Source organism: Ambystoma mexicanum, chromosome 6p (assembly GCF_040938575.1).
Source record: "Ambystoma mexicanum isolate Mex_15411 chromosome 6p, UKY_AmexF1_1, whole genome shotgun sequence".
NCBI lineage: Eukaryota > Metazoa > Chordata > Amphibia > Caudata > Ambystomatidae > Ambystoma > Ambystoma mexicanum.
Window position 1 is genome coordinate 969,735,461 of NC_090935.1, and position 144,179 is coordinate 969,879,639.

Below are 144,179 nucleotides of genomic sequence, written 5' to 3' on the forward strand. Positions count from 1 at the left end.
TCTGATGAACGTCAGTGTATCTGTGGTCCTCCCGACAATTTCTGGGCACTCCTCAATGATTCGAAAGAATAACGTGTAGGTCACTTCGTCAATGACTGCTTGAGGCGGGAGCATTGGTCTTTTGCTCCTCGTGCTCGGGCAATTCAGCGAGGACCTCTGTGATGACAGTCAATAGTTGCCTGATTACCTTCTTATTTTCTGGATCTTGGATGAATTCTGTGACACTTGTTTCTCTCCCTATGAGTGATGGATAAATCAATGTCACTAATTGGAAGTAGGTGAGTACATCCCACTTAAGGCTTCTGCTGGGATGTACCATAAATTCGTGAACAAAGTCTAGATACTGGATGCTTTCAGGATAACAGTTTCAGTTTATGAGAGTGTCCTGCCTTTAATGCTCATCAGAGTCTTAGAGTTCTTTGTTCACTACTCTCTGGCTCTACGTGTTTACGTTACCAGCGTCACTGCAGATTCAAAGTATGTGACCTTTTCCTTTGCTCTGCGATTTCAGCTGCACATTACATTTGTTTGAAAAGTCTTGCATCTCGTTCAGTGCTTAGAGAAAAAGTTCAATGTATAGCCACAATTTTTACAGCGAGTTCTTCAGTTTGTCTTTTCTGCTTGTGCTTCCTTCTTCCTCACCATAGATCTTGTCTGCACGTGCTGAGGTTCTTCTCCGTTGTCTGTGGATTCCTCGGCAGTAGATGTAGTAGGAGTGCCTTCTCCTATAAAGGGCTTGACGTTATTCAGGAAGATCCAGACTCTTCTTCCTTGGAGCCTGACAGCGGACGGGGTGCAGTCCTCTATGATGAAAGGGCGCCTGTCTCAGCAATGCCTGTTGTGGTTTGTGATATGCTGTTCCCTTTACGCCGTCGCTGCAGCTGGCCTGAAATGACAGATGTACTAGAGGTAAGGCAGTCAAGGTAGTTCTTCATTTCTTCTCCCAGAACCTCCCTAGCAGGCTGGGCATCACATCTAGCCCTATCTCGGGGGGTAAGAGGGGTTCTCATTCTTCTACCAGTGATAATTTTGTGCGGCGTGAGGTGATGGTCGGAGCCTGGCTGGTTCCGAAGGGGTATAATGCCAGTGGTAGGCAGTGCAGCCATCCCTTCTTTAATGTGAGCTTCAATTTGGCTATCCTTTCTTTCAACAGGCCATTGAGCCGTTCACATATGCCATTTCCTTCTGGGTGATACGCCAATGAGTACTTGTGCTTTATACCAAGCAACAAGCTAATCTGCTCAAATACTGAGTTTACAAAATGGGGCCCGTTGTCTGACCTCATAACCTCACACACCCCCCACCTGGGGAAAACCTCCCTCACCAGGAATGTTGCAGCACAGGCAGCATCACGGTGTGTACAGGGCCCTGCTTCTATCCATCTAGAGAATGGACACACCACGACAACTAAATACCTGTACCCATTACAAACCTGACTCATATCGACATAGTCGATATGCAGGTGCTGGAAAGGCCCTTCAGATCTGGGAATGATTCCTCTCATCACCTTCAATGTGTGCCCAGAGGTGAATTGCTGGCAAATTATGCAATTGACCATAAAGAATGCAACATGCTCCGCTAGATTCGGCGTGAACCAGTCTTCTGAGAGCTTTGCCGCAAGATTTTCTTTTGACATATGGAAAGGGTAGTGGAGCTGTTCTAGCGCTACCTTTAGAAGGGTGACAGGCATTACTGGTTTAGCAGTGCTGTCCTGCCTCCATAACCCATCAGAGGGGTTTAAAGAACACCCTCGACGCTTCCATAAATTCACCCTTGACGCTTCCATAAATTGTTCTCATCCTGAGGTGCCTCCCCCGGGAGTTAACTGTGTCTGCCCCATATTGCTATAGGCTTCTGGAGTGGCTCGGGCTATCATCATTCGTTCATGGGTACGTGCCACCTCCACGTTCATGATTGTCTCACCCTTGGATGCCATGCATTTTGCTTCCGTGTCCGCTTCATGGTTTCCACGTGACACGAAATCTGTTCCCTTGGTGTGAGCAGCGCACTTAACTACCGCTATGCACGCTGGGAGATGTAGTGCTTTTATCAGCCTGTCCAACAAGGCTGCATGTTGCACTAGCGTGCTGTTCGCCCGGAGGTAGCCCCTCCTTTTCCATCGTGCCAGGCCTGCGTGCACGGTGGACGTCACATAGGCGGAGTCACTTTACACTGTTACTTCCTGGTCTGCGTGATTCTCAATGGCGAGTATCAATGCCACTAGTTCTGCAGCCTGTGCCGAATAGTGGGATGGTATTCGTGCACTGACAAGTACTTGGAATTCTCCATTTGCCATGTGTTTGATCACGGCCACGCCTGTATACCTTTGCTCGTCTTCTTGGTCAATTCTCGATGATCCATCAATGAAGACGACTTCTCCGCTTGGCAGAGCATTCTCTCTTACACTGGGGATTTCATCATAAAACTCTTCATATTTGGCGCAGTCATGCACAGGTTCTCCCTCTGTGACTGGCTCAGCAATAAACATAGCAGAGTTCACAGTTTTGCATCGCACTATTTTGATCGATGGATTTCAGATAATCACCTCATATGTGGATGCTCTCTGTGAAGTCAAGGTGCCTTTTGGCTTCTCCAATATGGCAAATAATTAGTGCTCAACATATAATGTCATGGAGCATCCCATCACAATGGATGACGCTTTCTCGATGGCAAACGCGGCGGCTGCTAAATTTTGCTTGCATGGGAAGTGGCCCCTCATGACCGGGTCCAAGCTCCCACTGTAGTACACTAGGGGCTTGTACCCCAGCGATGTTCGCTGAGCGAGCACTGCCGTCATGAAATTGCTATTGGTATGAGAGAAGAGATAGAATTCCTCTGCATAATTGGGGATCCTGAGAACGGGGGCCTTACAAATGTCCCCCTTTAGCTCTGCAAACCCCTTTTCCATTTCTTCGGTCCATTCAATTTTTCCCTCTGTTGCCTGGGCTTTTTTAAGGCCTGGAGCAAGGGCTTGGTATATGAGCTGTAATCGAAGATCCATGCTCTGACATAATTGCATAGGCCTAAGAAGCTCTGCATTTGTTTTACCGTGAGTGGCTTAGCCGTGTTCATGATAGCTTCAGCCCTCTGTGGTGTTACCTTTTTCCCCCTCATGTGAGATTAGTTGCCCTATGTATAACACCTCCTGCTGGCAGTACTGCAACTTGTCCCTGTCCACTTTGTATTCCTTCTCAGCTAATATGGTCAATAGCTGGACAGAGTCATGTCGGCATTGCTCTTCAGTGGTGCTGCAGATTAGAATGTCGTCTACATACTGCAATACAACACTATCACAATGTTGCTTAGGTCCATTTGCAGGACTCTGTTAAAAATGGACGGAGATTCACAATACCCCTGTGGCAGTCTTGTACTTTTCAGGCGCATTGGTCTGAAAGTAAATGACATCAAGTCTTGTGAGTCACGGTGCAATGGAATCGAGAAAAATGCATTCTTCAAATCGATTACCGTGAAATATTTTGCCTCCGTGGGTATGTTGCACAAAATAGTGGATGGATTAGGGACTAGAGGGAACTCGGCTTTGACTATGTCGTTCAATGCTCGTAAATCCTGAATTAAACGACAAGATCCTCCCTTCCATTTCTTGACAGAATAGATCACTGTGTTACAAGGTGATTCTGACGTTACCAGAATGCCTTACTCCATCATGGCAGAGATTGTCTTTGCAATCCCCTCATCCGCTTCTCTGGACATGGGGTATTGTCGCGCTTTTGGTAGGATCGCTCCAGGCTTGAGTTTAATCTTCACCTCTCCTGCCCCCTTCAGGAGTCCCTGTACCACGTTTTGCTCTCAAAAGACGATCAAACTTGCGAGATAAAGTGGTTAAAACACTAACACACAATATCCCGATCACAGGACCTAGCCAGCGTACCCTCTGGAACACAGCTCCACCCAGAGGACATGCCCCTTGCGGTAATTGCTCCATGTGCCCCCAGACATCACGCACCACAGAGATCGACATAGGATGGCAGACACCATGGAGGCAAATGACATTGACCAATTGCAACTCGGAAGGAGTGATCTACATGATCACGTGCCCCTGTGACCATAGGTACATTGGCATGACAACCAGGACAGTCCGCATACGCATGGTCGAACATCGGTCATGCATACGCACCAACAAACTTACTGCTCCCTTAGTCCAACATTTTGTAGCCCAAGGACATACTGCAGACTCTTTTAAATGGACCATCATAGAAAGGGTCACACCTCCTGTGAGAGGGGGTAACTTTAACAACATTCTGTTCAGAAGGGAACAGCAGTGGATCTACAGACTCAACAAATGCTCCAAAGGACTGAATGAAAATATCCAGTGGCACGACCTAGCGGTGCTATCATAGGCCACCTGGCTGATAGTACTGGTCCAGTCCTCCCTCCTTTTGTCTCTCTCCCCCCTTTGTCTCTCTCCCCTTCTTTCGAGTGACGATCCCTCCTCACAGTGACCTCCCACTGTGTGACCAGCCCTTTTGAGTGACCATCCTTAGGGTTCCTGTACCCTCCACCCCCTTTTCCCCCACTCCCCCCCATTTTGCCTCGCCTGGTGCCATGCACCTACATAGACATGTTTTCCCGACCCCATTGGGCTCCCCTCCCTTTCCTTCCTTTCTTCGCTCCCTTCCACCCCTTCCTTTCTTCCCCTTCCCCTTCCCCCCCTCTCCCTCCCTACCCCTCCCCCTTTCCCAACATGGAGAAATGCCTTTCCTTGGTGCGTTTAGCCTCCAAGCTCCTTACACAGCTTTAGAATCCATCAGCTGTTCACACGTGTTTTTTGGATCTATCTATGGGCGATTGGGCACGTCACTCCTGTGTGGGCCCGCACCGCTCTTCACAGGACGTTGCCTAGACGCCCACCGTCACCTTGACGCTAGAAGGGCGCGCGCTGCAACCTTGGTTCTATAGGCGATTGGCCTCACTTCGGTATTGCGCTCATTTCGAGCGGTTCCACCGAACGAAGCAGACGCCTCCACCGGAGACGCAGATCGGGTACTGCCCTAGCCACCCCTGCCCAACAGAGCAGCCTGAATTCCATGTTTAATTCAATATTTTTTAAGCCTGATTGTTACAGACTTACCTTCCTGTCTTCCAGAGTTACCAGCCAGCCTGTGACAGACCCCCTCCAGCACACAATTTGTGCATAGAGGTACCCATGGCCCCTTTTACTTGTTTCATTTGTTTTCATATGCCACCTAGCACGTTCCCCTTACTGACCAGGTCACCTCACCCCACCACTCCTCCCTTTCCCCTCCCCCCCCTTCTGATGAGCTGATGAGGCATTAATAGACAACGGTGATCAGGCACCAGTAATTTTCCTGTAATTTTCACCTCCATTATATTGTGACTTGATCCACACTGATCCTCTTACTCTTGGGGTAAGGTTCAGATCACACTTCTCTCCAAGGCCAGATTTTTCCAGCCCTTGAATTCTCATTCTTTTCCCCTTGTTTTGTTTCTCCCCCCTCCCCCCTTTTCTGTATGCCTACAGGAGGAACTTGTCCCCGTTTCAGACACTCTTAAACTTTCGGATTGACCCCGTTTTTGAATAACGGTCCTGATGAACATGGCCCTAATAATGAGTGCCATTGAAACCGGTCGACCCCACAGGTCATGAGGGCTCTCATGACCTACATACACAGGCCGATTTATGGAAATCCTCACAAAAGTGTCGCACGCGGCTGGCGCACAGCGTGCCCGTGCGAATGTCTGCGCCAGCCGCTTGCGATAAAATCAATTCCCGCGCACAGCGTATTCATGGATTCTCGCCTCCAAAAGCAGACGTGGCGCAGAGTGGCGCAGCGACCCTGCAGCAGCACCAGTTACGCCCCCAAGAACGCCCTCACGGAAGGAAAAGCCATCAAGATCGCAAAACCATTGCAAAGGGCTGCGCCAACCCTGTACCAGTTTACCGGACTGGCAAACAGCAAACGCAAAGCGGGGAACGTGTATTACGGGTTTCGGGAACACGCATGCGTGAGAAGTCTCACACGCGATCTGGCCTGGGGGAGCGTGTGCGTGTATTTCAGAGGTGCGTGAGAAGTTTCACACGCGAACGGGCTGGGTGCGTGTATTCCAGAGGGGCGCGAGAAGTTCCACACGCGATCGGGCCTGGGGGAGCGTGTGCGTGTATTTCAGGGGTGCACGAGAAGTTCCACATGCAATTGGCCTGGGCGCGTGTATTTCAGAGGTGCGCGAGATGTTCCACACGCGATCGGGCCTGGGGGAGCGTGTGCGTGTATTTCAGGGGTGCGCGAGAAGTTCCACATGCGATTGGCCTGGGCGCGTGTATTTCAGAGGTGCGCGAGAAGTTCCACACGCGATTGGCCTGGGCGCGTGTATTCCAGAGGTGCGCGAGAAGTTTCACACGCGATTGGCCTGTGCGCATGTATTTCAGGGGTGCGCAAGAAGTTCCACACGCGATCGGGCCTGGGGGAGCGTGTGCGTGTATTTCAGAGGTGCGCGAGAAGTTCCACACGCGATTGGCCTGGGCGCGTGTATTTCAGAGGTGGGCGAGAAGTTCCACACGCGATTGGCCTGGGCGCGTGTATTTCAGAGGTGCGTGAGAAGTTCCACACGCGATTGGCCTGGGCGCGTGTATTTCAGAGGTGCGTGAGAAGTTCCACACGTGATCGGGCCTGGGGGAGCGTGTGCGTGTATTTCAGAGGTGCGCGAGAAGTTCCACACGCGATTGGCCTGGGCGCGTGTATTTCAGAGGTGCGTGAGAAGTTCCACACGCGATTGGCCTGGGCGCGTGTATTTCAGAGGTGCGTGAGAAGTTCCACACGCGATCGGGCCTGGGGGAGCGTGTGCGTGTATTTCAGAGGTGCGCGAGAAGTTCCACACGCGATTGGCCTGTGCGCGTGTATTTCAGGGGTGCGCGAGAAGTTCCACACGAGATCGGGCCTGGGGGAGCGTGTGCGTGTATTTCAGGGGTGCGCGAGAAGTTCCACACGCGATTGGCCTGGGCGCGTGTATTTCAGAGGTGCGCGAGAAGTTCCACACGCGATTGGCCTGGGCGCGTGTATTCCAGAGGTGCGCGAGAAGTTTCACACGCGATTGGCCTGTGCGCGTGTATTTCAGGGGTGCGCAAGAAGTTCCACATGCGATCGGGCCTGGGGGAGCGTGTGCGTGTATTTCAGAGGTGCGCGAGAAGTTCCACACGCGATTGGCCTGGGCGCGTGTATTTCAGAGGTGGGCGAGAAGTTCCACACGCGATTGGCCTGGGCGCGTGTATTTCAGAGGTGCGCGAGAAGTTCCACACGCGATTGGCCTGGGCGCGTGTATTTCAGAGGTGCGTGAGAAGTTCCACACGCGATTGGCCTGGGCGCGTGTATTTCAGAGGTGCGTGAGAAGTTCCACACGCGATCGGGCCTGGGGGAGCGTGTGCGTGTATTTCAGAGGTGCGCGAGAAGTTCCACACGCGATTGGCCTGTGCGCGTGTATTTCAGGGGTGCGCGAGAAGTTCCACACGAGATCGGGCCTGGGGGAGCGTCTGCGTGTATTTCAGAGGTGCGCAAGAAGTTCCACACGCTATTTCAGCAGGGTACGTGTATTTCAGGGGTGCGCGAGAATTTTCACACGCGATTTCAGCAGGGTACGTGTATTTCAGGGGTGCGCGAGTATTTTCACACACGATTTCAGCAGGGTATGTGTATTTCAGGGGTGCGCGAGAATTTTCACACGCGATTTCAACAGGGTACGTGTATTTCAGGGGTGCCGGGGAGTCCTACATGTGATTTGGCAGTGTGGGTCCTCCCAGGTGTCCCCTGTACACCCTCCACGGCCCCTGCAGGCAGCCCACACCACAGGGGACTACCCTGCATCCCTGGTCATGCCCCGCAGGCAGCCCACCCAACATGGGCATGCCCCCCAGCAAAGGCACATGTCTCCTTGCACTACTGATCACCAACTCATGTCCCCTTGCACCCCCACCCCCAGCATTGCGGGGCACCTGCCAGCAGGCCGCCACTCGTCCCACTAAGGTCCCCCTGCACCCCCACCCCCCAGCATTGTGGGGCACCTGCAAGCAGGCCCCCACTCATGTCCAACTCATGTCCCCCTGCACCCCCACCCCCCAGCATTGCGGGGCACCTGCCAGCAGGCCCCCACTCATGTCCCACTCATGTCCCCCTGCACCCCCACTCCCCAGCATTGCGGGGCACCTGCCAGCAGGCCCCCACTCATGTCCAACTCATGTCCCCCTGCACCCACACCGTCAGTGTGTGAATCGAGGAAAGGCCCTTAGCGCGTAAGCGCGTCAGCACGCATACGCGATTCCATTGGACCAAAGGCCCTTAGCGCGTATGCGTGTCTGTGACGTATCGCGCATGGGCGTTGCTTTTCGTGGGGTGCGGTGCGTGTGTTTTGCAGGCGTTGGGGTTCACACGCTATTACTTCACAGCGGGTGGGTGTTGGCTACGCGTTCTTCTACACGCAAGGCAGACGGTGAGTGGTATCCTGCTCCCCCAGGCCCGATCACGTGTAAAACCACCCGCGAGCCCCTGAAATACACGTACCCCGCTCCCCCAGGCACGATCGCGTGTAAAAACACCCGCGAGCCCCTGAAATACACGTACCCCGCTCCCCCAGGCCCGATCGCGTGTAAAAACACCCGCGAGCCCCTGAAATACACGTACCCCGCTCCCCCAGGCCCGATCGTGTGTGAAAACACCCGCGAGCCCCTGAAAGACACGCGCACAGGCCAATCGCGTGTGAAACTTCTCGCGCACCTCTGAAATACACGCACCCAGGCCAATCGCATGTGAAACTTCTCGCGCACCCCTGAAATACACGCGCCCAGGCCAATCGCGTGTGGAACTTCTCGCGCACCTCTGAAATACACGCGCCCAGGCCAATCGCGTGCGGAACTTCTCGCGCACCTCTGAAATACACGCGCCCAGGCCAATCGCGTGTGGAACTTCTTGCGCACCCCTGAAATACACACGCCCAGGCCAATCGCGTGTGGAACTTCTCGCGCACCCCTGAAATACACGTGCCCAGGCCAATCGCGTGTGAGAAACTTCTCACGCACCTCTGGAATACACGCACACGCTCCCCCAGGCCCGATCGCGTGTAAAACTTCTCGCGCACCTCTGAAATACACGCACACGCTCCCCCAGGCCCGATCGCGTGTGGAACTTCTCGCGCACCTCTGAAATACACGCACACGCTCCCCCAGGCCTGATTGCGTGTGAAACTTCTCGCGCACCTCTGGAATACACGCACACGCTCCCCCAGGCCTGATCGCGTGTGGGCCTTCTCGCGCGTGTAGAACTTTGGCGCACATTTTTTTCCTGCGCAGGGACGCTACCGCCTGCTTTCGTGTGGCGGACATGTATGGGCCTGTGCGCGTCTTTGGCCGTGCGCTGTTTTTCCCTATTCGATTCCATGAATACGTGTTGTAGGCGAGTGTGTGGGCGTTCTGCGCACCTGCCTCCAGTACTTCCCCTGTGACGCCCACATTTTCACGAGTTGTTCCCCATTCTGCGTGTGACGCCCCGTGTTACGCCTACTTTTGTTATGTGCGCCGCGCTATGTGCGAATTCGCTGTGGCCTTATCGCACGGCGTTCGATGACCTGTGCGCCGGAGTGTGCCAGCATGCGCCACGCACTTTTTCAGCGCACATCCCACATTTTGCGCGTGCACGGACTTCCATGAATTGATGTGCGATGTTTTCTGTGCGATAATGGCACTTGCACTGCGATTTTCGCTATTTCACTGCAAATCGCACGTTTTTTCGGCATACATTAATTCCATGAATCGGCCTGCAAATATCTTCATGGAAAGGAATAAGATATTGCGAGAGAACAACTGTTCCTGCGCACACCCAGATGGAAAGAGTGTGCAATTTTTAGAAGAGCTTTCCGTCACCACTTTGGCCCCTTGGCCATTTTTAATTTGTGCATTTCCAATCGTTGAATCTCAAGTATTCCTGACTCCCTGTGACCCACAGGAACCATTAAAATAACAGCACAGGAAACAGAATATGAACAGTTGACCTTATTCAGGTCGGATTACCACCACACAGCTACAGAATCTAATCTTCAGTTTTGGACAGCTATGTACCAACGCTATTGGATTTGCTACTCTCTTGTCACCCCTTGCACTTGAGTTCGAGGATATGAACCCCCAGTTTTTTGCTTCAGAAACTCTGAGTAATTAAACAAATTTTCCTACAAAACCATTGTTTTTGTGCTACCACGTCTGATCCTTTTAACGGTTAAAAGGAAACCAACGGCTTGTCCTTGCCCTCCCTTGTTTTTTCCACAACAACGTAACCCTGTTTGTCGTTATATTCCCTTCAGGAGTCCTACATCATAAGGCCCTTTTGTCCATACTGTGACTGGCAAAGTATTGTGGTCGTGCCATCACTAGCATCATTCGCTGTGGCACTTCTCGTTTGACCATTTTGACCCATAATATGAGACTTACTTCCACCCGTGTCTCCTCTAAGTCAGGGTGCTCTTCGAACAGATCATCATCTGTGACGTCAGTCACTCGATACCCCTCTTCAATGGCGATAACTGCGCACCATTGCCTTCCTTCGTCATCGTATCCTTCTACTAAAACCACCTTCCCCTTTACTGTGGCAAACTGTATCTCCAAGGGAAATATTTGTCCCTTTTCTTCATGCATGGGTATCCTTGGCCTAAAAAGAAACTCGTCAGGGGTCCTCATAGTTTTGCCTGCGAGGCCCGGCAATCCCGCCATAAGCACTCGCACGCCATATTCGAAGACCTCTGGCTCCAGTGGTAAAGCTCTCATAGCTGCACGTCCCGAGTTTGCTCTGATCATTTCCCATACGTTGGAATAATGCATTCCTGGCGTGGAGCACACTATGCCACCCTCAGTAAATGAGATTGACATATTCAGCTTTGTCATTAGATCTCGACCCATGATGTTTACTGGGGACTGACGGGAGTACAGTAAAGGCACATTCATTTCATGCTCTCCCACTGAGACCGGGAGAGTGTCTGTAAAGGGAACTCTACTATGAGCTCCAGTGAAACTCTGTGTGTCTATTGCCTCGCCGGACAAGGAAAACTTGCCTTCTCTTATGCACGAACGCGTCGCGCCTGTGTCAACTAAGAAGGAATACTCTTTTCCCCCTATGGTGACATTTACCCTCGGTTCCCTATTAGGGTCTGGTGTCACCGATAGGATAGAGCACATCAGAGATCCCTGTGAGCCGTCCTATTTCATGTATAGGTTCGGTCCACTGTATACCTGTGGGTTTCCCCCACTAGTGTTAGTGCTCTGAGCCACTTGCGTCAATGTCTGCTGGGGTTGTCCCTGTGGTACATTCCCCATGTTCAGTGGTTGGACCACTTGCTGTGCACCTTGTTGCAAGCCAGCTGCCTGCTGGTGCACGGTATAGTTTTGTGCATTGCCCTGTTGTGGGGTAGCCGGTTGATTCACCGTGCCTGCCCTCATCGCTTGATTGTTCTGCCACATGCCTTGGCTTCTGCTCATGCGTGCCACATGTCCTGTCATTCCACACAGCCAACACACTGGTGGTGGTCGGCCATCTGGCATAGCTGGACTGCCCATTGGTGCGCTCTGGATACCACCTTGAACATTTTGAAAACCTCCTTGGTTACCTCTAAAGCCTCCCTGATTACCCTGCCATCTCTTCCTCCAAATCCCCTTCCTCTCGGATTATATCCCGCGTTACCCTGATTGTTCTGCAGCGGGTTAGTGGCACATGGCGCACTCGAATCGGCTGGGCTTGTTAGCATGGCTCCCTCGAGCGCATACTTCGAGAGCTTCCTTTGCACTAGCTTCGCCTCTTCTCCCTTACGCGTTTCCTCTTTCTTTCGATTCTTTTCTTGCAACAGCCTACAATAATGGTAAATTGTCAACTGGATTTTGGCCCACGGTTTAGCTTCTATTCCTACCAATTTTTTTAGTTGTTTTTGCACTGGTTCTGGTAACCCTTGGCACAATATATGATAGAATACAGGAATAGATTTCGTCCAAGACTCATGCGTTTCAAGCACCCACGCGTCTTGAAAATTCTGGATATAAAGCAACGGATCCTACGACTCCTTCATTTTTCGAGTCATTATAGCTCCCATATCAGATGTGTCTGGATATAGCGTACATAGCACTTTCCATACTGCTGCTCTACAGTTATTGAACGGTGCTCCGTCATGAGAGGTGTTAGTTATGGTTACCCTAGGGTAGCCTGCCCTTTTCCACACATCGTCTGCTCTTTCTCTGAGTATAGCAAGTAGGAGACCCTTGATGTCCCCTATGGCTAGGGTGACACGCCCTGTCATTTTCTCTAACTCATGTATCTACTTCCCAGCACCCGACGTCAGCATGGGAAGTTTATTTTTAAGATTCTCACGGTCCATGTGCGGGCAAGGAATATACTGCGGTCTTGCTCCCCCTTTCTCTAATAGCGGGAATTGGAATGCACAGTCCTCTCTATCTTTCTGGTCTTTTGCCAGGGTGGCGTTTCCGCCTTGCTGCCTGCCTGGTAATGCTCTTAGCCTGTCCGCATAGGCACGGGCTGATGCTCCCCTCTGACCATGGGGTGTCTCTTTGTGTCGGCTGGACTGTCCAGCGGACTTCGGTGTCCTACTTGTGGACCCTCTAGCATCTGACCACCTTCTCCCTTCGTCATGCACAGTTTCTTCAGTTTCCCCTTCGGAGTCAGACTCTGAATACTCCCAGTTCACACAGCTTCTTGTATCATCTTCGTTCTGCTCGACTTCGAGTCTATCTAGGGAACGTCCCCTACTCCCACTACTTTGGGTGACATCCTCAGTGTCATATAACTGAGTGCTCTCTAAGCGCTCATCTTCCCTTCCCTCTTGGGAGATTCGTTCCAGTCCCATTTCATCATATATTTTATCAATCGCTTCCACGATGCTTCTGGTGTCGAAGTCATCATCAATAATTGTCCTGCTTGTACCTGGTACTGCATCACTGCCTGGAAAGAACTCTTCTATGTCTTCCCAGTCTACAACAGGATTGGGTTTTTTCACTTCCCGCTGCAAATATTCTAAATCTCGCGCCCTTTGCCTGCGCTTACGCTCTGCTTCCTCATCTATTTCTCTTCTCTTCTTCGCCTCCTCTCTAGCCTTATCTACTTCCCTCATCCGTTCGTTTCTACGTTCTTTTGCCCTTCTACTTTCCTCATCTTCTCTCTTCTTCACTTTCCTTTTGTGCACCCTCCATCTTCCTCCAACTTTAGCATGTTCTGCCTGCACTTTTCATAGGCTGCATATTGCGTGCGACTGAGCGTTATACTCTGCTCTTCGCGATACAGTTGGTTTTGCCTCAACCTATCCTTTTTTCTTGCCCTCTCGTCTCTCATAGCCCTTTCTTTCTTCTTTTCCTTACTTTGCGCCTCAACAGACCGTTCACTCGGCCTTGCGTCATCACTTCCTTGTCCATCTCATTTCAATAGTATCTGCCCTCCCATCCATTCGTCCTTTGCAAATGTTACCTCATCGGTTCCTTTCCGCTTCTTTCCCTCTCTCTCTCTATCGAGAGGTGCACTCGTTTGTGCCTGGTCCTTCCTTTCCTTTCCTCATCTCGTCTCCCTTTGTCCCACGGGATTGTGGAGGCCGAGTCAATTTCCTATTCCTTCTCTTTCGTCTCGTCACTGCTATACGCAGGTGACTCGTATGCAGGGTTGCTATAACCTGTGGCTGCCTTAAGTTCTCGTAGTGGGTAAAGGCCTTCCGACTTACTTCCCTCAACAACTGGTTCCAGCGGGGCAGATGGCGCGGTAGGCGTCTCACCCCCCTCCGTACATACATTTAATATCCAGTCTGCGGGAGGTTCTTCTTGCTTTACTTGTTCAAACATTTTCCAAACCTCGAGAACGGCAAGGCGTTTCTCGAGTTTCTTCCCGCTATATGTGGCATGTTGGAACATGGTCATGTTCTGTAAGACAGCCTTAGACAATGACCCATTCTGGGGCAACGGCATAAACATTTTATTTGCGGTGCCCTTAACCCACTCCTGGCTGTATTTCTTCAGCTTTGCTGCATGTTTTGGCAATTGCTTGCACAAGTCTGCAAGTGGGGTAACTTCTTCCATTCTTAATTTTTTCACCAACAATGATCACACAGTGTTTCAATTTTTTACACTATTATGAGCGAGCAATACATACGCAAGCTCCAATCCAACTTTTCCGCAAACTTTTTACACCAACAGTTTTACTCGAGACACATCAATTCAGTGGAGATTCCCTCTCATTTACAGAATCGCGAAAACCAAAATGCATTGCCATCATTTAATATCACAATAATTCCACATTCAGCATACGCAGAACATGTAGGACAGACGCTTGACAGACTAGACAGACACCAGCGGGTCAACGTATACCTGCCTTCTAATTATTACCCCATCATGGGATTTGAACTACCCCTTTATGACGTCTTTAAACGTCATTGTAGCCCAGCGTCCCCCTCTCTGTGGGGTCTGGGTTCAAGTTCCTTCTGACCACTCTTTAAAGCGCAGGAACAAGGCGAATTTACAGTTTTCTCTCGGGTGCCCCCCCGGTATTCCTTCCAGTTTTTAATCTCGGGTGCCCCCCGTTATTCCTTACAGTTTTTAATCTCAGGTGCCCCCCGGTATTCCGCTATATCTGTCTTCCTTTTATACACAATTCATTAACCCACTATATATATACCGTCTTCTCTACCTCTAACTATTTTATCTTTCTCCGCCACCCTCCGTTACCTTTCCCCCACTTGCTCTAATGCCTATAAGTCATTTGCCAAGGTAACAAGTTTCGTTGTTTCACTCACCGATCGTCTCTTTTCCTCTCTGGATCTCCGGGATCACCGGCCCTTCCTCTTCCCGCTTTATGGTTTTCGTCCGATCCGCTTCCAGTGGGAATGAAAAGGGTTATGCTTGGAAAAGCGGGTTCCTTCAGACCCACGGCAGATTTTTGGGAGTAAATACACTATCACTGTCCACGGGAAGCTTCTCGGCCTACTCAGCCGGAATAGCGAAAGGACTTGCGATGTAACCGGAGGCCCAGAGTTACTTCGTACCGTCGGTTTAAAGGTGTCTTATAACTATATTAATCAATTATCAATAATCGATGGCCGAAACCATCCTCTGCTAACAAGTGTTCTCGGGGAGAGGACATTTCTGACGGGCCCATTGGTCAGTTCTCGACCCCCAAAAACTTGTAATACAAGATAGCTGCACTGTGTGAGGACAGGGTGCAGGACTTACATACTCCAGCACAAATCAATACTATGGACTCAGTAAGTTGGCAAAGGGAAGTCCGTTTAATAATACATACATCAGTTTATGGGTATCAGCAGCATCGCGAACACCTGTCTCGCCCCGACTTCCTCGAACTTCAGTCAAACAGCCTCTTTTATTGGCAAATTCCGTCATCATTGACGTACACTTCTATAAAAAAAACATCATGCAATATAATTGGTTGGGAAAGGTAATTTAAGAATAGGTGTTATATCTGTATATGAAAATAAAGCATACAGATTGGATAACTCTTATCGGGAGGGCGTCTATGTCCATCCCTCTACACCACACGTGATTGACGTCACTACAAGTACGACGTCTCATTGGTTACAATGTCTACAGGACCCTAGATTACATGGTCCCTTGTGATTGGGCGAGTTACACCCCTAAACATAAATCTCCACTTTAATTAGCAGCATGCAGAATAGACACCCTGGTGCCTGGTGTCCCAAGATTCACCCTGCCTCCCTTCCATCAATCAGTGGTTTAGGGCTATGTGTCAATTAGTTGGCTGGGTATGGCCTCAGATATGTAGTCTCTTATCAGGAAAAGTTATGGCACCCTCTGGTTCTGGATGACATCAGGCGGTGGTACATCTTCGCGCCTGTCTGGTCACGTGTTGGTCCACCGTGAATCTGCTTCAGTTTCCAACCTTTTGTGCATTTAATTCTGTATGCGCTTGGCCACCTGCATGGGCCTCTCTTATCTTGACCTTCACGGGCGGGCTGGCATGCTCTGAAGTTGGAGCCTCGTGAGCTCATGCTCACCTCCCCTTCTCTGGTTGACCTCGATTTCCCCGGCATGAGCCATCCTTTGTTAAGTTTCGATCCTGCTCTTTTCCACAGCTTGGGCCTGGATATGAAACTTGGCCAGTCAGTCCTTGGCCTCCAGGGAGTACTTCTTTTTATACAAAATGGAGTCGCACGTGTACATTGTGCTGTATTGAGGTAGATGTATACAGTCGGCGCGTGCCGCTCTAACTTCTACTAAGCATTGCAAGCAGACTCGATTACTTAGCATCTTGTGTTTCAAGCTTATTTACACACGTTCAATAAGGCGGTTGCTTCCATCTTGTCTCATGGCACCATTCTCATACGTTTTTCACAGTGTCTCTCCCCTTCGTCCATTACAATTATCCTTGCAGTTGTCGGTACTGGCATGCATAGCTTTCAGTAGCCACTTGTGGTTGTTCTCGGTGCTGCCCAGGCCCTTAGTCTATTTCCATTGGCCTTCCATTAAGGCCTTCGGGGTTTCCTCGTGTACAGTCTGTAAATACTCGTCGTTTCGTACCAATGGCAGGTACGGTTGTCTGATTGGGTACTGTGCTGCCCAGGGTTGCCTGGTTATGGTCATTTCAACAGGTATTGATCTTCTAATGTACACAGGGCAGGGGCCCATTGCAACCCTTTGTTGGTTCAGCTGCTCCTCGTACGTCACATACCTTGGCGAGTACCTTACTGGCAACTCGCAATGGGGGGCAGGGGTGCAGGTCGTATCTGGGACCTCCTCTACAGGTTGTTTAGACAAAACAGTGGGAATTCCTTTTCAAAGGCCTTTCCGTTTAACGTGCCCCTTATGGTTCATCATATGCTCTCACAAACGTCTAACAATTATAATTATCTTTTTCCTCCATCTTCCTTCCTCCATGCCTCCCTTCTCTCCATCTTCTTCTCTGCTTCTCTTTTTCTTCTTCCCTTTCTCTCCCCATCCATCTCTATTTCTTCCTCTCTCCCTTCCTTTTTTGTCATCTTCATCTCTTCCTCCCTTTCTCTTTTTCCCCCCTCGCTTTTATGCATTTTTTTCATATGTGCATGATATCCTTGGAGTGCACAATTTTTGATATACATATTTTCTTCCTATATAGTTAGCCCAGGACATAACAGTGAATACAGAAGTGCCGGGAGCAACCTCGGAAGATCACAGCACCCACCGGATCTCACGATACGCAAATGTGCATGCACGAGAGGCATGAGGAGAGTGCGCAAAGAGCCAGAATGACTGAGAGCGAACCGGGAGAGAGGCAGGGCTCCCCAGCGCTCCTGCTTGACACAGGACTACATCCTGTGTACATGTCATCAAGCAGGACACACTCTTGCATCCTCTGGTTCCAGCTGTGACATTAACTGCTGTGTAAAACCCAGGGACACAAGGTACTCTATTCAGTGTTACCTTCCCATTTAATGTTAACGATAAATAAAGTCTTTCATTCACAAAACATGGTTCAGTCATCTGTACACTACTACATAATTGGCGATGTGGAACTGGGAAGAAATCTGATGCAGGCAGCATGCAGGGAGCTACGCCACCTCCAGCGTTTCTCCAGTCCGCAGGTAGGCCCAGGATACCATGGCAGCAGTGGAGCCATTATTTACAACTTACCTGGAAGCCATGGGGGGCATGAACTATACGGCAGGAAGAAAAAAGGCCATGTTACTCAATGCCATGGGCATTGAAAGGCAGAGAATATTTTCAGGCCTCAAACTGGTTCCTGTAGAGGATGACGATGTGTTCAGAGAGGCTGTTTGTCGCGTTGTGAGAAGGTTTTCGAGCAAAGAGAATGTGGTGCTACACAGACTAGAATTTTAGACCAGGAAGCAGGAGAACATAGAGCCGGTGGACGACTACGTCACCTGTATGAGGGAGATGGCAGCACAGTGTGGGTTTTGCAACAATGTTGAGAATGTCATCTGCGACATGTTAGTTGTGCACACCAACTGCAGGAACGTGTAAGACAAATGTATCCTATAAAAGGAGTTGAACTTGAACAAATCCATTCCGATAGCTCGCGCAGAAGGGGAAACCTCATGCAGGCAGAGAGAAATGGCAGGACCCGTGTCATCCACCAACGTGTCATCTATACAGTGGAGAGGGCAGCATGATAGGCCCAAGAGGGATGCCGCTGATAACAAATGAATGAAAAGAAGAGAAACCCTGAAATGTTGCAGGTGTACCCACATAAAACACCTGGCCAACGACGAGGACTGCCCTGCGATGATAGATCAGCAAGGAATATCGAGGCTTAGTACCAACCAAAATTAAATCTGCCAGTCATGAAGTCAAAGTTGTAAGTATAAATTTTATTCTGCACAGATACAAATATGAAAGCAGATAGCTATCTGGCTCTCAAGCGCCTTGCAGTGAGTACAAGCAGACACCGTGAGGGGAGAGAGTACTGGGCATTACAAAACTCGCAGTATTTATATTTATACTTTCTTCCCCAAGTCCGGTTACATTGTCCAGCCCCTCTTCAAATTACACAGTTGCTAGAGTTCATGTCCAGTTCATATACAAAATACAGCATAGTTGTTTCCAGGTTTGAGACACAATCAAATACAACAATGACAAACTTTGCTTTTCTTGGCCATGTAGACTCTTCCTTGTTCTTGAGCTTTTGGGTAAGTCTAGTTCCAAGAGATGAGCACAAAGGGTTTCTCTCAAAGCACACAGCTTTAGTTGCTTTGCATTGTGTTCCATTGTTTGAATGAAGATGGGGCTTGTAGACACAGATAACACTTTGAATGGCAGTTCATCTTGATTACAAGGTCTCTTTGTGCTGAACAAACATTCTGCTCTCAGCAGCCTTAATGTTGACGTAGCTCAAAGTTCATTCGGCTCAGCTGTAGTCGAAAACACAGCCCTCCATTTTAGGACACAAAGCAAGAGTTAAAATCAAAATGGCGGATGGTTTTACGATGGCGGCGAAGTCGATTTGAATTGGAGCATTTTAAACATGGTTTTCTGTACAATGCGAATGGGCTTAGGCCAATATTCATAACCAGACGGTATTGTACGAATACGGTTTAACAAACCCTCCTTTTGGCCTAAGCCAAGAGCATTGCTCAAACATTTGTATCATTCAAAAACCATGCATCAATATCCATACATCCTGAATCGTATTCTTCAAAAACATCAATTGGCATTAAGTCTTTGATGGTAATATCCTGCATTACTAAGGCATTAGTCGCTTTCTCATGCATATGTATCTTAGGTCCTAGTGTACCTACTGTTTGCGAACAACATCCTCCTATCATGGAACATATGACAGGGAGACATTGTACACAACAACAACAGAACAGGAAAATACAAAGAATTACCATCAAGACTGCAAAGATCTTCCAACACCATAATCGCAACAAGTCCGAGAACCAAGCACTAAGATTCCAGTTGCCCTCTGAGACATGTACTTCAGTACTCAAGTTATGTAGATTTTGGATTGCCTTGAATATGGTAGGAGAGGAGTCGGGTACAAAAACATAACATGCAGACCCCACCATTTTGCATACCCCACCACGCTCAGCTAGAATGATGTCTAACACCATTCTATCTTTAAGGGCTACTAACCTAATTGCCCTTTGCTCTAGGGTCATGTTGTACAAAATATCAGTGGTCCTATTGATGGTCTTTTCCAGTACCCTTGCTAGTCTTCTGATATCTTCAGAATTCATCTTCTTTCTCAAGGAATCTTCTTTGTATGTGTCGTGTGGATCCAGTCTTCTTGCCGGTCACTCGAATGGCAGTCTGTGTAGCCAGGAGGACTTGATGCGGTCCTCTCCAGCGTGGTCCGAGACAGGAAGCTCTTTTGAATGCTTTCACAAGCACCCAGTCACCAGGTAGAAGTTGATGACCTGTACCCTCGCACTTTAGTGGGAGGGCTTCTCGGACCTGATGTAACAAATACAAGTTCTGAGTTACCTGATCACAATAGTCAGAAAGAAGTACATTTTCAATATCTTTCAGTAATTTGGGTTTTGGGATCTTCCACAAGTTGGCTGGTCTTTCCATTATGATTTCATAGGGAGAGAGCCCTGTCTTTGATTGTGCAGTTGTCTGCATCAACAGTAGGGCTATTCGTAAGGCGTCTGGCCATTTCAAATTGCTATTTGCACAAATCTTGGCAATCGTATTTTTCAGTATGCCGTTATGGCGTTCTACAAGTCTGGCATTCTGAGCATGCCTGGCCGAATGGAACCGTTTATCAATCTGTAATCTCGCGCATACTTGCAGGGTGGTAACAGCGATAAAATGTGGACCATTGTCGGACCAAATGACTCTTGGCAAACCAAACCTAGGAAAATATTCCTTTAGCATGGTTTTCGCCGTTGTCATTGCTGTGGCACCTCTTAGAGGAAAAGCTTCGACCTATTTACTGAAAGCGCAGACAACTACCAGTACATATTTATAATTCTGACAATGCTCCATTTCAATAAAGTCTAAGTGTATGACCTCAAAAGGCATAGAGGGGGGACCAAAACTACCCTTCAGTGTCGATGTACATTTCCAAACATTATGCTGCAAGCATACCATGCATTTTTGGACAAAACGCTCAGCAGTTTTTGAAATATTTACATTAACCCAGACAGGTTTTAATAATTTACAAATCTTTTTGGCACATATATGAGTTGGACCATGAGCCATCGTAACCATAGTGGTGACATAAGCATCAGGCAGCATCCATTTTTGTTTTTCATTATCCACCCAACAACCTTCCTCATCTAAATTTGCTGTACCCTCAGCCCACTGTTTAAGTTCGTCTGGAGTGGCATCAGCCTGAATTTCTTTTATGCAACCAATTCCTACGTCTATCACACAAGTGTTAGTGACCTATTTCGTTGTATATATTTTGGAATGCAAATCGGTGGCAGTCTGTTTGGCTATTCTCTCAGCAAAAGAATTTCCTTTTCCCCCATCGTCTGTTACTTTCTGGTGTGCTGCGCACTTCATTATTGCTTACTGATTAGGAAGCGCAGGTGCTGAAAGTAGCCGAACTATTAGAGTACCATGTTGTATCTTAGTTCCATGCGAGGTCAAGAAACCTCTTCTGCCCATAATCAACCAAAGTTGTGAACCACCCCAAAGGCATAGTGACTGTCCATAAATATTTTCACGCTAAGCCCTTTGGAAAATTCAAAAGCTCTGGTCAATGCAATAATCTCTGCGGCCTGCACAGTTATGCAGAAATCTTTTGGTTTCCACAATAGTGCTTAATGTAATGATTGTGTAAGCAGCAGTGGATGTACCATCCGGAAGTTTGAAGCAGTAGCCATCGCAAAACAGCTCCCCTTGTGGATCCTTTAACGGTGTATCGCACAGGTCAATTCTGCCCTTAGTGTCTTGTTCTGTGGTATAGAGGCAGTCATGTGACATTGTGTCACTGCAATCAATTTCTTGCATCTGGCTTTATTTAATGAGCAACATCTCTTAATTTGGATATGCGGTGCAAATAGAATCAGCTCGTGTCTTGCTAGTCGTGCTGATGTGAGATGTTGTGTTTGCGTTCTGTTTAATAGAACGTCTACAGAGTGAGGTACCATCACTTTGCTTAACAGATGCAGCGGTAGCAGCAACAGCTCTCAAACATCTCGGCAAAGCGCATGCAACCAGGTCAACCGTGGAGGAACAATAACTGCACAGTCGATTCTTTCCTCCATGCTCCCACATTAACACAGCCAAATCACATCCTTCACATTCATGCACATACAACACAACGGCCTTTTCATAATTTGGTGTGCCCAAAACTGGCGCTGAACACAACGCAGCCTTGAGCAGATCAAAAGCTTTCTGGCAGTCCATGTTCCATGGTAAAGGCAAAGAAAAGCCCTTCTTTGTCAATGCCAACATTGGTTTTATCATTAATGAAACATTTGCGATCCACTGTTTACAGTATGAAGCCATACCTATCAAGGCTCTGACCTCTTTCTGTGTATTTGGGACAGACATGCTAGAGATGCATTGTATCCGTTCAGGTGTCAGTCTTCTTCCCCCCTTCGACAGGAGGTCGCCTAAATAGGTCCTGTTGACAATATTGAAACTTTTTTAGTGAATCCTTATGCCCAGGTTCTGCTAGATGAGTGAGCAGCAACACAGTGCCCTCCTTGCAAGCAACTTCAGAATATGCAGCTCGAAGAAGATCGTTGACATAATGCAACAACGTGCAGGTGGAAGGCAACTCGAGCGTATCAAGCTGTTCGTTCAATTCTCTACTATAAATGCGTGGACTCTCAGTGTACCCTTGTGGCACACGAGTAAATGTAAATGAGCGTCCGCCTAGGGTAAACGCGAACAAATATCTACTGTCAACATGTACAGGAATACTAAAGAAAGCGTTCTTTAAATCAACAACACTAAAATAAGTAGCTGAAGCTGGAATCATTGTCAATATTGTAGTTACATCAGGCACAATCGGAAACTGTGGAGCAACAATCTTATTAATAGCGCGCAAATCAATAATGAAATGGAAAGGAATTGCATTAGCCCCTTTCTAATATACTGGTAGGATCGGACTATTACACATACTCCCTGCAATTTCTTCAATCACTCCTCGATGTACAAAATCAGAAACAATACTCTTCAAAGCTTGTTCACCATCAACCGAAATCTTATACTGTGGAATATGTGGTAGTTTAACACCTGGTTTCAACACAATTTTAACAGGCTCAATTTGTAAAATACCAACGTCATTATCATCAACTGCCCATAAACATGACGCAACCTTATCCGATTCAGTCGGTAAAGGTCTAGTCAAGAATTGTGAAACAGAAGTTAGTTGGGGTGAAATCGTTAAATGCACTCCATCCGGAGAACAGTAAATTACAGCATTCAATTCTTTCAACAAATTCAACCCCAACAAGTTCTCGCCACAATTTGACGTCAAAAGGAATGGACATAAATCAGTAAATGGCCCCAGTGAAATCGGTACCAGCTGAGAAACCGGACTAACCACTGCCGTACCAGAGAACCCTACAGAAATGTTCTGCTCCAACAGTGGAATATCTGGAACCCACGAATGATCAACGGAACACTTCTGTGCTCCTGTATCTATCAAAAATAGATGCTTCCTATTCCCACCCTTCATCTCAACATAGGGCCCTTTCTGATCAACGGGAGTATATATAGGTTCCAGACTCTGCTTCGGGCTATCCTAGCGAAACAATACAACATCAAATGTAAGATCCTCAGCAAAATAAACAGTCGAGGGATTATCAACATTTTTCCCATTATTAACACTATGCTGCTGACTATCCTGTGAAAATGACTGTGGATTGTGAGCGACTGACTTCTACCAGGACCCCCTATCCAAGGACGGCCTCTGGATCGTCTACCCATGGTACCACACGTGTTATTCGATCGCTGCTGAAGGATCGGACATTGTTCTCGCCAATGACCTTCCTGTCTGCAATAAGCACATTGGTTCATTTGTACAGGACCCAGTTGCGCATTACTCTGCGGTGCAATTTGACCTTTAAACTGTGTATTCCCACCTCTGGTTCCTCTTACTATTTGCTGCAACAATACTTTTGTCTTCAAGTCTCCCTTTTTCTTTTTGATCTTCTTTTTTTCAGAATTAACCCTATTCTCATAATACTGAGCCATATGTAATACTTCAGACTGCGATTTTGCTTGCCAAGTGCTTTCGGAAGTCATAATTTGTGATTGGATGTCAGGCAACAATCCACGCACACATTTATCTACGAACAGCCTTTTTCCTGACTCAGTACTTAGGTCCTGACCGTTGAAATCTGAAAACACTTGTTTGAACCAATTGAAAAATTCGGTAGCACCCTCAGACTTCCCCTGGATGCAAGCTGTAAGCTTGTCCCAAACTATTCTTCTCTCTGGAACCAAGGTTTTCAATTTAGTTACTATTCTGTCTGGCAGCGTCAATATCACATGTGGCGTTTTCTTTCCAGCCTTCCTTTCTCCATCTATCCTTACCAAGTTAACCCATGTGTCACCCAGTCTTGCCTGGTCATCTACAGTCCTAATCTGTTTCCATAAATCAGCAGGTAGGATCACAGGGAACATCAAATCTATATCACCAAGCATGAAAACGGACAAATGCAAGACAGATTCAATTTCTTACAAAATCCTGTTGGACTTTTCCTAATATCTGGAATCGTTTGTCAAATGGTATTCACTTCCTGTCTAAAAAATGGGACATGCACAAACTGGGCAACATAATGTGCTTCAATAGTAGCGGCTGCTGTGTCTGTTGTGGCATTAGCTGGAATTTCTACTTTAGGAACAAATGTCAGAGGAACCTCCCTCATTGGCAATTGAGAAGTAGTCAATTCTGAATGTTCATTAAGCAACAAAGCTAAATCAAGTGACAAAGTAGTCAAAGCAGTATCGGCCGAAAATGCTCACTTATAAATGACCATCAAATCTGCGGGACGACAAACCTTTTTCTTTATAAACTCATCCTGTAGATACTCTACCATTACCGGTAACACTTTCCTTTGCATTGCCGGAGCATACTGACTAAACGTGTCCTGCACTTCAATGGGAGAAATGGAAACATCCAAAATCCATCTAAGAGCGTCACTTGTAAAAATGCGTGTTTCTTCACTCACTGGTTTCAATGAAGGAAGAAATTGCTTCTGCACATATGAGGCTTCCAATCTATTACCATCTAATTCATCATTCTGTAACCGATCTAGCTCCGTTTTAAACTCAAATACCTTCTCAACATGCTCATGTACTTTGTCTGCAGTGTACCTTGAGTGGGCAAGGACATTCAAATCCCTCAACCCCTGTGGGACATTCATGTCCATCAAATGACTCCAAATATCAGCTAACTGCATTCCCATCCCCTCTATCAAAATAGCCTGTTCGGGAATACTTTCTTGGACAGAAATCGCAACTAAAACAGCTGAATCTTCACCCTCTTCTATATATTTCTTAGCACATGCATATAATTATTTTTTTCTAGCTTTAGATACTGTACCACGAGTCATTATTATTGAATCAGCACTCGCCCCTTCAATCACTACAAGTGGAGCAGAACCACTTGGAAAAGAAAGTTCAGACAAATCTTGTTCAATAGGTAGTGGAGACAGTACCGCTGGTGGTGGGGATGGAATTGTGGGAACAGCAATTATCAGTAAGGATTGAGGTGCAGGAAGAGGAACAACAACAGGAAGAGGAGCAACAGCAGGAAGAAGAGGAACAACAGCAGGAAGACCAGGAACAACAATAGGAGGATGTGCAACAGCAGGGGGAGGCACATAAGGAGAAGGTGCAGTTGCAACATTTCTATGCTCATTTAATAGCTTATTAATCAGTTCATCTCAGGTATGAACATCCTGAGATGGATATATTTTCTGTACTCCAAGTTGGAAAACCCTATCCATACTTCGAATAGATTCTGACTGTTTCTGTTGATCATACAATAATGCTTTTTCATTGTTTGACATGTGTCTACGTGCATGTTTTTCTTTACTCTTAAATTGTTGCATAGCTTCCTTTCTCCAATCTTTAATTACATCAAATGCTAAAGGCCTAGCCTGTTTCTTCAACAATATGGACTCTAAATACTCTATTTGAGCAATTTCAAAACTACCATAGACTGGCCACTGAAGTTCGGGGGCATGTCTAGTTTGTCTGTGCCAAATATCATTAAATACAATACTATTTAGGCCGTACTTACAGTACATTAAACAAGCCGGCGAACCAACGGGTGGCACCGGTTGGCCTTGTCCCAAAGATTGTCTATCTCTGAGGAATAAAACCCTGAAACAGGAAGACAATTTCCCAGGCATGTCAGATCATTGGTGTTACCTGGCGTCGTTTGTACTTGCAAGTGCAAAACGGCAACCAAAATCAGGATTCTTAGGAATCGGGGCACGACTCACCTGATTTCAAACAAAGGAGGTCCGATCGGATTACAAAGGATCCTTGTGGTTTGCGATTTTGGCAAAGAGCCCACCTTGATATGGGGACCCTTGACAAGATGCACTCTAGAACCACTTGCTCACTGTTCAGGGATCGGATCGTGCAATACTGTCGAGGTGTCGCGTCTCATACAAAAGGGGCCCCCTTCTTTCACTCTCCGATAGCCGCGTCTTCTTTTCAGCGAGGTGATATCAATCTTTAGGGTCCCTATTCGGGCGCCATCTGATAGATCAGCAAGGAATATCGAGGCTTAGTACTACCAAAAATTAAATCTGCCAGTCACGAAGTCAAAGTTATAAGTATAACTTTTATTCAGTACAGATACAAATATGAAAGCAGATAGCTATCTGGCTTTTAAGCACCTCACAGTGTGTACCAGCAGACACCGTGAGGGGAGAGAGTACTGGACATTACAAAACTCACAGTATTTATACTTTCTTCCCTAAGCCCGGTTACATTGTCCAGCCCCTCTTCAAGTTACACAGTTGCTCGAGTTCATGCCCAGTTCACATAGCAAATACAGCATTGTTATTTCCAGGTTTAAGACACAATCCTTTACACACAAAATACAATGATGACAAACTTTTCTTTTCTTGCCCATGTAGACTCTTCCTTGTTCTTGAGCTTTAGGGTAAGTCTAGTTCCAAGAGATGAGCACAAGGGTTTCTCCCAAAGCACACGCTTTAGTTGCTTTGCATTGTGTTCCAATGTTTGAATGAAGATGAGGCTTGTAGACACAGATAACACTTTGAATGACAGTTCATCTTGATTACAAGGTCTCTTTGTACTGAACAAAGCATTCTGCTCTCAGCAGTCTTAATGTTGACGTAGCTCAAAGTTCATTCGGCTCAGCTGTAGTCGAAAACACAGTCCACCATTTTAGGACACAAAGCAAGAGTTCAAATCAAAATGGCGAATGGTTCTAAGATGGTGGTGAAGTCGATTTGATTCAGAGCATTTTAAACGCGGTTTTCTGTGCAATGCGAATGGGCTTAGGCCAAAATTCATAACCAGGCGGAATTCTATGAATACAGTTTAACAGCGAGGAGCAAGGAGTGTTCGAACTGCAGGAGGTTCGGCCATATCACAATAGCTTGCAGATGGAAAGCAAAGAAAGTCACAATGATCGAAGGGGAAATATGCGCAAGTGGAAATGAGGAGGACGATGACAGGCCAACGGTCATCATGGTGAACAGTTCCTAAGCAAGAAGAGAAACGACCCATTGCTTGATAAAGGTAGATGGCTATGAAACCCATTTAATGGCTGATTCAGGCTCTGACTTGACAATACTGCCCATCCAGACGTACATGTGTATGGTGGGACATCAGACGTAGAAGTCAGAAGGACTAGACACAAACCAACCCTCTTTTGGGGAGCGCCAGTGGATCTTCTGGGATACAATGTAGAGTTCAAAGGCTGACAGACCACGACCAAAGTCTACTTCCCTGAAGAAGTTTCAGCGGTATTGGGGTGGGATGATCAACACAAGCTGAGCATAAGAATGGACCCCAGCATGTATGAACAAGTACGATGGTCAACACAGGAGGAGCGTGTTTCAGGGTTGAAAAGCATATTTTCTGCCTTGTTTTCTGAATAACCCAGAAGGTTCAAAAACTACGTCGACAGGATTTGCACAATGCAATATCAGTAAAGTACAGTGTGAGGCCTGTGCCAGCCACAGAAAGAAGCCTGTTGCAGGACCAAATAGACAATATGGTCAGGGAAGGCAACATTGAGACAGTGGAGTTGTCCCAGTGGCTGAGCCCGGTAGTATTTATCAAAAAGCAGCATACAAAGGACATAAGGGTGTGCATCGATCTGCGCAGCTTAAATATGGATGTGATAAGAGATAGCTACCCTCTTCCCAGCATTAACGACTGATACTTATGATGAAGGAAGCTAAGTACATTTCCAAATTAGACATGCGTGATGCGTATCACTAGATAAGTCTACACAAAGATTTCCGACCACTCACTGATTTCATCAAGCCCTTTGGCACATACCAGTACACTTGCAAGCCGTTTGGTCTGTCGTCAGCTGCTTTGACGTTCCAAAGAATGATGGAGTCCTTGCTGCGCAGTGTAGGAAATGTGTCGTATTTTCAGGATGACATCCTCGTCTATGCAGATGATGCTGAAACACACGATAAAGTGCTGAAGAAAGTATTAGAGAAGCTTCAAGAAGCGGGAGTAAGGCTGCTCGATGAAAAATGTGTATTGGGAGCTCAAGAAGTAGAATAGTTAGGGTACAGGATCTCAAAGGATGGTGTAAGTCCCAAGAAGGACCTTTTAAAGACCATAGTCAAGGCTACCAGCCCGGAGTCAAGAAAAGTTGCGTTCCTCCCTCGGGCTTGCAGAGTGCTATGCAAAGTTTGTACCCAGGTTCTCAGAGACAAAGGCCCGGTAAGAGAATTGCTGAGGAAAGGAGTACAAATGGGGTCGAGAACAAATGACCGCCTTCGAAGTAGTCAAACAAGGATAATCAATGCCCCATGTCTGATGCCATTCAATCCTATGTGGGAGACGTACATCACAACAGATGCAAATGTTTATGGACTAGGTTCCATGCTCACACAGAAGAAAGGGGTGCAGAACATTTAGTCGTGTTTGCATCCAATGCTCTCTCTGATGCAGAAAAGAACTACTCCACAGTTGAAAAAGAAATGCTTGCATGTGCATGGGCTGGGGAGCACTTCTGGACATATGTTTGGAGCACAAAGTTCTGGTTGGTGGCCGTGCATGGACCAGGACCTCAGAGTCATGGTAGAAAGGTGCTATGAGTGTATGAACAGCGATAGAAGGCTCAAGGAATGGCAGGCACCAATGATCCCCACTGATATCCCATCAGAAGTATGGGACCACAAGTATGGGTTGGCCATTGTTGATTACCTGTCAAAATGGGCAGCGGCAGAATTTGTGCCCAACATAACCACAGCCACTGTAATAGATGTGCTGAACTCCTTTTTTCAGATGAATGCCTACTGAGGGAATTGGTCATGGACAATGGCGTCCAGCTTGTTTAAAGAGAAATTGAAGAGTTCCTACAAAGAAACAACCTCAGGCAAATCAGAGCTAGTTTGTATCGCCCACAAAACAAACCAATGGGCTAGTAGAAAGGACAAATAGATTCATGAAGGGAACAATACAACTAGCTAGTGTGGCAGGGATGTATCGCTATAAGACAGTAAAAGAGGCCATTGCCTCTCACCACCTTTCTCCCAACGTGATCACCTGTGTGTTGCCCTTTCTAATGCTGAGAGGGAGGAGGGCTGCTTCCACCTTAGTACCCCCTTGGTTATCCAACGTAAGGCCAGACGACACTGTAGACATGGAGGAAGTGGGGTGGAGTATCAAGAAGAACAAGCCTGCTTTGCTTTGTGGCACAGGTGAGTAGTGCTTTAGAGCCCCAGCCCATTCCTAGTGCTCCTTTTGCAGGATGCTCGCTTTGACCCCCCCATCCTCTCCTAAGCCCTGTTGCCACATCTTAACCTCTTCCCACCTCCCATCCCTCCCCCAAGCCCCGATTGGTCACTGGTTAACACCGACAACACAGAGGGTTATAACCCCGTGCTGTAGCCCCTCAGCTTGCCATTTTGGATTCCTGGCTCAAGTGAGTGGTGCTTGGCGCCCTCAGCACTTCCTAGTGCTCCTTTTGCAGGATGCTCACCCAACCCCCCACTACCCTCTCCTGAGCGTCGTTGCCACTTCCTGACCTCTTCCCACCTCCCATCCCTCCCCCAAGCCCTGATTGGTCACTGGTTAACACCAACAACACTGAGGGTTAGAACCCTGTGTTGTAGACCCTCACCTCTGCATTTTTGCTTCTTGGCATAGGTGAGTGGTGCTTTACAGTCCCCAGCTCCTTCCTAGTGCTCCTTTTCGCAGGATGCTCGTCCCGACCCCCCCACCCTTTTCCGAGCCCAGTTGCCACTTGCTGACCTCTTCCCACCTCCCATCCCTCCCCCGAGCCCCGATTGGTCACTGGTTAACACCAACAACACTGAGGGTTAGAACCCCGTGTTGTAGCCCCTCACCTCACCCTTTTTGCTTCCTGGCGCAGGTGAGTGGTGATGAACGGAAGGCCCTTTGGGTAGCGTGTCATGAAGTGGATGGGGTGCAGAGTAACTCTTACACCTCTTACACCAAATAATCGAACCAACTCAGGAAGATAGCAAAGGTTTTTGTTTTAATATCAATTGTCTTAAACAGGGAGTTACAACGGACATCAACGGATGTTGCACAAGCTCTCGGCGCATCATACAAAAAATACTTATATTGGAAAAATTTGTCATATGTGATGACATACTACGTGGCAAATAAGAGAAACCTACGAGGGGTTGTGATAGGATCAAGAGGAACATCTAAGTATACTTTCTATAAGGGGTTGGGTTGTGATTGTGTACCTACTGTCAGCTGGACAACTTCATTATTATTAGGTACATGGAATATCATTGGCTCTCAAACTATAAGGCCCTTCGTTGTACGGCCCTCTTCAATTGGTTGGCACACTTGTGCCAGTCTGGAACATTCGGCTCCGGCTCCCTAGCAGCACGTAAGCACCCCAGGTGCCAGGAGGTGGATTTGACTGTACCTCCCCACCCAATTAGCCCATCATCTCTCATCGCCCATGCCTTCTACCATAAAGATTGTCTTCGAACTGGGCCTTGCAAAGTATCCTTGTGTCTGAGAATATAAGGGAGTGCGAGCACGCACTATCGTTGTTCTGGCCATCCAAAGTCGAACTCTATTTTCATCCTTGTCTCACATGACAGGAGACCACGATTTGGTCAATTTTTCAGCATTTAATTGTCTGAAGCGAATAAAACTAGGCATACATGGTGTTCTTTCTTTGCACCTTAACAAGGGATGATTCGGCATCTCACAGTTACTGCCTTCAAGAATAGATAACCAGTCTTGGCTGCTTCAGCCTTGACACTAGGCCAGACAGCCCTTCCAGACTCATCCATGATCTTGGCTAATTATTTGCTGCGACACAGCTCTCGGCTCTTCTCTTCATGAGTTTGAGCTTACAGAATATGGGACACCAATGTCCAGTTTCTATATAATGGCGACTCCGCCTAGAGTCTATTTACTACTATAGCCAGCTTCTAAAATTACTTTATCTACTTGTGTTGCAGCATCTGTACATTTATTGAACGGCTTGCATTTTCTGCAGTGCTTCTCACACGTGAAAACCTCTTTTTCGCATATGAAAGCTACTCGATTCTCAACTTCGTCATCAGTTTCTGTAATGTCCATACATTCTCTTCTTCAGCCAATCTTCTCTGTGCATCACACTCGTCTTTTATGACGTCACCAGCTCCTCTTTCTATCATTTTCATATTCCTTCGGGGAGCTCCACCACTTAATTATCATCTCTTCGGGGATACATTTGATACGGTTTTCTAAATGGATACCTTTTCTCGAATATTCGTCGTGGAATAGTCGCAACTGCTGCCGTTAAGCATGCCACAATCTTGAGCTTTCAACATACGGCTGGTCAAGGGCGGGACTTCTTGTAAAGGCAATTAGCTGCTCCTCTACAGTGCTTTAGAGCCCTCAGCCCTCTTCTAATGCTCCTTTTACAGGACACTCGCTGCAACACCCCCCACGCTCTCCCGAGCCCTGTTGCCACTTTCGGACCTCTTCCCACCTCCCATCCCTCCCCCGAGCCGTGATTGGTCACTGGTTAACACCAACAACACCGAGAGTTAGAACCCTGTGTTGTAACCCCTCACTTCCCCATTTTTGCTTCCTGGTACAGCTAAGTGGTGCTTTAGAGCTCTCAGCCCCTTCCTAGTGCTCCTTTTGCAGGACGCTCGCCCTAACCCCCCTCACCCTCTTCCAAGCCCCGTTGCCACTTCCTGACCTCTACCTACCTCCTCTCCCTACACTGAGCCCCAATTGGTCACTGGTTAACACCAACAACACTGAGGGTTAGAACCCTCTGTTGTAGCCGCTCACCTTGCCATTTTTGCTTCCTGGCACAGGTGAGTGGTGCTTTAGAGCCCCCAACCCCTTCCTAGTGCTCCATTTGCAGGACCCTTGTCCGACCCCCCCACCCTCTACTGAGCCCCGTTGCCACTTCCTGACCTCTTCCCTCCTCCCATGCCTCTCCTGAGCCCCGATTGGTCACTGGTTAACACCAACAACACCAAGGGGTTGAACCCCATGTTGTAGCCCCTCAACTCACCATTTTTGCTTCCTGGTGCTGGTGAGTGGTGCTTTAGAGCCCCCAAACCCTTCGTAGTGCTCCGTTTGCAGGACACTCATGCCAACCGCCCCACCGTCTCCCGAGCCCTGTTGCCACTTCCCGACCCTCTTCCCATCTCCCATCCCTCCCCCGAGCCCCGATTGGTTACCAAGGCGTAATTCCTGCCCCACTCATAATTGGCCCAGATCCCTCTTTACAATCATCGTGCTAGGGCAGCCAGCAGCTCCTGCGGCGAAGAACCCGAGGCAAAGTACGGCACCTGCAAAGACAACTCCAGACCGTGTTGACCCATGTTAGCCTGTGACACCTGCAGCCGTCCACCAGCACCAACCGGAGATGTAGGTGCAGTCTGAACAGGGTGGACCAGCAATCACTGCTCCCCATTAAACTGTCCAACCCAACTAAACTATTCTATTTTAAAATTGTTGAATCCGACTGTATTGATATACTGTCCCTTATCTAGATTTACTGTGTTAAGCCAGCCATATATTGCATCTAGATAGATTGTGCCCCCTTATCCATATATTGCATCTAGATCGACTGTGCCCATAGTCATATATTGCATCTAGATAGACTGTGTCCCTTAGTCATGTATTACTTCTAGATAGACTGTGTTAAGCCAGCCATATATTGCATCTAGATAGACTGTGCCCATTAGCCATATATTTCCTCTAGATAGCCTGTGTTAGGCAAGCCATATATTGCATCTAGATAGATTGTGCCCCCTTAGACATATATTGTATCTAGCTGGACTGTGCGCCGTAGCCATATATTGCATCTAGATAGACTGTGCCACTTAGCCATATGTTGCATCTAGATAGACCGTGCCCCTTAGCCATACATTGTGTCTGGCTAAACAACTTTGCAGTCGACAGGACAGTGGCAACTAGCCCAATTTCACATTTGGCCTGGAGTGAAGATTAGCACTGCGTCACAGCTAAACAGAATTGTAAGACTAACTTGTGTCATATCAAGACTGAACTGTGAAGATTAGCCTGCGTCACATCTTGACAGAATTGTGAAGATCAGCTTTCATCACATCTAGATAGAACTCTGAAATGTTGCATTGCGTGACATCTAGACAGAATTGTGAAAATTAGCATTGCGTCACATCCAGTCAGAATTGTAATACTAGCTCGCATCATAGCAAGACAGAATTCCGAAGATTGGCTGGTGTCACATGCAGACAGAGTTGTGACACTGGCTTGTGTCATATCTAGACAGAATTGTGAGGGTCGGTTAATGTCACACCTAGATAGAATTGTGGAGGTTGGCTCACTTCATAGCTGGACAGAATTGTGAGGGTTATCATTGTGCCGCATTTAGACAGAATTTTGATAATGTCGTGTGTCATATCGAGACAGAGTTGTGGGGTTTGGTCACATCAAGGGTAAAACCAAGGCCTCCAGAAAACTATGGTATGACGTCCTTTCATTGCGGGATTTTTTTTGCATGGTTTTTAACCGCAAATGTTTTGCTGAAAAAACTCATTGAATTTTTTTGGGGCAGTTAGAAAAATATATAAATTGGGTGTGGGTGTTCGGGAATATATAAAACATTAAAGGGGGTGGTGGGTTTGGGTGGTAAAAAAATCTGCAGTAAAAAAAAACACAAAAAAAATCCAGCAATGAAATGACATGGAACCGCAAACTATTATCAGCGTGTTGTATTGTAGGGTAAAACCTGGGCCTTTCTTGCACAATACAGGAATCTCAAACCTAGATTTCTCCACCTATCAGACTATTGTATTTCATTGTGAAACCTAGGCCTCTCTCCCACTATACAGGAACCTCAAATCTTGTCTTCCCCTAATTTGCCTATGGTATTGTATTGTGAAATCTGCACCTCTCTCCCACTATACAGGAACATCAAATCTTGTCTCCCTCTAATCCGCCTATGGTATTGTATTGTGAAACCTAGGCCTCTCCCACACCATAAAAGATTCTCATATCTAGGTGTCCACTATTGTAGGGTGAAACCTAGGCATCTTTGCAGCTAAACAGGAATCTAAAATCCAGGCGTGTTTCTCCCTTATCAGCCTATTGGATTGTACTGTGATACCTAGACCTCCCCCCAGTACAGAGTATCTCAAACCTAGGTTTCCCCACTCTTATCTTTATACCTCTTATAGGAATCTCAAATCTAGGTATAGCCACTCCTGTGTCTTCCCACTGTCCTGGTTCACCCAGCTAACTGCTGGAAACAACTACCTACAGCTACGTCACCATCCCAGTTAAATACAAACCTGTCACACCACTGCGCTACTCTCCACCAACGAGCAATACACGGACACCGCCCTGCTTAGACCCTCCACCCACGGAAGGAAGAAGGCCAGGACCATAATCCACCACTTGTCCTACCACCCGGAATACTGAGCTAACCACCTGCAGCATAGAACAACCCCAACCTGGAACCCCTCCAACATCTGCAACTCATTCTCACGCATATACCTCAGCCAACCCACATCAGCAGCCTCAATATTCACCAGGGCTGCCAGATCATAACCAACGTATAAGACAGAAGCCCACATAAATTCCCCCCACTATCAGAGCGCAAGAGGATAAGAATCAACACCACCTAAAGCATACAAGGTCAATTACCACCACCACCTCTCGATCATAACCAACGGATAAGACAGATAAGAATCAACGGATAAGAACCTACACCATCCAAAACATACAAGATCCAACAGGCGGGCTACAGCCCCTGTACTCCAAATTCAAGCCTGTCCAACCACAAAGAACCCCAAGATGCCCTAACAAAGAGAAACGGAACAAGGAACAATCCAAGTGGATACACAACCTCTACCAGCCGAAACAGCCACAAACACAGAACACACCCCTAAACATTCCAGCAAACAGAACAAACACCACGAGAAGAGAAAAATCCCTATTTATGTCATAGTATGTTATGTTAAAGGTACTTATATAGCGCACCGTTACCAACAGAATTGGTCCTTAGGCGCTCTGGCGGATCTGTAAACAAGAAGGAGGGTGGGTAGGGTTACTAGGGTGGAGGGGGAGTAGGAGAGTGGAAGTAGTGGTGTGCTGTTGGCGTCTTCAGTTCGGTATACACAGTGCGCTGAGCTTTGGTGCGAGTAACGGACATGGCAAGACCTTGTGTGCTGTAGGTGCTGTTTATGTGTTGTTTGTATGTTGTTGATGCAGTGTGGTAAAGTGTGTGCGGATTGCTGGGTGAGAGATGGTTGTGTGAGCTTTGGGTGGGTTGGGTATTTAGAGATTTGAAAGTAGAGTTAGTGGGGTCTGTATCCTGGTTCTAATACTTCTTGTTCCATTTGACTTGTATTCCTGTGGGTGGGGTTGTTGCTGATTCCTTGTTGGCTGTCTGAAAGTAGTTTGTGATGGTGTGGCACGGTCCCAGCTGTATCCTAATGAGCATAGTATCATTTGATTCGGTATGTCTAATTTCTATCCCTCTGTTGTGGGAGCTGAGGGTGGGTGCTGCCTATTCCCTTGTTATATATGGGGACAATGGTCTGTTGGTGCTTGGTGTGGTTCAGGGCCAGGGTGCTATTGGTGAGTCATCCTTGTACTTGCATCTTTGTCAGTCTATGGATTCAGTCTTTAGTGTCCTCCTATCATGGCTATATCTCAGTCGTTCGGTATGTTGTGGAGTGTCTTCCTTAAAATCTATTGTTTGGTTGTTGCTTGTGTGTGAGGCGTGGCGTGGCGTGTTCTCAGCTGTGATTGGGTATGCCTATTCCTCACCCTCTTGTTTTGGAGCTAAGGGATGGGTGTTCCCTATTCCTTTGCTATCTATCGTGATAAGGGTCTGTTGGGGCTTGAGAATGGTTTAGGGCCAGGACGCTATTGATGGTTCGTCCTAGTACTTCCGTCTTGGACTTGCTATGTATTCGGTCTGTAGTCTCCTATCATGACTATCTCTCGGATAGTCGTTCAGTATGTCATAGAGTGTCTTCCTTAGAATCTTTTCCCGGTCGCTGCTTAGTGTGAATCCAGGTCATTCTCTACATTCATCGTTGTTTTAGTTGTGTGTTTGTCCCTGTGGGCGGTCTTCTTGTTATGAAGTGAAGAGCCAGGTTTTGAGTAGTTTCCTGAATCATATGTGGTTTCTCGTGTTGCGTATGTTCTTTGGTAGGTCATTCCAGGTTTTCGGCTCCAGGTGAGAGAAAGAAGATCCTCTGAGTTTTCTTCTAGGGTTTCGGTTCCAGGCGGATGTTGTTGCTTGAGCTGAGCGTTCTTGTTAGTTGATGTAGGCGTAGCTTGTCTCTCAGGAACTCAGCGCCTTGTTTGTGTACTGCTCTGTGCGTTATGCACATTGTTTCAAATTTTATATATTGTTTTATTGGTAGCCAATGTAGTGTTTTTAGCGCAGGTGTGATGTGTTCTCTTCGGGGAATTTTGAGAAGCAATCTGGCTGCCGCATTTTGTATGCGTTGTAGTTTTTTTAGAACTCTTTCAGGCATACCCAAGTATAGGCAACTGGCGTAATCTACTCTGGACATGACGAGAGCGATGATGGTGGTTGTTTTGTTGGGAAATGATAGGAACGGTAGGATCCTTTTTGCCGCTCGCAGGAGAAAGAAGTATTTCTTGAGTAGAGCGTTTACTTGTGGCTCTAGGGAGAGATTATTGTCCATCCGGACCCCCAGATTTTTTACAGTCGGTGAAGGTGCTGGGGTTGTTCTGTGTTCCCTTGGCCAAGGGATGAAGAGGTTTTCACCTCCATTTTCTGCAATGATCATTATTTCTGTTTTGCCTGGGTTCATTTTGAGGTAGTTAGAGTTCATCCAGTTGAATACATCACGAAGGCAATTTTCTAGCCTTGTGTTTATTTCTGGCGGGTCTTGTAGTTTTAAGATTATTTGTGTGTCGTCAGCATAGTTGTAGCAGGTGAGGCTGTGACTTTTGATGATTTTGATTAGTAGAGATAGGTAGATGTTGAATAATAGCGGGGAGAAGGATGAACCTGGTGGTACTCCACTTGTGGAGTCTCTCGGGTTGGATTTGAATGGTTTCATCCATATGGTTTCCGTTTTGTTTGTTAGGAAGGATTTGATCCACAGTAGGGCGGTGTCTGTTATTTCTAATCTCGTTATGAGGATGTCGTGATGAACTGTGTCGAATGCTGCGGATAGGTCTAGACGGTCTAGAAGTATCAAAGCAGTATTGTTGTCCGAGTCTGAGTATATTTTTAGGTCGTCCCATATTGAGAGGAGAGCTGATTCCATTCCTCTCATCGGTCTGAAACCAACTTGTGCCTGGTTAAGTAGGCAGTGCTCTTCTATGAATTCTTGGGCCATTATGTATATGAACGGTTCGAGAAGCTAGACTGTGTACGGGATGTTAGAGTAGTAGTTGGAGAGGTTGTCTGTGGTTCCCGCTGTATCTTTGAGTAGTGGCCTGATGTATGCTGATTTGAAGGCTTGTTGCGCTTTCCCTGTTGCAATTGAAAGGTTGAGGACGTTCCTGTGATATTCCATGGGAGTTCCTTGTTTAAGAATTGATTTGTTTATGTCCGGGGGTCAGGGGTCCTCAGGAGAGCCTGAGTTGTTGCTTTGATTTACCAGTTTGATGAAAGTCTCCACTGATATTTCGGGAAAGCTTTGTAGTTTGTTTGGATGTTCCTCCTGAGGATAGGTGGGGATCGTAGTATGATCGCGTGGTCTGCTTTGTATGGTTTGTTGGATGCTGATGATTCTGTTTTTGAAGTGATCTGCTAGGTCATTGCATAGTTTCGTCTAAGGAGTTGGTGTGTTGTTGCAGCCCGGTGGATTTTTGGTGTTTGGTGCTTCGAAGATTCGGTTGTCGTAGTGTTTCCTCTTCGCTTTTTGTATTTCCCTTTTGTATGCGTGGTTATGTTGCAGGAATTTCAGCTTCTTCGCAGTGACGTTTTTTATTCTCCAATCTAGTTCTAGTCTTCGGTTTTTTCTTTTCATGGGGGGGAGTAGTGGGGTGAACCATTTTGCCATTGCTCTTTTATGAGAAGGAGTGAAAGGTTTTACTTTGACGATATTGTCGGTAGTTGTTACAATCCAGGTGTGGAGCAGGGCTACTTTTTTGTCCGGGTCAGCTTCTGCCAAAAATGTTGGTTGTGGTTTGCTGAGCTCCAGGAGTTCAATTAGGTTGGAGTTTTTGATGGTTCTCCAGTTTCTTTTCATGGTGGTCGGCAGTTTATCTAGTTGCCTATTTACTGGAGTGGTCATTTGGATTACGAAGGGAATGATGAGGTGGTCGCTCTAGAGAATTTGAATTGGGGGTGTCATGCTAAGGAGTTCTTTGTTCGCAAAGATTGCAAGAAGTGTATGCCATGCCAAGTGGGTTGCTCCTTTGACTAGTTGTTTTAGATTCAATGCTGATAGTTGGCTGGTTAGAGATTTTTGTGTAGTTGTGGTTTCTTCTTTGAACCAGATATTGAAATCTCCGAGGATGAACAGGTGATTGTGTTTGATGGCTAGTATGGTGATTGCTTCCATGAGGGCGTCTGCAAAGGTTGCATTGTAGGTTGGTGGTCTTTATATCATTATAAATTTCAGGTTTGTTTTGGGGTTTACTGATAGGTGTATGATTAAGGATTCGCATTTATCAATGTTTAGTGGGTTTTCCAATTTGAAAGCCAGGTGTTCCTTGTGGATGATTGCCAGTCCCCCACATTTTGGTTTTTCTGTTTGCTTTGATGCATTTGAAGTTTTCAGGCAGGCAGTTGTTGTAAGTGATTTCAATCCGGCACTTCACCTAAGTCAATGCCTAGAGTGGGATGCACACCTGAAACCCTTAATTATTTATTTGTGTCTAAAAGTTATTTTATTCTGAACGATGTACCACTTACATCACACCCCTCTCTTTTAACCCCCCCGGTCACACTGAACCAGGAATCAGGCTGGTTTGCAAAGTTAACATATTTATTGATGTATTTCACAATATATATCACACTATTTTAATGGTTATACAATAAGCACCAATGGGGTGATGTCACACTAAACAATCTCTTTAATCAAAAGGAGCAATGATGGGAAAAATAATGCAGCACAGAAATAATCCTTTTGTGTGTGTTCAATCAAATGGCAATGTGATTACTATTTCCCCCTGCACACCCCTCATTCCCCCAATATGCAATATGAAAAAAGAGAAGTAGAGGGAACAGGTTTCAGGAATGCAGAATTCAAGCAAATGTATCAATCCCAATTCACCCCCCCCCCCCAGCAAACACAAGAGGGAAACAGGAATGATTGGCAAACTGTCAAAAATAGTTTTAAAGTTGGCTTTGAATGAATTAGGTAAAACAATGAAAACGGTTTTAATTCACTGAAATTGTTGAAATACTAATGAGAGCCTCTTTGTATGGTTTCAGACACACACTAGCAATGATTTGAGAGTAATAAGCAAGTAGAAAACTTAATTTTGAGGTCGGGTGCAATGAAAAGCTATTTTACACGTTATAGATTTTTAGCCAAATGAAAAATTTGTGGCAAACTTTACCGTGTGCGGTAAGCGCGATTGCGGAAAAACTATAAGGGTAAGAGAGAGAGTTCAGTCAAGACAAAAAGGATTTCTAACAATACAGTTCTGGATATGAGATAGATTTGATTTGGATAGGGATGACTATGGACAGTACATAGGCTAGTGACAATCCTATACTATGGATACTCACTACCAATGTTTTGAATGGAACCGTCAGGGATTTAGGTGAGTCAAGGATACTTTCTGGGACAGACTGCTGGGCACACCGGACAGGTCTGGTTCAGCGATCAGCAAGGCGCTCTGGACGCCGCATGGCAGGACTGGACAGCAAGGCGCTCTGGTCTACACTGCACAGTACGACTGGACCGGATCTGCAATGGCTCTTTGGTCTGCACAGCACGGCACGGCACCAGATTGGGATTTAATCTGCCCTTCTGGTTATGAAGATAATTCTTGGCAGGCAAGCAGTTACAGCACAGCCTGGCTGCTTCTTTGGTTTCCCCTTTTAGTAGAGGGATGGGTTCTGTAAGTTAGGCCCAGCTGAAAGTGGATCAGCAATGCTCTGAGCCTTTCTGCTTGCAAAGTTTTTGGAGTCTGGAACAAGGAGTATGGATGGATCTCCTTCAAAGTGCTTTGCCAAATTCGCGATGTGGGTGAATCAGTGTCTTTTTCTAGGTCCTTAGCTGTCTCTATTTATGTGTTTGATAAAGGGGTGGGTATGCTGAATTATCCTAGGCGCACCCCCTAGGTAGTCTATTGGCTAAAGTCTGCTCTCTCCCTTGATTGGATGAGCAAACAGTGTGTCACCATGATGATGTAGTTTATGAGGCAAAACATCCTCCCCTTTGCCTTTTGCACATAAAATCTATTTTTGATATAATACATATTTACATGTATACAATCTTGATACCAATAACATACATAGATCACATATTTTATTGAGCAAACCCTCTTCCAAACCTCTTTGCGGTGGGATCTTGGGTCTGGATTTGACAAATTGTCGCACTTTTGTCCGGGACGCAACATCTGATTTGTCCAGAATTGTGTACATATGTGCGCATGATATCTGGGCATAATCATATGACGTTTCATGCTTCTGACATAAATACAATTGCCACAAAACCAGAATTTTCACTGTGCCTTCCCTGAACATCGCACAGATTTCTGGCACCTCTTAAAATGTGCACACAAAAATCACATTAACACTGCTACAAATTCTACAATTTTTACAAATTTGCACAGTCCTTTATCAGTCTTTTTTTAAATATGCTTTCTGTGCATTGTGAATCAACAAAACCATCTGTCTCTGCCTCCATCTTGTAGCTCAAGAGCAATCCCCGTCTTCTTCCTCTGGCAGAGGCCACTGTTGACACTTACAATCTGCATATCCTTTCAGCCAAGGAAGGTTCATTGTCTCGTCCAGGAGCAGCCCCAGTGCCCCCCCCCCTCTTAATCAACACCTGAATGTGAGCTCCTGGGCCAGAGAGCAGAACGGAGATGCCTTCCCAGTGGGGAGTTGCTTTGTTGTTTTGGCTTGCATCAGGCTTACTTTAAAAATCACTTTGTAAAATTTGTCTTTGTTGAAAATAAACTTGCAATTTTGAAACAGGCTACCAGAACTCTAATTCCAGTCTCTAAACCATGGATATTAAATAGTTGCAACCTATATTACTTTTGATAACAGGTCACTTAATTTATAGACATTTGATTTCCATTGCACAAGTTTAAGCTTCTAATGCAACTAATGACAGCTGTCATACAGGCGGCCGCTGGTACTGCGCCCATATTTTGACAGATTTTCACAGGCAAGTACACTTTTTACTGTGGATATTTCGATGATAGATTCTGCTTTTCCTGACATTGTGTGTTCATAATGATTCCTTAAATGAAGTGGCGGGTAACACCCAGCAAAGATATTGGATGTTTTTGGGGTGTTTTAAACCGGTATTTTGTGTTTTCAACACCCAAGAAAAAGGGATTTAAGAGCAATTTCTGGGTTTCTGGCAATAAAGCACTGCCTTTCCCGCAGTGTTCATTTTTACTTGGTGGGCAGCCCAGTAACATGTTTCGGCAGTGAGATCTCCATTTCACCACTGACAACAGGCAAAGTAGATCTGGCAGCCATCTTTTCCGGTTTTAAAGCGCAATTTTCATAGGTTTTGGCACGCATAGGACTTTTGCTGCCATTTTGCTTATTCTGGTGCCACCAGCACACAGGCATGTCGCAGGGCAGAGCCTAGTGGGTTAAAACATCCCACAAGCCCCCCTAGCGATTTGACTTTTGACCGCCCGTCAAGGGAAAGTAGTGAGATTGGATGTTCTGTTTTTTTTCTTTCTGGTCCAAATGGCAAAATTCATCTGCTTCTCCCATCAGCGCTGGATCGACAGGTTCTCCTCACCGGTTCCTGATGAGAGTATGGAGCGATACCCGGGCCTCTTGGGTCTTCCCTTCCGGTCCCTGGGTGGTCCTCCTTCGTGCTCAGGATCCACAGTTTCAAATTCTAGGATGACAAAACAGAGCATATTTGTAGACATTTCCCCACCACTATTCATGTAGTGGAGCAGATATATACATTTTGACATCTAATGATGATCTTTTCTATTTGCAATTGATTACTCATTTTCAACAGGTGGAATAGTTTTATAGTTGGAATTCTAAGGGTCTGGAGTGTCCCCCTCTGGGTTTCCAGATGAATCCTCTAGTTGCTGCAGAGTGTGCCTAGGATGGCAACACTTCAGTTGGTTGATATGGACCCACTTATCTTCCCCCTCTGCCAAACTGCCTTTCGGGATATGGATTTTGTAGGCGACTGGTGAGATATTGTCTACAATTTCAAAAGGACCCCTCCAGCTAGGCAGAAATTTGCGCTGTTTGGCCTGGTTCCTTTGGAAATTGTATAAGTAGACCCGGTCTCCTACTTGGTATTCTTTTCTAGTTGTCTTTAGGTCATAGTGGGTCTTCATACTGTCTACAGATCTTTTCTAAATTTCGCTGAGCATAGGCAAAAGCATGTTGAAGGTATTTTCTCAGATTTTCAACATGCTCATGAGTTGTGGAGGCATTTATCAAAGTCTGCTCTTGTGTCCTGTAGTGCAGATGCTGGGGAAGCACCATCTTTCGTCCAGTCATCAGCTCAAACGGTGATATTGTAGTTGCAGATGAAGGGGTAGATCTGATGGTTCACAATTGCCTTGCTGTATCTCTCAACTCCACCACTAGAGGCTAGCCGGTAGGCAATGTGTAATTTCCTTTTGACCCCAAGTATCTCCCACATCTTTGTCATCACTTTGCTTGTGAAGTGGTTACCTCGGTCTGAGTCAATCCTTTGGGTTAGTCCAAAATGCGAGAAGATGTGATTGATCATCAGGGCAGCTGCTGTTTCTGCCTTGCAGTTTGAGGCCGGGAGACATTCCACCCATTTAGTGAACAAGCATGTCACGGTCAACATGTACTTGTTCCCCCTAGAGGAGCGAATCACGGGCCTGATAAAATTGACTTGTAAATATGACCAAGGCAGTGTCATTGCCCTCTTTTGGAGAGGCGCATGGGGTGTGAGGGATGTTGGCTGAAATTGTGCCCACACAAGACACCCCTTCAAGTATTGGTTGAGGTCCTGCCCCATGTGTGGCCAGTTTGCAACCTGTCTTAAGATTTCAAGTGTTGTATGAAACCCCCTATGACCGGCTGTGGCTGCATCATGGGCGTGACTTAGCATGAGGCTTCAGAATGAGATAGGGACCACCCACTGATCATGGCCAGCTATGGATCTCCTCACCAACAAACTGTCTTGGATTCGGAACATTTTTGGACATGTCATCAACACTCTGAGGTCCTCTTTCCCTATGTAATCGGTATCCGTCAGGGGAAAGTTTTCAGGGTCCTCAATGTGTTGATAAAACTTATCAATTATTGGATCCCCTTTTTGAGTCGTAATCAAATCAGCATCCGGGGTCTCCTTACTCCAGTGTGCAGTTGAGAGTTCATTGTGAGCATTTGTCTGGGACCCAGTGATAGCAGCGACCTGGATTTCCCCCAACAGGGACTCAATCTCAAGTAGATCCCCTTGAATGGCTCTGGTTTTGGTCAGCTGATCAGGTAGGTCATTTCCAGTTTTGTCTGTTCCCTCTACTTTAGAATGACCCTTAATCTTTTTACAGTAGATGGTCATTCCACTCGAGGTGACCAGATCATCAATATTTTGAATTAATTTTCCATGTTTCAATGGTTTGTTATTAGCACATAGCATGCCTCAGATTTTCCAGTTAACCAGGTGCTCCACAAACCCGTTCTGTACATAATCCGAGTCTGTGATTATGACCAGTTCGTGGAGTTGATGTTGGACAGCAGTGAGGATGGCTTGATGCACAGTCATCAACTCTGCCATTTGACTACTTCGGGGACCAATCTTGTACCCAGCGGTGGGTTCTGGGGCATCATTCACACATGCATTCCCTACACCGCCCACATGTTATTTTTCCCCGCTGTTGTCAACATGGTAGGAACATCCATCCACCTAGACAGTGGGCATTCCCTCACACTTGTCTTCTTCGTAGACTTTGTGTGGGGAATTGTGGTATGCCTCCATGTTGTCCTTGATTTTAAGACTTTCGTCCTCGAGACAGTTTTCTCTGGCACAATCATGCAAGTCAGCCAGACCTTGCGCGAGGGGACTCTTCTTGTTTTGGCCATATCTGACCTCCCCAGGAAAGCCTTGCATTCACAGGATCCAGGAAGTAATTTGGGAATTACTCAAATTTCCGACCCGGATTCTGTCACTTTGGAGGTATTGCAGAGGCTGGTGTGGAGTCTCAACTCTGACGTGTTCCCCCTGGATAAACAGGCGGTAATTCTTCAATGCCCACACCGTTGCCAGGAGTGCCTTCTCACAAACGTTGAATTTTTCCTCCACAGAGGATAAAGTTTTACTCGTATAGGAGATTACTTTATTGACCTTGTCATGCTTTTGATATAATACTGCAGTCAAGCAAGTATTTGAGAATCCTGTGTCCAAGAAGAACTTGTTTTTGACAGAGTAGGCTAGGCAAGGCGCTTGTGAGAGGCTTCTTTTGAGTTGTCTTACTGTCTCGGCTTGTTCCGGACCTCACTCCCACTTGACCCCCCCTTCAAAAGATGGATCAGGGGTCTTGTTATCTCTGCGTAGTCCTCAATGAACTTTCTACTGTAATTAGTTAGTCCAAGGAGGCTTCTTAGTTCCTGCAGAGTTGTGGGGTCTTTTAATTTCTGAAGTGCTTCCACTTTCTTTTCCTGGGGACAGAGACCCTGAGGAGTAATCTCATGCCCCATGAAATTGACACGGGTTCTGCACCACTGTGCCTTTTGAAAGGAGAGTTTTGCTCCGGCAGCCCTCAACTGTGTCAGAAAATAACGGATCTCCACATTTGAGCTCTTGACTAAAACATCATCTACATAGGCCAGGTTACCCCTTTCACCCAGGTCGGGCAAAGCCTTGTGTAGAAAAATTTTAAATTAATTGCCAGAGTTGATGTATCCGAAGGGAGTCCGGGTCCACATGTACTGCTGCCCCCCGAAGGTAAAGGCCAGCTTGTATTGGTGCTCCCTACTGACAGGTACAGTCCAGTACCCATTGGTCAGGTCTATTGCAGTGAATCCCTGTAACCCCTGGTTCTGGGCCAGCCCTTGGTCAATGTAGGGAAGAGGCCATCGGGAAGTATGGACCCGTTTGTTGAGCTCCCTTTTGTCGCCACAGAGTCTCCACTGGCCGTTTAGCTTCAAAATCCCCAGCACCGGATGATTGAAGGTGCTGTGGACTGGACGAATTATCCCTCGGGACTCAAGGTTCTTAATTATTTCAGTAAGGGACTCCATTGATGCGAGAGGCAAGCGATATTGCTTCACAAACACTGGAGCAATGCCAGGGTCTGTGGGAATTGTTGTTGTGTGGATGTCGGTGCAACCACAGTCATATGAGTCCACTGCAGAGATGTTGAAAATCTAAGAAAACTTGTTTCAATTGTTGCTTCTGCTCCAGAGTCCCACAGGCATCAGCTAGGTTGACTCTCTCTTCAACCATCTGCCTGAAGCCTGGAAAGACTTCCGGTTTTGCGATCTCAGCAGCCTCCTCCAGCTGGGTGGAGAAGTCCCTGGTCAAAATGCTGATTTGGACTGGTGGCCTCAGGTGGGGAAGGTAGTCCTCGCGGACTTGGAAGATCACCTCATCCCTCCTGAAGTCACAGGTCACATCTTCCTTACCATAAGGGCAGGAAGTGTACACCAGGATATTCCACCCATGCCGGGTGAAGATCCTGTCTGGTGTTGCGTCCTCGTCACTATCACTGTCAAAACAGTCCTTGGGGATTGGTCCTAACAGTTAATTCCTAAATCTAAGGAAAAATGTCAGTCATCAACCGCCATTCCAATAATGGTGCCTGCGGCTAGAGAGATACTCTTTAAGTCGCTGTTATCCACCTCTATTGGAATGGTGTCATGTTCTATGTTGACTGATGGTGTTGGGTTTACCCCCAACCCTTGCTGTTAGAAGTGGGCATTGAGATGGGTTTTTCAGTTTCTGTCCTCTTTTAACTTTCACTTCCAGTGAAAATTGTCGGGTCCTTTCTGGGATGGTGACTTCCTCTCCAATCTGAATTTCAACTGCATAAGGCAGCAGTTGGGCTGACCTAAATGCTTTCTCTGGGTCATCAAAGTCCATGGGATTGCCTGCTAATCGGGAACAGGCTTTGAAGTTTATTAGGTCCAAACTAATGGCAAAGCTATTGAGAATGTCGCTGCCTAAGTAAAATGAGGCAGGGACATCTCGCACGACCCAACAATTATGGACTATGCTCTTGTTGCCAATGGAGATTTTGAGCATACACCTGCTAGGCAGGAGATGTTTCAAATTGGTTTTTCCAGATCCATTTCCTATTTGTCTGACAGTTTAAATGTGGGAATGGCTGGATCTTTTGGGAGTTTGCGGAACATGGCCTCGCTGATGAAGCTCTTACCGTTGTTCACACACACTCGGGCGAGAACAGAGTTCTTCCCTTCATTTAACTGAATAGGGATGAACAACTGCTCTCTGATTTTCTGAATATCAGCCAGGCTTTGAGCTGATTTCTCATCTTTCTGGACTATAGGAGTGGGATTTTCTGATTGTGAATTTGTAAAGGATTTCAGAGTGTTCCCTTCCAGTGTGGAATGCCACCTTAGACTGGAAGGAAGGTTGATTTTCAGAAATAGAGAGGAGCCCCCATCACCCGTTTGTTGTCGTACTGCTATGACTGTCACGTCTGGGATTTGTTTGTTCTGGAAGTGAAATTCTACTTGGTCAGATTTTTGTTCAACCATGTGGCATGTGCCGTTTAAACTAACATGGTTGACACTCTGTTTCAATCTTATTAGTCGGCTAGTCTGGGTCCAGAGGACCTTGTTTACAAAATCTATGAGGGGTGACAACCTTCGCAGGATGTCGTTCCCTAGTAAACAAGGGGTGCCCTCTGGAGTCACAACTATGACCGGGTGCTTCACCTTGTGTCGCCCAATTTTAATGTCCAAATCTGCAGTCCCCTCGACGGGAATTTCCTTCCCGTTGAAGTTCTGAAGTTGTCCAGGAAAAGGGGTGAGAGGAATTTGGTATTTTTCCCCCCTTCCCGAATTCCGTTGGTCAAAGGCCCTTTTTGACAGAAGGGTAGCTTGGGATCCAGTGTCCACCAGTGCCAAAATTGTACATTGCTCCTGTATTTGGACCGGGGCATAAAATCTTCCCTCCTTTTCCTCAAGGGGTCAAAGATAATGTACATTTTTGGACAGCTGGTGGGTTCGTTTCTTGGTTTTGGACACTGACAGGAAGGTAATTTGGGCAGGATTCTGTTTGGAATCTTGGGAATCTGAAAGAAAAAGGTGACAAGATATGGGGGAAGTTTTGGGTTCCCCTGGTTCTGGTTCTGGGCTGCCCCCCTCTTTTTGGAGGTGGTCGCCAGGATGGGTTTGAACCAGGGGATTTTCAAGCTGATTATTCTGGGGATGGATGAGGGGCGGTGCTAACTCAGTCCCCACATCTACCCAGTCTGGATTTGGATCCTTTGAGACCAATTTTTCTTTGGGAGGCGTTCCCCCATCTCTGAAGGAGAAGATCCTTTTCCCAGGATCCTCTGAGGTCCCTCTCCTTCAAACTGGATGACTTGTACCTCCTCCTCAAAATGGGTCTTTTTGGGCTCTTTATTTATCCTACCCCTCCTCTGCTCCTTGGGTGGCAGTCTTTTGGGGGCAGGAGATTTTGGTTCCAGTTCCTGGGTTTCCAGGGGCTTTCTACAAGTGGGGAAGGAAGCTTCCTCCAAGGCTTTACACCCCCCTTCCCCTTGTGCCTCCTCCCTGGGAACCGATGGGTTGTCAGAGTTCTTCCCCAGTCATTGCTCTGGAGCACCAGGTCCTGGATTTGAGGCATTCTGTGCCGCCAGGCTCATCTGAGGGTTCTGTTGAGCCCTCGGCATGCAACCCAGATCCTGTGCCATGTTTTGGACCTGGCGTTCTAGTTGGGACACCCGCTCTGGCTCGTACGGGGCCCTCATGTCTCCCCAGGGCTGATCCCAGGAAGGGTAGCTATCCCTTCTCCCAAAATACCCCGGGTTAGCAACGTTTGGGTACCCCTCCACCCTTGGCCTCCCCTCTCCCAGATTGGGTTGTCTGAGCTCAGGAAAGTGGGCAAAGAAGGATGGATGGTTTTGGGGGTTAAACTTTTGCGGGTACCTTGGGAAGAAATTCTGTCTAGTATTTGGGGGATTACTGCCCTCCTGGGGGAAGTTAGGAGGGAAGTTCCCTGGGTTAGCTGCTGTCTGGTTGGATCCCCCCACCCTTGGGCTGGAGGAGTCCACACATAACCCAGGATATGTCTATTGCCCTTGTAGCACGGGCTGATATAGTCAGGGGAGTTAGGGGTCCCATTTGTGGGGTTGCCTCTCTGGCTCCCTGTTTGTGATTGGCCCGAGGGCCTTCTGGGTTTGGGGTTGTTTTGGTTCTGTGCGGGCAGGTTTTTAGGGCCCCTCATCTCTAAATCTAAAATGGGGGCAACCTTCACCTCCGCCACTTTAGCAGCAGCAGGAGTGTTGGTTGTTTTGGGGCTTTTTGGATTATTTTTATTTTCCACTGGCTTTTGCAACTCATAAATGCGTGTGGCTTGTTCAATGACCCAGTCTAGTGATCTTTTCTCGTGAAAGTCCCTCACTAGCTGGGTCATGACGTACTTAGAGAGACCGTGGAAGAAAGTATTCACAAACTCTTTGCTGTCAGTGCGCACCATTCTAGTGGTCTGTGCAAAGGCACATTTTAACTCTTGAACAAATCTTTGTGGGGCCTGATCTTCCCAACATTGTAAATTATAGACTGCCTTGCGAGCCTCCTGAGGATTCCTGTGCACAGAAAAATGTTTCAAGATGGCCTCCCTATAGGTAGACCATCTGGAATGATTCTGATCCTCCTGCCCCGCAAAGAAGCTGGAGTACTCGGGAGAGAAGGTCCACTTCACATATTGAATACAGCTTTGGCTGTCCTTCAAATTGAAAATCTCCTTCATTTGTTCAAAGAGCTCAAGGTGCTCCCAAACCGAATCGTTTGCATTCTTATGATAGGGCGTGATGACGCTCCTAATGACTTTTATTTGTTTTAGGGGATCCTTGAGCAAGGCCCTCTTGACCTTGTTGGCTTTTTTGGTTCGGGTGACCCAGGTCCACTCATTATCTGACTCTGCTACCAGGGGTGCCTGTCTGGTCTTCTATGCTCTCCCGGATTCTTCAAGCTTGGGAATGGCTGGCAGAATGTGGGGGCCTAGTTTTGTGAGTCCTGTGGCGCTCAGAGGAGTCTTCTGATTCCTCCTTGCTCCCAGGATTAACCCCCCCCCCACTGTCCTAGCTGGGCAGAGGTTTTCAGGATGCCTTTAGTGGGCCTACTCTCATGAAGTTCCCCACTAACTTTTACCATCTGGTCTCTGGGTAAATGGTATTTTTGATTATCCATTTCTCTGACCCTCCCCTCATTGGAGTCTCCCTGATCAGAGAATATGGCCCTAGTACTTGGGGACCCATACCCAGATGCCCGTCCATCCATTCCTTGGAGGTGCTGATCTATGAGCCCCATATTCCTCATTGGATTTAAGTCTGCCATCCCCGTGGCCCTTGGCACATCTGTACCAGTGGGCATGGGGGTGGCAGAGATCATGGAGTGGAAGAGATGAAGGCCTCTGGTACTAGGGTTCCTGAGGTTATGCTCAGGTGTTTCCCTCTCCCAGCGTTCCTCATCTCTCTCAGCCCCTGCTCCCTGTTGCCATGCAAGAACCTGACCTTTCTGTTCCTCTATCAAGGCCTTGCTAGTCTCTATCAGTTGTTCCTGCATAGCTACCTGCCTGTGGAGCCTGTCATTTTTCTCACAGAGAGCCTCATTGTCTCTCTGTACGTCCTGTGTAACTTTAGAATATTGGGCCAATTTTTGCTGCAGGAGAGTTACCTCCTGAGTCCTGTCCTTACTGGCCTGGTCACTCTTTGCCAGAGCATCTTCCATCCTCCTGGAGTGCTCTAACAGTTTTGTGTCATCTTTTTGGAGCTCACCCAGTCCCTGGAGGGCAGGTGATTTTCTTCTATTTTGGCTTTTAGATAACTGACCTCCTGGCCTAAGGTGTCCCTTTCCTGAATGAGAGTACCCCTCTGTGCAGCCAGGTTGTCTCTTTGTTTTTGGAGTGCCCCAGCTTTCTGGCACGCCTCATTGAATTCTGTCTGGGTGTCAAGGTCTTTGAGGATTAATTTTTTCTTTTCTTCTTTTTCTTGGTCTAGGCGGTTTTGCAGGGTGACTACCTGCTCTGCACAGACCCTATTAAAATGTATTTGCTGTTTTCTGGCTCTGCAGTAGAGAGCCCAAACTTTCTTGGCACTCCTTCTGCAGCGCCAGTACTTTGGTATCCTGCTCTACCTTCTCCTGCTGCAGGATATCCATATCTTCTTTTATTTTTTATCAGGTACTGCCTGGTTTCATTTTCTGATTCATGGCTCTTTTGTAGCCTTTGCTCTCCAGAGTCCAGATCAGTTTGGGCTTTTTCTAATGATTGTACTTGCTTGTTTGCCAGATCTAGGTTTTCGGCATATTTCTCCTGTATTGCTCCACTGTGGAGGTACAGATATGCCGCTATTTTGGCAATCTTACTTTGCTCTTCTTTCACCTAAGGGGCCATATACAGTTCACTCAGTGCTATATGTAATGGACCCTGATCTTTCCATTTATTTAATCCGGTTGCAGTGGCATGTTCTTTAATTTCCTGCAACCAAACCTTCTGATCCTGCTCTGTCCATTCACCCCTGACAAATAATTTGTACAGTAGGTGTTCTTTTGCCATATTGATTTCCACCAAGGTCGCCATACTGGAAATATTAATTTCCTTTCTGACTTACAGGAGTTATTTTATTTTTGCAAAACCAACTAAATTCCTTAGAGCGTTCCTAGTGAGGGGTGCTTTTCACAGCGTAACACAGCATGGTAGCCGAACAGGTTTTATGTACCCCGTCAGTTAGCATGCTGTATTAGACTGTCACAAGTGGTATGTCTAATTTGGAAATCTCGTGACGAGCCCCCAACCTTGTAAATGATTTCAATCCGGCACTTCACCTAAGTCAATGCCTAGCGTGGGATGCACAACTGAAACCCTTAATTATTTATTTGTGTCTAAAAGTTATTTTATTCTGAAAGATGTACCACTTATATCACGCCCCTCTCTTTTAACCCCCCGGTCACACTGAACCAGGAATCAGGCTGGTTTGCAAAGTTAAAATATTTATTGATATATTTCACAATATATATCACACTATTTTAATGGTTATACAATAAGCACCAATGATGTCACACTAAACAATCTATTTAATCAAAAGGAGCAATGATGGGAAATAATCCTTTTGTGTGTTCAATCAAATTCTATTTCCTCCTGCACATCCCTCAATCCCCCCAATATGCCATATGAAGAAAGAGAAGGAGAGAGAACAGTTTTCAGGAATGCAGAATTCAAGCAAATATATCAATCCCAATCCCCCCCCAGCAAACACAGGAGGGAAACAGGAATGATTGGCAAACTGTCAAAAATGGTTTTAAAGTTGGCTTTGAATGAATTAGGTAAAACACTGAAAATGATTTTAATTCACTGAAATTGTTGAAATACTAATGGGACCCGCTATACATGGTTTCAGACACACACTAGCAATGATGTGAGAGTAAGAAGCAAGTAGCAAACTTAATTTTGAGGTCAGGTGCAATGAAAAGCTATTTTACACGTTATAGATTTTAGCTAAACTAAAAATTTGTGGCAAACTTATCCGCGCGCGGTAATCGCGATTGCGGAAATACTATAAGGAGTTGAGATGCGATTTCGAGTTCTTTAGAAAGCTTAGGATGTTAGCTTCAAGCAGACACTTAAATTCCGTTTCTAGCATAAACTATGAAGAGGTTATGAACGTTTTCGTGGAGGTTTTTTTTTCTTCAAAAAGAGGCAAAATTGTAAAACAAGGATGAGCTTTTAAAATACAAACAAGGTTTCTTTACACTAGGGATGGACTATGAAGAAACAAACTACACGACAGCACAGCCACCATACCAGGACATCTCTGAATGGTTTTTGCCCGCCGAGACGCTTGCCTTCTTCAGATGCAATATATCAGCGCAAAGATGATTTTAACAATATTATTACAGAATGACTATAGGATAAGAGAGAGAGTTCAGGCAAGACAAAAAGGATTTCTAATAATACAGTTCTGGATATGAGATAGATTTGATTGGGATAGGGATGACTATGGACAGTACATAGGCTAGTGACAATCCTATACTATGGATACTCACTACCAATGTTTTGAATGGAACCGTCAGGGATTCAGGTCAGTCAAGGATACTTTCTGGAACAGACTGCTGGGCGCAACAGACTGGTCTGGTTCAGCGATCAGCAAGGCGCTCTGGACACCGCACGGCAGGACTGGACAGCCATGCACTCTGATCTACACTGCACAGTACACTGGCCCGGATCTGCAATGGCTCTTTGGTCTGCACAGCACAGCACAGCACGGCACCAGATTGGGATTTTATCTGCCCTTCTGGTTATGAAGATAATTCTTGGCAGGCAAGCAGTTACAGCACAGCCTGGCTGCTTCTTTGGTTTCCCCTTTTAGTCGAGGGATGGGTTCTGGAAGTTAGGCCCAGCTGAAAGTGGATCAGCTATGCTCTGAGCCTTTCTGCTTGCAAAGTTTTTGGAGTCTGGAACAAGGAGTATGGATGGATCTCCTTCAAAAGTGCTTCGCCAAATTCGGGATGGTGGGTGAATCAGTGTCTTTTTCTAGGTCCTCAGCTGTCTCTATTTATGTGTTTGATAAAGGGGTGGGTATGCTGAATTATCCTAGGCGCACCCCCTAGGTAGTCTATTGGCTAAAGTCTGCTCTCTCCCTTGATTGGATGAGCAAACAGTGTGTCACCATGATGATGTAGTTTATGAGGCAAAACATCCTCCCCTTTGCCTTTTGCACATAAAATCTATTTTTGATATAATACATCTTTACATGTGTACAATCTCGATACCAATAACATACATAGATCACATATTTTGTGGAGCAAACCCTCTTCCAACCCTCGTTGTGGTGGGATCTTGGGTCTGGATTTTACACATTTTCGCACTTTTGTCCGGGACACAACATCCTATTTGTCCAGAATGTTGTACATATGTGCGCATGATATCTGGGCATAATCGTATGAAGTTACATGCTTCTGACATAAATACAATTGCTACAAAACCAGAATTTTCACTGTGCCTTCCCTGAACATCGCACAGATTTCTGGCACCTCTTAAAATGTGCACAAAAAATCACATTAACACTGCTACTAATTCTACAATTTTTACAAATTCACACAGTCCTTTATCAGTCTTTTTAGGAATATGCATTCTGTGCATTGTGAATCAACAAAAACGTCTGTCTCCGCCTCCATCTTGTAGCTCAAGAGCAATCCCCGCCTTCTTCCTCTGGCAGAGGCCACTGTTGACACTTACAATCTGCATATCCTTTCAGCCAAGGAAGGTTCATTGTCTCCGCCAGGAGCAGCCCCAGTTCCCCTCCCCTCTTAATCAACACTTGAATGTGAGTTCCTGGGCCAGAGAGCACAAGGGAGGTGCCTTGCCCAGTGGGGAGTTGCTTTGTAGTTTTGGCTTGCATCAGGCTTACTTTAAAAATCACTTTGTTAACTTTTTCTTTGTTGAAAATAAACTTGCAATTTTAAAACAGGCAACCAGAACTCTAATTCCAGTCTCTAAGCCATGGAGATTAAATAGTTGCAACCTATATTACTTTTGATAACAGGTCACTTAATTTATAGACATTTGATTTCCATTGCACACGTTTAAGCTTCTAATGCAACTAATGACAGCTGTCATACAGGCGGCCGCTGGTACTGTGCCCATATTCTGACAGATTTTCACAGGCAAGCACACTTTTTACTGTGGATATTTTGATGATAGATTCTGCTTTTCCTGACATTGTATGTTCATAATGATTCCTTAAATGAAGTGGCGGGTAACACCCAGCAAAGATATTGGATGTTTTTGTGGTGTTTTGGACCGGTATTTTGTCTTTTCAGCACCCAAGATAAAGGGATTTAAGAACAATTCCTGGGTTTCTTGCAATAAAGCACTGCCTTTCCTGCAGTGTTCATTTTTACTTGGTGGGCAGCCCAGTAACATGTTTCAGCAGGGAGGTCTCCATTTCACCACTGACAACAGGCAAAGTAGATCTGGCAGCCATCTTTTCCATGTTTCAAAGCGCAATTTTCATTGGTTTTGGCACGCATAGGACTTCGAAGGCTGCAGAGAGGTGTAGTAATAGTAGGATGCACAGTTTGCTACAGTCTCTGATGGTGTCCATATGGTTTTTTAGGTCCAGTAATGTAGTCTCAGTACTGTGATTGGGGCGGAATCCTGATTGTCTGTCTCCTAATAGGTGGTTCTGTTCTAGGTGTTTTGTACTTGGGTATAAGCTATTTTATCAATGATTTTGAGGCAGAATGGCATCGTTGTGATGGGCCTATAGTTCGTAGGGATGGCTGGGTCTAGTGAAGGTTTCTTGAGCAGGGGTGTGACCCATGCTACTTTGATGGATGCTGGTATTTCGAAAATGAAGGATTCATTAACAAATTCGGTGATGATGGGTGCTAGGGTGGTGGCACAATCATTGACTACTTTAGCAGGAAAACTATCGCCTTTACAATTGGAGGGTTTGAGGGCTGCAATATTGTTGAGAACTAAGTCGTTGGAGACTTGAGCAAAGTGGAATTCTGCTTTGTTGGATCTTGCAATGGTATCTGAGAGGTGTGAGGGGTTAACTGTGCAATCAGAGCTTTTTTTGTGCGGCTATTTTACTTTGTAGGGTGTTCACTTTGTTCACTTTGGAAGCTAAGGCGTTCTGTATGGTGCTGCACCAATATTTACTAGTGTTAATGGGGCTAGTGGGTGTAATGGGAGATTCTAGTTGTTGGATAAAGGTGAAAAGCTCTTTGGTATTGGAGGCTGCATTGGAGATGTGTTCATTGAATGATTTAGCTTTATGGGTAAGTATGTTTTGTTTGTAAGCTTTGGATAATTGTTGTAGTTTGGTTTGGTGTTCAGGAAAGTGTTATTTTCTACATAAATGTTCTAAAGCTCTTTGTTCCCTTCTGAGTTCTATGAGTGCGTCATTAAACCAAGGGGAGCTACGTTTGGGTTTAGGCAGTTTACTTTTGAGGGGACTACTTCATCTATTGTGGTCTGCAGGCATTGGTGGTAATGAGCAGAGATATTCTCTGTATTAGTGTTGTATCGTGGCTTGGCGTAGAGAAGGTCGTTGAGCAATGGGGTAAGATTTTCTGGGGTGAGTTTGTGTGTATTTGTAACCTGGATGGGTACGGTGCTCATTTCTTTTTTGTCTTTTGCAACTGTATTGAGGTTAATGTTGAATTTAATTAGATAGTGATCAGTCCAATGCATCTTGAGAATGTCTGATATGGTTACATCAATGTTGTGGGTGAGTATCCAATCAAGAATTCTGCCTTTAGAGTGTGTGGGGGTATTCACCATTTGAGTGAACTGCATCTCTTGGAAAGCATTATGGCAGGCCGTTGCTTTGCGGTCTGTGGGGTCATTGTAACCTAGGTTAAAGTCTCCTAGGACCATGTACTTTGTTTTGGGTTTAAGGAGAGGCGTGATTAATAGTGGAAGTTCAATGTCTGGGTTGTTGGAGGTGTTCGGTGCTCTATATACAATTAGGAAGTTGATTGTTGCATTGGGGCTGGTGGCTAATTTGAGAGCGAGGACTTCATAACCAGTGAGGGATTCCATTTTACATTCCTTAAATTGTAATGTGATTTTGTGGATGATGGCCACTCCACCGCCTATGGCAGTTGAACGGTCTGCTCTGAGGAGGGTGTACTCAGAGGGGATAACTAGTGAGATTTGTGGGCCTGAGGCTGAGTGTTGCCATGTTTCGGTAAGTATTAGGAAGTCAAGCTTGTGTTCTAGTATGCAGTCATGTATATCGATTGCGTGGGCACTAAGGGATCTGACATTAAGTAATTCTCCTAGAAGGGGTGGAGATAATTTAGGCGGCTCACGGACAAGGTTGGAATGATGCATAGACAAGTGATTGAGGTATTATGAGTATCTTTAGAAGAGATGGATCGCTGCGACCTGATGATGGGATAGTCCCCGGTCACCTGGGTTTCAGACGTGCTGATCATAATGGGACAGGGATGGGTGTAGTGATTTATGGTTTGGACAGGATGGTGGGGGTGCGCGTGGAAAGTCTGTCATTTATTTTTGGTGCGGTGATGAGTCTTGCACTGATGACACACAGATCGTTTACAAAATACAAGGCACACAGGAAGGAAATACTACCCTGAAGAGTGCCTAAAAGAACTCTACAGCTGGATGAACACTAACAGCCTCAAACTCAACCCGAACAAAACAGGAATAATGATTGTATCCATAAATCAGTAAAACAATCATTACATCCCATGGCCGACGGAACTGGGAACAGCACCAACTCCTTCAATATCAGCAAAGAACTTGGTAGTATTTATGGACAACGAACTAACATTGGAGCCACAAGTAAACATTATAATCAAGAAATGTTTCTACCTCCTACACATAGTAAAAAAGGATCTTATCATTCCTCTCTGTCAACCACAAAACACTCACCATCATTGCACTCATCATGTCTAGAATAGACTATGCCAATATCCTATAGCTAGGAATGCCATACAGACTAATGAAAAACTCCAGCGCATCCAAAACGGTGGGGCCAGACTGCTGCTCAAACTACCACGAAGAGAACACATTACCCCAACGCTGAAACTGCTACACTGGCTACCTATAAAACTGCAAATAATGTTCAAAACGATGTACATAACACACAGGGCAATCCACGGCCCAGGAGCAGAGTTCTTAAAGGAGAAAATAATTGTCTACCATCCGACAAGACCACTCAGATCAAGCACCGACATTAGCTTAGAACCAAAACCACACAATAAAAGAAAATTCGGAGGATCATCCTTCTCTCACCTGGCAGCAAAATCCTGCAATCACCTACCAAAAAAACATTTGCAACACAAAGGATCACCTGGTATTCAGAAAACGACTCATAACCTGGCTCTTTGCTCTGGAAACAGCAGGAAATGACTAGGACACATAGCCCCATCGGGAAACAAGATTCTCTGGGAGAAAACCATAAACCCTAAATCAATTCCTCACTGAAGCAAAAAGGCAGCGGGGACACCCCAACCACCCAAGCCCCATAACACTAACCCAGAGAAGGAACCTAGGTAGGTAAGATCCCCACACGGGACGGGGTGGGAGATACCAGAGTCATCTAACCTAAACATCACCGACCCATGATGAGGGAGCACAGAAAATCAAAGCCAAAGAGGTAAGAGATGGAGAGAGACAAAAATAAAATAAAAATATAACAAAAAATAAAAAACCCACTGACCCAGCTCTCAACTTTCCTCATACAACTCTCATACAGAAAACCAGACAACCACCTCTCTGCACAGCAATCCACATGCATGTCACCCCATTGCAACAACAGACTAACAACACATAACCTGGCACAACACCACATGGGAGTTTGCACAGACCCGTTAACCTCATCACAAATCTCACCTTCCTATTCCCAACTACACCCTACTAACCCTCCACCAAACCCCTTTTTTCCACACTCTCCTTTTCAGATCCGCCAGGGGGACACTTTGATGGTGACGGTTCACGGTACAAATACCTTTAACATAAAGAATAACAAATGTTAGAAAGAAGTGACATCTGCAGAGCTGTTAGGAGAACAGAGGTAAACGAAGGACACATAGGGCCCCATTACAATGTTGCCGGTCCGGAAACAAGGGTGCTAGCACCCTTGTTTTTCCAGACCGACAAACTACAAGTCTGCCCGCCGGAGCTGCTTGGCCCGACAGGTCTGACCCTGCTGGGCACAGCGGCCGTGGTAGGCAGACTTGTCACAGGAGCACTGGCCCTTTTGTTAACAGTGCTGGTGCTCCTGTGTCCCCACTCCCATGGGAATGGGGATTAACAAATGTATTGGCACCTGACTTCTGGGCCACCGCACTTGTAATAGTCCAGTGGCACTGGGAACTCACGCACCAGTAAATTGTTAAGGGTCCGGCGGCAACCTGCCGGTAGAACCGGCATGGTTACCGCTGGACTCGTAATGAGGCCCATAGTGAAAATAAAATGACCTCACAAGGATTAAGTAACAATATCCAAGTACAGTCAGCCAGTGGATGCCAAAAAAAAGGCACCAACCACATTTACACCAAAGATGGGAAAAGGTGCAATTTGGAGCGAGTTGCAATGTTCAAATGGCATCTCATGGAGAGAAGAGAATCATCAGAAGAGGAGATAACGGCAGGATATCAAGAACCATGTGAAGAACCAGAAACAAGAGAAACAGAGAACCAGTTGAATGAGAGTCAAGAATAAAGCAGAGAGGGAAGTGTTCCAAGAGGAGAAAACGAACAACAAGTGGAGAGAACCATGTCGCTGCAGATACGAGAGGGAGCAAGAGAACTTGAGACCACACCACCCAAAGTGTCACTCAGTGGAAATCGCCCACAGCGAGAGAAGCGAAGACCGAGCAGGTATAGAAACTTCGTCATGGAGTAGGACCAAGCTGCTCGACAAAAGCAGGTATGTTTGGAGCAACCTTGCGAGATCACGGCACCCACCGGATTTCGCGAGACGCGAATGCCCATGCACGAGAGGCTTGAGGAGAGTGTGTGAAGAGCCAGACCGAATGAGAGCGAACCCGGGAGAGAAGCAGGGCTCCCCGGAGTGCCTCCTTGACACAGGACTATCATCCTGTGCACATGTCATCACGCGGGACAGCAAGGACACACCCTTGCATCCTCTGGTTACAGCCGTGAAGTTAACTGCTGTGTAAGACCTAGGGCCACCAGTTACTGTATTCAGTGTTACATTCCCATTTAATGTTAACCATCCACAATCTGCAGTCTAATCAACTGTACACCACTACAAGAAGGCAACTCTTCAGTCCCGGTGTTCTGCACGCATACTTCTGCAGTGCACGCTAAAAAGAATGCGCAGAAGGTTCCATCTATTTAGCGTGTTATTTTAATATTTTTGCGCTGTGGTTGTAATTCTTTCAGCATAGAATTCAGTGCTACAATTGGAACTATGTCTGAGCAGATTGCAGATACCACCCAATGCCTTACATGAGCTGTTCGAATTGTGGGATGTATTTACCCATGCATCCTAGCCCTACCTCAAAACTGTGTAGTACTGACATGAAAACATCATGATGGCCAGAGCTTCCCAGAAAATGCACAGGGAAATGCATGAAGAATAGGCTGCCACTCATGTTTGCCGATGTTACGGGCACAGAAGGAAACTGCCTAAAACCACCATTGGACTACCCACACAGTAGTCTGAAACCATTGGGAATGGCAATGCTGATTGCCAAATGCAACCTAGAATTGTGGGGAATTCATTTTCTTAAATCCCAAAAAGGGGTGCAGTACCAGTACTCACCACTATCCAAAAGCCGGCGTTTTAAAACCACTCTGTTTCCCTGAAGGCAAGTCAAAGTGCCTATTTCAAACATTGCAATATGTGCAAAATATTCACTGAACACCAGCAGACATTTGGTAGAATGGAGTGTTGTGTGCCTACAAAATCTGGGAAATGAAGAGCCCAGAAAAATGCTTATAACAAGACTGGCTGCGCTGTGGATTTCAGCAGTTTAAGTAAATTTGGACTGAAAGACACTACAAATCTAAATGTTCAAATTGACTGAGTGACCTACTTTTGAGTGTCACATAGGTTGCAATTGTTTAAATGTCATAGTTTTAAACTTAGAATCAGCCTTCTAGCTGCATATGTGAAAATGTTTAGTTTTATTTGAATGCAGAAACTGGGGAACAAAAAGTGACATTTTATCTGAAACCTGGCTTAAGGAACTGAATTCTGCCTGGCAACTACCCCCATCAGGAGGGAAATTTGAGTCACCACTGTGTTCCCAGGCCAACCTTCCTTTTGCTGCCCACACGAAGGATATGCCATCTATCTGATAATTGAATTATCTGTGCTCTGCAAGAGAGTGAACAAAGCCCTCTTCACTCAGGCAAAGGTTTTTATTACCGCAGTCGTAAAATGTAGCTTCCTCTTGGCAAGAGCTGGGAGGGGCACTGCCTGTGAGAGCAAGCTGGCTTGGCAGAAACTGGAAAGACTGGTTTCTATACCATGTGACCTGGGAAACCACACCCCTTTGGAGCCAGAACATAACTTTAAAAAGATGAATAACTCATAGAGCGGACATGTGAAAATTTTATAAATGATACCATAATTCTTGTGATTTTTCTGCCCACATTTTAAGAGGTTTTTCGACCCGGTGGCATGTTCAGGGGGGTGTCAGCGGAAAAGTGGATATTACTCTAAATGTATGCATGTTAAAAATCTGAAACTTCATCAGTTAATGTCCCTACTCCCTGCACACATGTATGTAAAGTTGGGTCCATGTCAGAAATTGCAAAATCAGTTAAAAAGTGAAATATGTGCCAGTTCTGAATGCAAGCTCCCAGGAAGAGCAGAGTTTGAACAGGGGATACCTCCTGTAATGCATGATGGGTGCATATGATTTTAAAACAATATGTACCTCTGCAAATATGTATTTGTTTCAAATCTAGATTTGTGTGTAAGTTGACAGGAGGAGTGGACTTTCTGCAGGCTGTAAAATGACATCACGCTGACTCACAGTTCATTCCCCAATCAAATGATAAATGGAAGTTTGACCAATTAGAAGCTGAGAGAGAGGTAGGGTCAGTGATGCTAGAACACACCCACATTCTAAACACATAAAAGCAGACAGACAGGACAGATAGGGCCTTCCAAATCCATCTGCAGCGGGACGCTCTGCCGGAAAAATCCATACTTACCTCCATCAACCTTCAGAGAGCAACATAGAGACTTCAATCTATCCAGAACTAAGAGACCAGACCAGAGAGAAAGCAGTGCTGTACTAAGAGACCAGACCAGAGAGAAAGCAGTGCTGTACCCAGAAAGACCCAGACCAGCAGAGAGAGCTGACCCAGATCACTGTGAAGTGCAGAGGCCAGACCAGACCAGACCAGAGTCCAGTCTAAAACCCTGACCAGATCCGTGATGAGGCCCATTTCACTCAAGAATATAGTGTGAGTACCTAGAAAACTGTGCAGAACCAATCTCTTAGTTAAAATAATATAATTCAATCTATTTAACCTAAGTAGAACTGCCTCCTAGCTGTCACCTGTCATTTCTAGTTGCAAGCTGCACTTGTCATTTTGAGCTTTTGAAATTTGCAAACCCAAAAACGACCTTTATTAAATCGCTCATATCTCCGCGACCGTTTGGGCTAGAGACTTGCAGTAACTTTCCTCTGATAGCTTAGAATCGTAGCTTTGAATCGCACCAAGAACCGCATTCCTACCCCTTATAGTTATACCGCAATCGCGGAACACGCATCCGCGAATTTTACCGCGATTTGCAATTTCTTCACATGTAAAAACTGCTGCTGTTTGCTTTCCATTTGCCAGAAATTCGTTTAACCTGTTAACTATCCCTGCCTCATTGCTAGTGTGAGCCTGGACTAATATTAACTAGATACCACTCACCCTGAACCTCTGAAAGGGAATTAAAAAGCATTTCCAGCATATTTCTCATCCATTGCTAGCACATATCAAAGAATTTGGGCCTGTGTTTTTAAACTTCTGTTGTCTAAGCTTGCTGGGTTGAACTGAATTACATTGATTGCATTTCTGAGAACTGTGTGTTTCCTCCCATTTCCTTGCATTGCATAAAGAGGGGGGGAGGGGATTGCCAGAGAAAAGTGATTACATTGTTTGGTTGAAATCATATTGAGTATTTTCTGTACTGCATTCATTGAATATTGCATCCACCTGAGCTTACATAAAGCATCCTCTACCACATTATACTTTTGTTCCGATTTACCAGTGTGCTACCTTATCCATTTCATGTCAACTCATTAGTGATTATAAGAAGTGTGCTAGTGCCAGATTCTCCGTTGTTGATCTTTATCATATCAGATTAAGTGTGCTATTCAATTATTCATTTATTATAAAGCGTGATATATATATCTATTTTAAATTATCAAATAAACCTTTTAAACTTGCAAAACAGAACTACTTCTTGGCTCAGTGGGGTCAGGGGGATTCCAAGAGAGGGGTGTTATATAGGGGTAGTCATCCAGAACGCATGAACTGGACCTAAAGATATATCCATAAGGGTTTTCATTCAGTATTCTAGACTAGGCGTTGACTTAGCTGTAGTGCTGAATTGAATCCCCTTACAAATTGGGGGCTCGAGCCGAGACGTTGGGTTAGATTTACCACTTGTGCAGCTTAATACAGTGTGCTAACTGACGGGATACATACATCCGGTCGGATCACCACGCTGCATTACGCTGTGAAGCATTCCTCAAAAGGGACACTCCAAGAAAAGTTCTGTTCTGCAAAAATAAAATACAAACTTCTGTAAGTCAGGACAGAGACCAATCTCTAGAATGACGACCTTAGTAGACATGAAAATAGCCAGAGAGCACCTCTTGCATAAGCTATTTGTGAGAGGTGAATGGACCGAACAGGGCCAGGATGCGTGGTTGCAGGCCATCACACAACAGGTCACTGAAACAGGGTCAGATATATATAGAGATCAGGGTCCCTTACATGTGGCCCTGAGTGAACTATATATGGCTCCTAAAGCCAAAGATGAACACAATAAGATTGCCAGGGTAGCGGCGTATTTATATTTACATATGGGAGCCGTGCAGGACAAATGTGCTGAAGGCCAAGATCTGGCGAGTAGGCAACTGCTGGCATTACAGAAGGTCCAATCTGACCTGGTCTCTTCTGAGCAGAGGCTGCAGAGGAGCCAGGAGTCAGAAAATGACAGCAGACTGTACATCACTAAAATGAAGGAGGATATGGATGTGCTGCAAAAGGAAAAGTCAGAACAGGATACCAGATTTCTGGCCCTGCAGAAGGAGCACCAAGACAGTTTGGACTCCTTACTGCAGAGCCAGAAAAAGCTGGAGCAACAATTAGACTTTAACAGGGCATGCACGGAGCAGGTAGCCACCCTGCAAAGTCATCTAGATAGAGTGAAGGTAGAGAGCAACAAGCTGATCTTGAAAGACCTGGATACCCAGGCAGAGTTTGATGAGGAGCGCCAAAAAGCTGGTGCCCTTCAACGGCAAAGGGACGACCTGGCGGCACAAATGCAGGCTCTTAGTCAGGAAAGAGACGCCTTAGGCCAGGAAGTCTGCCATTTAAAAAGAAAAATGGAAGAAAATCACCTGGCCCACCAGGGACTGGGTGATCTCCAAAAAGAACACCAGAACTTGTTAGAGCACACCAGGAGGGTGGAGGATGCTCTAGCAAGAAAGGAGCAGGCCAATAGGGACACAGCTCAGGAGGTAACCCTCCTGCAGCAAAGACTGGCCCAGTTCTCCAGGACCAACCAGGAAGCACAGAGGGAAAACGAGGCCCTCTGTGAACACAATGATAGGCTCCAACAACAGGTAGCGATGCAGGAGAGACTGATAGAGTCCAGTAAGGCCTTAACTGAAGAACTGAAGGCACAATTGCAGGCTCTTGCATTGCAACAGGGAGCAGGGGCGGATAGAGATGAGGTTCGCTGGGAAAGGGAAACTCCGGAGCATAACCTCAGGAGCCCTAGTACCAGAGGCCCTCATACCTCTCAGTCCCTGGACTCTGCCACCCCCATGTTCCCTGGCGCACATGAGCACAGGGCCACAGGGATGGCAGATTACTATCCAGCTAAGAGTATGGGGCTCATAGGCCAGTACCACTCAGGAATGGAGGGGTGGGCATCCGGGTATGGGCACCCAAGTACAGTACAGTTCAGTGGGGAACCCCAGGAGAGTAGGCCCATTAAGGGCATCCTGAAAACCTCTGCCCAGTTAGGTCAGTGGAGGGGGTACCCATCAAATCCTGGCAGCAAGGAGGAATCTGAAGACTCCTCTGAACTGCGCAGGACACAGGAGACCAGGTCCCCACATTCTGCCAGCCATTCCCAGGCTCGCAGAATCTGGGAAAACCTGGAAGAACAGACGGGAACCTCTGGGAGCAGTGCCTCTGAGTCCGAGGAAGAATGGACAAGGGTTACCCGAACCAAAAAGGCCAATAAGGCAAAAAGGGCCTTGCTTAAGGACCCCTTAAAGCAGATTAAGGCGATCAGGAGCGTCATCACGCCTTACCATAAGAACGCTAAGTATTCTGTTTGGGAGCACTTAGAGTTGTTTGAACAAATGATGGAGACTTTCCATTTGAAGGACAGCCAAAGCTGTATTCAATATGTAAAGTGGACCTTCTCCCCGGAATACTCCAGTTTCTTTGCGGGGCTGGAGGACCAAAATCATTTAAGATGGTCCACCTATAAGGCGGCCATCCTGAAACATTTTTCTGTTCACAGAAATCCTCAAGAGGCTCGCAAGGCAGCCTACAATTTGCAATGTGGGGAGGATCAGGCCCCACAAGAATTTGTGCAGGAGTTAAAGCGTGCTTTTGCGCAGACCACCAGAAGGGTGCGCACAGACAGTCGAGAATTCGTGAATACATTTTTTCATGCCTTGCCCAAATATATCATGACCCAGCTCGTGAGGGATTTTCACGAGAAAAGATCTTTAGACTGGGTCATTGAACAGGCTACCCGGATCTATGAGGTGCAGAAACCGGTAGATAGCAAAAGTAATGCCCAGAAAAACCTCAAAGCCAACACCACCCCTGCTGCTGCCAAGGTGGCAGAGGTAAAGGTCACCCCCGTTTTAGATTTGGAGATGGGGGGGCCTAAAAACCTACCTGCACCTAATAATGCTAGGCCCAGAAGGTCCTCGGGCCAGTCACAGACAGGGAGCCAGGGAGGCAGCCCCACAAATGGGGTCCCTCGCTCTCCTGATTATGTAAGTCCCCGTTACAAGGGAAACAGACCCATCCTGGGTTATGTGTGGACTCCTCCAGCCCAAGGGGGGGGATCCAGCCAAGCACCTAACCCAGGGAACTTCCCTCCTAACTTCCCACCGGAGGGCAGAAACTCTCCAAATCCTGGGCAGAACTTTTTCCCCAGGTATCCACCCAACTTTCAGCCCCAAAACCATCCATCCTTCTTTCCCCAATTCCCTGAGCCCAGACCACTGAATCCGGGAGAGGGGAGGCCAAGGGTGGAGGGGTACCCAAATCTTCCCAACCAGGGGTACTACCAGAGGAGGGACAGCTACCCTTCCCGGGATCAGCCCAGGGGAGAAAACAGGGCCCCGTATCAGCCTGAGTGGGTTTCCCAGTTAGAGCGCCAGGTTCAAAACATGGCGCGGGATATGGGTCATATACTGAGGGCGCAGCAGAACCCTCAGATCAGCATGCCGGCGCAGAACGCACCCAACTCTGGACCTGGTGCTCCAGAACAATGACGGGGGCAGCACCCCGATAACTCACCGGTTCCCAGGGAGGAGGCACAAGGGGAAGGGGGGTGTAAAGCCTTGGAGGAAGCCTCCTTCCTCACTTGTAAACAGCCCCTGGAAACCCAGGAACCGGAAACAAAATCTCTTGCCCCTGAAAGTCTGCCTCCTAAGGAGCAGAGGGGGGGTAGGAGAAACAAAAGACCCAAACAGACTCAGTTTGAGGAGGAGGTACAGATCTTCCAATTTGAGGGAGAGGGATCCTCAGAGGATCCTGAGAAAAGGATCTTCTCCTTCAGAGAGGGGGGAACTCCTCCCAAAGAAAAATGGGTCCCTAGGGATGCAAATCCAGACTGGGGAGATGTGGAGACTGAGCTACCGCCGCCCACCATCTCATCCCAGAACCAACAGCAAGAAAATCCCCTGGTTCAAACCCATCCTGGTGACTGCCTCCAAAAAGGGGGGGGCGGCCCGGAACCGGAGCCAGGGGAACCCACAATGGCTCTGATCTCCAGTTGCCAACTTTTTCTTTCAGATTCCCAAGGCTCTCCACAGAATTCTGCCCAAAATTCTTCTCTCGCGATGTCCAAAACCAGAAAGTTAGCCCACCAGTTGTCCAAAAATGTGCATTATCTGTGCCCCCTTGAGGAGAAGGAGGGAAGATATTATGCCCCGGTACAAGTACAGGGGCAGGGTACAATCTCGGCACTGGTGGACACTGGATCTCAAGCTACCCTTCTGTCCAGAAGGGCCTTTGACGAACTGAATGCAGGAAGGGGAGAGAATTACCAAATTCCTCTCACCTCTCTTCCGGGACAACTACAGAACTTTGACGGGAAGGAAATTCCCGTTGAGGGGACTGCAGATTTGGACATTAAAATTGGGCGACACAAGCTGAAACACCCGGTTATAGTTGTGACCCCAGAGGGCACCCCTTGTTTACTAGGGAATGACCTCCTGAGAAGGTTGTCACCCCTAATTGATTGCGTAAACAAGGTCCTCTGGACCCAGACTAGCCGACCAATAAAATTAAAACAGAGTGTCAACCATGTTAGTTTAAACGGCACATGCCACATGGTTGAACAAAGATCTGACCAAGTAGAATTTCACTTCCAGAACAACCAGATTCCAGACGTGACAGTAATAGCAGTAGGACAACAGACTAGTGATGGGGGGTCCTCTCTATTTCTGAAAATCAACCTTCCTTCCAGTCTAAAGTGGTATTCCACGCTGGAAGGAAACACTCTGAAATTCTATACTAATCCACAATCAGAAACTCCCACTCCTATAGTCCAGAAAGATGTGAAATCAGCTCAGAGCCTGGCTGAGATTCAGCAAATTGGAGAGCAGTTGTTCATCCCTGTTCAGTTAAATGATGGCAAGAACTCTGTTCTCGCTCGAGTGTGTGTGAACCACGGTAAGAGCTTCATCAGCGAAGCCATGTTCCGCCAACTCCCAAAAGATCCAGCCATTCCCACCTTCAAACTGATAGACAAGTGGGAAATGGACCTGGAAGCACCTAATTCCAAACATCTCCTGCCAAGCAGGTGTATGCTCAAAATCTCCATGGGCAACAAGAGCATAGTCCACAATTGTTGGGTCGTGCGAGACGTCCCTGCCGCCTTTTACTTAGGCAGTGACATTCTCAATCGCTTTGCCATTAGTTTGGACCTAATAAACTTCAAAGCTTGGTCCCGATTAGCGGATAATCCCATGGGCTTTGATGATCCAGAAAAAGCATTTAGGTCAGCTCAATTGCTACCTTATGCAGTTGAAATTCAGGTAAAAGAGGAAGTCACCATCCCAGAAAGGACCCGACAATTCTCCCTGGAAGTGAAAGTTAAAAGAGGACAATATTTGCAAAACCCTGATGCTTACATACATCTAAATGCTTCTCTCCAACAGCAAGGGTTGGGGGTAAACCCAACACCATTAGTCAACATAGAACATGACACCATTCCAATAGAGGTGGATAACAGCGACTTAAAGAGTATTACTCTAGCCGCAGGCACCATTATTGGAATGGCGGTTGATGACCGACATTTTTCCATCGACTTAGTAAATGAACTGTTAGGACCAATCCCCAAGGACTGTTTTGACAGTGACAGTGATGACGATACAACACCAGACAGGATTTTTACCCGGCATGGGGGGAACTTCCTGGTGTACACTTCCTGCCCCTATGGTAAGGAAGATGTGACTTGTGACTTCAGGAGGGAGGAGGTGATTTTCCAGGTTCATGAAGGCAGCCTTGCCCACCTGAAGCCTCCAGTCCAAATCAGCACTCTGACCAGGGACTTCTCCACCCAGCTGGAGGAGGCCGCGGAGATAGCCAAACCAGAAGTCTTTCCAGGCTTCAGGCAGATGGTGGAAGAGAGAGTCAACCTAGCTGATGCCTGTGTGACTCTGGAACAAAAGCAAAAGTTGAAACAAGTTTTCTTGGATTTCCAAGATCTCTTTGCGGTAGACTCATATGACTGTGGTCGCACTGACATCCACACAACCACAATCCCCACGGACCCTGGCATGACTCCTGTGTTTGTGAAGCAATATCGCTTGCCTCTCGCATCAATGGAGTCCCTTACTGAAATAATTAAGAACCTTGAGTCCCGGGGAATAATCCGTCCAGTCCACAGCACCTTCAATAATCCGGTGCTGGGAATATTGAAGCCAAACGGCCAGTGGAGACTCTGCGCCGACCTCAGGGAGCTCAACAAACGGGTCCATACTTCCCGATGGCCTCTGCCCTACATTGACCAAGGGCTGGCCCAGATCCAGGGGTCACAGGTATTCACTGCAATAGACCTGACCAATGGATACTGGACTGTGCCTGTCAGTAGGGAGGACCAATACAAGCTGGCTTTTACCTTTGGGGGCCAGCAGTACACATGGACCCGGACTCCCTTCGGATACCTCAACTCCGGCAATGAATTCAACATTTTCCTACATAAGGCCATGCCCGACCTGGGTGCGAGGGGTAACCTGGCTTATGTAGATGATGTCCTCATCAAAAGTTCATCTGTGGAGGAACACATAGCGGAGATCCGTTATGTTCTGACGCAGTTGAGGGCCGCCGGAGCAAAACTTTCCTTTCAGAAAGCACAGTGGTGTAGAACCCGTGTTAATTTCTTGGGGCATGAGATTACTCCTCAGGGTCTCTGTCCCCAGGAAAAGAAAGTGGAAGCACTTCAGAAACTGAAAGACCCCACAACTCTGCGGGAACTAAGGAGCCTCCTTGGACTGACTAATTACAGCAGAAAGTTCATTGAGGGCTATGCAGAGATCACCAGACCCCTGATTCATCTCCTGAAGGGGGGGGTCAAGTGGGAATGGGGTCCAGAACAAGCCGAGGCAGTAAAACAACTCAAGAGAAGCCTCTCACAAGCGCCTTGCCTAGCTTACCCGGTCAGAAACAAGGAGTTCTTCCTGGAGACAGGGTTCTCTAATACGTGCTTGACGGCAGTATTATATCAAAAGCATGACAAGGTCAATAAAGTAATCTCCTATGCGAGCAAAACTTTATCCTCTGTGGAGGAAAAATTCAACGATTGTGAGAAGGCACTCCTGGCAACGGTGTGGGCATTGAAGAATTACCGCCCGTTTATCCAGGGGGAACACATCATAGTGGAGACTCCACACCAGCCTCTGCAATATCTCCAAAGTGACAGAATCCGGGCCGGAAATGTGAGTAATTCCCGAATTACTTCCTGGATTCTGTCAATGCAAGGCTTTCCTGTGGAGGTCCGATATGGCCAAAACAAGAAGAGTCCCCTCGCGCAAGGTCTGGCTGACTTGCATGATTGTGCCAGAGAAAACTGTCTCGAGGACGAAAGTCTAAAAATCAAGGACAACATGGAGGCATACCTTAATTCCCCACACAAGGTCTTTGAAGAGGACAAGTGTGAGGGAATGCCCACTGTCTATGTGGATGGATGCTCTTACCATGTTGACAACAACGGGGAGAAAGAACTGGTGGCTGGCGTAGGGAATGCATGGGTGAATGAGTCCCCAGAACCCTCCGCTGGATACAAAATTGGTCCCCGAAGTAGTCAGGTGGCAGAATTGATGGCTGTGCATCAGGCCATCCTCACTGCTGTCCAGCATCAACTCCACGAACTGGTCATAATCACAGATTCGGATTATGTACGGAACGGGTTCGTGGAGCACCTGGTTAATTGGAAAACCAGAGGCATGTTATGTGCTAACAACAAACCCTTGAAACATGGGAAGTTGATCCAAAACATTGATGATCTGGTCACATCGAATGGGATGACCATCTACTGGAAAAAGATCAAGGGTCATTCCAAAGTAGAGGGACCAGACAAAACTGGAAATGACTTAGCTGATCAGCTGGCCAAAACCGGGGCCATCCAAGGGGATCTAATTGAGATTGAGTCCCTGTTGGGGGAAATCCAGGTCACTGCCATCACTAGGTCCCAGACAAATGCTCACAACGACCTTTCAATTGCACAATGGAGTAAGGAGACCCCTGATGCTGATTTGATTACTGCTCAGAAGGGGGATCCAATTATTGGTAAATTTTACCAGCACCTTGAGGACCCTGAGAACTTTCCCCTGACGGATACCGATTACATTGGGAAAGAGGACCTAAGAGTGTTGATGAAATGTCCAAAAATGTTCCGAATCCAAGACGGTTTGCTGGTAAGGAAATCCAAAGCTGGCCACGATCAGTGGGTGGTTCCTACCTCATTCCGAAGCCTGATGTTAAGTCACGCCCATGATGCGGCCACCGCCGGTCATAGGGGGTTTCACACAACATTGGAAATCTTAAGAGAGGTTGCATACTGTCCACACATGGGCCAGGACCTCAACCAATATTTGAAGGGTTGTCTTGTGTGTGCACAATTTCAGCCGACATCCCTCACACACCGGGCGCCTTTACAAAAGAGGGGAATGACACTGCCATGGTCAGATTTACAAATCGACTTTGTAGGCCCTGTGATTCGCTCGGCTAGGGGGAATAAGTACATGTTGACTGTGACATGCTTGTTTACCAAGTGGGTGGAATGTCTCCCAGCCCCAAATTGCAAGGCAGAAACTGCAGCTGCCTTGATGATTAACCACATCTTTTCCCGTTTTGGTCTACCTCAAAGGATTGAGTCAGACAGAGGTAGCCACTTCACCAGTGAAGTAATGACAAAGATGTGGGAGATACTGGGGGTCAAGAGAAAGCTGCATATTGCTTATAGACCAGCTTCCTCTGGGGCAGTAGAGAGATATAACCGGACAATTGTGAGCATATTAAAGAAGTTTGTGGCAGATTCTGGGCCAAGTTGGGATATCCGATTACCTCTGGTCCTAATGGCCATCAGATCTACCCCTTCATCTGCAACCAAAATGTCACCATTTGAGTTGATGACTGGACGCAAGATGGTGCTTCCTCAGCATTTGCTCTACAGGACCCAAGAGCAGACACTGATAAATGCCTCCACTACTCATGAGTATGTGGAGAATTTAAGGAAACACCTTCAACATGCTTTTGCTTATGCTCAGCGGAATCTAGAAAGATCAGCTGATAGCATGAAGACCCACTATGACCTGAAAACTTCCAGGAAGGAATATCAGGTGGGGGACCGGGTCTATCTATACAACTTCCAAAGGAACCAGGCCAAGCAGCGAAAATGTTTGCCTACATGGAAGGGACCACTCGAGATCATAGACAAAATCTCCCCTGTGGCCTACAAAATCCACATCCCCAAAGGTCCTTTGGCAGCGGGGGAAGACAAGTGGGTCCACATAAACCAGTTGAAATGTTGCCATCCCAGGCACACTCTGCAACAACTGGAGGAATCCTCTGGAATCCTAGCGGGTACTGTCTCAGACTAATTCAGTTCCAATCATAAAACATACCACATCTAGTCTCTAAAATATTGTGATTTGCATGAAACTGTCTCTTAGTTATACTGTTTTTTTTTATCAAAGTAAGAATGTAATGTTTCGTCATGATGAAATGCATATGCTGTCCCACCATCTCAACAGTGGTGGAAAAACGTCTATGAGTAGGTATTGCCGCTCTTCCTTTGTCGTCCTAGGAGAAAGAAGACCTGGAGACGGGCCAAGGAGGATGATACGGAGACCGGGAACGAAGATCCAATGGGCCCAGTGGACCGCCCAATATTCCCATCAGGACCGGCGAGGAGAACTGATCGATCAGTACCGGATGGAGGAAAAGATGCTGAACTGTGCCATCTATTGGAAGAAGATGAGGAAACATCCCAGATCTTGCGAGTCCCATCAGTGAAACCGAATGGCCATCGCAAGGGGGGGGCTTGTGGGATGTATTTACCCATGCATCCTAGCCCTACCTCAAAACTGTGTAGTACTGACATGAAAACATCATGATGGCCAGAGCTTCCCAGAAAATGCACAGGGAAATGCATGAAGAATAGGCTGCCACTCATTTTTGCCGATGTTACGGGCACAGAAGGAAACTGCCTAAAACCACCATTGGACTACCCACACAGTAGTCTGAAACCATTGGGAATGGCAATGCTGATTGCCAAATGCAACCTAGAATTGTGGGGAATTCATTTTCTTAAATCCCAAAAAGGGGTGCAGTACCAGTACTCACCACTATCCAAAAGCCGGCGTTTTAAAACCACTCTGTTTCCCTGAAGGCAAGTCAAAGTGCCTATTTCAAACATTGCAATATGTGCAAAATATTCACTGAACACCAGCAGACATTTGGTAGAATGGAGTGTTGTGTGCCTACAAAATCTGGGAAATGAAGAGCCCAGAAAAATGCTTATAACAAGACTGGCTGCGCTGTGGATTTCAGCAGTTTAAGTAAATTTGGACTGAAAGACACTACAAATCTAAATGTTCAAATTGACTGAGTGACCTACTTTTGAGTGTCACATAGGTTGCAATTGTTTAAATGTCATAGTTTTAAACTTAGAATCAGCCTTCTAGCTGCATATGTGAAAATGTTTAGTTTTATTTGAATGCAGAAACTGGGGAACAAAAAGTGACATTTTATCTGAAACCTGGCTTAAGGAACTGAATTCTGCCTGGCAACTACCCCCATCAGGAGGGAAATTTGAGTCACCACTGTGTTCCCAGGCCAACCTTCCTTTTGCTGCCCACACGAAGGATATGCCATCTATCTGATAATTGAATTATCTGTGCTCTGCAAGAGAGTGAACAAAGCCCTCTTCACTCAGGCAAAGGTTTTTATTACCGCAGTCGTAAAATGTAGCTTCCTCTTGGCAAGAGCTGGGAGGGGCACTGCCTGTGAGAGCAAGCTGGCTTGGCAGAAACTGGAAAGACTGGTTTCTATACCATGTGACCTGGGAAACCACACCCCTTTGGAGCCAGAACATAACTTTAAAAAGATGAATAACTCATAGAGCGGACATGTGAAAATTTTATAAATGATACCATAATTCTTGTGATTTTTCTGCCCACATTTTAAGAGGTTTTTCGACCCGGTGGCATGTTCAGGGGGGTGTCAGCGGAAAAGTGGATATTACTCTAAATGTATGCATGTTAAAAATCTGAAACTTCATCAGTTAATGTCCCTACTCCCTGCACACATGTATGTAAAGTTGGGTCCATGTCAGAAATTGCAAAATCAGTTAAAAAGTGAAATATGTGCCAGTTCTGAATGCAAGCTCCCAGGAAGAGCAGAGTTTGAACAGGGGATACCTCCTGTAATGCATGATGGGTGCATATGATTTTAAAACAATATGTACCTCTGCAAATATGTATTTGTTTCAAATCTAGATTTGTGTGTAAGTTGACAGGAGGAGTGGACTTTCTGCAGGCTGTAAAATGACATCACGCTGACTCACAGTTCATTCCCCAATCAAATGATAAATGGAAGTTTGACCAATTAGAAGCTGAGAGAGAGGTAGGGTCAGTGATGCTAGAACACACCCACATTCTAAACACATAAAAGCAGACAGACAGGACAGATAGGGCCTTCCAAATCCATCTGCAGCGGGACGCTCTGCCGGAAAAATCCATACTTACCTCCATCAACCTTCAGAGAGCAACATAGAGACTTCAATCTATCCAGAGCTAAGAGACCAGACCAGAGAGAAAGCAGTGCTGTACTAAGAGACCAGACCAGAGAGAAAGCAGTGCTGTACCCAGAAAGACCCAGACCAGCAGAGAGAGCTGACCCAGATCACTGTGAAGTGCAGAGGCCAGACCAGACCAGACCAGAGTCCAGTCTAAAACCCTGACCAGATCCGTGATGAGGCCCATTTCACTCAAGAATATAGTGTGAGTACCTAGAAAACTGTGCAGAACCAATCTCTTAGTTAAAATAATATAATTCAATCTATTTAACCTAAGTAGAACTGCCTCCTAGCTGTCACCTGTCATTTCTAGTTGCAAGCTGCACTTGTCATTTTGAGCTTTTGAAATTTGCAAACCCAAAAACGACCTTTATTAAATCGCTCATATCTCCGCGACCGTTTGGGCTAGAGACTTGCAGTAACTTTCCTCTGATAGCTTAGAATCGTAGCTTTGAATCGCACCAAGAACCGCATTCCTCCCCCTTATAGTTTTACCGCAATCGCGGAACACGCATCCGCGAATTTTACCGCGATTTGCAATTTCTTCACATGTAAAAACTGCTGCTGTTTGCTTTCCATTTGCCAGAAATTCGTTTAACCTGTTAACTATCCCTGCCTCATTGCTAGTGTGAGCCTGGACTAATATTAACTAGATACCACTCACCCTGAACCTCTGAAAGGGAATTAAAAAGCATTTCCAGCATATTTCTCATCCATTGCTAGCACATATCAAAGAATTTGGGCCTGTGTTTTTAAACTTCTGTTGTCTAAGCTTGCTGGGTTGAACTGAATTACATTGATTGCATTTCTGAGAACTGTGTGTTTCCTCCCATTTCCTTGCATTGCATAAAGAGGGGGGGAGGGGATTGCCAGAGAAAAGTGATTACATTGTTTGGTTGAAATCATATTGAGTATTTTCTGTACTGCATTCATTGAATATTGCATCCACCTGAGCTTACATAAAGCATCCTCTACCACATTATACTTTTGTTCCGATTTACCAGTGTGCTACCTTATCCATTTCATGTCAACTCATTAGTGATTATAAGAAGTGTGCTAGTGCCAGATTCTCCGTTGTTGATCTTTATCATATCAGATTAAGTGTGCTATTCAATTATTCATTTATTATAAAGCGTGATATATATATCTATTTTAAATTATCAAATAAACCTTTTAAACTTGCAAAACAGACTACTTCTTGGCTCAGTGGGGTCAGGGGGATTCCAAGAGAGGGGTGTTATATAGGGGTAGTCATCCAGAACGCATGAACTGGACCTAAAGATATATCCATAAGGGTTTTCATTCAGTATTCTAGACTAGGCGTTGACTTAGCTGTAGTGCTGAATTGAATCCCCTTACAGAATCCATGCTAGCCCCACCTCCAACGTTTCAAATGCGGGTCAATTTGCTGAGCAGTGTACACTGGTGCAAACCAGTCTGTACAACTGGTTTGAACTGCATGTTGAAGGCGCAGTCCCAATCAAAGCTCTAGTTTGGGGCAGTTTTACCCGTAGTTCAACCAGGCTACTGCAGACAAGGTTCAGTGTTGTAACTTGTGCCCTAACACTTTTTTTGTATGTTTCTTTACAGGATTATAAAAACACAAAAAAGCTTTAATGATAGTACCAAAAATTGAAAGTGCCAAGTTTTCATTTGCTTTCGGAAATGAAAGTCCCAGACGTCACAGACTCTGTTACAACAGAAGCATTTTCAGTTCTGGTTAGGGTCGGTTCTAGCTATAGGTCAACCAGGCTGTTGTAGAAGAAAATTGATATTGTAAGTTTGGCCCTAACGTTATTTTCATGATACTTTGCAGGGTGAGGAAATCTGAACATACGTATGCAAGGCCCAGCATGCCATGCTTACTGCTACCTCCTATGTGTATGGAAAGTGGTAATATCAGCCCCATCAATGGCGCTCTGACTTTTTTTTTTAACCAATAATATCATGTATAGGGAACATGAGTACACCGACCATATTCTGGGATAGACCCACCCCTAACACTGTAAACACCACTAAAGCTTGTAACATATCACAGGATAGTTTCTGTCGTGAAGAGATTAAGGTAGGGCATGTAAATGGTGTCCCCTGCAATGCAACCAACCTTTGATACTAAACCCTTCACAAATACCACTTAAAAATGTCATTTAATACATGGATCTGACTGATATGGATTATAGTGACCAGTCAATATTAGAGTACCAAGGCTGCCTCATAAACGACGTTGTTGACACCAACATCAATGTTAACACATCAGGGACCACTGGTGCTCGTGAACACCTAGTTGAGTTCGTTGCCACCAACCCAAAGCCAACTAACAGTAACCCACAAACAAACACTGAGGTGTCTACAGGCGTGCAGACCCCTCTAGCCTCAGTTGTTAATGCTATCCCTGTAAAGGTCATGAAGGGGTCCTTTGTTATTCAGGGTACCCTTACAAGTATTGTTGACACGACCCACGAGGCTACTGGGATGTGATGTTGGTAACTGAAACAGAGGAAGGCTCTGTACAGTGTGAACCCTCGTCAGGTGGTCACATTGCCCCATATCAGAACACATTGACATGAGCTACAGAAAGGAGAGTGAGAGAAACTGTAAGAGAGAGAGAGCGAGAGAGAGAGAGAAAGAGAGGTGTAATCAATCCTACTTACACACTGTAACATAACAATATGATGAGAGCAGAATAAATGGTGGCATGAGCAAAGCTTCCTAGCTGCATTGGGCTCTCAAGGTCCTGCTTCTGCTGACAGGTGATTCATGGGGGCCTCTAGCAAGAAGATGTGTATTACAGTATAGTACATTGGCACATTGAAAGTGACAATAGAAAGAGAGAGAGGACGAGTGCAAACGAGAGAAAGATGTGCATTATAAAGGCCAGTAACATACTGCAACATAACATAACGAACTTACAATGTTCAGAGAACAAATTGGAGTAAGATAAAAAAAAGAAATGTAGAAGGAAAATGCCTACCTAGTGCAATGGCGAGCACCGTGTATGTCTGCGCCACCTTTGCATGCATGGAATTGGCGGGAGGCTTTTTGGGGCACTTTGTTGTCAGCTTCTGATTCTTCTTTGGGGTGGAAGTGGCATTCCAAGCTGTGGGCAGTGAAACTGCAGTTTCCATGCTAGAGTGCAGGCCTTGAAGAATCATTCCACCATAAAAGAGAACCCACTAAGAAATGTCCTTTACCGTCAGGTAAAATATGGCAGGAAAGTGTGGAACTTACTGCCGACAGTACTGTCTCAAAACCATTTCTCTGAGGAAGCAAACCCACGCACATGAACATTCTCAACAAGCACAACTTGCAGCATCGGAAAAAGTCTCAATAGATCTGCCATTTCTTTATATATTATTTGACTTTTTATTGTTGCTACAATTAAACAATGTGAAAATGAAGGATGTATACATTGCATGTAGTAGTGTCCATATATATATATTGCCCAGAAAAAGTCAGTGTGAACTATGCAATAACAACTTGAAATTTTAAATGTGTAAGTAAGAGCGAGATGATGTTTACAAGACGATTATATAATGTCATTACGTGAAAATTGTGAAAGGGTTTTAAATTGAAACCATAACACAATAAACAAATAAAAAAGAAACATAACAAGTATTCAAATGCTGCTTAAACAAAGCAAGGGATCTAAAATGGTATACTGTAACTGTACATAGTTAATAGAAGTGAATTATGTGGCACAAAGAACCGTCTATAATTAATACAATTGCAACATCTAAAAATAAATGAATCTGAAGGAAAATGCAGTATGAAATAAACGGCATTTCAAGTCACCACATAACACCACAGAGGGGACTACACATGCGTATTCCGCCTAATCAAACCATTGCTTCCCAGCACAAAGAAGCACGCATGTCGGCAGGTAATTATGTGCGTTAGCAGTCCGTTAGACCCCACCATGGGCTAATTTAAGACAGGATGCTTATTCCATACATGTATCAGCTCAGCACGGAGGTCATTTCACCAAAATGCCTGGGTTAGTGCAAGTGACGTCACATGACCCTTGACCTCCTGATTACACAACAGGAAGTGATGTCATTTGACATCCCCTCAAGTGACATCACGGGAATTGATGGCAAACAACCTTCATATTTTTCAGATGCATCTAGCACCTGTGTTTCCAGATGCTCTCATTTCAGCCAGATATAAGAACGCACAGGCACAGAGGGAGGCGTGATTGGTCCACGATCACACTTTTGGGGAATGTCATTGTCCACATTCGATGTGGGGTCTAAATATAAAACATACATAATGCAGTACTTATAACAGGGTAACAGAAATCTCTAATGCAGGTTGCAGCCAGTGTATGAAATATCTGTAGATCAATGGACACAGAAGTACTAGTTATGATATGACATTTATAACGCGCCTATACACAAGTGTTTCAAGGTGCGATGCGGCAGCCAGGGGGAACAGAGGGAAGACAGACAATGATCTTACTAGGCCAGGTGTCATTCAGATCTCGCAAGTGCATGGGGAGGGGAAAGTGCATGAGGGAAGAGGGAGGGGAAAGTGCAGTACATGGGATACTAGAATAAATAAGATAAATAAGAGAGCGCACAGCTGGTGGCAAGTGCAAGGTAAGTGCAGACATGAGTGCAGGTAGGGGGAGTCTAAGGGATGCAGAAAACAGTCCCCAGGTGCGGGGTTTGCCCGGGATGCAGTGCCGGTGTGCAGCTGGTGTTGCTGTGTTAAACTAGCCAAAACAGCATTGACCCGGGGATGCGTGCACTACTGTTTACCCAGGAGCAAATTGCTGCACGAGCAAGGCCTGAAAATTAACTCATTGACCAGGATTAAGAATCAACAATATTCCCTGGTTATAAATATATCTCTGAGTCAGCCACCACTATGATAGAAGAAACCTATTAGACTGGTCTGCGAGAACACAGAGGAGTGTACCTGATAATATTATCTTTGCTGGAGCCTAATATCTAGGAAAGGTGCTTTCAATATACCCAAGTACCCCCATAGTTTTTATTATCTAAGCATAACACTGGGTGCCAGAGGACTTATAAAGCCCCCAACATTTAATGTAATATCATTCCTTCAAACATAAATCCATGTCACCACACAGTTATTTTAAAATGAAAGCACCCACAAGTTGCTTCTCACCCGGGGACTCTCTGGCAGACTTCAAGGCGCGCACTCCACACTAACCCTTTGTCATACCCAGTGGTGCCCAATGGCGCTGCACAACATTTGGTTGCCCGGACCACCACATGTGCACAATGTCCATGATGATAATGCTGCAGCAGGGGCATCCACTACTGCAAGTGAAAGAAGTAAATATGATTTTTAATCAAAGCTTAAACGTTTCACGTAGCGTAGAAAGAAGGGGGCGGTACCTGGTCCACAAATATACCAGCCACCAGTGGTGCCTGGTGAGTTCTTTTCTTGGACCTTGTAAATATTTGCCACAAGTATGCGATAGCGACCGAGCCTAGCAAGGGAGCCCACCCTAACGAAAATTGGTTTGGAGGGGGGGCTAAAAGGGGATTCTTCTCCCTCACTGTTAGGCAGAAACCTGTGCAGTTCCCTTAGGGAACACTGCAAAAGATTTAGGACTACAGGTGTTAGCAGTAAACCCACTTGGTAGCAGTCTGTACCACCCAGATGGTAGCTGTGGCTGAGCAGTCAGACTTCCCTCAAGAAGAGTTAGGCAGTATGCAAAGTATACACAATAGGCACTCAGATACGATAATACAAACAAACACTGACTAGAGTTTTGGTATCAAAGTATATAATTATTTATTTAAAAACACACTGTTTGAAACACTCCAGCACTCTTATTGTAAAATATTCTAAACACAGTTACTATTATAATATATACAACCCTTATTCCTTATCAGATAAGTCTTAGTTAACACCACTTATTTCCATACAGAGGTGAGCGCTTAACTATAGATGGCACTCCAATAAGTTTATGAAAAAGGGAGGGAAAAAGACAGAATATGGAAAGGTGCACCACTCTAAGATTTAGGAACACTATTAGCAAGGCAGAAGAGCAAAAGTCACTTGTGAGCCAAAGTCCATAGGCTGGGCCCACTCTTAGAGAGAGCAGAGCACAGAGCACAAATGCGCCCAAGATCACACAGAGGCTCAGAAATGTTTAGCCAGGGTGTCCCAGGCTAACCCAGGTTCGAAAGCCGGGGGCTAAATCTACCCCGTACAGTCGGTGGCAAGAGAAGCCAGGCGGGACATGGTACCTTAAGCGGGAAGGATCCTCCAGCGGTGGCAGTTGTTCCTGGCAGTGGGTGCAAGTCTCGTCGACGTCCAGGGGAAGAGAAGATCTCGACTTGGAGGAGAGATGAAGGTCGTTGCACTGCCAGGGAAGAAACCAGCCGCAGAGTTTTCCGGTTAAAGGTAATACCCTTTAATTCGCGGTTGTGGTAAAACGTGGTATCCCGGTTGCCGGGGTGCTTGGCACAGGCAAGATGGCCACGAGATACGTCGGGAAGGCGAAAATACGGTGAAACTGGTTATCCCCACCAGTCAAAGGAAGAAGACTCTCTGGCGGGAGATCTCCTCTGTCGTTGGGAAAAGTGGTGAGACGGTCCAGTAGGGCTCCACCGGTGGTGTCGTCATGGCAGGTCGGCTCAGCTTCTCCCTCGTCGCATTCTTAGGTCCTGTGGCGACTTCTGAAGTTCCAATACCCAAAGCCCTGCTTTAATGCAGAAAACCCCCATTCACTCAGCCTAGCTGTCACTCAAACATGCTAAGTGGTGAGCCGGCCGGCTCACCACTTGGCCCAATCAGGATGGAGTGCGACTTGAGTTGCCTAGGCAACTCAGTCCAGGGTGCCTAAATCTCCCTCCACCCCTCCTAAGTACCCCAAACAGAGTGGCACCACTTTGGAGGGCTTCTGTGGAGAAGCCCGCCAAAAAGTGGAACAAAGCGCTCGACTTGGGTTGGAGTCACAGAAGATAACACAAACGCCATTTTAGAACCGAGTTTTGGCAAAAAATACCAACCGGAGAATTAATATTAATTAAATAAACCGGCGGTATGTTCGAGGCTATCGTGATTAAATAATTAAAGATAGTAGCCTCGAACAATGGGAAAATCCCATAGAGACATATTCGCGGTTGAATATAAAAAGTAGTATCCACTGCCACCAGCCAAAACTCGATCAGGGGGGACGGAGACGTGCCCCCTCGACTAACAGACCCCGGGGCAACTGAATTGCCCCAGCCAGTACGTCCACAATATGATGGTTTGTACTGGTTCTGTTCAGAATTTAAGACTAGTAAAGTCAATGGTGACTTTACAGGCCCTGGGAGACAGTAGTCAGTCCCAGGGTATGGAGTCTATACTGGGGAGTCACCATGACACCCCTGTGTTACTGCACTGAGGGTGATGTGTAACACACATCACAAAAACACATGAAGCCCTATGGAGTAAAAGACCCCATAGCCCATTAAACACATCTAGAGTCAAAGAAACACACTCAAATCATGCCCAAGAGTGAGGGTAAAAGAGTCTCACTCTTGGCAGGAGACAAAAATAAACCCCAAAAATCCAGCAAAGCTGCTGGGGGACTCACTAGGTTAGGAAATTCAGCCTAAACAGAGAATTCTCCCTAACACTCACCTAAGAAAATGTTTTCAATAAAGGGTTAAAATGGTGCATTACACAGCACATTTTCTGTGAAAATGTGGGTAAAAGGCCAACAATCAGTTTTGTAGGGTGTAGGGTAAATCATGTAGGGTAAATCATTTAAAAAAAGTACAATAGATGAAAGTCACCAAGCGTGCATTTACCAGTGTACCTTTGACCTTGAGGTTAGAGTCAAGAGGTGGAGTAGACTTAGGGTTAGCAGTCTGGATGGAATTTTCTATTTTGGTGGTTAATTTACTATGTTTTTTAGGGGAGATTTTGAATTGGTGGTTGGTTCTTTGGTGTTGTTGTTGAGGAGGTGGGGGCGTGTGCGGTCGTGATGGATCTGGGTGTTTGCTGGTTTACTCTAGTTCTAGCTCTGAGTCTATTGAGCTTGGTGATGCCCAGAATGAGTGTTGTTTTATTATTAGTCATAGTAGCAATAGGGGTAGAGGTGGAATAGAGGGTAGGGATGGTCGGCGTGGTTGGAGTGGTGACAGTGGTCATTGCACTACTGTAATGTGCATTTGTGGGGGATGGGGGGTGGGAAGGGAGGAAAGGGGTGGGGCATGGTACAGGATAATGGTGTTGGCATCCTAACCTGGCTAGGCCATCATTGACCTTGATGAAATGACCTCTTGTGCAGGGCACAGAGTAGGGCAGTAAACAGAAGGGGAACATTATAGTAGTTACCATAGTTAACATTGTCGACTGGGGTGGGTGGGTGGTAGTGGCAAGTGCTGAGAAGCAGTATAGACAGCTAGCACTGGATTTAGGTCAAGCGTGGCAGCAATCTAATTAAGCAGTGGTCATGACTAGCAGCACAGAGCAGTAATCACAATAGGGCAGCACAGGGCATGACTAGCAGTACAGTGCAGTAATCACAATAGGGCAGCACAGGTCATGACTAGCAGCACAGAACAGTAATCACAATAGGGCAGCAAAGGGCAATACTAGCAGTGCAGTAATCACAATAGGGCAGCACAGGGCATGACTAGCCGCACAGTGCAGTAATCACAATAGGGCAGCACAGGGCATGACTAGCAGTACAGTGCAGTAATCACAATAGGGCAGCACAGGGCATGACTAGCAGTACAGAGCAGTATTCACAATAGGGCAGCACAGGGCATGACTAGCAGTACAGTGCAGTAATCACAATAGGGCAGCGCAGGGCAAACAGAGCAACAAGTTAAGGCAACATGACCTAGGAGGTATAGTAATAGGCAGATACTGTGGACTATATAGTACAGGTCTGCGGGTGGCAGGTAGTCCTTACCCTATGTTCATGTTATGGTTCAAAGGATGTAGACTGGACAAAATGTACAGATTAACAGCACATCAAGGCAGAGGGAGATGCCAGAGTTGTCTTGTGAAGTGATAAGCAATTTCAGTAACGCAGGGGCTCCGGCACCACATGGCCCGTCGCGGACAGGTGCAGACAGGAAATTGCCCCTATGGTAGCCGGCTCTTGCCTTCCGGTGGCGAATGGCTCCGTAAATGAGTTGAAGCAGCCAATCCTGGCTGTGTGTTGTTGCCTGGCTACCACAGCACTAAGACCGGGCCGCCATTTTGGGTCGGGCTCGTGTGGGATTTGAACACGCTACAGCAAGTTACAGGCGAAGCGCTGCACAGGCAATGCGCGCTATGGGGAAGCTGGGGAGCTTACCGGCACAGGATGGACACCTGCAGCCGTCGGTGCGTGATCTGCGGGATGAATGGGAGTGCTCCTGCCTCTCCGATGTGGATGATGCAGGATCCGGAGCGGGTCATCCGGGGAAGGGCTCCCGCCCCTCGAAGTCGCTCCGATGAGTGTGAGAACCGCAATTCCTGCTGCCATTAACGCTATTAGCAACTCCCACTCCCCCTCAAACCTGGGGAACTAATAGTGTTTTCTTTTCAAACAGTTCCCTTTCATGAGGTATTGCATGGCCGTGTCGCCCTGCATGAAAGAGAAGCAGAACCCAAGCAAAGATGGCTGCCATGGAAATGCGAGACAGTCGCCTGAAAACAAGCACTTTTTTTTCTTTCCATGATGGCCTAATGTCAAAAAAGGTTAGGGCCTGGTGCTGGGCTCCAAGATCAGGCACGTTACTGTAGTGTGTTGGGAGCAGACAGCTAAGAGGGAACAGGGAGGGTTAAGAGACGAGGATGGCGAGGCGGGCTGAGCGTGGTAACTTAGGGACAGTGCTTAAAGTGGGCCAGGGCTAGTTGTGACAGAGCCAAGGCAGTTTCCAAAGAGTACTCCCAAGCTAGGGCCCTGCCGTGGCTCCGCCTCGACTAGCCCGAGATACGCCAACCCCCTCAGGCAGCCTGTTTAGTCAAAGAACCACATGTTGAAAGGCTGCCAGCGGATGCTGGCGGTTCTGATTAGAATAAAAGAGAGGTGTTGGCTGATTCTAATCAGAAGGGTGACACCTGCAGACACCCCTTTAACCATGCAGCACTTTGAGTGAAAGGGCTGCCTGCCAAGGATTGGCTCCTCACTCTAAGAAACAACATGAGAGGCTGGGCGCCCCAGCTCTCCTTCTGTTTTAGTGAGAGGAGCTAACCCCCAGCAGGCAACCCTTTCACTCATGGAGCCGCATGGTTAAAGGGCTGCCTGCAGGGGCAGGGGGATCACTGACATTAAGCAACAAATGGAGTACTGGGGCACACTGCTATAATATTATTGGTGCGCCCAGCCTCTCCCTTTGTTTCTTAATCTCGGACTTTGATCCCCCAAAGGCAGCCGGCCAGTGGGGGTCGAAGCCAGTGACTTAGGAACAAAAAGGAGAGGCTAGGCACACCAAAGGTATGATACCAGTGCGCCTGAGCTCTCCTCCTTGGCTCCCACTGCCTGGGAGCCAAGCAATTGCCAGGCCCCTACCCCTCATATAACAGGGGTGCTCTAGTTAGAGGGCAGTCCCCCTTGATTCTGCCTCCTACTTAAAGCACTGCTTAGGGAGTTGGTGGTGTGCTGGGAAACAAGCATCAGCTCTCTTGGAGCACAGGCCTTCATCGCTGGTTTTCGGCCTGCCATTAGATGGAGCTAATTGGTTGGCTCCCCCATGCCATGTACTAAAAGGGTATACGAAATGCATTAAATAACCTGTGAGCAATAATGTGGCTGTAGACTGCGCATGTTCTATCAAGAAAAATAATATGTGCAATTTATATGCAGGCAGTTCAAAAGATCTGTCGAGCCTTGCACTTCTCCGATGGATTGAATTGTGGGCGGCTGTAGGATTGTAGTTTCGTGACTCTTACAGAAAACCGCTTTTAATTTGTATTATACAAGTAGATGGCCCACAAGTGCTCGCTGTGCATGGTTCATCTCGAGAAAGAGTATTACTTCTATTTTTGCATTGCATCCGATAATATGCTTTTATGCTGCGCCAAATCAGCCCCGCAGTAGTTCCAGAGTGCCTACATCAAATATAAACGCTTTAATTCAACAAGAAAGGCAAATATTTCAAAGCATAACAGAAATAAACCTGTACTACATTCAAAGGAAAAATAGCTGCCAGTACTGAAACTACCCACACTGGGCACCCTTGCTTCTAAAGTGTGCGAGCACAGCCCAGATTGCCAAAGGAGTACATGCAAGACTTTTCTAAGGAAGCTCGCAATTGAACAGTGCAGTCTGATTGGTCAGTGAGATGGGGGTTTTTTTTCTACTGCCAGTAAAGTTTAAAGACTCTGGTCTTCCTAAGAACCCGCTGTTAGGTGGAGTTTATTAAGGCGACGAGCAACAAGGGAAAGACATGTCTGTGCTCCCATTGGTTGAATGAGTGGCAAGTAACGGATGTAGGAATCCAGTGATATTGAAGTGCTTGCATTACAGTAACACCTAGAGAGGGGCTGCATAGATTAAGTCGCATTGTTGTGGATTTAAATCTATGTAAGAAGTTGCTACTAATAGCGGGCATTTTTTATATGGTCTCTTGAACTGAACCGAGGCACACAAAAAGATTAAGGCTGATGGAGTTGAGAAATGTTTGCTTTCTTTTATCCACCAGTGAAATTGGCAGTGAAAGATGGTGGTGTTTCTCTGCAGGAGGCATTACTCATGTTACTGTATCCGTCAGCAAAGTTGATGGTGTATTTGGTGATGAAGGCGGGTATCAAGCTCACGTGGTGCCATCCTAGTTTGTACCCACATGTCATCTGCATGATCATTGCCGAAAAGTGATCAGCTTGTTGGCTGAAAGCAAAGAGATGCTTCTGGAATGCCAATGCCTGGCTGCTGGAAGTGGCAATGCAATGTCATACCATTTTGCAAGTCCTCTTGCACACAAAACGCTGCACCACACAACACCCGCAGTGACAGCGAGATTAGTAATGTTCAACACGCTATCAAGATTCTCTGTCAAATGACCTAGTATGTGATGTAAAGAACATTAACACACGCACAGCCACAACACACCAGCCTTACCCAGGACACAACTATACACAACTCTTGTATTGTAATTAATTGATCAACAATACTCGAAAAAAGGCACCCCATGCAAGACAATGTATATCTAAGGGACATCAGATGGACAATACTACACATTTACCCCAGGGGATATTTTCACACATTTTCATATCCCTAGCTCGTCTCTCTCTCACACTCTGTCTCTCATACTCTCTGTTGCCTAGGGATCTAGGCCTTATGAAGGACGCACACACGGAGGGATTGGAGGAACGTCTTTATTCTCTTCTCAACAACGTAGTAACTGGCGCTTCCCGCGCACATTCCCCAGAACCCCTTTCTCCCCCTCAGGCTCCGCCTCCCCAACGGCGGGGGCCCGAGAGTATTAACTCCTTCAGCCCCAGGTAACACTACCCCTGAACAATATGTCCAAACATCAACGACTACGAAATATATTTGTTCAACCAATGCACCCAACTGCCACAAGAGACTGTCGACGAGTTCATAACACATCTGAGAGTGAAAGGAGCAAACTGCCAGTTTGACGCGTTCTCGCTAGAGGAAGCCATAAGACTGAGGGTGATCGAAGGTTGCCTCTCCCCCGCACTCAAGAAGCAGCTATTAAAAAAACCACTCACCATACCTGAAGTGAGTGAACTTGCTCGCATTCATGAGAGGGTGGATGCGCAAGCCTCATCCATGGAACACTCCGGCAACCCTAAACAAGACACAAGCGAGCTCATAGTTGCCAAACAACCGCCCCGCCAAGGCGACAGGGGACCACAGCCGTACAGAGCACCAGCGACTCCCGCGACTCCCGCCCCACGCCAACAAAGACAGTGCTGCCGCTGTGGAATGTATTTCCCCCACTCGGGGTCAAGCCCGGCCCTATCCCAACGGTGCACAAAATGTGGGAGAGAGGGACACTTTCACTCCATCTGCAGAGAGGGCGTACCATTTCCCCCGATGCAACCCCAAGTGGCCGCCAGGATGCCTTTCCGGCCACCACCTCAGCAGTACAATCAACCAAGACCGTACCAACAAGGGCCAGGGCAGAGGCGCTACGTCAGGGCAATCGATGAATACCAATCATCAGCATATACACCACAGTACAACCAGGCAGAACAGTCCAGATACTTCACAGATGAATATGATAACCCTCCAGCGGACTACAGGCCTGAGACACTTTACCAGGATGATCAGGCGACGGCCTACTATGCACCGTATGATCAATATGACCAGGACGAGTTCGTCAACCTCATACTTGACAACAAAGAAGCCAGGGAGGCCCCGAAAATCCCGATCAAGATGGGGAATTGCCAATTTCAGTTTATGATCGACTCAGGTGCTACAGTGAACATTATGGGTGAGCAGGACTATGACAGGATGCCACACCCGCCGCCGCTTGACCCATCCCGATCGAGAATTTTTCAATGGGGGGCTGCCACCCCGTTACAGACAGTGGGACAGTTTGCTCAATGCTTCCTCCTAAATGGGCGGCAAGTGAACACAACCATCCACGTCATCCGGTCACTCGCCAGGAGCAGATGCCTGCTCAGCTACCACACGGCTTCGCGCCTGGGATTGATTGAGATTCACATGAACGCTGGTGACATGATCACCACAACCTCGAACAACCTGGACCCGAGGAACACCACAGGGTCGATAGCATTCCACCAGCCCCAGACGCTCGTCTCACAGGACGACATCGCGAGAAGATTCCCCAAGCTGTGCACGGGACTAGGGAAACTTCACGGCCCCCCCATCAAGCTGCACATCGACCCTCAGGTGCGTCCGGTGCCGCAACACCCCAGAAGAGTCGGGTTCCACCTTCAGGAGGCAGTATCAGAGGCACTCCAACAACTGCTATGCGACGGCATTATAGAACCGGCGACGGGGCCGACTCCATGGGTTTCCCCCCTTGTGGTGGTACCCAAAGAAGAGGGAAAGATCCGGTTGTGTGTGGACATGAGGGTGGCCAACACAGGGATACAACGGGAGAGACACCCGGGACCATGTATTGAAGACATGATCATGCAGTTAAACAGCGCCCAGATGTTCTCCAAGCTAGACCTGATCCAAGGCTACCATCAGCTGGAGCTCCATCCCGACTCCAGAGCCATCACGACGTTCGCAACGCACAACGGTCTTTTCAGGTACCGGAGACTAAACTTCGGAATTTCGTCCGCCGCAGAGATCTTCCAGGAAGCGATACGTCAGATAATCAGACCTATAAAGGGAGCTCTGAATTACAGCGACAATATACTCGTTTTTGGATCGTCCAAGGAGGCCCACGACACGGCACTGCACGACACCTGTGAAGCCTTTCAAAAGGCAGGCCTCACACTCAATATCTCCAAATGCCGTTTCAGTAAAACGAAGCTCAAATTCTTCGGCCATATCTTCTCCAGGGAAGGCATGATGCCTGATCCTGATAAGGTCGACACGATCACCAACCTCAGCGAACCCCTACAGGTCGCGGACGTCCGCTCCTTTCTCGGCATGGCGGGCTACTGTGCGAGGTATATACCCCACTACGCCTCCCTTACAGACCCTCTGAGAAAGTTGCTGCAGAAGGAGTCATCCTTTGAATGGACCCCGGCATGTCAACAAGCTTTCAAAAACATCAAGCAGGCCCTCACGGAAGCCCACCGCCTCGCATACTTCAACCCATCGTGGCACACCGAGGTGGTGGTGGATGCCAGCCCGGTCGGCCTTGGAGCCATTTTAGCACAAACAAGTGGCGCGGACGTCAACCCCAGGCATGTGGTCGCCTATGCAAGCAGGGCGCTGTCAACGCCAGAGCTAGCCTATTCCCAAGCCGAGAAGGAGAGCTTGGCGGCGGTCTGGGCGTGTGAACATTTTCACAACTTTATCATCGGGAAGAGGTTCACTCTGATCACCGACCACCAGGCGCTTCTATCCCTATTTGGCAACCCGCACACCAAGATGCCACCGAGGATCGAACGGTGGGGCATCCGCCTCCAAGAATACGATTATGACATTGTACACCGACCTGGAGGTGACCTCAATCCCATCCTCGTCGCCAAATGTTGCCTAGGGATCTAGGCCTTATGAAGGACGCACACACGGAGGGATTGGAGGAACGTCTTTATTCTCTTCTCAACAACGTAGTAACTGGCGCTTCCTGCGCACATTCCCCAGAACCCCTTTCTCCCCCTCAGGCTCCGCCTCCCCAACGGCGGGGGCCCGAGAGTATTAACTCCTTCAACCCCGGGTAACACTCTCTCTCGCTCTCTCTGTCCATCTATCTCTCTCAACCACTTCTACACTCCTGTTCTAACGCCCAGCTTTGTATTACCCCCCCCACCAATCAGACTGCCTTTCTCTTCTAGGTTATGTTGGGAAGGAAATGGTCATATCCCGCCCCCCTAGTCTCAGCCAAAGTGAATAAACTCCACCGAAGCCAAGGGGGGAAAGCTCCCACCACCAAGGCACGTGTAAAAGCCCTATAACATAGAGAATTAGATGAATAACATACTCATTTTGTGTTTGGCCCTGATGCCATTTTTTACTAGGCCCAAAAAAAAGCACTCTGTGCGGCTGCAGCACTCGCGTCTCCAGTCTCACACAGAGGGGCCAAGCCAAGCCAGCTCCGCACGAGCCTTGTTCCCACGGAAGTCCATCCGTTCCCTGTCCTTTCAATGTTGCAATCGTTTGCCAGGAAATTGCTCTGCGAAGAGCGTGAGACAGTACCAGGCCCCAGCACTATGCCCATCAATCTCCACTAAAACTGCCAGTGTCCCATTGACCGCCGCCAGGCCAGATAAACATCTAACCCCCTCATCAGATTACCCACCACAGATCTAAGCCTGTACAGCAGTATTTCTTCCCAATAGCAACACATGTCTGCTCCTATCATGAGGCACCAAGGAAGGTAGACAATAGATCAAACCCTGGAGGAGAAACTTGGGTGCAGGAACTGAAGTATCAACGAAGCCCTAAATGTGGGGGTCAGCATGTCTATATAGTATTCTCTTTTCCCCAAGGTACCCCTTTCATATGATGTTCAGGTGCCTGCGATTGCTCATGAATTACTGATTCTTATTGTTTAGCTTAGATTAGAAAGAATGTTTTGCCTGCACGACCCGACCTTCACTGCAAAGATGAGCCCAGCTGACACATGTGCACCAAGATCAACTGGGAAGCAGCAGCCAATTAGCGCCTTGCATCCCCTATGGAGCAGGCTCAGCTATATGTTCCCACCAACCAGCAACATGACATTTTGCCTTATACAATGTCATCACTGATGATGCATTTGCCCTTTGAAATGTGCTGCCTGTGTCATTTTTAGCAGAGCGCTCTCGGGCAGCAGAGTTCTTTGCTGTCAAATAATATTATTTGAATTTTGTTAGCCTTGCAAAATATCTCTTGGTCTTATTCCCTGACGGGGTGCATGATTATTGGGATACGTGTTCAGAGGTTGGTGCCTTCATCTGGTGACCCCTTTGACGTGATTTCCTTAGCCCCCCGTACCTGCTGCGAGATCCAGGGCCTCTCCGGAAATGCTGTGCCCACCTACAGCTGACCAGTCCCCCAAAACACATACGCAGCAGAAACGGTTCTTGTGGGTTCCGGCTTTGCAAATATTCTTCCATTTTCTGTTCATTGCCGAAAGGCTGCCTCACAGACAGCTACTTTGCCGCATTTGCGAGGATATATAGACACAAGAAGGGCAACATTACACCCACCTTGAATACTAGTACATTTGTGGTTGTATACAAGAGTACATAAGCCTGAGAAGAAGAGCGGTTGCTCGAAACACGTGTCACACAGTTTCAGAATTTAATTTAATTTCGGCGAACAAGCATTAAATAAGAGTTTGGACATATGCGCAGTGTGAATATATCATTGTATATATAGGTTTCTCAATGTCTGTGGTTTGCGCAGAAACCCTGCAAATCGATACACTCACCTGCTGTGGTTTGGCCCTGGACTATATGTATACTTAATCGGTTGATCACGTTGGTGTAAGAGCGCTTGGGTTTCCAGTCTTACTCTGCTCCCTTGTCCTACGTATAATTACAGGGCTCGGGAACAAGTAGTGGTTATTATTTTAACTTATTATTTTAGTTTTTTATTTTAAGTGTCTTTTTCATATGTAGGGAGGAGGCCCAGGAGGGGCTAGTGTGATGTGAGTGAAGAGTGAGTGGCCGAGAAAAGTTATTGCTCTAAGGCTTAGAAATAGGTAGTATTAAATGTATGTTTTGCTTTATGTGTCTTTAATTTTTGGTAAAAACCTGTTCCATGTCTATGTATGTTTGACCACTTGACGAACAACACTGAGATATATGTGACATTTTATTCATTTGACTGACAAGAGTAGGCCCCAAGGGTATAGACAGGAACAGACTTAGAGGGAAGAAAAGGAAAAAGTCCATACAATTTTTTCATTGGAACTTACACTACACCTGATACCAAAGTGGCTAGCCATGTGGATAGATTCCCCGCTATCCCACATATGTAAACACCCGCCCCTGTATAGTGACAAAATTAAAAAGTATCATGGAAAGTGGGTGACAGAGACGAAGGGGGAGGGCCTGCCCCACGCTTGGCCAGGGGATGGGTCTTTTGATAAGGGAACGTTAGACCACCTGTCCACCTATCTGACGGCCAAATACAAGGGGAAACAACTACAAAATAGGAGGGAGATCTTACATTTGTAATGAATGTTTGAAGAAACCCCCACCACACAGAAAAGAGAGACAGCACCAGAAACACTAACAGTAAAGGGGAGCAACGTGGGATTAATCGAAAAGGGGAGGGAGAACCGAAGAAAGTCTATCCATTGCTCACATGACCAGCAGAGGGGTACTCAAATTCAATGTATGTGTCAGGGGGAAGTGCTCAAGAAATGCAGACTACAGCCCCACCCCTGCCATATGACCCATTGACCACCACCCCCACCCACACAGGGGTGAGTGCCCGGGATATTGAGGTGGCATTAACTTCCACCCGCACAGAATTGGCTCGATTATGAGCAGCATGTGAGGCAGCGGGAGGGCCAGAAAGTGTGCCCCGCCCCCAAGTGCTACACCTTCCCCACCGGAAGATGAATGGGACTCAGGAGACTTTCTCTTCAGGATTGACAGCGTGCCCATACGGGCCATAAGGGTAGAACATGAAGGAGAAACTGATAGTTTGGGATATAAGAACATGGGGTCGGTAAGGGACAAAGAGTACTGGATGGACTTTGATGAAGTAGATGAGGGCGCAGAAGGAGAAGTACAACAGGTACAGTGGACCACCCCCAGAGTGGAGGATACATGGGAAGGGAGGTTGAGAAACAGGTTTGGGAGGATGGCCTTAGCAAAAAAGAAAGGAACAGAGTAAAAGGTGGGAAGGTGAAATCGAAACTACAGATGCCCTTCATCCATAAGGGAGCTGGGCAGCCCCATTACGTCCCTTGGGCACAAATGGATAGAAACAACCTCCTTAAATCCCTCCCCCCACTCACAGAAGGCACGGGAAAATTGATCTATGTCTTTGAGAAAAACACAGCTGGGGTGCCCCTCGCCATAGGAGATATCAAAAGCCTATCAGTGTCCACAGTGGGTGATCAAGCAGAATCGGTGTGGGTGAAAGCGGGCTACCCGGGAGTGACTATAAGTAACGACACCCATGATGGGGCATCATTTAACAATGTTTGTGCACAAGTGTGGGGTGCACTGTAGCGGGCCTTCCCCGATACTCCTGATTTACACTCCATAATGCAATGCACAATGGGAGAAGAGGAAGATGCTGCACAGTTCATTCTTCAGGTTCAAGAGATGTGGAAGGCGGAGACGGGCACTGCGTGGGATCAGTCCACATCCCTATTTTATTTAATTATAAAGCAGGGACACCCAAAGGAAGTAAAAAAAGGCCTTGGATAAGATAGCTGGGATAGAGGCAAAAGGTTGGCCCGAGATACAAAGCATAATAGTGCATCACTGTAGGAGGATCAAAGAGAGAGAAAAGGAAACTATTCAAAGGAGGTTAGCAGAGTAAGCGAAACTCGTACAAATGAAACTAGTGAAGGTGGCTGCCATAACAGCAGCACTGCCGCCTGAGCAGACGGGAGAGCAGGGGGGTGTCTCCATCGCAACACAGCCAAGGATGGCTGCAGCGTGGGCAGACGACGGGCAGGAACAGTGGGGAGGAGATCAACAGTATATGGGACCACAGTGGCAAAGAAGACCAGTGAGAGGACGAGGTGGGTCCTGGGGACGGAGGGGAGGAGGATTCAGATGACAAGGCCCTAGAGGGGGAGCCAAGGGCAGTGTTGGTCATGCGGCAGGTGGGGGCACTTTGTGCAGTAATGCTGCAGCAGACAGGGAGGGAACTACCAATACAACCAACCTCACTACCACCAGCAACACTATGGGAACCCCCACCCAGGAAGCCCACAGGGACCAGTACAGGGAGCATGTGAGGCACCTCTACAGTTTACGCAGTCACCTCCTCCAATGCCCGGCTATAGTACGCTCCATCACCCGCCCCCCCCATATGATGCAATTGCCCCAGAACCGCCCCACCCAACAAGTGATGAGGAACAACAAATCATTTGCCACCGCCCAAATGGTGCACCAGCGCCGTACCAAGGGGCCTGTGTGCTGGGAAAGACCCCTTTTCTTGCCCAGGGATGGACACCTATCCCGACTAGCACAGCCCACAGAGAGCACTTGCGTGTCCAGTACTATCGACTACCTTGCACCCCGAACAGGAACAACTGGTGGAGGCAGAGATAAGAAACAAACAGTTCATCTTCCTGGTGGACTCAGGGGTGAAAAAGTCATGTATCTGTGAAGGTGACTTCCCGTTATCTGGCCAAACTCTTGGTACGCAAAGATTCTCTGGGGCTGTGGTCATGGTTCCTTATACAGAAGATTTGAATGTTAAGATAAGGGGAAAGGTGGTGTGAGCACCTCTACTTTAATATGAAAGTTCCCCTGTCAATTTACTGGGCAGAGACTTGCTCAGCAAGTTAAAAATTACCATATTGTTCACTGAAAGAGGGATTGTTTGTTCCACCCCCGGCATGTGCTCCCTTAGAGCAATGTTGATAATCCATGCTGTGGCAAATGAAATAAAAGCCAGAGGGATACCAGTAAATCCTGACATGTTTGTGTATGGGATTAGAGTGCTAGCAAGAGCAGTACCTGAATTTACCAGGAAGGAATGGAAAGTGCCCTCAGATTTTGTCTTCCGCCCCATGGCCATCCCTGAAATAGTTGCTGGTACCAGCCTGTCCCTAGATCTGGAAGGGGTGCAAGTGTCTGCTAAAACAATTGTTATAATTGGTACTGATATTCATGGATGCGAGTGGCGAACAGTGCTGTGCATTGACCCCAATATACCACTGCATGAGTTAACTGATGAAGAGTTGTTCGCTGATGACAACAATGACAGGGAGCTAGTGCTAGAAATCAGTATCCCATGTGATATTATGGTGCAGTACAGAAAAATACCAAGCCCCCTCCTTGCTGTCATCAGTGGACCACCACCCTTTTGTGAGACAGACATGCAGCAGGTCCCGCCCCATCTGTGGACCACCAACCCCCATTACGTGGGATTGCTAAGAGAAATGACCCCTGTAAAGATAACACTTGAGCCATGAGCTATACTACCCAGAGTGAAGCAATACCCCCTGTCTAGAGAGGATGAGGAAGGGATTCAAGAGACCCTGTGAGTGCTCCCAGAGCAAGGAATAATTGTCCCCTCTACCTCCCCATGCAACACGTCTGTGTACCTCATTAAGAAAGCAAAAGGGGGGAGTTGGTGTATGATCCAGGACCTTCGCCCCCTTAATGATATTGTCCAGAAGGAGTTTCCTCTTGTTCCTAATCCTGCCTCCATCTTGTGCAGAATCCCAAAACAAGCAACTCACTTCACTGTAGTGGATTTGAAAAACACATTTTTCTCAGTGCCCTCGACCCTGAGTCACAGTATCTTAAAGCATTTACTCTAGGGGGAGGAGATATGAACACCATCACCTGCCCCAAGGGTATTGTGAATGTCCCAGCATATTCAATAGAATATTGTACAATGATCTTGGCAATATTCAAGTTCTGAGCACTATAATTCAGTACGTAGATGACTTACTGGTCTGCAGTGAGAGCGAGAAAAGTTGACAAAGCAATTCTATTGCCCTCCTCCAACTCCTAGCACAAAAGGGGAACAAGGAAGACAAGAAAAAAACAGCAGTACTGTTTGGCAGAGGTCCTGTACTTAGGCAAACTTATTTCGAAAGATGGCAAAAGAATAATTCCTGACCGCGCGGCTACAGTCTGAGCCGCTGCCAAACCAAACACAGTAAAATAAATGCAAACGTTTCTAGGACTCTGCAATTACTGCAGGACCTGGATCCTGGATTATGCAGCATATACAAGGCCTCTCCTGCAGGGTGTTTAAGAAGCACAAAAAGAAAAAACACATATCGCATGGACATCAGAAATGCTAACAGCTTTCAATGACCTAAAAGGTTTAATTTCAATGGTCCCAGCATTAGCAACCCCCGACTATGATCAGGAATTCTATCTCTTTTCACACTCTAATGGCCCTCTCGTGACAGCTGTATTGACACAAAAAAGTTCAATGGGACACAAGCCACTTGCCTTTTATAGTGACACACTCGATTCAGTGATGCAAGGTCAATTCAAGTTCAAACAGGCCATTGCAGCGGCCCCCTTTGCCATTCAGAAAAGCTCAACTATTGTCATGGGGTGCTCCATCACTTTGTACGTTGAGCACTCACTATTTGCAATATTGCAACAATCAAAATCCACCCTCACTACACAAAGAGCATCAGTTTACGTAATGATTCTGTCCAGCCCAAAAATCCATGTGATAAGGTGTAAGACAGTAAACCCTGCCCCGTTCCTTACAGAACCATGCGCCGTACAAGACATGCAAGAACATGACTGTGCAATATACGAGGGAGAGGGGAATGACATTCCAAAAGCCAGAGAATATGCCCTAGAGGAGGGAGAAGTGTTCTTCGTTGATGGGTCAGCATCCATTGACCAAGAAACGGGTGAAAAACATGTAGGGGCCGCAGAAGTGAGGATGGAAGGAGAATATGAAATACTGATTAAAAACGCCTGCTCATGCAATGCTCTGCACAAGCAGCAGAACTCATAGCACTGATTGAAGCACTTCATGGTGCGAAAGGATGCTCTGTGACAATTTATTCTGATTCAGCGTATGTAATCACGACGGTACATACTGGGCTATCGAGATGGAGAAGGAGGGGATTTAGGAGAACTGATGGGTCCCCAGTGCAACATGCAGAATTACTAAATAAATTGATTGAGGCGCTCGCAGAACACTCTGTAGTGGCAATAGTAAAATGCCAAGCCCACACACAGAATACAGACAAAATATCTTTGGGGAGCGCAGCCGCAGACATGGAAGCAAAAGAAGCAGTGTATCTCCCAGTACCCATGAGCACAGAATGTATCATAACGAGAAAAGGAGAAACATCCAAAACGGACGCTTACAATGCCCTACCCCTAGCACAAGTGATAGAGCTGGAAAGCAGAGCACCAACAGCAGAATAAGAGCTATGGCTTAAATGTGGCTGTTCCCAATCACCCACTGATCTGCTATGGAGACAAGTTACCACAGTGAAGGTGGTCACGCCGGTTGAATTATTATATATTGCATTCGAACAGTTAAAATTTCCTGCTCACAATTCGAGAAACAACACATAGCTTCTGATCTCGAGGAAGATTGGTTCATTTCAAACCTGCAGGAGTACCTCAACAAAATGGTGGTCCAGTGCACCACATGTCAAGTGTTCAGCACAGGGATGAGTTTAAGAACGTTATGGGGCACTTTGCCCCACCCGGTGGGCCCCTTTCGGGAGCTACATATTGACTACGCAGACATGGGAGAAAGATGTAACGGGGGCATGTATTTCATTGTGGTGGTGTGTCCCTTTTCTCGATGGGTAGAAGCAGCCCCCTGTACCCACTCTGATGCTAAGTGTACAGCCAAGTTCTAAGTAAGAGAGGTCTTCCCACTTTGGGGAGTATATGAGGTCATACGGTCAGATAATGGAACACATTTCTTTAATGAGTTATTCAAAGAGGCCACATCGATGTTAGGAATAAAACACAAAATGTGCTTGATTGACCACCTGAAAGCAAATGGAGTTGTCGAGAAAATAAACAGATTACTCAAGAGCAGGTTATGATGCTGTGTAACTCCCTAAAGAAAAATTGGGTGTACTGCCTGCCCCTGACACTGTTCCAATTGTTCACACAGCCTAGCAAGGACCACCACCTGTCCCCCCACGAAATAGTAACTGGTCGACTCATGCAAACGCTATTGTCACCAGGGCCTCTGATGCTCATAGAGCAGCAACAGTACTCAGGGAAGAGTTCAACACACCCGTGCAATAAGATGTATATCGAAAACAAAGTGCACGCCCATGGACCCCAGAGGGTAAAACAACCAAAGAAGCACCAGCAGGAAACAGCCTTGTACAACCTTTACTGCCAGAAGAATTGGTATATGTCAGAAGCTTCATCCGGAAATGGAACACCCCAAGGTTCCATGGTCCGTATAGAAGTAATATACTGCACTCCGCTAGCTGTAAAAGTAAAGGGTCTGCAGTATTGGATCCATTTCTCGGATGTCAGGAAAGTGCAGGGTGACATGGCCCCGAACACTCCGACTGAAAGCCAAACAACTGCCACTGTTCCTTAAGAAATGACAATGAGTGATGCATTCACTACTGCCAAAAAATATGTTTTGAGAGAGAAATAAGCAAATGTTAAAACTATGAAATGTTGTATCCCGTACTCTCTCTTTCTCTCTCTCTCTCTCTCTCTCTCTCTCTCTCTCTCTCTCTCTCTGTCTCTCTCTCTCTTTCTCTCTCTCTCTCTCTCTCCCACTCTCTCTCTCACTATCCCTCCTCTTTAGGTCCCATCTAAATTTCTATAAATGCCCACCCCATTTTATCTCTTTCTATAGGTGCAACGATGTTGGAGTTGACCCCGCTCAATGACACTGTTTAGTTAGATGGCAGTTAGAATAAGATTACTGTAACCCGAGCATATATCTATCTCTATGGGTTGCACTATAGTGCTATACTTTTTACGATACTAATGTTTATTTTGGGAATTTATTGGGGAGCATCTTCTGGGGGTCCTATATAAAAGAAGGAGGTCAGGGGTCAAATGGATGTGGAACAGCAATATGTAATTGAATTAAACAAGTTTACATAAAAATGCAACAAAAATAACACAAGATGTTTTTATTCTCACTAACAATATGACCGAAAGTATATCTGACGCACCAAATGTCACGGTACCACCCCCCACAATGTTTACAGCTAACCAAGTTACCTCAAAACCTAATATGATGACTGCCTCATTATCTAATGAATTGTCTACCACTGTCATACGGAAATAGGGTCCTTTTTCAGAACAATGCTGTATGAGCAAGTGAATGTAAATGATGTTTCCCCAATGTACATTCAACAACATATAATGTCTGCCACCACTATTACCCCATGTAGCAACTCCCAATTCGCACTGTGCAGTAGCTTAATGGTCCAGCTATTACCACCATCCGTACAAAGGTCACTATGTAACAATGGCAGATAAGTAGAAGCTTGGCAGGAAAGAGGCAATCTCTCTTGCATAATAGTAGAAGGAAAAGGCAGGCGCACCAGTATAAATATGCTTACCACGGCTTAGGATAAGACCAAGTGGTGGTCCTTCGCCAACCTGGGAAATCTAACAGTTGGTAGTCGGACATGAGTGCAATGGGAAGACGAATTACCAATGGGAGTTTGCTATGTGTGCTCCTTAATACTGCATGCATCTGGAGCGCCCAAAGTGTTAATACCTCAAGAGGAACCCCTAGTAGAGTCACAATGGCCCTCATTACGACCCTTGCGGAAATTGACTGACCGGACCGCAACAGCGTAAATAGCGTTTCCGCCATTGCACGAAGGAGCAAAGTGCGGCTAATTACGACCCATCGGGCACGAGCATTACGCCATGGCGGAATCCGAAAGGCTGCGATGGCGGAAATGACCCCAAAACGGCCCTTACCGCCGCCGTACGCTGCACCAGGTGCAATACCGCCACCCATCTTAGCGGTCACCGTAATGAGCGGGCACCGTAATGAGCGGGCACCGCAAATTACGGGCACCGTAAATATACGGAAACGGAAGTAAAAGCATGTGGCCGGAACGGGAAACAGCACGCCGCACAACTATAAAATCCGAATCCCAACACAACCATTAAAAATCCGACCCTGACACACATCCCAACCCGTTAGCAACCCCAGTTCAAAAAATAAATATGGGAAAGGTAGCCAAGAAAGCGTGTGATCGCAAGCGGCAGGTCCACTTCTCCCGAGAGGAACTGACCGTGCTGACCGAGACCCTGCAGGAAAATGCCGCCGTCGTCTTCTCCAGTCAAATGACCAGGACGGCCCTTGCCAACAAGAAGGCCATATGGGCCCTTGTGGCACAGCGCGTAAGTGCGGTGGGGACAACACCCCGCACGCCACAGCAATGTCGCAAGCGGTGGGACGACCTGCGGATCCGCGTACGCAGCATACTTTCTGCGAACAGGAACATCGCCACAGCTACCGGGGGGGGATCAGAGTCGCCCATCAAGTTGACCCCCTGGGAGGAGATCTGCGCCTCCACCATAGGAATGGAGAGCATAGAGGGAGTCGGAGGGATGGAGAAAGGAGTGCCGACATCCGGAGAATCAGGTAGGTTTGCCAAGAGAAACAATGCGAAATCCACAAACCACGAACATGTGCAGTACCATGTGACCCCATAGTGCAATACATACTTTGCCCTGACAGCGCCCTCTAAAAGTCAGAATGAATAAACAAATTAATCAAGATGCCATAAACAACCCCTACATGTGCAGCATGCACCCCCTAACTGCAGGCAGCCAAATGAATGCATCCTCAATCCACACGAAAATGAGACCACCTCCAAGGCCCAGTCCCATATCAGCCTCATGTACCACCCCAATGCATTTGACACGTTGCCATTCCAAATCCGACAGACCCATAACTAACGCTCGCCCCTCTTTACTCCACCACAGGGTCCGATACCAACGACGAGCTGCAGGACACCCCTACCAGCACGCCTGCAAAGAGGGCCAGGACCAACGTCCCAAGAGCCTCCACCTCAGGTGCAAGGATCAAGACACGGCAGCAGCAGGAATCAAGTGCCAGCACACTGGAGGGGACTGCAACAGGCACCCCAGCAGCCAGCAAGTCCACAACCCCAGCACCACAGGTCCCCCCAAAGAACGTATCTGATGGCACTGCCTCTGGTGGTAGCAGCACCATAGGTGACACAGCTGTCATGCCAGCATGCTCCGACACGGAAAACAGTGCTGGCGACGTAGGTACCATCCATGACCTTTCCCAATCCCCCTGCATGTTCCATCCCCTACACCATGACGAAACCACGCAGGGGCACCCTGAAGACGACGACTGGCCAACCCCCACAAGTCCTGTGCCAAGGCAACATGTGTTGAGCAGCCCCCCTGTCACACCACCGCAAATGTCCATGGCCCAGCAGAGGCAACAGTCCCTCGACCTGCTGATCGAGCAACAGCAGGAAGCGTCCACGCTACTCAAGGACCATGCAAATGAATGCGGGGGTTCCAGGGCAGCCATGGAAACATCCACCGAGACACTCAGGGCACAAATAGAGAAAAGTAGTGAGAGCCTCAGGGGAGAAATGGAGAGAAGCACCGAGAGCCTGAGAGCACAAATGGAGAGAAGCACCGAGAGCCTGAGGGGGGAACTGCATGCGACGTCCAAAGACGTTTGTGCTGAACTTGCTGCTGTGCGCCGTGTGCTCTCGGAGCTCTCACAAACCCTCAGAGACATGCATGGACGCGAGCAGGCAGAGACGTCATCCGTGGCAAGTTCCGTCCAGGGCAGCCCCCAACGCAGATCTGGCAGGAACCTGCGCTCCACGGGCAGGGGTGCCCCTGATACCCGTAGAGGGGGCTTGCAATAGCGTCTACCCACGGGCAGCATGCATATCTGGACACTGGTGTTGGGGGGGGAGGAAGTAGGGTGGAGGGGGTGTGTTGGGCTTCACTGGGTGGCGGGTCCATAGGGTGTATGAATCAAATCACATTAACAATACAGCACTTCATTATCATCCAATGACATGTGTGGACATTGATATTTGCGTACGAGGCCTTCATAGGCGTACAGTCCACTATGTGCCTGTACTACACACACACAGTGCCACAGGTCCCCTTTCCGTGTAATAGGCACCATGCGTGGTTGCTAGAAGCATGCATCTATGATGCTCTGTCGGATTGCACGTGCATCCTGTGCCTCATGGACTCCCTGGCGTCCCTCCACATCCCCACCCTCATCATCATCATCTTCAGGTGCATGCAGTACAGCGTCAGGGGGCATGGGCACATTCCTACGTATGCACATGTTGTGCAGCATGACACATGCCATGACCATCTTAGAAACCCTCTCATGGCTGTACATGAGTGCCCCGCCAGACCTGCTGAGGCTGCGGAAACGAGCCTTCAGTAGGCCGAATGCCTGTTCAATGACCACACGGCTACGTGAGTGGGCATGGTTGTAGTCCTCCTCATGCTGGTTCTGTGGGTTCCGGATTGGTGTAAGGAGCCATCTCTTCAGTGGATACCCGGCATCACCTGTATGGGACGAATAAAGGGTGTCAGTGGAATGATAGTGCTAAGTAGCCCCCCCCCCCTCCTGCAAGGTCATTGACGCATCAAATGGGCCACGATGTCATGCATGGAATGAGACTCACCGAGTAGCCAGGATCTGTGCCCTGCGTGTCGCTCCATGTAGCGTGGTATTCTTGTGTTCCTCAGGACCATAGAATCATGGGTAGATCCTGGAAATCTGGCACAACAATGCGTAAAGATCTTGTTGGAGTCACACACCATTTGCACATTGATTGAATGAAATTGTTTCCGGTTGCGGTACTGGACCTCCATGGCATGTGGGACAACCAATTCAACATGGGTGCAGTCGATGGCACCAATGCAACCCGGGATGCCGCCAAGTGCATGGAATCCCACCTTTGCGTTGGTAATCTCCTGGTACGTGCGTGGTAGTGTGATGTGGTCGTCGGCGTGCTTCAGGAGGGCATCGTGCACTTGGGAGAGTGTCCGTGAGAACAGTGGCTGTGAAATGCCATGCAACTGTCCCACTGTGTGCTGGTAGGTGCCTGTGGCCAGGAAGTGGAGTACAGACACCACCTTCAGTAGGGGTGGGATGGCGGTTGGGCTATCTATCATGCTCACGAGGTCAGCATGTGTCATGTCCACAATGGCGATTATGGTGTCCCGGTCCAAACGGTAGAGGGTGTGGATCTGCTCAGCAGTGAGGTTGAACGGATCAGCTCGGAGGCGTGGGATTGCGGGCCGCCTGCGTGGTGGTAGTGGCAGTGCTTGTGGGCCTTGCTGACCCTGCCTTGCCCTCCTCCTCCTCCTTCTCCTCCGTCTCCCCTGTGCGCCCGGTTGTTGTACCTGTTGTTGTTCGTCGACTTCTTGTAGTTGTAGCACTTGCAGTGCTATCTGGTGCCCCAGGCCCAACATCGCTAGTCCTGCCGGTAGCATTTTGGAGTGGGAGTGGTTGTGGGAGGGGTTTGGGTCTGCTATATATGTGCTGTCGGCCTGTATGGCCTCCACCTGTGCTGATTGAATGAATCTGTGGCAGATGCAATCCCTTCTGGCCGAGCACGTCCCGCACGTAAGGCTGCATTTGGCCGCATGGCATCTTGGGATTGGAATCATGTATCAAATCCCGATGGCAGTGTGATGTACTTTGACTGATTTTCATGCTATGCTCCCATTGTTACACATGCTATGATTGCAGCCGCTTACATACCTGTGAAGAGTCAGTGGTATGTAGGGCTCGATCGATGGCCGACCCTCATGCAGCACAGTATCGTACTTCACCGACGGGCGTGGCGTCCCATTTGTGATTGCAGCCAGTTAGCATTATGACACACAGCCGCACTACATTGATGTAATTGTGAATGCAAGCGTTCACAGAAGCCTTTTCGACGTAATGTTGCAAGTGAGGAATTCGAAGGCCAGGATTTTTGGTTGCGAAGTAGCGGTGAGGAGACGCCCACAGGTCTGCCTGGAAATGTAACGTTCTATTGTTGAATGTCCTTGGGACAGGGCCCATAACGAGCAAGCAATGAATGACATGAATTGAATGGGATGCGCAATAGCGTAGTGGACGATAAGGCAGGACGTTCCCAAGTCCATCTAGCTTCACGACACTACAGATCCGGCCAGGAGCACAGTGGTTTTTGCAGACTGCATTACGCACAGACGCGATGGAAGTTTCACATATTATGTGAGTGAATGTTCATGCGTTTTCATTGCGGGATGAGGGAATGATGAATGGATGCATGGACAGATGATTCCATTTAGGGTCTGCCATGTACATGTGTTTTTTGATTCAATCCCCTTCCCCTGCGCTATGTGATGCAAGGCTGCCATAGTGGGACTTACGTCTATCTGCCCTTGTCGGATCCTCCCTGTCTCGACGCGCCTTCATACACTTGTGTCTAGGCACGTTACTAATCCCATGTCATGGGTTCTATCTTGACGGACGCATGCACAGTAACCGACGTTGCCAATGGTGTATTAACCTCGATTGGTTTCGTTATGTATCGATACTGATTTAGGGGTGTGTATATTCCTTTGGAGTGGGCTAGCATGCATATGGGTGTGGATTTGGTGTGTTGAATGAAGATAGTGATGCATCATGTGTCATGTAGTGCAATCGGTTAATTTGTGTTTCATTTTGGTGACAGGTATCTCCTGCCCTATTGCAGATGCCATCTGTACGCCACTCCTCCAGATGGTTTTTACTCTCGACACCTGCAGCTTCGGGTGAATCAGTGGAGCAGCATTACGATCTTATGGGACGATCGCCAATGGGCCACATGCCCTTACGCTGTTCTGGTGGCTAGGTGCAACATTTCGGCCTTTCAGCTGGACTAGTGCCTGCCTCATGGGACGGACCTGCGGTTCTTGCCGCTTCCATGTTGCCTTTTGGAACGTTGATGTTGGCCCTGTGTGCCATGATGGTACAGGGCGTCACACAAGTGGAAGCTGGTCAATTATTGCAGATGCAGCCCTCGGTGATGATGGATGTTTTGGTGTTATTTTACAAATTGCTGTGAGGCCTTTGTCATTTGGATGTGCATTTAAATTGTATTCCGATATTTGGCGTGTTGCGTTATTCTTTGCAGGTGATGTGGCGATTTTCGATTTGTGGCGGTATGTATTGCGAGATGATCTGCATTGTGTTCCGCCTTCTGAGTTGAGTTGTGTGGTACAGTACTGGCCGCTTTTGCCTACGTAGCACAGTGTGGTCACGGATAGGGGCTGCCATTGTGACTGTTTACATGATGTGCTGTTCAGGGGCGGGGGATTGGCTTTTGGCCGACTGGTGCCTGTCAGCCAGGTCGATTGATGGTATGATGGGATGTTCAGAATGTGGCTGGTCACAGGTGCCTGTGTTTGCGTGCGTTTGTTGGAGGGGGACTGGGGTCATGTCCATTGGAATAGCTTCTGTATTCATGCCATCTGTGCCCTGCAGCTCCCATCGGCCCCTCTTGGGATGTGCCTGGCTGCTCAGTCACTCTGCCAACTTGTGTGGTACATGCTTCTGCTGATGGTTGGTTTGTTTACTGGCAAGAGTACAGGTCTGGTGCAATCCCCCTCAGGATGCTGTTTTGGATGTTGCCTTGCGCTGGTGGCAAGCGATGGGGGACTACTGTTGTTTTGTGTCATGTGTTCTTGATTTCCATTTTGATGTCTTGTACCTTCACATGCCTGTGCTGCATCAGTACGGCTATGGTGAAATGCCGTACATGGATGCCCACTCACGGGGCGCTTCGAACACCTGCATGCATTTCTACGTTGGCATGCATGGGTGAATTGTAGATTTCACTGGTTGCATGGTGTGAGTACATTGCGCCTGCCAGGAGTTGTGCAATGTGGCCAGGGAGTGGAGTACAGGCACTCAGTGGGCCATTTACGGTTGGTTCACGATGCCGTATTTCTCGCCATGGCGGAATGGTCCATTCCGCCATGCCTGATGGCGTTAGGTACATGTCCGCTAGGGTCGGAATTGCCGTACCGTTGCACCATGGTGGTGTTTGCGGTTTGGCATGGTGCGCGCGCGCGTGCTTAGTGCAGTTAGCGTTGGCGTTCACTACGGTGTCGCTAATGGCTTCGTACTTTGCGGTGACGGGTCATAGTCGCACCGAGCGCTTTTCGATGGCGGTATTGCATTTCCGCCATCGTTTTCCCCTTTCCGCCAGGGTCGTAATGAGGGCCAATGTCTCATCCACCTTCCACCATGTAGGATAAAGGTTACCTTTTAGGCACGCACAGTCAAACTGGAACTCCTCCCACCAGACGACAGGAATGCAAAATGGGATCAAAAGACACTAAATGTTTCAAAGAACTGTTCCTGGCTATCGATGGCACAAGTTTTGCACAAAATAAGTGTCAAGAATCATGTGCCAAGCAGAGGGGCACCGCGGTCTTTCAGATGAAAAATTGGACTTTGGAGAAAAACATGTGCACACAGGGACAGAGCATATCACAAAGCTAACTCGGGTCACCGCTCCCGAAAAACCTGTGAAGGTGCAGCAAGAAGAGAGTTACAAACTGTACTTCTATGGTGAGGGAAACATGTTTATGGGCTCTAACAAACACTGCAACAGAAGCATCATTATCCCAGATCTTTGAAAAGGAACATCAGCACTGATGCACTACTATTGGGTCTGCGGCAGAAAGGTGTATTTGCACCTCTCATCATCATGGTGGGGCTATTGTGCACTTGCAACACTACATTCAGCACTGTTGGTTGTACCTGAGGAGCACCTAAAGGGGGGAGCTGTGCTTACAGATGGACACAAGGTACCAAAACCAACAAAAACACTGCCCAGAGCACCACCCCATCTTTCGAATCCTGTCAGAAGAAGAACAGCGCGATCGCCTGTTCTGGAGAAAGCAAGCCTCGAACTACCTGTCTCAAGAATCGTCTGATCTACATGCCCAGATACCGAATGAATATAAACTTTTCAACTCAGCAGAGAAATGTTTCCCTTCCCTTGTGCCTAGCATCCAAACAAGAGCTAATGTCAAGTGGCTCCAGATTGTCAGGTGGGAACTGATCCAGTTGGCAAATGACACAGAAGAGGGGTTCAACATCATCAAGGTGGAACTAAGAGCACTCCCACTCATGACGATGCAAAATCATTACATGCTCGACCTCCTCACGGCTATGGAGGGCGGGGTTTGCAAAAAGATTTGGGAGTTCATGTTGCACATATGTACCTTCTACAGACGCTGAAAATGGGACACTATTGCATGTGATAGAAGCTGTACACGAGCTGGGCGTCAAAATGAAAAAGGAAGCAGGAATACAGGAAGACGACTGGGTCAACATAGCATTTGGCTGGGGGCCCTCATGGCTTGGGACAACTATTAAGATGCTGATCCCCATCATTGTGTTCATCCTGCTAATCTTTTGTGTGTGCCAGTTGGGTCTTCAATGCTATCCAAAAGCAGCACCTAATGATGATGATGAATGGAAATAGGAATGATTAAAAGGTGCCTTGTGATACACAGGAAGCGCAAATACAAACAGGGGAAAACAATGGTCTCACATATTGCATGGTCACTATATACCGCACTGGGGATGAGGTGGACACTTATTATCACACAACTATTGCCCCTTCACCAGATCCCGAAAATTATAAGGAAGTATGGGTGGATTTGGTGGGTGATGAGGGGTGTACATATATGACCTGTACCCCTGAAGAATATGCACAATGTGGGGAAAGTTTGAGAAGCGTGTGCAGAGCATGGATGCCTATAAAAGGAAGCCCTGCGTGGGAGGAAGCAGAAAGAAGGGCTAACAAGCATAGACATACTGGGGGAGGGTATCCGTAGGAGTAGCAAAAGGGGGGAATGTTGGGAAGGAAAGGGTCCTATCCCGGCCCCTAGTCGCAGCCAAAGTCAAAAAAGTCCACTGAAGCCAAGGGCGGAAAAGCCCCACCACCAAGGAATGTGTAAAAGCCCTATAACATAGAGAATATGATGAATAACATACTCCATTTTGTATTAGGCCCTGACACCATTTTTCACTAGGCCCAAAAACCACCACTCTGTGAGGCTGCAGCACTCGCGTCTCCAGTCTCACACAGATGGGCCAAGTCATCAGCACTCTAGGCCAGCTCCACACGAGCCTTGTTCCAACAGAAGTCCATCCGTTCCCTGTCCTTTCAATGTTGCAAAGACTTAGTATAGTTTGTCAGGAATTCACTCTGTGAAGAATTTGAGACAGTACCAGGCCCCAGCACTATGTTCATCCATCTCCACTAAAACTGCCAGTGTCCCATTGACCCCCACCCCTACCAGGCCAGAGCCCACCATAACTCTCAGTCCCAACCCCTCAACCCTATCCATGCTGATAAACATATAACCCCCTCGTAAGATTACCCACCACAGATCTAAGCCTGTACAGCATTATTTCTTCCCAATAACAACACTTGTCTGATCGTATCATGAGGCACCAGGGAAGGAAGACAATAGACCAATCCCCCAGACGAGAGACTTGGGTGCGGGAACTGCGTTATAAATAAAGGCCTGAATGTGGGGGTCGGCATGTCTATATATTATTTTCTTTTCTCAAAGGTAACCTTTTCATATAATGTTCAAGTGCCTGCCATTGCTCATGAATTACCGATTCTTATTGTTTAGCTTAGATTAGATAGAATGTTTTGCCTGCATGACCCGACCTTCACCGCAAAGATGAGCCCAGGTGACCCACGTGCAACAAGATCGACTGCGAAGCGGCAGCCAATTAGCACCTGGCATCTCCTATGGAGCAGGCTGAGCTATATGTTCCCACCAACCAGCAACATGACTTTTTGCCTTATACAATGTTGTCACTGATGATGCGTTTGCCCTTTTTAATGTGCTGCCTGTGTAATTTTTAGCAGAGCGCTCTCGGGCAGCAGAGTTCTTTGCTGGCATATAATATTATATAAACTTAGTTATCCTTGCAAACTATCTCTTGGTCTTATTCCCTGATGGGGTGCATGATTATTGGGATACGTGTTCAGAGGTTGGTGCCTTCAGTTATTATTAATATTATTAGGCTATTCATTGAGCACAAACCGAGTTTCAGGAAGCAATGGAGCGCTTGAGGTTGGGTGTCCTTCTCCCCTTTTACGTATGCTCCATTGTGAAACCATCGCCCTCTACACCACCCTTCAGCTCATTCTCCCACACATGCTTTTCAGTCCTACATCCATATCTTCATTTGGCAAACCTACTTGGAAGCCAAACGATTCCTCCACCCAGTTTACTGTATCCATCACTCTTGGGGTATCAAGAAATCTAGGAATACCCTCAACTACTGAACCACTAAACTTCATGTCCCCAATCTCCTAGTGTAACTTTGCTTTCTTTTACTCTTGCATTCCGGCTATGTTATCAGGATCCAGACATTTTGATCATGCCACCTAAATTTAAAACATCTTCACTGGTTTCTTATCCAAAGTAGGAGGTGATACATTCCAGTATTTTTTGCCTTATTTATAAGAAATGAAACATGCCTTGATGCCATTGGGACATTTGTAGCATGGTTTACAATACGTTAGACGTAAAGATGTTTTGCATGATCAGGAGTACAACATGTTACTTGGCTAGCACTGTAACTGCTGGTCACCTGATCCTCCTGATCCTTACTCCCACACACCCCATTCCCCATGTGCCTTAACATCCCAACACCCCTCCTCACCACCCTCTCCGAGGTTATGCCCTAGGACCTCCCATCTTCTTTTCAACCCCATTCATGCCCTCCACCTCCCTCAGAAAAGGCACCCTAACTGCTCCTCTCACCTCCACTAACCCCAAGTCATCTATTCCCCCCGGTTACCATTTAGAACCTTTGCTGTACTCCGCTCACCCTCCTGCCCTCCCCCATATCTCACTTGTGTGCTCTGATATATCCTGTCTTCCTTCATCACTGACTGCTTTCACTCTCATTTATGGCCATCATTCTGCTGATGTGAGACTTCATCCTCCCAAACATCTCCAGTTTCCACCTCCTCCAGCTGTCCCCTACACCCTATGACCACTCCCTGGTTAACCTTCACAACCTATCTACACTTGACCAAGGCAACTCAATCCACCTTGTCTTCCACTCTTCAACCCTCGGCTCCGTGCCCCCCACATTGACCCTGCTCCACCTCACCACGCTTACCGCCACTTCACTGCAGCGATTCTTGCTCCACTCCCCCCTCCCCTGCCGCTCAACGTCATTGCTAAATACACATGGAAACCTGACTTGTCAGCACAGTAATTGGCTGACGTCATATCGCCTTTCTTTTTGGTTACTCTCCAACTGAATCTCCTTAATCAAACAGCCATTCGTGAACTTCAACTGCATTGCCCTGGCCTCTTCTTTTGATCACCACTCACTGATCCACACCATTATCCCCTCTAATCCACATCCTCTGCCTTGGATCATACAACTTATCCGGCAACTAAATAAAATCCTGAGCTAACACTGCTGCAGCTATTTTAAATAAGGAGCCTCTGTCTCACCACAACTACTGCACAAACATCATCTCGTCCCTGCATTCTCACCTCTTCATGCTCCCCGTTACCTACCAAGACATGCTGGACCCTACTCTACCACTCGCAAACTCTCACTATCTCTCTAGCAGCTCTTCCAAAATCTTCCAACTCAGGATACCCTGACTTCCCTCCAAACCCTCCTTTCTCCTTGCTTCTTCTGCACACCCTCTCCTACCCCTCTACATCTTTCTTCTGGTCCCTCTCTGTGACCTCAGCTGGAGACTGACTCCCACCCTCAGGACAGCTGACCCATTCTGTGCTCCTACGAGCCTTTTTGCATCACAGACAATCAAAACCTTTGCACACATTACCTGCTCCATTTGCTCCCCTCTCTTCCACATCTCTTCTGCAACTGGGAAGTTCCCTATCTACTACAAAGTATGACATTTTCTTCCTGTTCACAAAGGTGCAAAATCTTGCATTGTGTCTTGCTGAAAAGAATCACTGACTACCTGGTGATCAATGATTTATGTGAGCCTATTATGGCCCTCCTCTATTCCCATCCTTCTTCATCTATCAGCAGACTTTAAACTCTTGAACACTGTAGTGAATAGAATGCTGGCGAAGCCGCCATTGTATAGAAGCTGGACATCGGTATCATGAATTTTAGTAAGCCAGGACCCATGAAGAGGGAAGAGAAAAAACTATGTTGCAGCAAGAATAAGCTGAAATCATGGAGCTGCATGGCGAGATTGTCTGGCCTGAAGTCAAGATTGAAGCAGCCAAGGTCAGCTATCTATTCTGGAAAGGAGTGAACGTACAAAGGATGAATCATCCCTTATTAAGGTGCAAAGAAGGAAGGCCAAGTGGATCAAGTTTAATTAATTTAAGACATTTAAAAGCTGAAAAACCGACAAAATCGTGGTCTCCTGTCATGTGAACCAAGGATGAAAATAGAGTCGAACTTGGAGTCCTAGAACAACGATAGTGAGTGCCCACACTCCCATGTATTCCCAGAGACAAGGATCCTTTTCAAGGCCAAGTTCAAAGACAATCTTCATGGCAGAAGGTTTGGGTGATGAGAGATGCTGGGCTAATTGGATGGGAGGTAGAGTCAGGCCCACCTCCTTGCACCTCGTCTGGGCTTACGTGCTGCTAAGTGAACTGAATGTTCCAGACATGGCACACACGTGCCAACCAATTGTAGAGGTCCATATAACGAAGAATATTCTAGTTTGAGTTGCCAATCAGAAACCGTATACCTAATATTTTTGAAGATTACATGTTTTAGAGGTAGGCATATATTGCCCACCTGAGAGTAGGCAGCCAATCACAATCCTAGTTCCTATACCATGTGTACATAGATGTTCCTCTTAAGAACTATCCCGATTCCCATTGGCTTTTTTATTATTTGACATGCAGAATGACGTCACCTCTGATGTGTTTTTAGTATAAAGTATATGTTGTGTGAAAAAATAATTCAGAGAAATCCAGCGTCTGACCGTTGATGTTCGTTATAACTCCCTGTTTTAGATCATTGTTAATAAAATAGTACTTTGCCATATTCCTGAGTTGGTTCGGTTATTTGGACCTAGTGTTATTCTGTGGACCCATCCATTGCATGCACGTTCCTTAAGGACCCTAAGCTCAACACATGCGTCACCTCCTCCATTCCTTTTTGTACCTCTAATCTATTGTTCTGGCTATCTTCCTGTCTGTCGGTTCCATCAATATTACCCATATTCACTGAAGCCTGGATTCCTGGGTCCGGCTTTGGTGGTGCAGGGAAACACCTTACGTCTGGCCACTGCTCCCAGGCCGCCCCTCTCATGTGGGAGGTGCTCCCGCAACAACTTGGTGCACCCCGCCCCACTTCCGCACCCAACTCCACTGTCATGTGGAGGACATTCCTACAAACCCCAATCTTGCACTGGTCCCGCTCCTGCGGCCCTCCTCCCTCTCCCCCAGACTTCATCTCTGGAGGCCTTCCTCTTCTCTCACCCCTGTTCTCGTCCCCCATCCACCCATCGACCCTAGCCCGCATCATTCTCCTTACCTTATCAAGCCACTGCTGTTGTAATTTGTGCATCGGCAAAAATGGGCGATTCCTATCAGTCACCTATCATTCGATGGCAGTTCTGTGCAGAATTCTTAATGTCTCCAAAATCCAAGTAATCTTCATTCCTGCTTAAAATGCGTTTCCGTAATCCTGTTCCCCCATTTATTTGCCCTCAATCTCCTTAAACTGTCCCACACAGCCCACAGCTTTGTGGTCCTCTTTGACGGTGATCTCAAACTCTAGCTCTTTCCCCTAGGCTTGATTGCCACAGGGACTTGGATGAACCTTGTAAACATCTACAAACTCCACCAGCACTTTAGCTATCAATCTACTGATACTTTGATTTCTACTCTTGTTCTCAGCTCGCATGACTACTTCTCTTATTTCCTCCAGGGCTTTCCCCACTACTCCTTTTCAACAGCAAATCAACCCAACTTTCCTTCTTTGACCCTCTAAAATCTCCCCCGATCCTCTCCCACGTCCTGCCATCGCCTCTATACTTGATGGCTGTCTATGTATAATCAATCCTGATTTAAATTTCAACCCCTGGTCTTTAGATCTATTCACAAACCCACCCCCACCCAGATCTGGATAAACTAATATCCTTTTACTTCCCATCATGTTGTTCTGCTGAGATGAAAGCTGCATTTTTTGGTATTCTTGTGGAGTTTTTCTTCCACAAATCAGCCTCCACAGAGTTTTTCCTAATCATATACACACTCCAAATTACATTTTTTTCTGCTCCTTGCTTCATCGCAAAGGGCCCCCTGCAGGGTTTCAGCATCAGACAGCAGTGTAGACATCTGGTTGAAACAAGCAGGAATTCTGACCCCTGCTCTGACCAATGCCTGACAAACACCTTGCCCTACCTCAATTGACCCTGCCTTACATGGGCAAAGGTCCCAGCAGGTCACTGAGCACAGCATCTGAGCATGTTAGAGTGAGGTTTGAGGCATCTCTGACTGCCAATCCACATACTGAGGAAAGAGAAATGGGTGACTGTGGCCTTCAAAATTCAAGCAGCCCTTCCTCTAAACCAAAGGTTCTTTCCTCCCATAACCCTAAGCCAGTAGTTAAAGTGAACGTTCAGGAGCGGCGTTCCACTACTTGTATTTGTTACTGTTAACAGTTCCACTACCTTTTCTTTTGCACTTCTCCACTTTAACACGCAATAGCAGTCACAGCTAAAATGAGTTCTTCTTCAACTCAATTGGCTATCAACGAACATGGCTACAACCCTTGAAAAATGTGTTGCATAATTTGGCATTCCTACCTACTCTGTCCCCTGCCGGGGTCACTGCTCCACTACTTATTTTGGTACACTTCTGCCCTTAGGAGGTAGCTTGTGGTCATGTCTGGAGTTTCCAGACTGCCCTTTACCCTCGTCTCCCAACTTGCAGATACTTTTTTTTGTTCCTCATTCCATGAGGAACAAAAACAAGTATCTGCTCATGGTCTATAATGTATCTATCTGAGACAGAGACATAGGGAGTGAGAGCAAGAGAAGAAATTGACAGGTGGAATTTGTGTGCTAGAGAAATGGGACCCGTCTGAAAATAGCCAGGGACAGGAATACAGTGTTGCAGGTTGTTTTACCTTGTAAGGCTCACTCCCCCACTCCCTCAACTAACCAACTCACTGCTGAGGACTTTTGCACCTTACATTGCACACACAACTTCACTCCCCCCACAGACGACCCCCACACACAACTGTCACAGGCCTAGCCATTAGCACATTAACATTAAGCGGACCATGAGTAAGATCTCCTCTTTAGCCCGATAATACTCTCGCACATCAGCGGCTAACCAGCGGCTAACCAGGCCCAAAGCGCTGTAGTCCATCAGATCTTGGGTTCTTCCCTATGGCTATCATACTCCCAGGTTCCTCTGCCAAACCCATATAAAGCAGATTGGCACATAGGAACCAGGTACTTCCAACCTGCACCCATCAACACCACAGGTTTCGCATCTGCTTCTTCCACTGTCCCACTAATGACCCCCCCACTGTCTTTTTTTCTTACAGAGCCACGCACAGTGAGGTCACTTATGGCAGCAGAAGGGCGCGATACAAGTCCACTTATGTTACATTACACATCTTCCCTTAATGTTCTCAAACCTTGTTGGAGTGCCTTGTGAGTGCTTGGGAAATTCATATTCTGCAGCAAGCAAGAGCGTGTGCATCCTATGTTCAGTTTAAGAAAGTGGCCACAGTTTAGCATAATGAAGGGTAATCTGTATGCATCATTTGTGGAATTTCTAGGTAACACATGAGAATCTCATTGAAGTGGAACATCTGCCCACTACTTCTGTCAAGGAGGTAAGGGAAACCCCATTCGGATCGCCTTCCTTTTTTTAAAATCTCAGGTCCCAATTAAATATTTGCCCTTCTTTCACTGAGAAGAAAGGCTCTTGGCAATACTGCATCTAAGCTTCTCTTTCTTTCCTCCATCCATACCCCTCCTCCTCTCCTTTTTCATGCCCTACAACCCTAATTTCTACCGATTTAGGACTATACATTAATATATTTTTGGGAAAAGACCTCTCTCTCTGTTAAAATTCGTCTGTCAAAAACACTTCGCCTTTTTTAAATGGGTTTGTTAAAATGGTAGGAGGAAACAATGTTGTAAATCCTTCAGGAGTAAATCAGAAAAATCACAGATAAGCTTAACAACACAAATTAGGATGGAAATATTTATTTCTACTGGCCCAAAATAGATAGCAATCTGATTGGCTGGCACTCTCCCCCATGGTCCTAATGATTATCAACAAGATCCAGTTTTAGATGTTATTACAGGTTAGCACAGTGTACTATATTTGGTACAGATAGTGGTGTCTGTGAAATATTAAGAGTCAAATTAAATGGTGTTTTATGTTTTATGGCTTTTTAAACCAGAGTAGGCTTGGTGTAGAGCACTCGTGTTGGTTTAACACCTTGTAACACATTTGTGCAGTTACAGAAATATTTTGAAATATGTGTGTATATTTTCAGGGAAAACACTTTAGTTAAAGTGCAGTTAAGGTGACTAAACATAATGCAACAAAACCCTTGAAGACTGGCTTAACTCGGCACGTTCCCGTTGATCTCCCCCATAATGCCATATCCCCCATAAAGCCATTTTGTATGGCATTGTGAATACCTTCTCTTATAATATACACGTGCTCTTGGGCTTTTCAACGGGAATGCGCAGAGTTACAGAAGTTCCAGACTTAGATGGCAGACAGGCTGGAAGTTCCTCCTCCCGTCGGCGAGACCCATATGCAGGGTTCCACAGCGCTAATGAAGTAATAGACCGGCTTGTGACTTGTTATTTGGAAACAGCGCTTTGTGAAATTAAACATGAAAAGCTTTGCGCTACTAGGATCCACTACAGGATCGGACTGAGAGAGGCTAGTGACTGCCTTGTTGCCGCAGGAAACGAGAGTGGGCTATAACCTATGGAAGATTGGATACATGGTCAGAGGAGTGGGCAGAGGGCGAGAGGAAAATCTCCTTTCAACGTGCATGTGTTCACAAGGGTTCATGAGGATTGAGGCTGCTGCAGAGACTACGGAAGGCCCACCTCCCAACGGGCTGACAGATTGCGGAGTGAGCGGCTTCTGCTCTCTTCATACTGGCTCTGAAGATAGACCTCTGAGCAGCAGTGAGTGGGGACGGCCGCGTTGGGGGAAGATAGTGAGCAATGCAACCTGTTTAGGAGTGCTGCGTGATCTGATTTAGCAGGGACTCATTAGGAAGCGGGCGCAGGAGATATCCGTTGGCTCTTTTATATCGGTGCACAAGTTTTCAATGACAGGCCTTGATACCCAGATAGCCCCAATAAAATAAGAAATGCACCAAGCCGCACTTAAGCACACCAAATCATATAACTGTGCAACAGGGTGGCACATACAGGAGGATTGTGCTCGGAACGCTGCCTGGGAGCCAAGCAGCAGGGCCAGTTGTGGCATAGCCTGACAAATGGATAAAGTCCCTATGGGCAAGAGCGGTGGCCATCTTGTATGAGTGCTTTAGGCTTAACAAAGTATATGGGTCTTGAGGCATCTTTGAGACTTGTGCTACAAAAATTAACGGTTTGACTGCTGCAGATACCACATGACTTGGCTCCTCTATGCTATGGCGGCACGAAAGACCTTTCTCAATATCGATTGGGTGTATCCTTTTTGCCTTCCTCCATTGCCTCACCTCGCACATACCTGCCCCAGCATTTGCCCCACATCTTATTTCTGCTGGGACATGGACAGGTCTAACAGAAGGGGCAGTTCTTAATTAGGTGTTACCCAATAATCTTTAATTTTGTGGTACCCAACAATTTTTGATCAGGGGGGCCCAACAACAGCCAGGACATATAATATGATATGATATGATAGGTTATTTATAACGTGCTTAATACCCAGTCATTTCTAAGCGCAGACCCGGGCATCGAACCTGTGTTGCTTCGTCTCGTCTTGCTTCCAAGGCGAGCATTTTTCCCCTGAGCTATACTCCGGAGACATACAGGAAAGCTTTAAACCGCGAAAGCAATGGTGCAGGTACAGCCATAGTGAGGCAGGGCAGGTTGAGTGCTTCAGCAGAGATGAGACAGCCTGAACAGCCGAAGAGGATCTTTGAAGAAGGATTCCGAACCCAGCTCATCGGACTCAGGTGAGGAGGAGGAGGTCAGTGGTTCCGGTGAAGAGGGAAGCGAACCTGACAGCTTGCAAAGCCCGAATCCCAACATGGCGACTGCCGAACAGGTACAGGAGCTGCTTTCCGCGGTTCAAGGCCTGACTACAGAGGAGCAGAATTTGAAGGCCGAAAACACTGTATTACGGCAACTGGTGACTACCCATGAACATCAACCTAGCGGAATTGCCCCCTATGGCCTTACCTTCAGGGAAGTTCGACAGAACACCCAAAAAACGAAAAGAATTCCTGGATGCCTGCATGATCCATTTTAAATTCCGAGCCACTACATATACCTCAGAACATGTCTGCATTGGCGTCATGATCTAAAATTTGACCGGTAATGCTTTAGCCTGGGCCATGCCGCTAGTAAGCAGTGCCAGTCACCTACTCCACAACTTTGTGGGATTCCTAGCACAATTGAAATGGGCCTTTGAACGACCAGAATTAACCTACACTGCATGTGAATAGCTGCTGGACGTCCGCCAAGGCACGACTGACCTACTGTCGTACATAACTACCTTCAAAAGACTAGCAGCCGAGGCGGGTTGGCCAGAACAGGCTCAATACGCAATATTCTGACGCAGGCTCAAAGAGGAGATCAAAGATGAATTGGCATGCTCCCCAAGATCTCCTATATTCCCTGACCTACTTTCTACGGTTTTGCAAACTGACTTTCGAATGCAAGAAAGACCGACAGAAAGAAGAAGCTGTCGAGGAGCTTATCCCGTCTCTGACCGTTCGCCTCCCGCAAATTCATCACAACACTGAGATGAACCTCTGCAGATAGGGGCTACAAGGACCCCTCTGACCTCCAAAGAACAGAAGCGCCGAACAGATAAGGGTTTATGTACCTACTGCAGATCGGATGGTCATCTGCTTCGGGATTGCCTGGAAGTACCCCCTAGGCATCCGGGAAATGGAAGACCTCGGTCCTAGAAGGGACGGGGTACCGAGGTTGTACATCCAGTCCCTACGTCTCTCTCTCTCTCTCTCTCTCGGTTGCTTCATCACCTACCCCGGAGGATTTCCGGCTCATGGTGGTGGCGATTCAAGTATACACAGGCCAACGCAAGATCAATTCTCTGGCGCTCCTGGACTGCTGAGCAGCCGGGAAGTTTGTAGACACCATATGGGCGGTTAAGGTGGGTCTCTGCTGGCTTGAACACAAGGATGGGCAAGACGTTGAAGGGGTTGATGGCAGCCCCCTCAGTTCAGGTCCCATTACTCAAACTACGAAGAACTGCAGATCACGGTGATGCAACATACCGAAGTACTCAATTTTGACATTATCCAGGCTGCTCATTTTCCAGTCATCCTGGGAATAACCTGGTTAAGGAAACACAACCCCCGGATAGATTGAACCCGGAATCAACTAGAGTTCAACTCAAGTTATTGCAAACAACATTGCCTCTCGGGGATCACGTACAGTACAGTTCAATCGACAACGACTATTCAGGACAAGACTATAAGCATATACAATATTCCCATGGTCTTGACAGCCTACAACAAGGTCTTTGTTGAAAAAATACCAAAGGAACTACTTCCTCATAGGCCAGAGGTCTGCGCCATCGAGTTGGTTCCAAACGCATTAGTTCCCTTTGGCCGAATGTTCTTGCTCTCAATCACGGAGAAGAAAGCCTTTGTGAGTACTTGGATGCTAACCTGCAAAACGACCTCATCCAGCCCTCCAGGTCACCAGCGGGGGCACCTCTGTTCTTTATACCGAAACAGACACAACAGAACTCCGGCCCTGTATCCATTACAGGGGTCTCAATAAGGTAACCGTTAGAGATCGGTACCCCATGCCTCTCATAACTGACATCATTGAGGCAGTCCAAGGAGCCAAGATCTTCTCCAAACTGGACCTCTGCAGCGCATACCATCTCTTGCGAATACACTCGGGGATGAGTGGAAGATGGCGTTTCGCACACCTTTTGGGTTGTTTGAATACAGGGTTATGCCCTTCGGGCTGGTTAACGCCCCCGCCATCTTTCAGTGGTTTATGGACTGACTGTTCTAAGACATGATGTTCTTGACGGTCATAATCTACCTAGACAATATATTAGTATTCTCGTCTTCACCTCAGGAGCATCAAGCCAACCTGCAGAAGGTCCTGAGCCAACTCCAGGAACATCATTTACTGGCCAAACCAGAAAAGTGTCTCTTTGGTGTCTCGTCTTTCCCTTATCGTGGGTTTATCCTTTCTAAAGACGGGATCCAGATGGATGAGAAAAAAGTATCAGCCATTCTTGACTGTCCAGCACCAACCGTAAAAGAAGGGCAGCGATTTCTGGGGCTGACAAATTTCTATTGTCGCTTCATCCCTCAGTTCTCAGAGGTGGTTCTGCCAATCACAACCCCACTAAAGAAAACGTCCACTCTGTTGAGTTGGAACCTCTAAGCTGAGCAAAGTTTCAATCGCTTAAAATAACTGTTCTGCTCTGCCCCTATACTACAGCAGCCTGACCAAACCCAGCCATTTATAGTGGAAACCGACACCTCTCCCACTGCAGTTGATGCGGTCCTACTTCAGAAACACAAGGACCTAGAACATTCTGTGGCTAAGGACCTAGAACATCCTGTGGCTCATCTTTCCAAGACTCTTACAGAGTCAGCGGAATTACTTAATAATTGAGAAAGAGCTTCTTGCCATGAAACTAGCATGTGAAGAATGGAGGTACGTCCTACAAGGGGGGGTCGCACCCATTTCTCATTTGTACAGACTACCGGAACTTACAGTTTCTACAGTCCATGGAGTGTGTTAATTCCCACCTTGCAAGGTGGGTGCATATTTTCACCCAGTACGACTTCCAGGTGACATACCTTCCAGGAAGCCTTAGCACTCTTGCAAATGCCCTTTCCCGTAAACACACAACGGATTCGACAACACAGCACCAGCCAGAAAGACTGTTCCCCTGGAATCACATAGTGGCTCATGTAGCGTCATTCCTGCAGAGGATCAGAGAAGCCACAATTCGCGAGTGGCCTTCCGTTCGGGCAAGATCGTCCTCTCCGTTGGATGAAAAGGAGGGCTTAGTGTTTCTCAATCGCCGCCTGTTTATTCCAACGACATCCTTATGGCAGAAGGTCCTTAAATGGTGCCTTGATAATAAGACCGCAGGACATTGCGGTCAATCAGGCACGTTGGAACTGGTACGACGCTTCTTCTATTGGCCCAACATGAAACAAGAGATAAAGGATTATACACGATCATGTCCGGTATGTGCCAAGAGTAAGCACTTGACATCCAACCCTCTCGGTCTACTGCACCAAGAAACTGTACCGTCACAACCCTGGGGTCTGATCTCCACCGACTTCATAGTGGATCTTCCGTTATCACAGTCCTGCACCTGCATCATGGTTATGGTCGATTCCTTGTCCAAAATGGCTAATTTTTCTCCGCTGCATAAGATCCCTTCAGCCACAGAAATGGCGGGAGTGTTTCTCAGAGACATATTCCGCTTGCATAGTCTTCCTGATAAGACCATCTCTGACAGGGTAGTCAATACACCTCAAAGTTTTGGACTGCTTTATGTAAACTGCTAGGGATTGAAAGATTGCTTTCATCGGGTTTCCACCCCCAATCCAATGGGCAGAACAAACGCATTAATAGCACTCTTGAGCAGTACCTAAAATGTTATGCTAACCAGCAGCAAGACAATTGGATGGAGTTACTGCCAATGGCCGAGTTCACGTACAACAATTCAAGACATTCGGCTACCGGTTACACACCATTTTTTTGTACCTATGGTCAACATCCTCGCAGCATATTTCCTCTGTTATTAGGCCCATCCAACTTACCGGCCATGAATGCAATTTTGCCGAACATCTCTGAGGCCCACAAGAACGCAAAATGCAACCTGGAGGAAAGCCAAGATGCTTACAAGCTTACCAATGCATCCAGTCTACCTTCCATCTCGCTGTTTTTTTTTGCTTCAGAGGCTTTTTCCCCATTTTGGCTATCTCGGAAGAGGGGCCCCGGTTCTGCTGCTTAACAAGTGGTCACTGTAGCTTCTTTCCAGGGTAAACCCTTCCTCCACAAAAAAAAGAGGGATTTCAACAGCTGAAGAAGATCTTTGAAGAAGGATTCCGAACCCAGGTCATCGGACTGAGGTGAGGAGGAGGAGGAGGAGAGGAGGTCAGTGATTCCGGGGAAGAGGGAAGGGAACCTGACAGTATATTCCACATAGTCTTCCATTGACCCTTTGATGTTGCCCGATTAATCGCAAGTTGTTGCAGCGAGATCTGGATTTGAGGTCCTCGTTCTTTTTGCCGATGGTCAGCACTTGCTTTGGGAGCATGGCAACATCTGCTCCAAGGGCTACCACCTCATCCTCCATCATGCCCACTCTGTTTTCCACTTCCGTGATGCGAGCATCAGTTTTGTCCATCTGGGATTTTATGGAGTAGATCGTGCCACTCATGTCATCCAACTTGGAATGTAAAGTGGTGAACCCTTCCCGCATGTACTCAATCATGCGGTGAAGCTCGCTGGGGTCGTGTTGGTCGGTCCCTCCACCAGGGGACTCACTTGCACCTTCGGCTCCCTCCGCCACCCTGGATGCAGCTTAGCGAACATATTGATGGAGCTCTGTTTTTTTCCCGGCTCCCTTTGTCATTATGCTTCGGTGGCCTGTGACTGAGGTGCAGCGCGTTAGTGATATAGGGAGGAGGGTCTGCACAATTACTTTGGCATCCTAGTCAGTAGTGTATAAATTTAGCAGAATGGTTACTGCTCATTGTTGTGGTGTTCCGTTGCAGAGTTATGGACGCTGCCCTTATGTCACTCCAGCCGAGCAATGCAGGTTGTATGCAAGGGGAGGGTGCTGCTGCACACCAGGCAAGTGTTGTGCTGCCTTTAACAGCCAAGAGGAGAGGAGAGATATTCTAATCAGTATGGAGCAGCAGTAGTTAAACTGTTATTACAGTGAGATGGCATGAGTCAGGCCAGCAGTGCCACAGCACTGTTCTGCCTAGCAAGGTGTCACTGTATTGAGAGCACGGGGGTGTTGGCCCTCACCTGCATGTATGTATCTTGGAGGGTCATTGTAGAAGTAGTGGGGTGTCTCAATCAGTAGTGTGTCGGCCCAGTGGGGTAAGTGCGACATATTATGGCGATGTTCCATTGCAGCGATGTGGTCACTGCCTCTGCATCTAGCCAGTCAGACGATGCAGGGGTGCACGCAAGGAAGGGGTGTTGCACACGTTGGCAATTATTGTGTTGCTTTACAGCATCCGTGGTGTCAGTTAACTGCATCTTGGTAGTACCTCAGAGTGGTGTGCACAAATTGGCTCACTTGAGAAGAGAGATGTGCTGGCCGATGCAAGCCGGCAGTGGCCAGTTAGTTCTTTCAACAGTATGACTTGGGTCAGTGCAGCAAACATGGGCCCAGAAGCTATGTCACCGCCGTAGGGGGTTAGGGAAGTTAGTTCCCACTTGTATGCAAGGATTCTGGAGGTAGTCATTGGATCAGTCACCCCAGTGCACACTGGGGGTCGGTAAGTATCGGGAGATGTCTGGTTGGCTGTTTGTTGGTGGTTGGGGCCCCGGCTACAATTGGGGTGATGATTCCTGTGCCCACCCCTGATGCTCATCCAACCCAGTGTCCTCTGGGTCGGGTGGTTGTTGCTGCCAGTGATCTGCTTCCCCACTCACTGCAAACACGCAGGTTGTGGCTCACAATGGCGCTGGGGATCCCGGCAAGCCACAGAATTTGTTGGGCACCGCAGGGAGAACCTCCGGATTGGGATAACAGTGGAGCAGTGCGGCGGGGGAGGCTGCGTGGTGCACACTGAGGGACTACATTGGTGGGCCTCGGGAGCCGGGCCATTTCCTCAGGCTGCTCTGCTGCCATTTCAGTACTATCAGTTGAGCACAGGGGTGGGAGGGCGGTACTTAGCCAGGCAGGAAGTCCCACGTATGCAGGCCCAGGAGGTCCGGAGATCACAGCAGCATCTTGTCTGGATCGAAAGAGATAATATATAGCTAATCAGTAGCGCATGTGCTCCGCCAGCTAATGCGTTTATTTTTTTTCCATTACACGATCCAGAAAATAGGGTCTGAGCAGCGCTGCGTTGCCGGGTCGCAGAGCTTCTTCTTCAAGCGGCCATCTTTCTTGTGTGCAACAGCACCCTCTCCCCTATCTATTCTAACTGTTATTCTATCTCCTATCCTGCATCTCTCTTGAAGCCTGGAACGAAAAAGCTTTAAAAAGTTCTCCTAGTATCTATTCCAGTAGTGCCCATTGCCAACACCTACGTCATTGCTACCTCCAGGCAGACTATCACTGATATCCTCTTTGTCATTCTTTTTCCAGGACTTTGGACTCCCCATGTGACCGCTATCCTCTCTCCTTTCTCTTCTTCGGCCATTAATTGGGGAAACAGATGGGAAGTACTCTTGGTATACTTCTCATCCTCTAGGTGTATCATTAATGTCTATTACAATGCCACTGTCATGGCCCAGGGTCCCCAACCCAACCGCCATCTTCTTGATCAGCATCTTCCATCACTAATTAACTGCCTTACTTCTCCTGTCGCTCCTGCTGCCGCCTCCCCCCAACCTCTCCATCACCACCGACTGGCGTACCATACCCCTGTACCCCTCCTTGAAAAACCTTCAAAGGTGGCAACCAGCTTCACTTAGCTACCCTGAATGCTCACTCTGCTGTTAAACATGCCTCAGATATCTGTCTCCTTCTTGAAGACTTGGACCTCGACATTCTTGCTCTTAACGAGACGTGGTTTAATGTCAGCTCTGTCACTACTTTTGACATTCTTCTCCCTGAGGGCTCTCAGATCCTCTCCAAGCCCAGGTCCAATCGGTTCAGAGATGGAGTGTCCTTTATTTTCCCTGATTGGACCATGGCTACTATAATACCCACCCAATACTATTCTTCTTTCGAATGCCTCGTCTGCAGGCTTCATGTCTCTCCGTCCCTCTCTTTTACTTTCGCCACCATCTACAGGCCCCCTGGCCCGATCCCCCTCTTCCTTTCTGAATGCGTGGATCTCACCTCCTCACTTCTACAACCAAACTTCTCCTTCATTGTGGCTTTAACATCCACCTCGACTCCCCTGAAGTGGCCACCCTACTTTTCCGTGACCTCTGTGACTCTCTCTCACTATTCTTCTTTCTGGTCCGACTCATTCAGCCGGACACACCTTGGATGTGTTAATTTCCGCAAATCTCCTGATCTCTGACCCTCTCACTAGTCCCCTATCCTGGTCCAACCATGCTTTCCTCTATTCCCACCTTGAGCTCTCTGGCTGAGCCTCTGTCCGCACTTCCAGTCTTCTTTGCTGTCATTCGACCGATGAAGCGAGTGTCAGTCACTGCTTTAGCCACCACCTTAACCCCTCCTACTCCTTCTGTTGACTGTCCCACTAACATAGCCCTTGATAACCTTCCCCTCTCCATCTCCAACACCCTTGAAACCCTTTCCCCTGTCATGAGGATCCGCCTGATGCCTGCCTCCAAGCGCAACATCTGGTATGACTCCGACCTAGCCTCCCTGAAATGAAAGTGCATAGCTGTTGAACGGAAGTGGCAGTATTCAGGCACATCCACTGACAATCTGGCCTGTCGCCTGCTCCAAAGTCAATACCGCTTCTCCGTCCGTTCCAAGAAGAGGGCTCACATCCAAGCATGCATCTCAGAAGCCACCAATAACACGGCTGAACTGTTCAAAATCTGCAAGGAACTCGCCAATCCTACTGCAGTCTCCAACTCCCCTCTTCCAACCCAGCCCCTCTGTATGGCACTGGCCGCCCACTTCACTACAAAAACACAGGCTATCCTGTCCTCTCTCTATTCTTCCCCACTCGCCCACCTGTTCTCAGGCCTTCCTTGGCCTCCCTCTCCTCTCCTCACTCTCTTCCTTCTTGCCCATAGCACCTGAGGAGCTCTCCAAAGTTGTCAGCTGTATGAAAGTCTCCTCCAAGCAGGTGCTTCCTTGCTCCACCAGAACTATCAAGGACAACATCTCTTCGCTCGCTACTGCCTTAACTGACTTCTGTAACCATTTCTTTGCCACTGGCTCCTTTCCCACAGCTCTCAAGCACTCCCTTGTGCATCCCCTCCTAAAAAAGCTGTCTGCTGATCCTTCCTGCCCGGCTAACTATCTCTACTATCCCCTTCCTGGGCAAACTCTTGGAGAAGTTGGTCATCCCCCAACTGACGCATCGCAATGAACTTGTGGACTGCCTCCATGACCACCAGTCTGGCTTCAGAGCATCCAGTGGCATGGAAATGTCTCTTCTAAACACCTGTGAAGACCTCCTCTCTAACCTTGATTCCAATTCTCCTGCTGTTCTCTTTCTCCTTGATCCTTCTTCTGCCTTTGACAAGGGCAATAATTCCATCCTCATAAAACGGCTCCGCGATACCCTTGGCATCACAGACTGGGCACTGGACTGGCTGACTTCCTTCCTATCAATTTGCCCTTCCTTTCCTCTGCTCTATCTCGCTCTGTACCTGCAGTGTTCCTTACGGCTATATCCTTTCGCTGTGGCTTTTCAACATTTATCTTGCCCCTCTTGCCCACTTGATCTCCTCCTTTTCTCCGATGACGATGACAAACAGCTCTCCTTCAAGCTTCCCTCCGCTTCCTCTATTTCTCCCTTGCTTATTCCTTATTGCCTGACTGATATTCAGGAACGGTGCACTGGCAATGATCTCTGTCTTAATGTCAGTAAGGCAGAGATCCTCCTCATTAGGACCCCTGCTCCCTCCTTCCCCTCCAACTCTCTGGCCACCCTTCTTTGGAACTCTTCCCTCACCATGTGGTGAGGCCAAAAACTCTGGTGTCATCTTTGACTCCTCTTTCTCCTTCTCCCCTCACATCTTGGACCTTGCCAAGAAGGCCTACTTTCAGCTTCACCTTTTTAGAGACATTCTCCCCTTCCTCACCTTCCCCCGAAACTCAATGTCTCAAGAGCTCTGGTCCTCTCTAGGCTGGACTACTGTAACAGCCTCTTCCTCAAAGTGCCTCTTTCCTCCCTTTGCCCTCTTCAACTAATCCAGAATAGGACTGTGAGGCTTATCCTTGGCCTCAAACCCAGGGACTGCATCTCTCCAGCCTTACAATCGCTCACTGGACCCCGGTTGCTGCCAGGATCAAATTCAAGACAATCTGCATCATCCACAAGGCTTTCTGTGGCCTGGGAGCCCACTTTATCTAACTCTCTCTCCCTAAATACCTACCCGCTTGAGCCCTTCGGTCCTTTAACTCCAACTCCCTGCAAGTCAGATGCTTTTCCAAACAGAGAGTGGGGGTAGATCTTTCTCTTCGGCAGGTGCCTCCCCCTGGAACAGCATCCCTGCCCCTCTCAGACTTGAACCGGACCTCTTTAAGTTCCAGAATCTGCTCAAGACCTTGCTTTTCGCTAACTCTTTCCCTCTCTCCCTCCCTTGCTAATTCCACCACGACAACTGTGATTGGCGACCTGGTTCCATATGAAACCTACAGATTACCAGGCCCTCCTTTGACCAGTCTTTACCAGCACTCACCTGTGTCAGCACTGCCCTCCTGGGCACCCCACTCTCTGACCAGCATCCAACTTGAGTCTGGTTGCCCCCTTCCTCACAATTAGTTTGGTATTCCCCACCGACTGCACCTCCTCGCACTTACGCCTCAGCCCCCTTCAGCATTACCTATCCCTGGGCCCCTTCACTTCCCTCTGCATAGTATGCAGTCCCACCATCCCTCCCCTTCCACTTTTGCACTTCTTTCTCCTGCATTTGCACAATCCGAATGTCACAAGGCCTAGTAGGACCTCTGTTGTTTTATTATCCTTGTTCCCTCCCCTTTTGTTTGCCTTGTGGCTCCTGGAAACACCTTTCGATGTATAGGCGCCTTATAAATAAAAATAAATTAGCTGTTCCTGAGTTTCCCAATGTACGGACTTTGAAGGGTTTTGTGTTGCATTATGTTTAGTCACCTTAACTGCACTTTAACTAACTAAGGTTTTTTTCCTTGAATTTCAAGGGTTTTGTTATACATGGCTTTTTTCGGCATCACTGGGCATGGCCTTAGGCCATGGCCAGTGTGCACGGACAAAGGCTGTGCCCACGGTATATTTTTCAGCGCCACTGGCCATGGCCTTCAGACATGCCCACTTTATATTTTACAACACTACCAGGCCTTCAGCCATTTAACATGCTACCAGCTGTGCCCAGTGTAGATTTTAAATCCCTCCCTAGCCATTAGCCATGGCCTTTGGCCATGCCCACGTGCCCACTTTTCTTTTTTAAATCACTCCCTAGCCTTCTGCCAAGGCCAGTGGCCACGGCCCGCAGCCGTGCCCCCTTTCATTTTTATTTACACTAATAGGCCACTGGCCACGGCCTTCGGACATGCCCACTGTATATTTTACAACACAACCATGCCTTTAGCCATTTAAAATGCTACCAACCCACTGGTCATTACTTTGGCCATGGCTAGGGATTGTTCATCCCCAACCTCACTGTAGCTGTATAAATATTCCTTTTTTTGTTGACTTTTTCCCCATAACCACAGCTATAATACCAATGCACCGATTATTGGTAGTTTCGGATAGCCGTGACTATCAGGAAAAATGGCACACGAAAAATGTTCCCCTAGACCCCATTTGCTTACCAAGTGCCCCTCTCCTCATGGCAAGTTCCCCCCACTCCCACAAACTCCCATTTGCCCCCATAGCCCTCTCCCATAACCCCTCAAACACTAATTCTCTGTGATGCACTTCAATTGCTGATCTTGTCTTCGCCGGTAGCTGCGGGTATCCTGACGAATATTCGTAGCTACAGGAAAATGTTCATGCTGCAAACTCGGTCCCTAGCCCACCTGGAAATGCCCACATTTCACATGGTGCCCTCTAATCCCCACCTCTACCCTGATCCCATTTTACCGTTTTTCCACCTCAAAGTGTGATTATCTGATTTTCTTTTTCCAATACTTGCAGGTATAGCCGCGGCTATTTCTCGCATCCGAAAAAAGAAAGATGGCAGCTTTTTCACTTCTGAAAAGCCTCTCTGCCTCAATGCATCATGGGGATATCACAATTCTTTTAAGAGAAGGGGGCACCCGCTTCTCCGTCAAATATTTAAACAACTACTGGACAGAAGGACCCCAAACCATGAAAGGATCGCGAGCCAGCGCTTGGTGCCCAAGTTGCTTTAGACCTGGTCCAAATCCGTCCAGCAGTTTTCACAGTTTGCTGGAGCAAAAAATTGACCCTTTTTGTCTATGGGAAAATGAATGGGGATTATGCATGAAAGTGCTTTACAAATCTTTTTTCCAAACCTTCCAGTCTGTGGGTGGCGGGAACTCGTACAAAATAGTTTGCAAAATTTCAGCTAAATCCTTTGCACTGTTCAAAGGTTATTAGCAGGGAACCTTTTCGATTTGCTATGGAACTCATGACTCATCTTAACTACAGGTCGTCGACCACCGCCCTATAAATACATATTATAGTGCACAGTGCACAGTTGTCGCTCTAACCTTAAGGTGTGTAGCAGAGCCATATGAAATCCAAAAATTCTATTGCTTGCATGGTAGATTTGCCAGATATTTTCCAAACAAAAGGTTTGTCACGGCCCACCCCCGAAATTATGGGAACGTTTCTGTAAAAAAAATAAAAAAGTTATTAAGAAAGCAAAAAACAAATGCTGTTTCTCAGGCTACTCCCAGTCATCTTCCCATAGAGAAAATGTCACAATGTTCTCAAGTTGCAGCGCAAAAACCTCTGGAGGGATTTGGACAAAATAAAACACAACTTGAAGCGTTGATTTAATTTCTGGGACATGTTTGGGGTTATTCTGTGCAGTAGTTTTTAAAATCTTGGACGGGGTAGGGAGGTACTCCCTTCTCCCAAAAATATAGCTATATGGTGCTTTGCAGTAGAGAGACTTTTCAGAAATGAAAAGGCACCTTTTTTTGTTCGATGCGAGCAATTAGCGCAGTAATATCAGGCGAGCACAAAAACTAAAAGTGTAAAAAAAGCTATTTGGTGGAGAAAAAGGCTGACATTGCATCAAGCTTGAGGTGGGGTTGGGCAATTGAGGGTAGTCTGGGGAGCCAGTTACAGTTAGGACATTTCACATTATCAGGGAAACTCCTGGGGAATCTCGCAAGATTACTGTGGTAATAACGCAAGATACACTTGAGAATGAAAATACGTCACACAAAGCAAAGAGAGAAAGGGAGCAATGGAAGGGGACCAGGAAGATAAAAATCAACTGAGTTGGGCGGGCGGACATAGCGAAATGGAAGGAGGCACACAGGGAGCGTCTGTGAGGACTTTCTAAATTTATAGCATTATCGTGGTATTAAGCGTGAGATTACCGTGAGATTACCACAGTAATTATCAAGGGTTTATCAGGGGGATGAAAACTGAGGAAAATAATAAATGGGGGGGACATCTGTTGTGATCACATCTACTAGGCAGGGGAAATGGGTATTTTTGCAAGTGGCCTTGGTCAGCAGCCCCCAAAGAAACCTATTGTTGGAACCGCTGGCCATGGCCAAAGTCCATGACGAGTGTGCTTGAAATAAACCTAGTGTATTAAAATATAGAGTGGGAATGGTCAAAGGCCATGTTCACTGGCCAGGGCTGAAGGCCATGGCTAGTGGGCCCCAAGGAAACTTAAAGGTGGCACATGCACAGTGGCCACAGCAAACACTGCCCATGACCGAATGCCATGGCAAGGGGCCCTAACGAAACCTATTGGTGCAACATGTACAGCGGCCACTGGCCATGGTCGAAGGCCATGACGAGTATCTTTGAAATTAACCTAGTGTATTAAAATATACAGTTGGCACAGCAAAAGGCCATGTTCACTGGCTAGGGCCTAAGGCCATGGCTAGTGGACCCCAAGAAAACCTATAGGTGGAACATATACAGTGGCCAAGGCCGAAGGCCATGGCTAGTGTGCCCTAAAGAAACCTATTGGTGCAACATGTACAGTGGCTACGACTGAAGGCCTTTGGCTAGTGGCCCTTTAAAAACTATGGTATAAAAAAACTATGGTATAACAAAACCCTTGAAATTAATTGAAAAAACTTTAGTTAAGGGATCAGATTTAATGCAACAAAACCTTGAAATTCAGCAGATGTGAGAAGTGACGATCAGCTTAACTCAGCACCGCCTCCCCCAAGGTGCCTGTCAGAATGTCTGTTAAAGTAAAAGTGCCCACAGTCCTTTGTCAAGAAAACCCTACTTCTTACCCTTAGACTATAAACTAATAAATAAAATAGCATTGTGCAGATCCCAGGAGAATGCCTCCCTTCTCCTGAGCCATTGTCAATGTTCCACACAATGTCTCCTTGGTGGGTCAGAAGAAGGCCTCCTTTCTCCTGGCATTCAGTCTTAAACAACCTGGCGGAATTACCCCCTTCCCCCGGTCACAAACTTCCAGATAAAGTTCTGAATAATAGGGCTGGCGGGACGATTCCCTTCCCCAGGTCACCAAGTTCCAAATAATACACAATATTCCCTTGTTGGACCGAGAGAATGACTCCCTTCTCCTGGTGTTCAGGTTCAATAATAACCTGGTGGAATGACTTCCCAAGGTCACAAAGTTCCAAAATAACAGTTACTTCATAAGCCAGGAGAATGCCTCCCTTCCCCTGGAGTTTTGGTCTCAGTCTTGTTGGACCTTTCTCCTGGTCCACGTTACCAGGCGAATGACTCCCTTCTTCTGGTAGTTCTGACACAATATCCTACAACCAGGGGGAATGCCTTCCTTCCCCTGGTCTTCTCCTTATTAGGGTTCACACTTACGACACCCAACTCAGAGTGTTGTGAGGGTCCGCAACACTGGTTTCTCCTTCTTCTTTGGCTTGGTCCACTTGGTTCCCTTCCCTGCCAAGTACTGCCACGAGAAAGATGACATGTATCACTCTCTTGGGTTGGGTCCTCCACCACAGGTTTCTCTCTCCCTCTCCTTATGTCCACTTGGCTGCCTTGCTTGCCAAGTACTGATAAGAGGAAGATAGCCCTGCTCGTAATCTTGGTACAAGGTTTGTGGCCCACACCTTTTGGCCTCTAATTGTCCCCCACACCTCTCCCATTACCTTGTCTGCACCCATGATGCATGGCTGGTTCTTCCTGGGGTCCTTCTGCTAAGAGTGTTGTGAAGACTTCTCCACGTCTCGGTTCCTTTGTCTTGCAGATCTCCTGCCCAGCCCTTGCAGTGATGGTGTGGACGTTGCTTCTTGCATATGAGCCACCATCTGCCAGCCTCCAGTACCATCTGGACGCTGTTGGATGAAGGAGTCCTGTTGTCCTCTTGACTCTGGAGCAGACTGCTCTTGGCTCTTTCTGCCCTTCTCCACATCTCCTATGTGCTTCCCGGACTTCACAACCTCTTGTTCTGGTTGGCTGTGTCTCATCGATAGGCAGTCTTACTTTGGTCTTTATCGCATTAGCTGGACCACACCTCTGCCGTAGTCTATACCTCTGTAGTTTCTTCTTAGCATTGTTCTTTATTGCTCCTGCATTCCACCTCATCCCAGTACTTGATAGCTATTTTCCTGATGTTCTTCCTTGTCTCAGTTCTTTCCAGGAGCTTGAGGCAGTCTACTTTAGAACAATACATAGGCCTATTCTCTACAAAGAGATTTGCAGAGGAAGCAGAAGCTAGAGTGTGTGGGGGTGTGATGTTCCTACAAGGGCTACATCTTAGATGGTCGTCCTTCTCCCTAGGGGGGAGTCCCGCCCCATGTGATCCTCCCTCATTACACCACCCCCAGGGGGACTATCGGGTAGCCGCCTCACCTCCATGGCCTCATGGGAAGGGGTTCCCCCTTGGGCAGAAGTGACGACATGCAGTGAATCATCACAGTGTTCAATTTAAAGTGCTTAGATGTAAGCGCTATATAAATAACACATCATTATGTCCTAGGGGTCATCAACAGGGGAAGCCAAGTTAAGAGTTAAGATGAGCATCACTTCCCACATTGGGGGACTGGGATGAAGAAGAATGAAGTTGTGTAGTTGGGTACTGTGACAAAGAGGAGTGAGTGGGTAGTTAGGAACTGTGACAAGGAAGAGTAAGGTGGGGTAGCTAGGGACTGGATGAGGAATAGCAAGGCATGATAAGAGGGGGACTGTCATGAGGAAGACTGAGTTGGTACACAAATATACCTTAGCCATTATAAACACAGAACTCCTTTTAAGGACTATCTATAAATAGGAATATTTTTTAATACTCAGATCGAGAACTACGAAAGTACTGGGACAAGGAAGAGGGACTTGCTGATAACAGAACGTGAAAGATATGAAGACACTATGTAAATGGAGAAGTCATAATGTTATGAATTATTCAGACGCTACTGAGATGAAGAACAGTACACTGAACAACAATGCAGATTAAGAACCACAAACACACCCAATAAAATAAATACTACGAAAAACATTGATAATTGTACTCCCTTTTGGGAAAAGTAAACAAAAACAGAAAGAACAGACTATTTTCTTTCTGATTTGCGATACATGGATACAAATATTCTGCAAACGGATTGTCCTAAGGGATCATGCATGGTATGAAATTGATTGATTCATAGAAACACAGGTCACGATTGCTTTGGAGACAAATTCAGGTGCAAATTTGCTCATTGGCACTATTTCCTATCATTAAACCATTTCCCTTCGTGTTTACCTTATTTTCTATCTGTTTGTTTTTTCTATCTGTTTTAGTTTTTTTATTCCCTTTTTAAAGAATTTTTTTATTTTTTCTTTTTGTTTTGTTTTTGTTTAGTTTTTTCTTTTGATTATTTTCTGGAGATGGAGAAACAAGATTCTGAGGCACTCTCCAGCGATGAAGAGATCGACCTTGTCACTGCTCCTGAAGACCCGGATGTTGTTGAGTGGGTAGAGCAGCCAACTGCACCCAAACGTATCACTGCAGGAACTCCACCCCTTCCCTGGGCTGACAGTACTTTAACCCCCTAACTACTGAGGGTAATTTATCCCAGTGCTGAGCCCTTTTTTTGGAGATTTCGGTATGCCCCTTTCAATCCCTTGAACATTTTTGTTTCAAGAGATATCTCGGCCAAATTTCGCCCCCTTTCTTCCCACATGTAGGCGGTCATAACATCACCAAGGAGTCCTAGTTTGCTGTAGGGGGTGAGAGACAATAATTAAAAGGAGAGCAAATGTTTTTTTTTCTTCAGAAAATGCCGATAAAATGATCAACAAAGACACCTGTGGTTTTTTCTTGTAGAGCAGTTCGGAATTCGCCATTTTCTAAGCTTTCAAGAACCGTTTGAGTGGAAACAAAAAAACATTTTTTTATAAGGTTGCCATCAGTTTTGTGTGAGCTAGGCGATTTTTCCCTTCTTTTAATAAGACCTGCTTGGAAGAAATGGAAGGGGAGGGTAGGAAAGCTCGATGGGAACCCAGAAAGGCATAGATTTTGGAAAAGTAGACAATGTTCTAAGTTCAGTAAGGGGTGATTTTTGCAGGTCAGGCAACAACTATGTACCTAAAATATCTATAATTTGAGATAAAATTAGAAAAGTGAGTGAAAATAAAGTATGTGCTGTACATGTTTAGACTGGTAATGTAATGGCTTCTGTCAATATTGACAAAAGCAATGCACAGCTACATTCCCCCAACTGATCTAGTTAGGCAATCACACATTTTTGGTAATGTTTCACAAAACAAGCATTACCACGAGCCAAAAATGTAGCCAGGGTACACAGGATTTTTATGCTGACAGACTAAACAGACACTCTTAGCATTTGAAAATAAGGAAAACTAATGTGGTGAAGAATGGCAAGCATGCATTTTTTGAAAGAGCACAGGCAGACCTTTTGAAGGATAGGTGACTTGTGCAGGTTCCAAAAGCACAGTGTGCCTAAAACAGCAACTAAATGTAGGTCACATTTGGGAAATGAAAGGGATGTGTAACAAAGTGCAGTAGGAAATGTGAGGAAAAGTGTTCTACAGGTGTCCCGATGAAAATGGTACCTCACATGTGTCGGTGCACTGACCGGGACGCAAAGGGATAGGCTAAACCACTGGTACATCGGAAGCCCTGGGGAATACTGGTTTGGTTGTCTGGACAACCCAAAGATTTGGGCCTGGGGTGTTGCAGCCACCAAGGAAAATGGGGAACCCCATGCATTCTGCAAAGAAGACACCTGGGGGAGTCCAAAGAGGTCTGACTTTCGCCAGTCGCCCTAGAATGTATTATCCACAAGGCCTGGCAAACTCCAAAAAGTGGCAAAAAACCCTCAATTTCCAGACATTTTCCACCAGGAAACCACCAAAACACGCAGGCAACAACACATGTCCTACCTTCGCACGTTCCCACAGGTGTCCTGACAAAAACTGTACCTCAAATGTGTGGGTGCACTTACCTGGGCACAAAGGGAAAAGGCTAAACGACTGGTCCATCAAACGCCTTGGGGAAGACTGGATTTTGCCATCTGGGCAACCCACAGATTTGGGCCTGGCGTGTTGTAGCCCCCAAGGAAAACAGGGAATCCCTTACATTTCAGAAAAGAAGACCCCTGGGGGAATACAAAGGGGTCTGACATTCGCAGATTGCCCTAGAAATTATTACCCACAGACCTGGCAAACTCCAAAAAGTGGCAGGAAAACACAATTTCCAAACATTTGCCACCAGGAAACCACCAAAACACGCTGGCAGCAACACACGGCCCACCTTCCCACGTTTACACAGGTGTCCAGATGAAAATGGTACCTCACGTGTGTCGGTGCACTTACCTGGGTGCAAAGAAAAAAGGCTAAACCACTTGTATGTCAAACCATGTGGGGAAGACTGGATTTTGCCACCTGGACAACCCACAGAGTTCGGCCTGGAGTGTCGAAAGCCACCAAGAAAAACAGGGAACCCCATACATTTTTGAAAAAAAGTAGGGGGAAATCCAAAGACGTCTGATGTTTGCCAATCGCCTTAGAATTTATTACCCACAAGTCCCGGCAAATTCCAAAAGTGGAGAAAAACACCACAACTTTCAGACATTTGCCACCAGGAAATTACTGAAACACACAGGCAACAACACATGTCCTACCTTCCCCTGTTTCCACAAATGTCTTGATGAAAACGGTGGCTCACATGCATCAGTGCACTTACCTGGGCGCAAAGGGAAAAGGCAAAAGTACTGGTAGATGAAAGGGCTTAGGAAGAGGAAATTCCTATGGTCGGGATGAGGTCCCTGGCCTTTGGCGCCTGTCTTCTATATGGGTCAACCGCCCCCAAGCCCAGCCTGGAGCTCTTGCTGGGACCCTTTGGGGAGGGATGGGGACCCTGCAAGAGAACCCTGGGATTCCGGCTGCACTTGGGGATGGTTGATCTACATGGGAAACAGCCACTCAAGGCCAGGGATATGACCCTCGACCATCCTGGAGCTCTGTCTGCCTGTGTTAGAGCCTCTCCCTCCAGGAAAGGATGGGTACCCTGTTGGGGCTCCCTGAAACCACCACTGGGCTTGTGGACAGTCAATCCACATGAGGGACAGCCACCCAAGGCCAGGGACCTCACCCCCGTCCATCCTGGAGTTCTGGCTGGGCTGCATTACAGAATGTCCCTCCAGGAAGGGCTGGGGACACTCCCGTGGCTCCATGGGACTGCCGCTGCAATTGAGGATGGTTGACCAACATGGTAGACAGCTGCCCAAGGCTGGGGACATCACCCCCGACTATCCTGGAGTTCTGGCTGGCCTGTGTTGCAGCTTCTCCCTCTGGGAAGGGATGGAGAACCTGCCTGGGCTCCCTGGACTGCCGCTGTGCTTGGGGACGGTAGGCCCACATGGGAGATGGATGCCCAAGGCCAGGGACATCACCCCCAACCGGCCTGGAGTTCTGGGTGGTATTGGCACACTGCCAGGGCTCCCTGGTGGGGAAAAGCTGTAACACATGCCAGCCAGAGCTCCAGGATGGTTGGGGGTGATGTGCCTGGCCTTTGGTGGCTGTCTTCCATGCAGGATCCCCAAGCCCAGTGGTAGTTCGAGGGAGCCCCGGCAGGGTCCCGGTCCTTTCCCAGAGGGAGAAGATGTAACGCACCCATCCAGATATCCTGCATGGTCAGGGGTCATGTCCCTGGCCTTCAGCGGCTGTCTCCCATGTTAGGGTAGACCCATCCCCAAGTGCAGCAGCAGTCCCAGGGATCCTCGGCAGGGTCCTCATCCTTCCCTGGAGGAAAACGCTGGAATGCAGCCCAGCTATCTACAAACCATTCCCTACCATTGGTTTGCCACCAAGGAAGGGAACCTGCAAACTCATGGGAAATGCGGATGAGGGCAATGGTCATATGGAAACCCCCACCACTCAGAATATATTTTTCCAGATGGCGTTGTGGCCATTGCTGCCTCCCGGGGTTATCACAATAGTTGCCCAAACCTCCACACAGCCCTCCCGGGGGAAAAAGCAATGTTCTGCTGTCATGGGGGGCAATTTGTGGCCTGAACCTGCAATTGTGTCCCAGCACACCGAAATGCCTCCCCAGAATGCCCACTCCCGCCCACACCACCAACAAACCAGTCCCAGTCTTACCAACCCCACTGACAATGGGCCCTAACCATAGAATAAAAAAAACTACTTATATAAAAAAGCAGATGCTTTTAGCGTAATTAAACCCTGTAAAAGAAACAAAAAACATTCATTATCTGTGGTCAGCCCAGCAGAAACAAATCCTAACTATCACGCTCCTATCACCGCCCCTCCTTTCAAGTCATTCTTGCTGGTCTAGTGACCCTCAACCCCCAGAGAAAACACATTTGCCCCTTCCTTGGGGCAGATTGGCAGATTACACTGGCAATCTGCTCCTAGGGAGGGCTAAATAACATGCTCCATCCATTTGGTGCAGAAGGGGGTGAGGTCCTCCCCCTCTTTCATACAAGCCACCCCAGTAAAAACAAATGAGCCATTTCCTAGGGCAGATTGGCAGATTGCACTGCCAATCTGCCACCAGGGAGAACCACACAACATACCCCCCACACCATTTACGGTAGGAGAGGGAGAGGGCCAGCCACCTTTAAAATAAAAAAACTCCCTGGTGGTCTAGTGACCCCCCACACACCAGTAACCCTTCAACATTCTTTTTTCGGGGTGTCTGCCCCTTCCTTAGGGGCAGATGGACAGATTAGTGTGCCCATCTGCGCCAGGGTGGGAATATCTTAATGTCCCATGCATTGGGCATCAGAGGGGAGAGTGCCGCTTATATACCAAGCGGCTCCATCACCCCTCCAGTTAAAAAATTGAACCCTTGTGGTCTAGTGGTGTTGCAGGACGCGGATCGGGGAGAGTCTCTCCTTTCCAACGACAGCTCCCTGTTTCAAAATGGCAGAAAAATGCCAGGGATCGAGGGAGGTACGTGCCTTCCATTTCACCTCTGCAGTCGGAAATGGCTGCGGCAGTGAAATTACTTTCAGTCTCACGTCAGCGCGCATTACGCACGCTGACGTGAAACTGAAGGAAATCCAACCCTGGGACGTGAGGGGGAGCCTCCTCCTCACAAAGCCTGGGGGTTGGATTTAGGATTTGTCGTGCAGCGATCACACAAACACAAGTGCTTAAAAGGACAAGGTATCTTACCCTCCGCACTGTAGACGTAGTGCTGATATTGGCATTGTTTCTGATTCTTCAAGTGAAGTGCTTCATATAGAAGGCAAAAATCAAAGTGGAAAGTGGGCACCCCTGGCACATGCCCCATGTTATCTGAATTGGATCTGTGAGACATTAATTAACCTTGATCATGGTGGTGTAGGGTGTGAAATAAGGCCTAATTCTAGCCACAGAGCCCAGGACCAAAACCAAAGACGCTAATCACTTTCCTAAAATAGCTCCAAGCCCACACAATTGAATGTCTTGTTGCTATCTAGGATGAGACACAAAAGGCTAATTGGAGCATCATTGGTCCATTGAATATTACCACAGGTACAGTGGTTGGTGATGAAACCTGTTTGACCCGTCCCCGCCACAGCATGTATAGCTTGCTTCAACTGGGCATCCAGAATCTTAGCATAAAGCTTGGTGTACACATTTAGCAAAGCAACTGGGCAGTAGACCCCACAATCATATCCATCAAAAGGAGCATGGCAGTGGATTCAGCCATCACATGAGAAACCAACCTGTCCTCCCGAAAAGGAGGGGAAAACCATTACCAATGAGCGTAATAATTGAGGTTTGAAGATTTTATAAAACAGGGGGAATAATCTGTTGAGTCCAGGCTCTTTCCTGTTTAACAGAGAAGCAGAAGCAAGTACCAAATCTTCCTCATAGCTCAAGATGTCAGTTTATCCCATTCATTGTAATGAAGTTTTCCCCCTCATCTGCAAAACACAGAATGACATTTCTACATTAATGAGTTCTTAGTTTATAGGCTAAGAACCTATTCATCTCATTCTCACAAGGGAAGTAGAGTTGTTTAATTTGAAGTAAGGAGCAAGGTGTCCATTCAGCCAAGTGCCCCTCTGAACTTGCCCTTTCAATATCTACGTTTCTCAGTACCGAAATGAATGTTTAAGCCAAAGCATTTCCTCCCGTGGACCTCTGTCTCCAATCGGATCCACCTACATTCCTTTGCCTTGACATAGGCTTTGGCATGGCTGATAAAATTCCCCCCATAGCACTGATGGCTACAATTGCGTCCCACACTTTTGTCAAACTACTCACCAGAGTGCAATTTTCAGCAAAGAAACGGGTACAGGCCCAGAGATTTCCCTCCTGATGACGGGCTCTAAGCAAAGCATCTCTTAAACACCACGGAGGCGTCAGAGGCGGACAAACCAATCTATTGATGGATATTTCCTTTTTTCTGAACCATACCTACTGTTTGTATTTTTGTAACTTGAAAACTGTATTTAAGATGACACACACACTCTATGTGCACTGCATTAACACACATTTTATTTACAAATTTGATTTGCAAAATGTTGTCTCCACTTGTTTGTGTCAATGATGCATGGAAGTGGAGTAAAACACTGCATTGTGAGGTTGGGTGGATTTACAAAGGTGAATCGGCCCGTGTAAAGGTCTTTCCACAAGCAGGCCCATGTCACCTGGAAAAGGAGTTGGACACCTACTGTAGACTAGAGCTTCCATTCCAGCAGCATGACTAGTTAGCACAGCAAGTCTATATTCTTGTAAGCCCAGTTATCAGCATAAGATCAGATTCCATTTTGCCCAGTTTACTCAATAAAATCAGATATCATAGATGTGTCCACAGAAGCAAGGGCAGATTACATCATGCCCAATTCATACAGCAATACCCGAGTGTATGAAGCTCAGCTAGGACAGGTCCCATGATGGCCAATTAGCACAGTCAGACTTGTTTCCAGTATGCCCAGTTAGCACAGTGCATTTTAGTTTTGGTTTGCCCATTTACCACTGCAAACCCTCGACTTTAAAGGCCTATTTATCTCCTTAAAGCAACAATTCATTATGCCCTGATGCCATAGTAAAGTCAGATTCCATCATGCCCAGTTACCACAAAAATGTTGGATTCTATTTTGCCCAGTGTACTAAAACCAGATTTCGGCATGGTCAGTTAGCACAGTGATTTTAATTTCAAGTGTTCCTACTTAGTACATTAAGGAATTGTTGCACATGCCCAGTTGCACAATAAGGCCAGAAGTGCCAGACTCAATTATGTGTCATGATTCCTGTTAGGGAGAATTCTCTTATAAGGCTAATTTCCGAAACCTAGTGAGTCCCCCAGCAGCTTTGCTGGATTTTTGGGGTTTTGGATTTGAGGTATGTCTTTGACTTTTTGTGTGTTTACAGGCTATGGGGTCTTTTACTCCATAGGGTATCATCTGTTTTTCATGTGTGTTACACAGCACCCTCAGTGCAGTAACACAGGGGTGTCATAGTGACCCCCAAACATAGACTCCATACCCTGGGACTGACTACTGTCTCCCAGAGCATGTAAAGTCACCATTGACTTTACTAGTCCAAAATTGTGAACAGAACCAGTACAAACCATCATATTGTGGAAGTACTGGAAGGGGTTAATTCGATTGCCCCTGGGTCTGTTTTCAAGGGGGCACTGTCCAGTCCCCCCTTGTCGAGTTTCTGGCTGGTGGCAGTGGTTACCACGCAAAATATTTCCCCAGAATATTTCCTATGGCATTTTCCTATTGATTTTAAACGCACCACTTTTTGGTGCAATGTTAAAGATAACGCTGGTTTATTTATTTAATATTAAATCAACGATTGGGTCTTTTCGCCAGAACTCTTCTAAAATGGCGTTCGTGTCCGTCTCTGTAACTCCAACCAAGGTCGGGCCCTTTGTTCCACTTTTTGGCGGGCTTCTCAACAAAAGCCCTCCAAATGGTGCCACTCTGTCTGGGTTCCACAGGATGTGTGGGGAGGGGAATTGGCACCCTGGAGTGCGTTGCCTTAGCAACCCAAGTTGCACTCTATTCTGATTGGCCCAGTGGTGAGCATGTTTGAGTGACAGCTAGGCTGTTGAATGGTGGTTGTTCTGCATAAAAGCAGGGCTTTTGGGACTGGAACTTCAGAAGTCACCACAGGACCTAAGAATCCGAAGAGGGAAGAAGCTGAGCCATCTGCAACGACGACACCACCGGTGGAGCCCTGCTGCATCAAACTCCCCACTTTCCCAACGACAAGAGAAGATCTTCTGCTGGACGAGTCTTCTTCCTCTGAGCTGGTGGGATCAACCAGTTCACCCCTTTTGCCTTCCAAAGACGTCTCTTGGTCGAGTCGCCCGTTCCCAGCACCCCTGCAGCCAGATAGCCAAGCTTCACCACCTTGACCGCGAATAAAAGGAACGCACCTTTTAACCGACAAACTTTGCGGCTGGTTTCGTCTCTGTGCAGTGCATCGACTCCAAGTTTCCTCCTCAATGAGATCCTCTCTTCCCCTGGTCGAAACAATGAACTGCAACCACTGCCAGGAACAACTGCCACCACTGGAGCTTCCTCTCTCTGTAAGGTACTGTGTTCTGCCTGGCCTCCCTTTCTACGAATTGCTAAAGGTAACCCTTAAATCCTTGGCTTTCCAACTGGGTTGGCCCCAGTCCTTCTAACTTTACTTCTTGAATCACCCAACCTCTTTTGAACATTCTGCAAAGACTTTTAGTGCATTTTAAACTGTATGATCTTGGGCACATTTCGCTTTGCTCCATTTAAAGTGGGCCTGGCCTATGAACTTTGGCTCTACAGTGTATACTGCCTTTACTCCCTTGCTTTGAACTTCTAAAAGTGTTGGGAACTGTTTTATTTCTATGCCCTGCCTTTTTCTCTCCCTTTAACTTAACTATTGGAGTGCCATCTAGGTTACGTGCTCACATCTGCTTTTACAAATCGTGGTGTTTTAACTCTGACTTTTCTAATAGTTATCAAGGGAGGTGTGTATACTTTACCTGACTGTGTTTTAACTTGATTTTGATTTAGAGTGCTAGTGTATTGCCTAAAGTGTGTTTTAAATAAATAATTATATACTTTTGATACAAAGCTCTGGTCAGTGTTTGTTTGCTCTACTGTGTTTTTAGCCCTATTGTGTATACGCTATATACTGCCCTACTCTTCTTGAGAGAAGTCTGACTGCTCAGTCACAGCTACCGGGTAAATTTGGGTGGTGCAGACTGCTTCCAATTGGGTTTACTGCTTACTCCTGTAGTCTTAATCTTTTTGCAGTGTTCCCCAAGGGAACTGCACAGGATTCTGCCTAACAATTCTTGCCCCTCATGTCCCCAGCCCTCCAAGATGTCAGGCTAGAGCCAGGCCACGATCACCTACATGGCCCTCAAGGGCCTCTCCATCTCTACAAAGACCCATTTGGAGTCAGACTTGGCGCTTGTGGCATCAGACTCACTCACTCCCATAGGATAACATTGGGGGATGGATTTGTAGTGCTTTGATGGGGACAAGATGGATGCCCCCACATATTTCGGTTCCCAGAACTGCATGTGCAGTCTAGTCTTTTGGGTGTGGTTCAGCCCAGAGACACCTGGGATACCCAGAGACTATTTAAGTCACGCCCAGGCTGGGAAACATGCTTTGTGTTTTCTGCACCTGCAGCGTGACACTCACCGTGTTCGGATCAGTCTCCAGTAGGCCTGCATCTTTCTTCTGCGCTCAGCTCCTGCAAGAACCAGAACACCGTTAGGAACAGCCTTACCTTGCGGCGCTTCTGCCCATCATTCATCGCTTCTTTTGTTCTGCAGGCATCTTCGGTGGTGTCATTCTCATCCCGGCACACCGCTTCCTAAGGAAAAGGGAAAAGAACAGAAAAAAGGCATTAGTAAGCATTCAGCAAATCTTCGTTTATTTTTAAAGAATTTACGAGCTTCAAATGCTTACCTGAATCCCAGCCGCTCTGGGGGAACTCTGTCTCCAGAACTTCTCATCCATCTGCAAGAGGGAAAATACACTCCAGGTTAGCGTGGAAACATCTAGAGGCGCCGCATATCGCGCTTACTCACCGCATTTCTTCTTCATAACCGGCATCCACACTGAAAACGTCGCGGCACCTAAAAGACACAGAAAAAGAACTCAGTTCAATACAAATATGAAAGGGACGCATCGCGCATCACGCTCTCGCTCACCTTCAGCACTACTCATCTCAGCAGCACGTCGCCATCCCCGGGCGCCGGCCATCATCTACGGAAGGAAAGGAACGAAGTTAGAGAACTGTTCAAAAGACTCATTATACTTACCTGTCAGACTCTTGCCAGTGAAGTAACTAGGCAGCAACAAGCCCGCATCAATCAATGCGCCCCTGCGCTGAAAGCAGGACGGAGAGCACACTTTCCAAGAAAACCAGGTGAGCTGTGGATCAATGGGAAGGGTTGGACCCCGGGGAAGAAGGGGTTCAAGTACACAGAGACAATAGGGAGTTAAACTCTACCAATCCTGTGTTTCAGGCCCAGTCTCCAGTCGAGTAGACTCCAGGGAAGGGTTTGAGGTTGTAAGAGGTCAGAACAGGCTGAGTGACATCCCCGTGGATACCAGGTGAGCGTTACAGAACGCAAAGCCTCACATCAAAATCCACCTGCACATCATGGAAACGTCAGAAACCGACCAGTTAGCCCACATATTTGGACAGCTACGTTCCAAAGTACATGCAGCCAGGCAGGAGACCAACACCCTAAGGAGACAGCTGATAGTAGCCAAAGAACGCACTGATGATTTAAGCCGGCAACTTCTCCAGTCGCAAGCAAGGCATGCACCATTGCCGGGAAGCGTGCCCTCGACCATCAGCCAATCCCGTCAGATAACCCTTCCTGGGTCAGTTCCCTTGGCCCCGCCCGAACGATTTACGGGGGATCCCAAGAGGTTTGCAACGTTCATGAACCAGTGCCACCTGCACTTCCTTTGTAGACCAGGGGCCTTTCCGAATTACCAATCACGGGTCGCTTTTGTGCTATCCTACCTGAGTGGTAGCACCGCGGACTGGTCTGTACCCTTTGTGGCCCAAGACAATCCTTTGCTGCATGACTTCAGGGGCTGTCAACAGGAGATGGAAAAGCTGTTCGCCCGTCGTACTCATGGGCAGGCATTAGACAATGAACTTCTGTCCCTATGCCAAGGGAATCAAGACCTATTAATATACATAGTCACGTTCAATAAACTTGTAGTTGAAGCAGAATGGCCAGTGGAGAAGAGAACCAGGTTATTTCATCAGGGGTTGCAGGGGGAGCTCAAGGATGTTCTCGCACAAGTAGTGAACCCCCTGAAAGACTGCTCAGAATTCATTGACCTTGTTGTTCAACTGGATCATAGGTTGCAGGACCGAAGAGCAGATCGAACCAGACCCTCGCCCTATGTATGTGTGTTCAAAGGACAATATTGCCCGCACAACGGAAGGTTCAGGAGAACCAATGCAAATCGGGGGGGGGGTCAGATCCCCCTTGACTAAATTGAAAAGGGATAAAAGGAGACAGCAGCAGTTATGTCTGTACTGTGGAAGGTCAGGTAATTTCCTTAAAGAGTGCCCTGTGAAGCCACCGAGGAGGACGGTAGGGGCCACGGACAAGGAAGATACCATCAAGGAATCTGAAAACTCCCCAGCCCGGCAAGTGTAGGGGTCCACTTGTCAAGCGAAGAAAGTGAACTACAGACCTCCCATTTTGCACTATCTGTGGTCTTGATCAATCACCAACAACCATCTCCGATGCACGCAGTAAGAGCGTACATTGACAGTGGAGCCATTGGGAATTACATCAACCAGGATCTTGTGGCAAAGATGGGGCTTCTGTTATGCCCTAAATCAACCATCGACACTGTTACCACTGTCGACGGCACTGAAATAGCTTCTGGTCCAGTATCCCAATGCACTGCAGCTTTAACCCTTCTGTGCCAGGATGGATACCAAGAATCTATCATTTTCAACCTCATTAAGGCACCACAGTTCTGGTTGATTTTGGGAATGCCATGGTTGGTAGCTCACAATCCTCAAATCGATTGGTGAGCAAAAGAATTGGCCTTTCCCGAGACTTGCGCCCGCACATGTTATCGCCAAGAGAAACAACCAATAGACACCAGACCCTCCACGCTTGCGACTGTGGCAATCAGCACCCTACCAAGTGAATACCAGGACTTTCAAGATGTCTTTCAGAAAGAACAGGCTAATACCCTGCCACCACATAGACCATACGATTGCCAAATCGACCTAATACCCGGCGCACAAATCCCTTGTGGGTGAATTTACGCACTCACAGAACCAGAAAACCAGCACCTGAAGGCCTATCTTGACCAATACCTGGCCAATGGGTTCATCCGTCCCTCGAAGTCTCCAGCAGCCAGTCCTCTATTCTTTGTACCGAAAAGAAGGGGGACTTGAGAACGTGCATCGACTATCGCGCACTGAACCAGATTACTGTAAAAAAACGCTACCCCCTGCCGCTGATCCCTGAATTGCTTGATAAAGTCAAAGATGCCCAAATCTACACAAAACTAGACCTGAGGGAGGCATATCACCTTGTTCGCGTAAAACAGGGGGACGAATGGAAAACTGATTTTCGCACCAAATACGGCTTGTACGAATATCAAGTAATGCCCTTTGGCCTTTGCAACGCGCCTGCAGCATTTCAATACTTCATGAACGATGTCCTACGGGAATTGATTGATGTCTGTTCTCTAGTGCACATCGACGATATTCTAGTATATTCCGCATCAAAGCAGGACCACGTTAAACACGTCCAATCTGTATTGGAGAAACTCCATCCACACCAGCTCTACGCCAAGCTCGAAAAGTGCTCATT